At 38.9% G+C, this 143,860-nt stretch overlaps 1 protein-coding gene across 1 annotated transcript; it reads left to right on the top strand.

Moving 5' to 3' along the window:
* The first annotated feature begins 73,475 nt into the window (after positions 1–73,475).
* Positions 73,476–134,683, top strand: LOC139734290 (NADPH oxidase 5-like). Its single transcript, XM_071645084.1, has 14 exons — positions 73,476–73,580; positions 74,982–75,073; positions 89,901–90,015; positions 98,150–98,300; positions 109,609–109,819; positions 119,734–119,960; positions 122,821–123,009; positions 125,571–125,749; positions 127,773–127,964; positions 129,531–129,663; positions 130,311–131,260; positions 132,054–132,260; positions 133,068–133,334; positions 134,097–134,683. The coding sequence occupies exons 1-14, from the start codon at positions 73,578–73,580 to the stop codon at positions 134,226–134,228; spliced, it is 3,048 nt and encodes a 1,015-aa protein (XP_071501185.1). The 5' UTR covers positions 73,476–73,577; the 3' UTR covers positions 134,229–134,683.
* The last annotated feature ends 9,177 nt before the right edge of the window (positions 134,684–143,860 follow it).

The raw sequence follows: 143,860 nt of genomic DNA, 5'->3' as shown, positions 1-143,860 counted from the left end.
TCGTTGCTGCCCTTGAAATCTAGATTAATTTCTGTGATATTAACTCTAGATACTATAGTAAAAATGTAAAAATGATTTCACCAGCTTACGATCTACGCGAGGAGAATTTCTGCATGGAATATTTCATAATCGATGTTTCTAGAAAAGCAATATCAGTTGCAAAAAGAGATGATGTCATCATCTCAAAACCGACTATTTGTATGGAAAATAATTTTATCATAACAGTCACATTTTCGTTGATGATTTAGCAACTACAGCCCTTTTCATCTCCCCCTTTTGATCATAAACAGGAAATAAGTATATACCCAGCCCCTCTTCCGCAAACTTATTTCTATAGTGAGTGTCAGATGTTTCTTAACAAGAAAACAATACTCCAATATATAGGAACGCCCCTAAAACAAACTAACAAACAACAACAGCAACACAACGCCGGCCATGTGTATGGTAATTTATAACGCATGTATTATCATGTCACAGCTGTATGTGTAATGTAAATTGTTGATATTGCGGGAAATAGCGGCCATAGTGCAGACTTTTATCATTCATGGCACCCAAGATGGTAAGATGATCTATGTATAAAACAGGGGTTACCGGGGTTTGTTAATGTGAAGGTGGTACTGGAGTAATGAAGAAAGACAGAAAGAAAAAAAGTAACACACCTAAATATATGGCATTTTATATCCCATTGCACATAAGTATGTTTAACCGATGGGATTACTTGAATATGAAGCATGCGACCGGGAGATGTTTTTCTCCCAACATCCATGCCCAAATAGTATTACTCTCTCATGTCTTACATACTTTTTCGTTCACACTGTTAAACATACCCATTATGGTGCACGGTTGCAATCGTGGCACACATCCGTGCACATCGCACAATACTATCGACAACACAATCAGTTAGATCTAAAGCCCCAGCTAGTCACATACATGCCGGATCACCCCAGATCAGATCCGGGGTGATCCGGGGAGAGACCCACCTTGAGAGTAGAGACTCCTTGGGCATCCGTTTAGGTTCTTGGAGGTCCGTGCAGGTCCGTGAGACCAACACGGCAGTTTTTGGAGGTCAAAACATCCGTGGACTTCCGTGTTGCCAGAGCAATCTGGGATGGTTAGTGTGGCTGCCGTGTAGTTGCCGTGAAGGTCCATGTGGCTGCCTGGAACGATCATGTATTGTGAGCGCCGTGACTATCCTTGGCAGTCCGTGACGTTTTTTTTTTTTTTCACATCAAGGACCGTCACGGATCATCAAGGCATCTACACGAACCTAAACACGGCAGCCACACAACAACTACACGGACCATCATGTTCAAACACGGTATTACAGGGATGAAAACGGTTCTACACGGTCCGTAAGTGACGAGAACGAGGGCTTGCTTTTTTATGATAGATTATCGTCTGCTGGCGTGGTACGTGTAGCTGCCTTGTTGGTCTGTGTAGCTGCCGTGTTGGTCCGTGTGGACGCCCTGACGGTCCGTGTAGACGCCGTGCTCTACCGACATGGACTTTGTAGTTGCCGGGTGGGTCCGGCATGGTCAGTGGAGATCCATGTAAGCGCCGTGTGGATGCCGTGCTGGACCGGCCTCATCCATGTAGCTGCAGTGTTGATACCTTTTGTACAGTTATCCATGCTCGTCGACGCTCCATCCGAGGCAAAACTAGTCCGGAACTCCCCGGATCATCGCCGGAATGATCCAGGGATCGCCGTGTAAATCCTTGAGGATCATCTGTTGCTTAAACTAGCTTGAGGATCTACACGGCGATTTATATATGTTAATATGTAAATCTCCGTGTTTATGTGTGACTGGGGCTTATCGTCATTCTCGTTCACTCGACTAATACCGCGGACCGCGGTTGTATCACCTGTGTTGTAATATCCAACACGATTATAAAATAAACATCTGCGTGGTTGATGGAAGACATTTTCATAAAAAGTTGATACCAAGTTTTTCAATCGATATGGGATATAGGCACCCTAAAGCAAATGATCATTTTATTTCTCGGGCAATGGATACAATCTAACATCGCCAAGGTAATCTTTCAGGTGTCTATTAGCCCTCGACTTCTGCTCGGCCTGATAGACACCTTGCGGATCACCGCGGCGATGTTAATTGTACTATCGCCATCGCAGTCGATGATTATTTGCTTAAGCCCCTTTTACACTTTCACGGATTGCACCACGGATGACCACGGATCGTTGATCCGGGATCATCCGTACTGTTTCCGGTAAGACCGTGTTGACACCGTGAAGTCATCCAGCATTATCCTTGATCATCCGGCATGTCCGCGGAAAAAATTGAGCTTGCTTAATTTTTCATCCCGGACATCACGGATGAAAATCAATACAAACTCTTCCTTGTTGGCACCGTCTACTCCGTGTTGCATCCGTATTCCTTCCTTGTAGGCACCTGCTACTCCGTGTTGCCTCCGTGAAAACATCGGGACGTCCGTATCAGCATCGGTTCCATCCGGGATGAGAAATTCGTGCGTTTTGTCAATACAAGCTCAGAAAGTCAATGAAATTTGCTCACATCTTCCCCCCATCAGTACAGCCAATCGACTCCTCTTACTGTTAGTAGGTCTATATCGCATGAGAAGCTTCAGTGACCCACACACATCTTCCTGCTGTCTTTTTTTTTGTGTGTCTTTTGATTTGTCTTAGTTTGTTTTGCTTTGTTTATGTTATGATGTTCCCGCAAAATGAGATTTTGTAACAAAGAGATATGCCTTTATGATGTCGAACAAGCAGATGCGTATGTAGGCTGCTGTAGATTTTCTGGTGTGCTTGTTACAGGTTTACACTTAGCTCTGGAAGCATGTCGCCCGAAAAATGATAAAGTATCAAAAGCAAAAGCAAATGTCATGTGTCAACTCTTTGGGTATATCCATGTAAAGACCGCGAAGGGACCAAGTTGCATCCGTGCTCTTCCTTGATATCCGTGTTAGCTCCGTATCGTTTCCGCTGTGGTCCGCGTTCATTCCTTGTCTGTCCGTGTAGGCACCCTACTTGTCCTTGTAGCTTCCGTACTTGTCCGTGTAGACACCCAGTTGGGATCGTACTCACACCGGCATGCCGCGGCATTGAGAGGAAAATCGATATTTTGCATGCCGGAACACCACGGATGACGATCCGTGGTCATCCGTGAAGCAATCCGTGAAAGTGTAAAAGGGGCTTTACTGTATATAGTGTAGATAACATTTGGGTATAAATATCTGTTCTGAGGAAGAGCATAATAGGTGCTCGATAAACGCGACTTAAACTCAAGAGCACCAAAGTGTGATGTCATGCATGGCCGTATCGCCATGGAACTGGCTCAATACCACCTCACCTGGTGTTTATCGTGTCATGCATGGCCGTATCGCCATGGAACTGGCTCAATACCACCTCACCTGGTGTTTATCGTGTTTATTGTGCGTGCATCTGGTTCTAACCCAATCTAACAACAGACTATTACATCACCACTTTTGTCCTCCCTTGTACAACCCCTAAAAAATAATGAGAATAACGGAATTTGTAAAAAAAAAAAAGAAGAAAAAAGAGTCCATCATACCTAGCTCCTACATTGAGCGCCAAAAACATGATTAAGCCTATATACCCGTAGAGAATGAGCCTTAGCAACCGATGATGAAAGCAACGCGGAATGATATGGTAATGGGAGAGATAGTTAGAGAGTGAGAGAGGGAGGGAGGGAGAGAGAGAGTAATTGTGACACACACACACACACACACACACACACACACACATTCACACACAAGTCAATCTCATACAGAGAAATGAATATTCAAAACGCGCCTTGAAATCAGCGTCGGAAATTCTAGCTGCATAAAAGGCATTTTGTTACTTATATTCTACTCAGCGGCATAATTTACGAACAAACCTGTTTCCATTGCCTTGCAATTTACATTTATAGCGCCACGGTCGATAGAAATGATTGTGAGGGATCATCAAATGACTTATTTCAGCAATCAAAGTGGGGTGTAAAATAACCATGGCTAATAATCATAATGTCAAGAGATGGTACTTAAACTTGGAAGAGCTCTGTCGACGCGGCGGTCATGTAGTCTGTGAATGGCGGTTTGTGTGGGTGGGTGGTTAGATGTGGTCTCTGCGATTCCTATAACGTGTGGTGACTCTCTATACGAGTATTGGTAGCCCGTTATGGAAGTGGCCAGGGAAGGGATTGACATCGTCATGGAACTGCATTGCCTGGTGCCTGGTCACGGAAGACGGCGGCAGTTTGCAGCAACGTAGGCTCTACGACCGTCTTTTTTCCCCCTTTGACTTATTGTTTTATGCATGATTATATATGTTTTTCATTATGTTATCTATTCAATTTTGTTTAAGTATCTGTGTCTATGTTCTTCGTGTCATATGATTTCAAGAGAGTGAGATTATAGGTACCTACTAATTTTGCATTTCATTCGCTTACGAATATCACCTATGGTTGAAGACTTTGCTTCAATGTAGCAGGCAAATGATAATAGGCCTATTATACTTCAAATCGTGGAGAGTGCCACTGGTTGAAAATATGGCTTTCATTTTTTTTCTTTTCTGTATGACTACTAAATTTTATAATCATGCATAGTCTCACGTTTTCCAAGCTTTACAAGTATCTGTATCGAACATCGAACAGTGGAAGATTGATAATGCATTTTTTTCCAGCTTGCTCACAATTATTACTGTTTTGAGAATCTGTACTTGAGATCGTATGCTCAATTCGCAAATTTCTGAGCTCTCTCGGCACGCTCCGTGTTTTATACCAAACAACATCGATAAGAGAACAGTGCAAGAGCTTGATTGGTATACCCGTAAAACCTGCATTTCACCCATGTGTGATTTCAGTTTCAGCTTCACTTTGTTTTATTTGTCCACTTGTACAAATGAAATCATTTGTGACAAAATCAGCAAATTTTCTATCAAAATATAAATAGGTTTACTCCAAAGAAACATTGAATTACGAATATATATATTCTTATATGCATAATATTCGTGCATACTTTTAAAAAACTGTTATCCATGACTGAGTAGACTGCTTGATACCAAATTTCATCTTCTCTTCACTTCTCTGATCCTGACATTGCTACTGAATGTGTCTTGGGTGTGCGCTGCGTGTGTGACAAGAATATGGTGTGTGTATAGTGTAGGGCTGCCTAATTTGTTTTTTCTTTTCATTTCGCACAATATGCCATTTAACGACTGTGCTTTGTATAATCTTGTTTTCGGCCCCAACAACAAGCACTAGATGCTTTAAAGGGGTCCCGGCATTAATTTCCTTAACATGTGCATGTATATAATTATATACACTGTATATCATTGCTTTTGTTTTTATTGTGTACACAATGTACTTTTGATTTATTTTGTGCCGAATAAAATTGAATTGAATTGAAAACAAAATACATAAATATAATAAAAAAGATAATAATAATTATGTGTCATCGTGAGGTATACAGGAGGAGGAGACCATTATTAATAAGCAATTCCTTTGACTTGGATAAGGGCCTCTGACCAGTCAATGTCGAACTTTCTTCTATCAATTAATTTATACTACAAATTCATACTATGAATTTTGCCTTTTTAGAGATATTTTGTCCCTAAATGCAAGAAACAAAGAAAGAAAGAAAGAAACAAACAAACAAACAAACAAACAAACAAACAGAGAAACAACTCCCCATCCCCCAACTCCCCCCCCCCTACTAAAAAAAAAAGAAGAAGAAGAAGAAGAAGAAGAAGAAAGAATTCGAATTAGTCTTTGGTGTTTCAAAATGAACAGGTCAGTGATCAGATCATTCCAAGTGATTTGACAAAAGGAGCGATGTTCTTCGTCGACCAGAAGTGAAATTTGTCCGTTTGTGTGTCTCGCTTGAATGGACATATAAATTCGTTATAATGCTCTATCATTATAGCCTATTCATGAAGTAAAATCGGGAATGCATAGAAGTTTCGTATCAAGTACATAACCAAAATTGGGCGGAGTTTGCCGAAATACTGAACTATATTATTTGGCATATAAGGGTAATTCACATCTTTTTTCTTTTTTTTTTTTGTTAATTTCTTTGAAATGCTGTTCATAGATTTTCTTAAGTGGTCTATACTGGTGTGTTTCTCCATGGCGCAAGAGACTGCGGCCAGACGAAAGGTCCCTCGGCCGATACAGTCCGACGCCCAATGATGAAAGACAGAAGAACGCACATCTGAAAGAAAATTGCATGTACGTTTGTGTGTGTATGCATGTCATGTCCAAACATGCCAAACGTCTTTACGTGTGTCCACCCAACACTGATGCATCATACACAGTGACTTTGATCTGAGTGAATATAAATGTTGAAACAAACATCATAAAGAGACATTTTAAGGCTGAAAACACGTTCACCAGAAGTGAATTTCCAAGTTGAGTGCATAAATTTCAAAATTACACTGCGCATTAAAGGGGCATTCCGGACGATTTTCATAATTTGACATCATGTAGTACATAAATCAACAGCTCCATGTATAGATTCGTGGAATTTATTGTGGTCCTTGAGCAGAGAAACCAATAAATTTAAAATCTTAAACAAATTACACTGAACAGTGTTCATAGATGACATCAGAGCCTCATATATTTCAGAAATATATAATGTAGCAGTGTAATTCCATTACAATAACGCTTGCTCAACAAGTTCACCTGTGAAAAATCTATGCATGCCTTCTTCTTTTGTTCTGCTTCCTCGAGTCCCAACTCATGCATTCTTATGGTGAGGCTGTCATGTCATCATCCTTGTTCATTGCAATTTGTTGTAAATTTTGAAAACATTCTCATTCCTTATCCCAATCACTATAAATTCTGAAACTCTGTACTCAGTTTGACTAATTTATAGTTGTTCAAATGTAAAAGTCTGAAAATCATCCGGAGGTCTCCTTTAACAATCTTGTTTTCCTTTATCACACTCGCCAGTGCTGAACAACGAAAATGACAGCTCTTGTTATGTAATAGGAATGACAAGCAGACACGATACACAAGGTGTCTTTCTTTTTGAATGAGATTTTCAGTTTGAACTCAAAATTCTTTGATACCCTACAGCAATCGGTATGAATTCTCCGTTTATTGAATACTGGTATTATTTCAGCATCGACGGATTTCACCATGATCGATCTTTACCACGGTTATGCAAATCACAAAGATGAGCATATCAATGACAAGTCGATGGTTCCCCACTGGTAGGCGTCATGAGCAACCTGCCATATAGAAACGTATAACGTCAATTACATACGGGCATGAATATTCATCACTTTTTGCTTGCGTGCTGAAAATTGAATCGATTTAAAAACGATAGCATTACTAATAGCTATGTTCGATGACAGTACGCAAGCCAAAATTGTTTTCAGCCCTATGAAAAATAGAATTTATTTCGACAGTTTCTATGCTATTTTAATGATTTATTTCTACAATAGGGGCCTATGTGCAAGACGTAATAACTAAGGATGCAAATATTTAGACCATACACTCGTCGCTAATTATTATTAACAACAACAACAACAACGACAACAATCATGATAATAACATCATCATCATCATCATCATCATCATTATCATCATTAAACAAAACGCACCAAGAATCCGTCTGTTTAGGATCTTGGAAGCATTTTAGATCCATGTCGTGTTGGAACAGTCTCTATGCTGAGATGGTATTTCTCTTCATTTCAAGCGATTTCTATTAAAGTGCATGTACGTGACAGCCGTAGTATAGTGAATAGACCAGTTCGTAATTCCACTTTGCGCGTGAGCAGAAAAAGGTCATTTGTACCAACAGACATTCCGGTTTATTAATTCACTAAGATAAGCATCTGTGATGTGATGATTATTCATGTGATCCTTATCTAAATAGTGCTTGCCAGCACATCCACCTGACAGCAAGCCTGGTATTTGGCAATATCAAAAGAAAAGGATTGTTATAGCATTCAATACGAGACAATGGAACAGATACCTGCTAAAGTGTCAGCTGACGGACCATTCTGATCACCTGGTCTAAACGCGAGTTCATACTGTGTTTGAACACGAATTCCATAAATTGTTATGTCGGGTAAGCTTATGCACTATACCGCTTTGAAAGCGAATGAAGTGCCTACCCAACTGAGAAAAAAAGAAAGGTCATTTGTACCAAGGTATACATGAGCTAATTACGAATTGGCTTATATACATTGTAGGCCCATGGATGGAAGCTGTGCAGACGTGTTCACGGTGATTACAGCCCGGCGTTTCAATACGAAACCATGGCAACTGCAGCAGCTCAGACGCTTTGTGTGTCGTTCGGGGCTTCCCCACGCGGCCCGTGCCATGCACAGGACAGTGTATCGTGTGGAATACCTGCATACAAAGCCAGCATATCACCGCATCTATTGTAGTTGGCCAATATTGATTACAATGTTTTAAGTCATTTTAATATGAAAGAGAGTGAATGAATATTCACATCGCATTTTCACTTTGGCGCTGAAAATTTAAGCCGAATGAAGAGCAATTATTGCAAAATAGATCTGCCCATTGAAAGAGCGCCAGCCAAAATTCTTTTTATCAACCTTAGAATACACTCCAAAAGTCTATGAAATTCTAAGTGTTGCCTTAGCAAGCACTAGTTCAAATAACCGATTACTATAGGCAATCAGAGTGAGATGTAAAGATAACCACGGATACAAATTATGCTGTCACAAAGCTGTATATAAACGTTCAGAAGAGTATTTGCGATGGCGGTTAGGAGGACCGTGAAATGATAGTGCGACATGCTCTAGTGCTTTACTTGCAACATCATGCAAACTTTACTTTACCAGAAACTCTTACACTCCTGCCATGAACGCTATCTCACCTCCTATGACCTAAGAGCGTGGTCATCACGACCGTCCCCTATTTTTGAAGATGTTCAAATTTCAGTTCAAATTTATTTCATATTTCCATTTTCTCAATGATGACATTACAAAATTATTGACAACAAAACAAGAGTACAAAATATATACAATCATGTCTTTTGATTGTAGAAGAAAAAGAAAAAGAAAATATACTTGACACAAATGTACATGGTCATATCGTATGAAAATGTCACTAGTAAGTATAAGAAATATGATGGGGCCTACATAAAAGCTTTAAAGCTTGTAAAACTGTAGGTTCCCGAGTTCATAGGCATATAATTTTACACGGAGAACGGATATGTTTGTCTTGACCAACTAAAATTACACCAGTACAAAAAAATAGATGAGTAATAAACTAATGAACCACATAGATATCGCACAAACCAGACTGCATACAAATCTCGCAGTGTTTGAATAACAAAAATGCTGTATTAGTAAAAGATGTATCGGTACCATGAAATAACTTAAGTAACTTGGTGCTGCGGACAAGGACAAAAGACTGGGAGCATAAAAAGGTTGCTAAAGGCTTGGTAGTGTGTATCCACTAAGTAATAACTGTTTTAATTTGCGTTTGAAGGTGAATAAAGATAAGGAAGAAGTGATATCTAGAGGGAGATCATTCCAATATCTGGGTCCAGTAAATATAATTGTCTTCTTTGCAAAAATAGTGCGAGTACGGGGAAGGTGATAGGCGTCACTCTGGCGAGTGGGATAACAGTGGATAGAACAATTCCTTTTGAACATGTGGATAAAAACAGATGGTAATTCATTAGTTGTTAGTTTATACATGAAAATTCCGAGATTATAATAAAATAAGTCTGAAATTTTCAGAATTCTGTTTTGATGGAAAAAACAATTGGTATGGGCAAAATATCCGGCGTGGTTTATGATTCTTATTGCACGCTTTTGAATACGGAGAAGGGAATCTAGTAATGAGTGAATTGCATTTCCCCACGCCAAAATTCCATAATTGAAGTGTGGAGATGTAAATCTATCTTCGTTCATCCTGACACTTTGTAATATTTTATTGATGAATTTGATGGTTCTTCTTTTTAATGGGCTGTTCCTGAACGGCCACTTCAATCCTGCTCACTTCATTTTGCTGCTCTTGAAATAGAGAGTAAAGTTATAGAGTTACTTGCGATATTGACTCTAGTTACCATAGTACACACACACACACACACACACACACACACACACACACACACACACACATTCACACACAGACACAAATGATTTCACTAGAATAAAACATAAACTAGGAGAAGTATATGGAACTTTTCATAATACGAACAAATGATAATATAAAACGTTACGACAAGAACAATATTTGTCGCAACAGACAATGAAGTCATCATCTCACAACCAATTTGTACCGAAAACATTATCATAAAAAGGCCCGGTACCCCCGCCCCCTTTGATCTTTAATGTCAAATTTTTGTTCTTTATAAAAATGCACTTAAAGGGATCGTACCGTGGTGGCTGAGACCTAATTTCAGGTTTCTAACATTTTTTTGTGAGATAATGAGAAACCTCTTATGAAATATGACAGAGCATGTAATTCTATGAGGAATTCAACGTTTATTTGATGAAAATTGTTTTTGAAATGGCTGAGATATCCAAAAAAGAGCGATTCTAATGAAGTGTGGGACCCACACTTTATTACGATCGCTTTGTTTTACTTTGTTTTTGGATGTTTCAGTCATTCCAAACCCGATTTTCATCAAATAAACTTTAAATTCCTCTTAAAATTGTATTTTCTATACTATATCATAAGTGTTTTCTTGGTATCTCGCAAAAAGTTTAAAGCCCAATTCTCATCTCCACCAATACTGTACTATCCCTTTAAGCTTTTGTTGTTAGAGAAAATTTTTCTCTTTTTTTTTCTTGTCATCTGATTAAACCCAGAAATGGCACCAGAAATATAAACTGCTTTGCGCTGGTGTTTATGTGAGCGCATCTTGTAGTCTACAAACCAAAGGCAAACAAAGGACGCAGGGTGTGACATCATGATTTTGGTACTCTCTTCTACCACCCCCGCCCAAAAAGAAAAGAAAAGAAATGGAAATAACGGAATTATGAAAAACTAGGAAAAAGGGATCCATAGTAATAACTCGTACTGGGTGTCATAAACATGATTAGGCCTGCCCATGCATGAGCCTTAGCAACCTGAAAATACCTGTAAATGTAATGGTATATACCTAACCGCATCACAAAATCTCACCAAAGATACTAAAATAATTATGTTTAAAGAAGAAAAAAAATAATTGAAAATCAGAAATGCAGTGTGGCAAAAAAAAATGATAACTCCATATATTGAGTGTAAATTCCTCTACAGACTGCATTTTGGTTTGAAGATGAGAGCTTTTCTCATGGAATTTTAAGGAACTATTTTGATTGGGTTCATTTACAGACAGTATGTGATTTTTTTTTAGTAAAAAAAAAACTCGTAGTCTAGCTTTGCGAGAACCCTTTTACAGAATTTGAGCCAAAGAACCCCCCTTAGAAATTTGATAGATGAAAGGGTATATCTCACTTTTTCAGGTCACCGAAGATGAAATATCTCATTTCTCCCAACTATTTTACAGAAATTTTTGAAATTTAAATTTTAACACACGTCTCAATGGGGAACTATGAGCCCAATAATTAAGTAATGGCAATGGAGGTGACGACCTCGACGACTAAGTGCAATGAAAAACTTTAGACGACAACAGAATAGCGCCAGCTACTGGTGAGTAAACACACGAACAAACAAAACGTGCCAGCTATATTTCTCAGTTGCAAGACTAGTAAACTTTTGAAAATACACTTGTGCTTTACATTTGGGTTGTTGCCAGACCGTGATAGTTAAGATGGGCTGCACAAATTCGGAATGCACTTGCAAAAGAAGAAAGAAAGAAAGAAATGCAAACGGCAAGTTTCTGCAGCTGCATGCTTTTGAGCAACTTTATGACAGAGTTTGAACTCTGAATGATTATTGCAAATAAGTCAAAACAAACAAATAAAAAAAAATTAACAAAGCAAACAAACAAACAAACACTGAATTTTAATGAGATGCCACTCCACATCACATTTGGTGAATACCTTGAGGATGGCAGAGATATCATGCAGAGTAGGCTTACAATTGCCCTAGACCCGCAGTGAATACACTGTAAAAACATCGGTGTTAGATTTAACACCATGGGTGTTAAATCTAACACCGATCAAACTTCAATAGAGGACCACAGCCACAGGTGTAGAAAATGCACTGTGATGGTGTTGAAAAGTGTTCACCTGACACTTCGTGGTGTTAATTTGACACTGTACCTGGTGTTATTTTGACACTGTACTGGTGTTAATTCAAAAATGACACCACATGGTGTTGATTTGATATTTGTTGGTGTTAATATCAATGGTTTAACACCCGTCCAGCTTCAATAAAAGACCACACCAGCTGGTGTTACTGTGGTGTAAATTTGTTTTCGCATTTTTTCAAAAATCTAGTATTTTAATGTAAAATTCTTGATCGTCTTGTTTAAATTAAAAAAAGTGCAGTTACTAAGAAACTCTTCAAAAAACAGTTTTATATTTGGAAATGGCACCCGGAGGTGTTAATTTAACACCATAAATGAGCACCGAAAATTTAACACCAGCTCGGTGTTCACTATTTAACACCGGACTTTTTGCAGTGTAGATGCTGAAAATGGCACTAGGAAAACAAATAGTAGAGGCTACTATGTAATCCCGTGAGATTTTTTTTGCCAAAATTGATTTTTTTGGCTAACTTTGTCAATTTGGGGGTGCTGAATCCAAAAAACTTTGGTTCCATTTTTTCCAACCACGTCTTCAGCCGCCATTTTGAATTTCAAAATGGCCGCCATAGCAAACTGTATTTTTATCCATATCTCATTAAGTGAGCATTGTATAAGCTACAAATTTGGTGCAAAATGCATGGTTGTAATGTCAGACACTCTGGTATATCTTTTCCTGATATTGTACATTGTTTTGATACAATTTGTAGACTGCCATCTTGAATTTCAAAATGGCCGCCATAGCAAACTGTATTTTGAACCATATCTCATACAGTGAGCATTGTAGAAGCTTCAAATTTGGTGCAAAATGCATGGTTGTGATGTCAGACAATCCGATATATCATTTTCTGATATTGTGGATTGTTTTGATACAATTTATAGGCTGCCATCTTGAAATTCAAAATGGCTGCCATAGCGTTTTCACCCATATCTCATGTTGCAATTATTGTAGTATCATCAAATTTTCAGTAATGCACATGCTTGTGGTGTCCAACGTTCCAGTACAGCTGTTTCCTAGATTGTGGATCATTAGATAGGCCACCATCTTGAAATTCAAGATGGTGGCCATAGAAAAATATATAATACTGTGGTAAGCGCCTTAGATGAATTTGCCAAAATTGTCCTAGTTAAACCGAATTCATTTTCAGGTCACACAGAACGACAGCCATCTCTTGATTCAAAATGGCCGCCATGAATTCAGACTGTAAGGACAGTTCCAGTGACGTCATCAAGCCATCCTGAGGTGCAAAAACTGCGTAAGGGGGGGGGGGGGGAGGGGGAGGGGTCCCATACCACTTCCCATAAGTGTGGGCAAGCGTGTAAGCGTTACATCCCACATCCCATAATAGCCAAGCGGGTATGTGGTTCGCGTACTGCGTGCTACAGCTATGCGCTTAATACACACGTGATTTGTTTTTGCCTCTCAGGCAGTACATTATTCTGGTGTCGTGGAACCTCGTTAACAGTTATATTTAATCCCAGTTATTAAATATTTGTACAAAAGCAAGCATTGATACGATTAAAGGTGATCTTCAAAAACTTGATGCTGCCTTGAGAGAATGAAGACAAACAAGGAAAAGTCTCGCAATGGCAAGAAATGCCATGGTCACCCTACCAGGCATCCCATTCATAAGCTTGTTGACCACAAAATGAAACAACTCATCAGGGAGCTCATAATTGCTGGATGTATTTCTGGAATAACACAGAATGAATAAGGAATATCAATTAGTAGGTTTTTTCTGATTGCCCTTGTGTGGGTCATCCTTAATTATCAAGACTTCCAAGATGCTTACTGCTGTACCGCCAATGATTCTAAAACTACAAAGGAGCAATGATAGCTCAGTTCTGTGGCACTTTGGATGCATCAGAATTCCTCAACAATTTACAACACCATCACACTAAAGTAATCTCAAAAATTGTCACTGCATTGAAACCGATGAATGTGGTGTTTGGCAATCAGGTATCGGAAACATTCAAGGAGGATATTCTAGAAAGAGATGAAAAGGGAAGTTTTCATGTTCTGTACTAAGAATTTGTATCTGAAGGAATTCTCTAAGCCTTGGGTGAATCATGCAGAATGTGCAATGACACAGTCCATGCCTTCCAGAAGTTGGGTGTGGATGACTTCAAACTGGACAATCTCCCGCTTAAATTGCTCTCGTAGGGTCTTGCTACAACACATCCAGAGAACAAACCTCGTCCTAAACCTTCTCAACCTAATTTGTGCCTCTACTTACAGGGGAATATATCCTGTCATGGTACGCTGTACATGTAGTTATTTCCAGCCGATATACGTAAACTGTGCTATCAAATGCTTTGAGCTTCCTACACCAGCGGTAGCCACAGAATTCATTATCATGTTCATATGGCAAGAAATGCAAAAGTCATTGTTTCTGGAAGAATTTAGAACCAATTCTCCCCTGTGTACAGCCCTATACAAGTGCTGTGACTTCAAAAACACATGCAGGGAATGAGCCTAGAAGACACTAACTAAGTAAATAGCCATACCTTTTTGTAGTAAGTACACAGCTAATAATGTTTATTTAAACTCTACAACGAAATCGTCTAAATGAAGGCATTTAGTCACTCAGACACAGTTATTGAGGCACTTTTGAAGGACATTTGCTTTGACACCAGAATCACATGATTACCCATTCACAAGTTTTACCTAAATGCAATGTTCTTAAAGGAATGTTTCCAATGGCAGCCATTTTGCATTTCAACATGGCGGTGTACCTACAGGAAGCAGTCCCGCCGCCTATGCAATAATAATACTATTTATTGAAGTGATTGAATTACACACAGGCCCTACTGTGAAAGTGCTCTAGCATGCTTGAGTTTGCAAGGTAAAGATCTTACAGCACCAAATATGGGTCGAAATCCATCTTGAATTTTAAGAGTGGCAGCAAATGCGAATAATACATTATTACAGAATGTATATAATTATGCGTGTGACGTGTGTTTGTAAAAAAATGTACAGTGTACACCACCATAAACATTGATATGCCTAAAAGTTGCTTGTAACCACAGATATTAGCTGAAAAGCAGCCATTTTGAACGATGAAATAGCAGCCTCAAAAATGATCTGCAATTTTAGGGAGGGGATCAAAGTGCATCTGAATGTTCAACATCATGAGCCCGGCTTATGCCCGAAATGTGAACTTTCTGTATTGTCTACAACATGAAATATGGGTCGAAATATACATTCTGGTATGGCGGCCATTTTGAAATTCAAGATGGCCACCTGTAATATCAAAATAGACCATCATTTCAGAAAAAGATGTTTCAGAAAGTCTCATAGCTAACGCATGCTCTTTGCCCCAAGTTAGAAACTTACACAATGCATACGATATGAGATATAGGCCCAATTACATTTGCTATGGTGGCCATTTTGAATTTCAAGATGGCCGCCAACCAAAATGAGCCATCATTTAAAACAAAAATGTATATATTAGCATTTCTGACTTCATAAGCACGCTTTTTTCCCCAAATTCATACTTTCCATTATGCGTACAACCTGAGATACAGGTAAAAATACATTTAGCTATGGTGGCCATTTTGAATTTCAAGATGGCAGCCCTAAAATTGTATTAACACAATCTACAATATCAGGAAATGGTGAATCAGAATGTCTAACATCATAAACATGCTCTTTGGATCAAATTTGAACCTTCTATGATGCTCACATTATGAGAACTTGGTCAAAATACAGTTTGCTATGGCGGCCATTTTGAAATTCAAAATGGCGGCTGAAGACGTGGTCGGAAAAAATGGAACCAAAGTTTTTTGGATTCAGCACCCCCAAATTGACAAAGTTAGCTAAAAAAATCAATTTTGGCACAAAAATCTTACGGGATCCAATATTTCGACATACCAGACCGTACTAAAAGTAATAGAGTAAATTCTAATTACATTAACACAATCACAACGAATTAATCTACATCAATGTTATAGGGGGAAAAAAATCAGTTTGCCAGGGTTTGTCACTTGTCACTGGTGCCATCTTGGTAGAATCTTAAATCTGAATTGTCTCAAGCAATCATTTTTGCCACTTTCGAGTGAATTGTGGGAGCACTATACGATTTAGTGGAAAAGGTCGTTTGACTCTGATAAGTTAAACACCAAACCGTACGGTTGTTACACTGTTTTCAATGGAAAAAAAAAATAACGGGTATTTGTAGTCAATCAAAACTGAGTCTTACAAAAATAGTTCCTTCGCGTAGATTCCCCTCGGACTCACCACAACAAATTAGGCTTGTGTAGAGTGATGAATATCTGTTATGATCCTATCAATATCAGGTCAATTAATTTCCACAACACTCGATTTGTATCTTAACCAGGTTGCCTTTGCGCAATGAAGCACATCAGATTGGTTCCGATCAAGGTTTGGAATCGTGTTCCCTTTTCCCCAATCAGAATTTCTCCATAGCTCCGGGGCTACTTTTTGACGTATGAACGTACAGTCATAAGTGGCCCAGGGTAAAAAGGTGACCCACTTAGATCAATTTTCTGATTATGCATCCTGCTATTTCACCTCTGGTACGGACCCGGAGCCTCATAGCCGCGGTGTTTTGATCAACATCTAGGACAATCCATCACACACAAACAGTCGCCAGTTATTAAAACAGTTATACTCTATGCAACAATTACGATTCCGTGTTTATTCAAGATTTGAGATCTACCTGTGGAATTTGTGTTCTTCGCGTACTCAGATGACCTGGTCACAGTATGATACAGTTTCGATAGTTTCGTAACCCAAATCTCATGTGTTTCCTTTTGAGATTCTAAGAGTATATAAACCCAAAACTCTGACGTACAAAGGCCGGTTCGAGCGGGAGCAGAGTCCACAGTGCTTTTCACTGAGCAGTTTTAAAATAGTCGTAGCCTCAGACACAGTCTTTATTGTTAACGAAACCATTTTATCTGCTAATTTTATGTTCATAAAAACTTTGTCTCTTCATTCTTTGGCGTTCGGGCAGATTGAGATTCACTTTGACATTTTGACTTTCTCTTTCCTCAGTTCTAATTTAGAGAGCTGCTTGCTGAAATAAAGTAAACATAGTGATTTATGTTTTACTTTTTTCCCTTTTCCCGCTTTGTTGCTGATTATAATTGATATTTAAAAAAATGAATATTTTTGACTTTATAGATACATCTGTACCTCAAAAGACATTTGATCTCTATTAGATGGTAGGCATATGTATGTAGGACCGCATATAACAGAAATGCTACCGACCTTTATAATGCGTAGCTTTTAGTTGTTGCCGTCATTTGGTACTTTCTACCTTATTTTTTTTCCCCACTACAAGTATGTTATTGTTCATTGTTGATATAAAAGATGAGTATTTTCGTCTGTATGGATAATTCATGTCTCGAGAACTTTTAATCTCTCTCTGTGTAATATATAGGTATAGAACTACACTGCAAAAAGTCCGGTGTTAAATAGTGAACACCGAGCTGGTGTTAAATTTTCGGTGCTCATTTATGGTGTTAAATTAACACCTACGGGTGTCATTTCCAAATTTTAAACTGTTTTTTGAAGAGTTTCTTAGTAACTGCACTTCTTGTTGATTTTTAATTTAAACAAGACGATCAAGAATTGTACATTAAAATACTAGATTTTTGAAAAAATGTGAAAATAGATTTACACCAAAGTAACACCAGCTGGTGTGGTCCCTTATTGAAGCTGGACGGGTGTTAAACCATTGATATTAACACCAGCAAATATCAAATCAACACCATGTGGTGTCATTTTTGAATTAACGCCAGTACAGTGTCAAAATAACACCAGGTACAGTGTCAAATTAACACCACGAAGTGTCAGGTGAACACTTTTCAACACCATCACAGTGCATTTTTAACACCTGTGGGTGTGGTCCTTTATTGAAGTTTGATCGGTGTTAGATTTAACACCCGTGGTGTTAAATCTAACACCGATGTTTTTACAGTGTATACACAATCGAAGGAACCGATTAACCCTCATGTAAACATTGCTTTCAGTTGGTTCCTGCATATTTTACGCGCTTTTTCGTTATGGACCTAAAATTTTGGTCCCGCCATTAATACGTAAATATAACATTATGTTACATATCCTGCTCATGGTATATCATTGCATCTACTTTTGTAATTGTTTCTATATTTCAAATTGTATTTTAATGATTTTGATATTTTGTTTCCTGTGATATGAATTGTTTTTTATTGTCTGTAATGAAATATGAGAAACACATCCAATTTACAGAATTAAAGAAAAATGCACAATTGCACTCCTCCTCTATCCCCACACAAAAGGAGAGAAGACTATGAAAGAAAAGAAGCAGAAGAAAAATCATAAAGAAAAAAATAAAATGGCAAGCAATAAAGCAACACATCAGATTAATAGAGAAATCGTCAGATTGATAATACAATTTTTACCAATTAAAAATGCAGATATACTTATGACGATAACATGACAAATGAAGGTGAAAATTGTGCAATGATAATTATAAAATTAAGTTATCTACCTGAACTTTTCTCTTTACTGAAATCATCTTTCCTCCAGAGAGTCTCGGTCATTATCATCTCATCAAAAGCGTTATGCGCCAAGAAGGACAATCTGCGTGAAGCACCTCATCAGAGGATGAGGCACAGGACAGGATTCGAACCCACGATCTGATGTGCGAGAGACCAAGGGCGTGTCCACTGAACCATAATCCTCTAGCCTTGGCGAAAATATGATTATTATTAGCTGTATTTTGTATTTTCTCTCACTCTTTGTTGAATGGAAAAGAAAAATGAAATGAAATGAAGTGAAAAGTATTGTGAAAATGATATGATTATAAAGAATGAATCATCTGACTTGGCTCGGCTATCTTATAAGTGACCTTATTCGTTTGTTTTCCTTCGTTTTCTTTTGTTTTTTAAAGAGTAATGAATGATACGTATGGTAGCAGTTGTAAAAGAATTAAGAACAATGATGACTTATATTGTAATTGTTTGTGGTATGGTAGTTTTATGGAGTGGTATAGCGAGACCTTTTGAAACAGTTACTGTTAGCCAGAGAAAAATGAAAATGCTTTTGCTTCAGTTATGATATTGGATCGTTAGTGTACATGATTACACAGAGTTACCGTTTCGAGAATCCTTAAACATAGTGTAGATTAATTCGATAATCAAATAATTCAAGAGAAGTGAAATGATGATTAATATGACGTTGCTATAAAATGACGAAGATTGACGGCAATCAATGGTAAACATATAATTCAGATGGAAACAAAAATAGCATCAGTGGTAAAACTGTGCTACAACCTACCATCCCCTCTTGACATGCTTGATGAAACATGAATGGACTAGTAAAACAAACTAAAACAAGACGAAACAAAGCAAAGAGAGAAACACACACACACACACACACACACACATAATTTGTTCCACAGCTGTTGAAGACGATTACGATATTATTGATAATGATGGCGACGATGATGATGGCTGTCGCTGAATGTAACGATAACCATTGCCGGACTGACAACGAGGTAGTAAACACTGATGGTGGTCCCATTTCAGCTTCCTCAACTCTTGAGGGCGATGATGATTAATGGTGATGATAATGATGATCACGTGACGATGATGATAATGGTGATGGGTGTCCCACGTTATAGCGATGGTCATTCCGTGAATGACAACGAGTAGTAAGAAACAATGATGGGGGTCATATTTCATCTTCCGCAATATATCAAGTTGGTATATTGTAATGATGATGATGATGAGAATGGACAGGCGGAACTGGAGTCAGGAGTAGGGTGAGTGCGCCCTGCTCGAAAGAATGATCTTACGAAACAAGACACCCAACACCGCTCTGTTTAGAACCTCTGGCGCTGAAACCGGCTGCAGATGCAATCATGGGCACATTCCGAAGAGGTGACAATGGGCGACTACTTTAATCAATTCCTAGGAAGTCGAACTTTAGGCGGATGACTTACCTAGCATAATACCGCCGTCAGTCAGGCGGAAATCGGTCGCGGCGTACAAAATGCTTTTAAAAAAGTTTTATACGACGAGCTCTTAAATGGAAATCGATATGGAGTACAATCGCGATCTGCGCACAGAGCGGCTAAACTATACGGAGTTTGGGAAGCGACCGAGAGGAGACATCGAGCCGAAAATAGAATCACCCTTACCGCACTCTCGAGGCACGTCTCAGAGCTCTCGGTGACCAAACAGCACTCTCAGGACAACTCTGGACATTTAAAAAACAAAAACAAAGAACTCGTGTGATCAGGACACCATCGTTTTGCGAAGTGATTGTGTATCCAGCAATGCCTCCTTATGAACATGTCCATCCAAACTTCGGACTGGTAAGTTACTGACTGACATATAGGCGTAACACTCCTTGTCTGCATCCATCCATCCATCTGGCATCGTATCACCGTATCATGGCGTTGTAAAGCTGATTTCATCTGTGTTCACTGTTTCATATCATATTATGGATGTGTTAATGTGAACGTCCTCCACGGCACAGTGACTATCATCATGTATCGTCTATTGTTACGTCATCGCACATCCTATCGTGTCGAGCCAACTGAACGGACACATATCAAATCTATATAATCCATCGTTTACTTCAAGCTTCATGCAGCTTATAATAATATGCACGAGCGAGATCATAAACAAGTAAGCATGAGACGGACCGTCTGATGACATCTTGACAGTTTATGTAGGGCTTAAGTGTTTATGGAAATTATCGTCACTTGATGAGCACCGACAAATGACAAATTGAGAATCATTCATTGTCAATCAAGTCACATTATTCGGCCTTGCTTGAGATATGAGTGCGACATTTCTCGTCGAAGAACAAGCTGGTTAGAAGATGCATTCATTCGCGTTATTTCCTGCAAGTTTATTGAGCTGGTTGTGCAAGGAAGCTAAGACTGAGAAGGCTAACAGTCATGAGACAACGCCAGACAGGAATTTTCATTAGATTTTCGTTGAAAATCCTTTTTTTTTTTCATCCCTTCTTTCATCGAACGTTTTGGATTTCAAAAACACAGCGGTAGGTATAATAGTCATCTGGCAATCTTATCTTCCGTATCTGTCATCGCTTTGCGCGCTTATGAAAGAAAAAAAAGGATAGATAGAACTATCATATGAATATGCCGAAATGGATCAGTATCTTTCAGCTCTTCTTGTAGTTTGCTCCGCATCAATCATCGAAATCTGACACGGAGGAGGAAGAGCGTTGACGGGGAAAGTCTGAGAGTAGTGGTGGATCCATTTTAGCCGATTTCCGCGGAATTCACAATTGTGGTACGACTGGCTTGAAAGGACGGATAGATAACGAGAGCATAAGTGATTTACTCTGCGACCCCATCCCCCCCCCCCCCGGACATTTAAGCAGTTCACCAAGTTACCATGACAACCATGGCCTCGTTAAATACACGGTAAGTTGTGATTTTTATTATTCAGTCTTTGTCAGTTTGAGGATAAGAAGGTGAAGATGATACATTGATTTGTACCTATAGATATTTTGATAATCGATACTGGCCTGCTAGGTCTGGGAATACTACAACATGAATGGAGAATTCTCCCCTTTCCGTCTTCTCCCTTGTTTCTTTCTTTCTTTTTTCCTTCTAAGAATAGTTTGAGATATAAAAACAATGATACGGACTCATCTGCTTTTCGAATAAAGAAGGGACATTAAGGCGAATCTGTGTCTATTGCGGTAAATGGTGAAATTGTTCTGTGCACGACAAACAAGTCCCGTATAATCTATGTACATTTTACATCTAGTTGATGGCGTTAACTTATACTTTGCACTGTGTGAAATTATTTGCGATAGTTTCTTTTTTCTTTAATTTCATGACAAATGTTGTGTAATTGGTAATTCGGCCTTGAAAGTCACCGTATAATCTCACCATTTCTACACAACACTGTCGATCATGTCTTCCTTAGGAGTTCCCAATATTCTGCTGTTGGGCCGCACTCCATCAGCATGTGCATGGTTGGTAATTCGTCATTCAAACATTCACTATTAAAGGGTATAGTTACGTGTTGATACATGTAACCAATCATCACAAAAGCCGTATAGATTGTCAGCCTAGACGTTTTTTTCACTATAGTTTTTTTTTGCTTGTTTGATGTTGTTGTTTTTACACTTGTATAGATTCTAATGCTTTCAAGTAACACACAGTTTACTCCAATTTCTTAAGAACAATCTGCTAAAGAAAGTGGATACGAGAGCAGGTCGGTAAAGGAAATGCAGTTTTTGGAAGAAAAAAAACCCAGTAATTGTGCCCTAAACGCGGAACGAGGAAGATGAAAAATATATTGCGTTTATTAAAGCCAACCACCCCCTTTCCATTGGCACTTCCATCCGTTTTAATGTCTGGGAATTAAAAAAAAAAATGAGAAGCCATATTATGACAATATTTGCCACTTTCAATAATCAAATCAAATGTTCAAAGGAACAAGCAAACAAAATAGGGTGTAGTTATAATAGTGCAGGGGAAATGGCACTCTACTTATACACGCCACCTTCCTCGTTTACAATATGGAAAGCACAAAAATACATGCCGAATATCTTATAGGAGGATGGGCTTGTTATGGGCTACTGCTTCGGTCCACCAAAATAATGACGCTGGGTGTTACATCATGGCATCTCCTGAACGTTTGTGGACGTCTATTAGGAGGGTTTGTGGAAGGGGACTACTGACTGACTTTACCTGACTGAGTTCATGTAAAATCTTTAATCTCTATTATATTCTTCCTCTTTGCCGACACCCTCATCATTCAATGCAACTTTAACAGGTCTTTGAATGTCAGGTTGAGGGTAAAAAGGGAACGAGAACAATGGAGAACGGGAACAGCCTCCCTCTCCTTCTTTCTATTCTCTCCTTCTCTAAAAGCGCGATGTAGTTATTTAAGTCGCCCATCTAGCTGCTTTGACGCGGCATCGTCCCCCTCTCTCAGGCCGGCAGATCCCGCTGCCCACGCCTCGAAGTGTGGCAAGCTCTGATGTATTGCATTTCGGAGCGGACCTTTCGCATTAAGTGCTCAGCCAGCTGGGCTGTCGTTCATGCGTAAAACATGTTTCATCATAAATCAAACAAAATAGAAGATGAAAAAAAATGCATATTTCAGAGAATGGAACAGTCTCTGTCATTCCTCCCCTCTCAAATCAATGATAGATTGGATCTGCCGGACAACTTCATAAACAACTCTGATTTTCCACGTGTTCATCATTATTCCGTCACAACATTTGTTATGATAAGTGCATTGCGAATGTTTGATCGATAAGCAAGGGTCCTCAACAACCTTACAAGGGCAGAAGGTCGCAACTTCGTCATCTATCACGATAGCTATAGTTTGCCTTAGATCAGGCATTCGAGTATTCTCATTTCTGTTGCTACTCTTCATATGAGCAAATATTCAGTCTGGTCTCTGGTAACTCCTGGTAACTATGACAACGTCATCATCTTGACTTGTCCTTAATTGGCGAAGGCAGCATCCTTCATGTCCTCTAACTTTATTTGTTTCAGAACTGTGCCGGTTCATAAACATTGTCAGCTCTGTAAAAGCTAGCTGCGACTCAAAAAAAAATCAATTTCTTTTAAAAAAAAAATCAAGATTAATAAAAGAAAATAAGTCGTTTTCTTTAAGAACAAGTCCTTTCTTTTACATTATTATTATCTTCCGAGTTGTGATGCTCCTGACGCACAAATACACGTATCGATAAGCCGTCATCTCTTCCACCGATTGTTTTAGGTTTGTGGATGTTGAGAAAGGGCGCGGAGGACGGAGTCGCACTGTGTAACAATAGCGTGTGTAGGTTAGTTTGTACACCATGGTTGCACTTACAGTTCGTTATTCAGAAGGTTCATAAATCCGAAAATGAAATAATAAGATTCGCAATTCCGAAGGTTGGCAAATCCGAAAATGAAGTACGGTTCGTTAGTACTCACCTTCTTTTCATTTAATTCGGATCAACGATCAATAATTCATCTTAGGATGAAGAAAGCTTCAAAACAACAAACCTGAATTTATTTTTGGATATACAAATTAAGAAGACTATCATTTTCGGACTAACGAGCCATCGGGAGATAACAAGCCGTATTGCATTTTTAGGCTAACGAACCTCCGGAATAACGCCACATAATGTTTGACTTAATGAACCCTGTTTTATTTTCGAATTAAGCAAACATGTTCTGTAGGTATAGAGCATTTGTGTGTGTCTCGGAATAACGAATCTTTGGAATAACGACCATTGATTCATTTTCGGATCAGCGAACCTTCGGAATAACGCACATCACCATACATACCCTTATCTCATCGCAGTTTGAAATATCTAAATACAAAGTGCATGTATGCGTAAAAAAAAAAAGGATTTCTTTCGCAGGAGGTAGAGCGAAAAGCATAAATTGGGATATCGACTGTACCAGAATGCATCCCAGGCGTGACAACAACAACATTAAAGTGCTATTCAGGACAAGGGTATAGTTTGATTTTCCAGAAGGAGCTAGGATCTAGGTCTTGATGTATGCCATCCTCGGAGGAAAAGCAAGTATCAATGCTTGTGCAGAGGTGCACTGTAAAAACATCGGTGTTAGATTTAACACCATGGGTGTTAAATTTAACGCCGATCAAGTGTTAATAGAGGACCACATCCACAGGTGTAGAAAATGCACTGTAATGGTGTTGAAAAGTGTTCACCTGACACTTCGTGGTGTTTAATTTGACACTGTACCTGGTGATATTTTGACACTGTACTGGTGTTAATTAAAAAATGACACCACATGGTATTGATTTGATATCTGTTGGTGTTAATATCAATGGTTTAACACCCGTCCAGCTTCAATAAGAGACCACACCAGCTGGTGCTACTGTGGTGTAAATTTATTTTCACATTTTTTTTTCAAAAATCTAGTATTTTAATGTAAAATTCTTGATCGTCTTGTTTAAATCAAAAATCAACAAGAAGTGCAGTTACTAAGAAACTCTTCAAAAAACAGTTTTATATTTGGAAATGACACCCGGAGGTGTTAATTTAACACCATAAATGAGCACCGAAAATTTAACACCAGCTCGGTGTTCACTATTTAACACCGGACTTTTTGCAGTGTGGGTGTATTAGGCCTACGCACGGTTCCAAGTGGATGGAAAGGTGTTGAAAAAAGACAACCCCTTCTTTCAAAACAGCCGCCCCCTTCCAGCAGGGAGTAAAAGGTCTCCATTTAATAGACCTCGACTGCAGCTGTTTCGGTCCGACGATTAATGGCTATGCATCGTGCAGGGTTCATGTAATGGCCCTATATGTGTCTCGATAGATTTTTGGTGAAACCAGTATTGTAAAGTCTTTAATTATTTCCTGACGAAAAATCTTACCTTCCAAGTAGGTCAACAGAGGGGAGTCATTTGTATCATCATTGAACAGGAATGGTCTCGGCAACCTGACCAGCACCTTATTTCATACCATGACCGTTAGTTCGACATGATTAATAGAAATTGAAAACCCATCTTTTAATAAAGAACGGTACGCATTTGGAAGGCCAGCCCATAATGAAGTATCATGGTAGCAACTAAATCTGCATGCAATTTCGAAGTGAAAATCCTTCTTGTTTATAAACTAATATTCCAACATTAAAGTGTACATGTTATTTGCGTGACTTGTCTTTCACTTTAATTTATAAAACAATCTTTGGTATCTGTGGTTGACTTCAAAATGATCCTCTTCCAGGTAAACTCGCTCGGGAGGAACTTTATTATGTAAGTAGAGCTGAACATTTCAATTTGCGACGTCATAATTATATCGGGACATTGTGATGATGGAATATGGATACAAAATGAGATGCGTTAAGCCCGCCGCAAGCTGTACAACTTTCAGTCGCATGACTGACTTTGGATCCGAAATAAATCACAATCGCCTCGGAATAAACGCCCTTGTGTATTTCAGACCCAAAGTCGGCCAGTCGTGCAACCGAGAGTCGCATAGTGTGCGGTGGCCTTTTGGGTATACAGTGTAGTTTGTTTCCAATGCATAAGCGCATTTTAGGTACATTCAAAATAGCAGCTGTTAGAAAGACAAGTCTTCAACAAGACCTGGACGAACTCCACAGATTTTCAAAAAAAGTGGATGATGGAGCTCAAAGCATAGAAGTGCCGGGCAGAGAAGTGCTGCTGCACCTCAGTCACAATATAAAGAAGACAAGATTGCATCATGAGTACACCTTGAATGATGCAGTTCTTGACTTTGTTTCTTCTACAAAGTGTCTGGGTATCACCATTAACCCAGTCTGAAGTGGAACCATCATGTTTCTGGTGTTTGCCGAACGCAAACAACACCTTTAGCCTTCCTTCATCGAAATCCCCACATTATAGACACTCCCAGTCAACTCAAAACAAACGCTAACAAAACCCTCTTGCGCCCTCTTCGAAGCACAGCTGCACCGTGTGAGATCCCTACACGTCAGGTTCCATTCACCAGCTCGAGAAGGGCTGCCAGAGATGTGCTCAACTGTTATCACAAGACATCGGGGGGGGGGGGGGGGGGGGGGGGGGGGGGTATTTCATGAAGCATTTTGTCCGACAACTTGCCGGACAAATTTGCTCTCAGCCAATCAGATGCAAGAATTTCAGTAGCTTTTAAAAGTTTGTCGGACAAAATATCTGACAGAATGCTTCATGAAATTCCCCCTGAAATGCCGCGACAACTTGGCTGGTATGAACTCAAGAAGTCATGAGAAACACTCAGGCTTTGTATACATTCTAAAAGATGCACAACTCCCTTATAGATTTCAATACTAAGTCAATGCACATCCACTTACATTCACGTCCACTTTAACCCATTGCCTACGGGAATCTGGCGGCCTGTGTATTAATAATTATATGTGGATTTCAGAATTCGGCATTCTGGGGGCAGCAGATCCAAAATCCATAGGCTTGTAAATTATATCGTGGTAGACCTTCATATCAAATTTGAACAAAATCCGTTAACAAATGTCACCTCTATAGAGCGCACACAAACTATGCAAAAAAATATGGCATTTTACCCTATAAAAGCTGGGCTCATTCACTTGCACCAGCACTCACTTCACTCATCTCATTCTCTGTACATAAAGTATCGACACAATTTTTGTTGTCGCAATGTGATGCCAGAATGACTCTTTTTTTCTTTTGTTTTCGATATACATGTTGCATGTCTTGTCTTGTAGGTGTGGAGATATTACCAATATGAACATCCATACAAAATTTCAAAGGAATCCGTCAAGGTTTGTGGCTGCTAGAGTGCACACAAGAATGTGACGCGTCGGCGGCGTAACGCTGCTGAATTCAAAGTATCCTCCAGCATACATGCCGGGGAATACAATGATGGTGATGATAATGAGATTCCAGGAAGTCCGTCAGTTTGGCACTTAGCTTGAACTCGTCTGCAAACATTGCGATTAAATTGGACAAGTTCAGACTGTCATGAACAGAACGAGAGCATCATACTGCCTAGCCCAAAATAAACTTTGTCTTTGGCAGTTTTCATTTCCCTGCATAATGATCTTTTTTTGTTTAAAAATCAGAACGATCTCTGTCTGCTTCGAGCACTGGTCAGATGCCATCGGAAAGTGTGTCCAGTGCCATATTTCATTTCAACGTCCCCACCAGCTATTCCACAGCCGTGAGAGCCACATCTGTAGGCCCTACCTATACGGGCAGACCTTGGCCGGGTGCTGTTCGTTATTCCGAAGGTTCGCTATTCCGAAGGTTCGTTATTCCGAAGGGTCGTTAATCCGAAACACGCAAATTCGATCCCGATACCTACAGGTTCGTTAATCCGAAAATTTGTGTCGTTATTCCGAAGGTTCGTTATTCCGAAGATTGGTTACTCCGAAAATGAAATTCGAAACAATGAACCTTCGGAATATGGAATCTTAGGAATAAAGATCCTTCAGAATAACGAACCTTCGGAATAACGAGCTGTAACCCCTTCGCCGCCCTGTCACAGTGGTGGATGGGAGTATAGAGCAACTTGTAGGCTTCTATAGACCTATAGCGACCTATCCGAATGGCAGGCGCATGTCAGGTGAAATCAGGGAGGTCAGGTGGTGAAATGTTCCTTTGCGGCATGCATGGAAACCGGCAGGCTCGTCACGAATAACCTTCAATTCGAATAATCAAATCGATGCTCGGCGATTTTGTCAGGTTTTCATTAGTGATGAATTAATCCTAGTTTCATGTGGCGTGAAATGATGATTTCATCACTGATGTCAGTGTATCAGTCTTACAGTCAACTTCTTTCTACCCCTATCCCCTACCCCGTTTTTCCTTTTTCTTTCCTTCTTTCTTTCTTTCTTTCTTTCTTTCTTCCTACCCTTCTTCTTCTTCTTCTTCTTTTTATGCTTCCCTCTTCTTCTACTATTACTTATTTTTCTTTTATATTCTCCTTCATAGCTGTCGCCTTCTTCTCATTTTCTTTTAGTGTTGTTTTCTTCCGCGGGGATTGGAGATGGGAGGGTGCTGTATATTTCATTACACCAGTAAGAGTAATGCCCCTTAAACATCACCAGGATCGATGATGTTTCATCGCAAAGGGGTAGGCTTACTTGGCTTCGATACAATTTCAATACCCCCACTGATAAAAGGAGCAACAGCAACAACTAAAAGCAAGCGAAATACCAACATACAACACAAATAAAAAGGCGAGTATACTGTTATTCTTCGAGACAACAAAGAACAATGTTGAACTTGTTCATCCAAACTTCGTTGCCGTGGCAACGCAGCAAATCATTACATCCACCTGTTGTCCGTTTAAAAGGAAAGAGAATAGCACAGGCAGTAATGATACTCGCCCACTTAACTGCCCCGTAAAAGGCTCGGATCATCTGTCTGTGCTGTAGACCTCAGCCATCTCTAGACTTTTAGATCAAGACATCGAAACGAACAGACAGACAAAGAAACATATGCATGGGAACGTAAAAACACGCTTTGGGTCGAATAGTGTCTGGATTATTTCTCGAAGGAGTAATACATTCGTAAAAAAAAGACAAACGCGTCACATCTTTTTAACCTTTCTTTCGGTTGTCTCGTCAGTATTAGCGAGCCACTAGAGAGTGAAGAGCACTATCACATGTATCAGTATGTATACCGACGTGACTGAATGGCCCTTCAACCATAAAGCAGGGTTGTACCAGGATAACACACAAGAAGAGAAGGGAGGAGGAGGAGAAGAAGTTGTTATGCACACCAAGTGACACCGTTTTAGATCTCATGTCCTTCAAATACGTTGAAAGTCTGCAACTCGACCTGAGGCTTCCTATTGTCTATGAAAAGAAAACTGTTGTCTACTGACCATAGCTTTATATTACTAAGTGATCAAAGGTCACTCATTTGAAACATTCGAAGACTTTATCTTGTCGTTGACATACTTAAACATTCATATTTCTCAATTGATATATACCAGTACATCACCTTTGGGTAAAAGAACCGGATGCGAAATGCATGTTTCATCTCCATCTCAAATTGCCATATTTCGTCATTATATATACCAGTATGCAGGGATATAATGTTCTATTCAGAGTGAAGCTTCAAGCCCACTTCATGATACGGGCAATTTTTGATAAAAATAGATATTTCAAACCATGGCCGTACGGAACGAAAATTTTAAACCTCCTTTTGTCTATAGACATGGATATTACATTTTCAAATAGGCATATTGATCTATAGTAAAAGTTGCGCGTTCTCTGTTCTCTGTCCAGCTCCAAAGACTTAGTACACTGTTAAGACGCACACTCGGAACAATTTTTAGATGGTGGATTTCGCGATTTATCCATTCACATCGCCCGTCGATTCATTTTCTAAATATTCTGTCAAAGGTTTCACAAAACTGTTGAATTTATGTTAATAGGATAATATAGTTGCGGTTGAGATGGGGCCTCAGGTTTCCAGTGTTTTTCGATGATAATTATTTTTTTTTGTGGATATAATAAGAATACCTCTTGAATTATGTTAGAGCATATAATTTCAAGAGGAATTCAAGGTTTTTGATGAAAAATGATTTTGAAATGGCTGAAATATCCAAAACCACGTTATCCTAATAAAAGGAGGGATACTTAGACCTCTTGTTTTACTTTGTTTTTGGATATCTCAGCCATTTCAAAGCCACTTTCCATCAAATAAACTTTGAATTCCCCTTTAATAGAATTTTTATGTTCTGTGATGTTTTATAAAGTGGAAAAGCATCTTAAAGAGCCTCTCTAAAACGACCACCTGTCTATAACAACCACTTTTTCAACTCCCTTTGGATTGGGTGGGTTAGGGTAAGGGTTAGACTGTATCTAGGAGAGGGGATACTCCCTCCCACCACCTTCCCCACCCAAACTCCAGTTTGGAACGTATTCGCCCTGCCTAACTATATATATATTTTTTAAAAAAAACCTGCGTATAAGACCATGTATCAGACCAATATATGAATACTCAAAAAACCCGTCGACCCATTAAGTAAATAGCAATGTAAGCAGGTGTCACGATTATCTGTGTCATTTGCGTGTGTCTTTGATCGTTTCATCCGTGTTCCTGTCGGTCGATGTCGTTTGTTTGTTTACACCCCTGATGTATGTTCAGGGATTAGTGAAAATAATAAAATGCTTTGTATATAAAGAATTCGATCGGTGTTTATTTTTCTGCTGAACGTCCCATCATGTTTGCTAGTCGGTCATCCATAAGCAAATTAATGAGAATGAACCACCGATCCATCTGCAGAATTTATTGCTGGGTGGCGATATCTTCCCCCAAACATTTTCTTTTTCGATTGTACAAAAACAGAAGATATAATGCCATGTTTATCATCTTTCCCTAGACATGTAACGCTCGAACAATGCAGAATTTCTTCTGATGGTCACTCAAAGCTTATAAGATTATGAGCTTCCCTGTGTAAAGAAACACACACTCTCTCTCACACACACATACACATACACATACACACACATACAAATACACATATATAAATGCGTGTGTGTGTGCGTATGTGTGTTCCTGTGAAAAAAAAAAGAAACAAATAGATGACACTGCTAGGCCTGTTAGGTGGTGATATATCATCACTTTGTACTGTATTAATGTAGATAATGATATCCTGACCAGTGTCAATTGTGTCTGTATTTGAAACCTTAGCATTCCATAACTCTCTGCTTGTTCTGACCTGTACTGATTTTTTTCCAGTCCGTCAAAACTTATCTCATCCTTTTTCAAGAAATCAAAAGACAAAATATGCCTAAATGAACCTTAAAGTTGATTTTTCCATATAACTCTATAGGTTCTTACAGTGTGAGATTTTATTCATCAAATTTATGATTTCCACAGGTGGCAGAGAAGACACATTGATCATCTGACCCAAGTCTGAAAGACTGTCAATTCTCTGAGGCTGTACATTCACTTATTGCAAACACCAATCGATCCGAGACGAACGCATCTTACCCCTACCTCCTATTCATGACAACTTCATGTACCTTTCATTCAACTTTTATGATATTTTTTTTCCGGGCCCGCCCAGCTTTCGCGCAACGTCCCAGCTAGTACCCTTCATCTGTTTTTGTTGTTGTTGTTGGGTTTTTTTTTTTTCTATCTCTCTTTTGTTTCAATGGATTGTCAACAACTGTTTCAATTATTCTGTTACAATCGCGACTCGATGACGAGGTTTTCCACACCGGGCTTTGCATAGAGTTGCGTAGTGTTGCGCCGTGACTACGCGACACTACGCAACTAAACGCTGAGAGTACGCAACACTACGTAACAGTACGCTGAGGGACGCAAAAAAAAAAAAAAAAAAAAAAGGTACGCGAGATGATGACAAGTTTGTTTGTTTTGTTTTTTTCGCGTACCCGCTGCGTACAGCACCGGTACGCAGATTTTATGCAAGTCTACTCAACACTATAATGTAGTCGTGCGCCATTTATACGCAGCAGTACGCCACCAAGCCCCGTTCACACCAAAACACTCTTTCGGGCTCTCGTGTGACATGGCATAGTGTTGCGTACTGTAACGTAGACATTTGCGTAGACTTTCGTAGATCTGGCGTACATTTGCGTATTGTTGTTTACAGTTGCGTAGCCTGCTATTATTGTTGCAGATTTGGCATTCCAATACCTGATCCATGTCGGAAAACTGCTTGATTTCATTCATCCCACTGGACTCTGAATCGCTGGTGAATGATTCTATACCTGGTGTACTCTTCGAGACTTTATTATTTCTTCTGTATGCCCAATAACTGCAAAATGCCGAAAAGGAAGAGCAAATGGTGTGATGGGGGCAATAGTCCTTCTCCTGCTCGTTATTTGCATGCCTCTAGAGATCAAGATGACTATAATAACGAGGTTCAGACGCAGCTGTATCAGCAAGAGGCCATGGAGATTGGGGTGGAAAGAACAAGTGATTAACCAGGCCAGGTAGCGCTTGCAGACATGGGTGAAAACTCAACGAGATAAAGTTGGTAGGCTATTGAAGATTTCTGCAGGAGCATCAGGGAAAAGTCGGCGAAGACATATTGTCTCCAAATTGTTACTGATGGCTTTGATGCCCAAGGTAGAGGGAGCTACTGCAATGTCATTCAGTCACACTGATCTAAATGATTAGCATCTCATCTTGCCAGGGCACACTGCCTAAGGGCGAGTTGAAATACTCCGCGAGGAATTTCCTTTGCTCCTTTGCTGCTCTGCTTGTGTTGCCACGCTACAGTTGTTCCATGTCTGGCAGATGGTCGTCCTGTCTTGACGAACCTAGAATTACTTCATTGTTGTGCTGCTGGTCCTCATGATCAAGTGTAGCTACATCAATATTGTAGAGTTTCTGAATAGTAGAGAGCTGTGTAGGACACAGCATGCATGGGTAATCTTGATGACTCTCTCTGAATTAGAGGCAAAGTGACCATAGGGCAGCGGAACCTTGCTGCCAGTCGACCAGTCGACCTACAACCCGTCTGTCTCATGAAATCCTATAGTATAGACTCGCTGCTGATGAGTCATGTTACGAAGTGACAGAGGCTTCATCAGCCAAGTCCAACTTAGCGCAATCAAGCGTCATCTCCCACGAGGAAGTAGTCAAGTGGCTGGCCCCTGTAGGGGTCGACGCTGGATCCAAGGTTTGACCCACACACCTCTTCTCATCCTTGCAACAGCTCATTTTCTTCTCTTTTCTCGTTCTTGAAAATGCTCGCATTCTGTGAATATTGTCTCTAGGGCATCCAAATGCTGAAGAATCTGTGATACTAGCAAAGGATTTAACCTCTCCATCATAGTTTGCTACGTGTTCGAACAGAAGCAGAAAGCTATGCTGAATTAGCTCTGCAGTTTCATTAATTTGTACATACGCTTGCGGTACGCAATTTTAAGCAAACTGTAAAGGGGGTTTCACATCGGGATTTGCGTAGAGTTTCGTAGCGACTACGTCGAAATCAGCTGCGATACGCGCAGGACTGGCGTAGTACGTCACGGCGTAGGATTGCGTATGGTTGCGTAGGAAGCGCGTATGTAATAGCAGATTTTGCGTATAGCGGGCGTAGAGTTGCGTACATGTACATGTACGTAGGTCGGGCGTACGGACCGCGTAGAGTTGCTTGCAGTTGCGTAAAGTTGCGTACCGCCGCTGTATGCACAAATTAATGAAACTGCAGAGCTACTCCAGCATATAACTTTCTGCTTCTCAGTTCACTCTTGCCTGCGCTGTTCGAACCCGTAGCAAAATATCACGGGGGGAGGGGGGGGGGGGTTAAATTCTTTGCTACTACAATTCTTCAGCATTTGGATGCCCTAGAGATTCGCAGAATGCGAACGTTTTCAAGAACGAGAAAAGAGAAGAAAACGAGCTGTTGCAAGTCGAATGAGAAGGAGTGTGTGGGTCAAAATTTGGATCCAGCGTCTACTATACAGGGGCAACATGAACAACTAATGAAATGACTGCATGCCAAAGATTTTTCTTCATTAATGTGATCAAATTCATGCGGAAGGTGCCACAGGTATTCGATGAACTCCTGACACGAATGGCACTGAGAATCACAAACTTCAGGAAATCTTTGGAACTTCAATCTTGCTGTAACTTTGAGGTTTCTGGCCACTGGCAATAGCTACAAGACCCTACAATATGGATTTCGAGTTGTTCATGAACATCTTGTCATCAAGAAATCTGCAAAGACCGGAAGTTTGTTTCATAACTTCAAAGGTTTCTTCTCTATTATCTTGCTGGCAATTGTAAACGCTCACTACAGGTTCATGCAAATGGACATTGGACAGACTGGCTGTGGCTCTGATGCTGGGGTTTCGAAGCAGAACCCTTTCAAGACAGCCATTAAGACCGGGAAGGTACGAACCTGCCAGCAGCTACAGACCCTCTGCCCTGTGGTGACCATGCAGCCAGTTGAATACTTCCTTGTTGGAGATGACGCTCTTGCGCTGAGGATTTGGCTGATGAAGCCTGTGCCACTTCGTGACATGACTCACCAGCAGTGAGTGTACAACTACAGGCTCTCACGAGCCAGACGGTTTGTAGAAAATGCGTTTGGGTCTAGTGCTGGCGAATTGTCTCCATCTTGATCAGTAGAGGCATGTATAACGAGCAAGAGAAGAACTACTGCCCCTACCACACCTTTTGCTCTTCTTTTTCGGCATTTTACAATTATTAGGCCTACAAAAGAAATAATAAAGTCTCGAAGAGCACAGTTAAGTAGCCTATGCATTCACCAGCGATTCAGAGTCCAGTGGGATAAATGATATCAAACACTACATGGGTCAGGTTTTTGAATGCCAAATCTGCACCTATAATATTAGGCAACGCGACTGTAAGCAACACTACGCAAATGTACGCCAGGTCTACGCAAGTCTACGCAAATGTCTACGTATTCGCAGCACTACGCCATGTCATACAGGGTTTGGTGGCTGACAGTTGCGTATAAATGGCGAACAGTTGCGAAGTGTTGCGTAGGCTTGCGTAAAACCTACGTATCAGAGCTCTTCGCGGAGGGAACGCGAAAAAATTTAACATATTTCATTTTCTTGCGTACATCTCGCGTACTTATTTTGCGTCCCTCGGCATACTCTTACGTAAAGTTGCGTTCTCACAGCGTATAGTGGCGTAGTGTTGCGTAGTCACTAAGCAACACTACGTAACACTACGCAAATCTACGCAAAGCCCGGTGTGAAACCCGACCCGTTCCCCCGACCTACGTTTATATATGCAACCCTACGTCCAATACAGTATACGCAAAATAGGCCTACACGACAAGGATACGCGCTTCCTGCGCAACCATACGTAACCATACGCCGCGACAACGCCAATCCTGCGCGTATCATCAGAATTTTTTATTCATGAGTACGTAGCCGATTTCAGCGTCACGTAGTCGCTACCCGAACCCCCTTCTATCGAATAATGTCCTGTAGAATCATGGCATTACCAGTACAAACTTGGTAATGCTATAATAATGTATAGTGAATTTGGTATTAGTTTTTATTATATTCCACATACTAAGAATGTTGCAATAGGATTGGTCCAGAGCTGATCACGTGATGAAGCATAGTTTTGCCCATCACATCACCTGAGAAGAAAAGTTTGTTCCACTCTATGTTGATAGTCCCTTTTGTTTCGCTGATCTCCACACAGTCCACACAGTCCTAACGCAAGATGAGTACGCGCGAAATAAAAGTGCGTTGCACTGTGGACTATCATGTGACCTAGGTCACTTGATAGTACACAGTGCAACGCACTTTCACTTCGGTTCCGCGCGGTACGCGCAGCAAATTCATTGTTTTGTTTTGTAATCTAAGCGCACGTAGCCTAAGCCCTAATAAGGATACCTAAAGACAGCTAAAACGGTTTCAGATGTGGAATAAAATGGGAATTTCTAGGACCCTAGATGTGGAATATAAAGCAAATAATCAACTTTTAGTTTCAGGCAATGAGACAAACTATCACTTCCTCGGCGATCTGAATGTGTACGCTATCTTTCCTCAGCTGCGCTTCGGAAAGATAGCTACATCCAGATCGCCTCGGAAGTGATAGTTTGTCCCATCACCTTCACCAACGTTGATTATTTGCTTACTAGTAATGTGCGCGTATGTGCGTGCGTCTCTGTACTGGATGTGTGTATGTATACGAGTGTGAGTATGTTGATTATTTGTGTGTGTTTTCTGTGTGTGCGTGTGTTTGTGTCAGTGTTTCTACCTTCCGCTGTCGAAGTGACAACGCGCTAATTATGTCAAATGACATATACCGTACCACCAATGACTGAGACCGCTTTAGATACCTTGACTATAAAATGCTTTGATATTTGTCTGCAACTCTTAGTGCTTCAGATTTTGGTTAAAATAAAAACTTTTGACTACCAGACTATCGTCATATTTATGCTGTAGCCACGGTAATCAGAAAACGGGCATTACAAATTTCGCATGAAGTACGCACTTGTTCATGACTATCATTCATTTTTCTCATACGATATGAACCTTTGGATACGAGGAAAGAATGCGAACTGTACCAACTCTAATGAAAATTACAATATCTCGTGCTTACGGGGTTAATGCTCTATTCATAGTGAAGCTTTAGACCCACTACATAATAAAAGATAATTGTTGATACATCAAACAGACGATGTTCCCATTAAAGAACGTGTTAGCACTTCAGCAAACAATGATGCTTGCAAGCGTAACGATTATTTGTGTCATTGCCCAGGGGCGGATCCAGGAATTCCGTAAAGGGGAGGCGCCTTTGCAAAATTAAGGGGGGGGGGGGGGCGCACGCACCCCCGCCATTTTTTCTTTTTATTTCTTTTGTTTTAACCAAAAACAAAGAGGGGCGCGCGCGCGCCCGGTGCGCCCCCTCTGGATCCGCCACTGATTGTCTGTGTCTGGGATTGTCTCATCCGTATTCTCGTCCTTGAAGGCCGATATCGTTTGTTTGTCGACACCTCTGATGTATGCTGAGGGATTAGCGAAAATAGATATTGCTTTGTATCTGAAGACTACGACGATGGGTATTTATTTTTCTGCTGAACATGACATGTTTACCACCATAAGCGATTTCAGGGAAATCAATCACGTGTCCATACTGCCGAGCTATGGTGGATAGCAATATCTCCCACTCACAAAAATCTTTTCTTTTTTTTTCTTTTCTTTTGAACAAAAGACAGATTAAAGATATCGAATCCAATTAATCAACTTCTTCTAGAGATGAAACTAGGGAGCAATAGTGATTTTCTTGTGATGATTACTCAAGCAGTTTAGATTGAGAACTTCCTTCGAAACACTCACACAAACATAGACACATGCACGCACACATACAGCCGAAATATTCATGCAAGCAAGCGCACTCGCGCACAAGCAAAAAAAAAAAAAAAAAAAAATCCTGATTCTATGATTTTATTGGATGATTAATTATACCTCAGTATACGCAAATTTATGATACCCGGTCCTGATCTCGTTGTATAAACCATAACAGCACAGAGTGATGATATCTCACCACCTAACACGCCTACTATAGTGTCACTGCTTTTTACATAAGAATATTTGATGTAATAGATCTGTGTGTGTGTGACTATGTTGTTTGTGTGTGTGTGTGTGTGTGTGTGTGTGTGTGTGTGTGTGTGTGTGTGTGTGTGTGTGTTCATCTGTGTTTCTACCTTGTGCTTTCGAAGCCAATATACCCATTAAGTGACATAACTGACACTAGGACTGGATTCCTCGATCCCTTGACCTTAAAGGGATGGTACAGTATTGGTGGAGATGAGAATTGGGCTTTTAACTTTTTGCGAGATACCAAGAAAACACTTATTATAAAGTACAGAGCATACCATTTTAAGAGGAATTCAAAGTTTATTTGATGAAAATCGGGTTTGGAATGACTGAAACATCCAGAAACAAAGTAAAACAAAGCGATCGTAATAAAGTGTGGGTCCCACACTTTATTAGAATCGCTCTTTTTTGGATATCTCAGCCATTTCAAAACCAATTTTCATCAAATAAACGTTCAATTCCTCATAGAATTACATGCTCTTTCATATTTCATAAGAGGTTTCTCATTATCTCACCAAAAATGTTAGAAACCTGAAATTAGGTCTCAACCAAAACTATACGATCCCTTTAAACAACACTTTGACTGTCTGGAACGTACAGTGTTTCAAATTGTCTTTTTAAAATCTTTTGTTTTACAAACTGAGAACTAGCTTATTTGCTCATCAAGGACTCCATAAATCGAAGGATCTCGTTTTTTGACTCTTGAACGGAACACCTTGTATTTGAAATACATAAGTACAACATTATTTCCCTCATTCTATCAAACCCTTTAGATAGGGAAACGAGATGTCCCACGTTCCAACTCTTTAGAGTGGGAACGATTGTAATGATGATGATGATGATGATGATGATAATAATAATAATAAAGAAAATGATATTAACATTAATAGCTATAAAAATAATGATAATGATAATAATAGTAAAGAAGTTATTACGAGGCATATGGCAATTATTGTTCTACGTATATGAAGTAAAAATAATTTCCATTACTTGTAATAACTGGATCATGAAGAACTGTTAAGCTTTAGGTCCGTTACATAATTCAAAAATTATTGAAAAAGGTATGAATATACCTGACAAAGGACGGGCTGTCTAAGAATCTGCCAACCCTTTCACAAGATTATGAAGAGTATGATCAATAAACGAATAAACTCACGTCTTTTCACTTTGAGATATGTGGCATTAAATCTCTTTAAAAAACAAAGACGATTATAAAAAAAAAACCCATGAGACATTTTATATCTTAATTTCTAGAATATTCCTCGCCACATTGCGTGTGTGCAACAGGCGCGGTATCATTGGAAAGGCTTTAATTTGCTTAAACTTATGATGGACTTGAAAATGTTTATAAATTGCGGTTAACCAGTTGTGCGATCAAATTCTTTGAAATAACGATGTGGGCAGGTGTCACGATTTAACTGTGGCAATTGCGTGTGTCTTGGATCGTTTCATTCGTGTTTCCGTCCTTGAAGGCCGACGTCATCTTTTTGTTTGCCGACACCCCTGATGTGTGTAGAGGGATTAGCGAGAAATGATGACAACTTTGTTTTGAAAATTTGATCGGTGAATCTTTTTTTTTTTTCTGTGTTTCTATCTTGTGCTTTCGAAGCCAATATACCCATTAAGTGACATAACTGACACAAAGAACCGCATTCCTCGATCTTAAACAACACCTTAACAACACCTTAAACAACACCTAGACTGTCTGGAATGTGCAGTGTTTCAATTTTTTATCTTTTGTTCTACAAACTGAATCGTAGCTTATTTGCTCATCATGGATTCTATAAATAGAAGAGATCTTGTTTTTTTTTAACTTTTGAAGGAAATATCTTCTATTTCAAATACATAAGTACAACATTATGTCCCTCATTCTATCAAACCTTTTAGATAGGGAAACGAGATGTCCCACGTTCCAACTCTTTTAGAGTGGGAACGATTTTAATGATAATGATAATGATGATGATAATGATGATAGTAATAGATTATTATTATTATTATTATTATTATTATTATTATTATTATTATTATTATTATTATTGTTATTATTATTATTATTATTATTATCATTATTAAATAATAATGATAATAATAATAATAACAATGAAAATAATGATATCAACATTAATAGTTATAATAATAAGAATAATGATAATGATAATAATAGTAAATAACGAGGCATATGGCAATTATTTTCTACGTATATGAAGTAAAAATAATTTCCATTACTTGTAATAACTGGATCATGATGAAATGTAAAGCTTTAAGTCCGTTACATAATTCAAAAATTATTGAAAAGGTATGAATATACCTGACAAATGACGCGCTATTTAAGAATCTGCCAACCCTTTTACAAGCTAATGAAGAGTATGATCACTAAACTAGTAAACCCAAGTCTTTTCACTTTGAGATATGTGGCATTAAAGCTTATGATGGACTTACTTTAAAATGTTTACAAATTGCGGTTAACCAGTTATGCGATCAAATTCTTTAAAATAACGATGTGGGCAGGTGTCACGATTTAACTTTGGCATTTGCGTGTGTCTTGGATCGTTTCATTCGTGTTTCCGTCCTTGAAGGTCGACGTCATCTTTTTGTTTGCCGACACCCTTGATGTGTGTAGAGGGATTAGCGAAAAATAATGACAACGTTGTTTTGAAACTTTGATCGGTAATTCTTCTTTAGCTGTTGAACATCCCGTGTTTGCCAAACGGTCATCCATAAGGTATTTCGTGAAAATCAATCATTATTTTATCGATGCCGCCAAGTTGAGTTGGCGTTTTCTTCCCTTCACAAATATTTCTGCTTTTGTTTAAAGGAAGACAGAAGCTATTCGACGCCCTTCATATCAACTTATTCTACAATCAATACGACCGAGCAAATTTGATGTTGGCGGTAACTCAAAGCAGCTGATGTGATTATGAACTTTTCAAGAAACACACATACATACACACACGTACACATATACAAACACATACACACGTACATACACACATACATACATACGCATAGGTAAATAATCATAAACTTTATACATTATGCCTGTTCGTATGCATTATGCTTGTGTGCAATTATGTTTCCGGTAAGACAGATCGTATTCGTCGGGTGGTCCTTTTCAGGGCCTTTACATATACCCAAGAAAGAATACTTCTGTATACGTGGTGCCTCGATGAAGGGTTGGTATAATAGTTTGGGTTGAGACCTGACTTAAGGTTTGTAACCCTTTTTTTAATGAGATAATGAGAAATATCTTATGAAACATGAAAGAAATGTCATTCCAAGAGGAATTCAAGGTTTATTTGATGAAAATTGGTTTAAAATTTCTGAGATATCCAAAGCAAAGCGATTCTTAGAATAAGAAAAAAAAAAGATGGGGCGCATCTTTCATTAGGATCGCCTTGTTCTACTTTCTTTTCTTTTTTTTTTAGATATCTCAGCCATTTCAAAACCGATTTTCATCAAATAAACTTTGAATTCCCCTTAGAATGGTATGCCCTGTAACATTTGATTACTAGTTTCTTACTATCTCGCAAGGAATTAAAAGCTCAATCTTCATCTCCACCAAGGCTACATATTCCTTTAAGCCTTCTACCACCCAACGTTGTACCGCCACGGAAGCACTGAAAGATTCCATTGTATCCTTCTTTCAGCATACTACACAGAACTATTGATAAAGGCAAAGCTGGCAGAAAACTTGAGACAAAATGAACTGATCAGAACAGAGCAACATCTCTGTAGTACCTATCGTTTTCTTCCGCATGACACATAGCCCTACATGATGCTACATTTCTTGCGCATATATGTATATACACTATAGGTGTTGCAAAAAACATTTCCCCGTTTTGATCCTTAGTAGTTCAAAATCTATACATCAGATAACACTGTCATTGGTATGAGTAATAGCTGAATAGTGTACAATTTAGTTGGGGGATTTGAATATGAGAGCATGAATCGGTTTCGTTAAATCTATGACTGATTTTAAAGTTAAGTTCCAGATTTTTGTCAAATTTTAACCCTCTGTACAAAATTGAACTTTTTATACAAGAACCATGAAGATGCGTAAATGAGTGTGTGCTTACAATGACCCTGGTCAATAGACATGAATACCACGAATACCACCTTTTCAGAGCTCTGCTGACTAGGCTTCGGACTCATGCTCCAAGGTACATGAATGCTTTATTAATAATTACGATGAATTGTCCTGGGCACTGCTAGTCAAAATTCATGGTGAATGGTAAAATGCACGCACATGAAAGAATAAGCACGTGTTTTCATGTGCTTGCATTCACTACATTTCAGGATGAATAAAGACTAGCTGTGATAGAAGAATTTCTCATGAATATGTAAAAGAGCATTCCAATTCTGGCCCTTGCTCAGGACCATTGTCAGGGTGTTAACCACCCACTCCCATACATACCAATTGACCCATGCGCAAAATTAACATTTTGTACAGAGGGTTGAAAACAGAGCAAAATTTGACGGAAACCTAACTTAGAAATAAATCTTGAATTTAATGAAACTGATATATGCTATCATTCTAAATTACCTCCAACAAACTTGTAAACCATTCAGCTTTTGCTCATATCAGTGTCAGTGTTATTTGATAGTTTTTGAACAAAAGTGGATTTTTTTTTGGTAACGCGTAGTATATGTGTATATTATATACACACACATTGTATATTTCTGATTATTATGCTACGGTTCCTTGATATAATCGTTACTTTAGTCTATGAACATGATCGTGACGTATGTCGTTGTGTCCGTGCAATTAAGTATGTGCAACATAAACATTCTTTGATTTTCTGCTTTTTCAAATAGGTATTGATCCCCCTATCCGTTTCATTGCACCTAATTTCTCTGAGATAAACAAACACACAATTTTTTGACTTCTCCCTTTAATTCCGTACAGCGAGAAAACACCGCTCAAGACAGTGTCCGTGTGTGATAATACCTCTTTGGTGAGTGGAAATCAACACATGGCGTGCACACATTACGGTACGGTGAAGAAACGGTGTCCTCGTATTCTCCGCGTTCAATTAACTTTCTCCTCTGTAAATCATCCCACGAGGGGGGATATGGGACACCAGGGGCACAACGTGACGGCTTGGGTCTACGGGATCCCTACCCCAGTAACTTGAGATAAATCGTCGGAGCAGGTCAATACACCGGCCGCTTTTGTTTCCTATCGTTTCTGTCATTTCGGATAGTGCTCACGGGTATGTCATAACGGGTGTAACATTTACCAAATTTCACAGGTCATGCGCATTACATCTGGTCCGCGCCCGTTTATGCGTCAAAGCGTCAAAACTTTGAGCATTCTGTGCATTCTCCGGAACAAAGATATGATATAGTCTACTTGTTCTGGAGATAACCCTCATAGCGGACACATGACGAGCTGACGTTCGAATCTTGATGCGTGGGGACAGGCGAATAAAATTGGCTTGTTTTTGCTGCCTGACGGGTTCTGGCGTTATTGTCATTCCCATGAGATCGCCCAGACAATTCTGTATGTAGAATCAGGTAAGTTAACATAAATTGATTTGTCAGACCAGTGAAAGAGTTCATGAAACTTGTGATGACGATGATATCGAGTCGGGTCAATGATGAATTGGGCCGCTAAAAAAACCCAGTTTCGTGCACTCCTTTGTCATAAACATCAATGTTGACTATCATGGTTGGCTTGCCCTCATCATGGAGCTACAACAGACAGATTTGTAGCTCCATGCTTCTATTCAGACTGTCTAATTCACCAACGCCAGCACAGAATCCATGCCTGTGGGAACTGTCTAGCAAGTCTGAGTCTAAAATTTAGGAATTTTATCCCCGAAATCAGTGTCAAATGACGAGACAAAAAAGAAATTAGTGGTAGTCACATTTCGGAACATTTTCTATGGAATTCCGCTTCCACGCATCAATTTAGTTCTAAACGCATGTTTCAGTCAAAACAATGTTAGATTTTTTATGTTTTCTTAAGTTTAAGGTTTGTACAATATCACTTTAATTCATGACGATTACTTTTTATTGTTTTCTCTGTGTGTGTGAGTGTGTGTGTGTGCCGTTCAATGTGTCTTTCACCCGTAGACATTGCAATAGGGGAAATGATTTAATGAATATCATCTACCCCGCAAACAATCTCTTTTTTGAGACATTTGTATCAGTAAATCATGACGTTGTTTTCTTGTGTTTTATTTGGATTTGGATTTATCTCTCTCTCTCTCTCTCTCTCTTTTCTTTTTCTTCTAGAATGTGTAATGATATATACGGTGTCTCGCTTACAGATTTCTTACACATGGCAGTGTTTGATGCTTACCACGGCCAGAATATCATTTTCAACCTGAAACATAGCTTTTAGTTGAAATTGATTGACATACATGGACACTATATCACAGTATAAATTTAAGAACCAAAAACAAAAGCGAGCTGCCAGATTGTCCAACTATTCGCGTGATATTTAAAGTAACTATTACACTTTCATCACAAAGGGGCTGGATCAAGGAACTCCGTAAAGGGAGGGGCGCCTTTATAAAATTAAAGGGGGCGCATGTGCCCTCATTATTTCTTTTTATTCATTTTGTTTTAAACGAAAAAAGGGGGCGCCCCCGCCTGGATCCGCCGCTAGTACATTTGACCACCTTTCAGTTCGATTGATAGAGTGCTCCTGATTTGAAAAAAAAAGGATGCATGCGGTTCTAACGTTGTTAGACTAGTAGTACACGAGGGAAAGCCAGGGTACTGAGTAATTTATTGCAGCTGTAACTAAAGAATGGGGATACCATGAAGCTCTGTAGGAATACGTAGGAGCGTGCCCGTTTCCTCAAAATATATACCACAAACATATAGAAAGAATGAGTATTAATGCAGTATGGTTTATAAAGATAGTCAGAGCATAGAGAGCGATAACACACGAATGCCATAACTTCAGCATGGCTTTGCACCTCATAAGTCTTTGTCTCTAGCAGCGTTTTTGCGTTTATTCTCTCTTTCTTCTTTTTTTCTGAGTATATAGGATTTAAATCCATCGGTCCCTCTCTCTTTGAGGGAGAGAAGAGTTTCTGTTTTGCCCTCCTCAAATCCCCATTCTCACCCCCTGATTAAGTGCCGGGACTTCAATCTAAAATTGCCTGCTCCCGAGTGACACGCCGCCCTGATCTTGCCCCGACACTTTGGACAGGGGACAATGCTTTCTCGAGGATAGATGTGTCTCCTTCTCTTTCTCCTCCTCTTTCTCTTCTTTTCCTTTTCTTCCTCCTCCTCTTCTTCTTCTTCTTCTTTTTCTTTTTGTTCTGTGTTTTTCCTTTTCGTCGTCTTTATCTTTTTCTCCGTCTTCTTGTCCACCTTCTCCTGTTTTTTTTTTTAATGTTTTCCTTCTACTGCTGCTCCTTCTACTTCTACTTCTTCTGTAGGCCACATTAAAAACCTCTGGACATGTAACCGATGATTTTTTTTTTCTCCTTCCATTTCTTGAGTAAACCTTTTTCTCACCCGTCTCTCTAGCCCCCCCCCCCCCCCTTCCCCCCCACCCCCCCCCCCCCCACCTTCTTACTCTCCATTTCATTTTCCGGTCTCCGACAAGCTTGAACAATTCATCCCAAATGACCCATTTTCTGTGCCATGTGAAGGCTACACGCGCTCGCACTGGGCCACTTCTAACTATTGGCGCCGTCTCCATACGTGAGCATGCGCGAGCAAGAGCGGTTACACACTTGCAGCTCAGCAAACGTGGCGCCGGTTTCCCGCCGCACGGGTGAAGACACCTGTTCTTCTGCAGTGGCCGTGGCGCCCAGCCAGCGAGCAGCCGGTCCGCACGGTGACTACTAGTACCTGGCACAAGGCTATTCACTCGCGAAGAGAGTTTGAAAAATCGAAGAAACGAATATGTAACCTTCCCAAATCACAATGAAATTTTCAAAACCCAAACAAGAGCAATTCCTGCTAAAATCTGCTGCATTTCTTACACGTGAAGCCTGTGACAGAGTGAGGCTTTTATCACCAGCAAATTTAGGGGTGAAGAGGTAGACAAAATTTCATTTTTTTAAAAAAGTGCATAATGCATAGGATAGGGCCGATGTTGCATGTAGGTATTTTGGCGCAGACTCCTTTACAACCGACAAGGATTTGTGTCCACAAACTACCCTCAAACTGACGGAGCTGATGACGTCATCACCTCAAAAGACTGCAGTTTAGCTGAACCCAAATCTTTAATAAACTTCTTTGTTTTCTTTTTTTTTTGGGGGGGGGGGGAGGGTGGGGGTAGATGCATACAGTGAAAACAAAAAGTGTCTTTCTCATCAAATGTTAAAGCCAGTTCAGAGTTGGCTCATGTGCACATTGGAACATACCGAAATGACATTTCTTTGTCTCAGTTGGTAAGTGCTTTACTTGTTTTCAAAGCCTCAAGCATATAACTTACCTTGCTCTATGTAACAATAATTTATGTTATTCATCAATCAGGTTTTAAACATGGGTCCCCTTTCATTAAAGATGTTAGGATAACAACTGAACATGACCTTTAGGAAAAAGCGGTCAGTCATATTTTTTGATAACATAATAACATTTTGCCTGGGTTCAAACCAATGGGAGAGTTTTGAGTCTTTACACAATTGCCTCTTCCGTTCTATGGTCTTTGCTTTGCAAATAATTATGTGGTACTTTGACATTCCGTGACGATTTTTGTTTGTTTGTTTGTTTATTTCGCATGGATTCTTGCCCTGCGTGGGCATGCTTGCGATAACAATTGTTTGTTGTTGTTGTTGTTTTAAAGAAGAAAGAGAAAAAGAGAAATATTTGGAGCCCTATACAATTGTTCACAATTGTTTGTGAACAAAAGTGAATAAGGGCACGTGAATCTCTGACTATACCTGCTCAACGGAGTATTTTCCTATTGTTGACTTACCAGAATTTGAACTCGTCAGTAAGTGTTTGTTTGTCTTCTTTTGAGATATATATATATATATATATATATATATATATATATATATATATATACGTATATACAGACAGACAGACAGACAGACAGACAGACAGACAGGCAGACGAAGATTTACTAATGAAATGGAATGCAATGAGATGACGCAATTGTGTAGAGTGCATGAACAAATTGGGCCAAGCGTTCATTGTGTCCTATTCGATCTTTCTATACTTTTTGTTGTCAAAGAACGGAGAGGGAAGCAGACATTTTGGCAATATATCACTCCTGCGCATGCGCATTGCAACAATGGACGTAGAATTATTACCTGGTTTGTTTGCTCGTTTGTTTGTCTTTCATCTGTCGGTGTCAATCAGAAGATATTGATGAGAAAAACAACTCAACTCTGCCACAATCGTGACAATGACAGTATACATTGTTCTTCCATCATGTAAAACCAGTGTGAAGGCTATATGTAGAGTCTATTATACTTTTTTTCAAAGAATATGAGTGTAAGAGCACAGCGGCAGAGTGCATTTTATAGGATTTAGTTGTTTTTAATGGTATTCGGGTGAAATTCTGCCCACTGTATCCCTAATTAAAGAAGTGTAGATTGATGTCAAGCTTTCTTTCTTGACTGAATTAAGCATTACAAAAATCGTCATCTTCCGTCCGCTACATGATTTACAGGAGAAAAAAAAAATGATTTGCCCAAGAACCAATTACAGAGTGAGTCGAGGTTGGCTACTAAAATGTGAAACTTTCATTTTACGCATCGACAGACAGCTCCTAAAACTGGGCTTGAGGTGAAACGTTGGCCTTTTTCTTCAGTCAGTGACATAATTTATAGTTCTCTGTGCGAATTAGAGTATAGATTATTCTGTTCATGAACAACTAGCATCATTTGACTCCACAACTGAATCTGCCCTCCAGGTTCCGAATCGCCTGGAAGTAAATAGAGGGAAATCAACCCCAAACAGACTGAAAAATATGTCATCAAGATTAGGAAAGAATATTGGCAAGATATGGATGTTGACAGTATCTAGCGCTATTTTTTTTTTTTTTTTTGGGGGGGGGAATGTGGTGATGTTGGTTACACTCAATTGTTATGCTAACCAGAACACCTCTGTGTCTATGACTTACGCTGATCCTCACTGGAATTCCTTTTCTTATTTCTTTTACATCATACAGGTGAAATGTTGCACCGAACTCACAGAAGTGACCATTCCAGTCTTTAAGTCGTGATCTGTTTCCTACTGTGGAGTAATCCTTAGGCCCCAGATCACTGATAAGGCATTGAAAAACATTGTCAAAACCTTAAGGGGAATCAAAAATTTCCTCTTCGGAGCGAATTCCCTTAAGATACCTCGTTTTCAGACGCATACGCCTTATATGGACATTTTTACACATAATCATGTTCTCTCTGAAAAAAGAAGAGTGCAAATCTTCACTCTTGAAGGAGTGAATAACAGAAAAGAGTGAGTTTCGAGTGAAATTGGAGTGCATTTTGAGTGAAAATGTTCATTCTCACTAATTTTTTGAGTGACCTCAGGAATCACTCGAAGATTTTGGAGTGATCCCTGAGGTCACTCCAGGTGAAAATGAAGATTTTCATTCAAAATTCACTCCAATTTTACTCGAAACTTACTCTTTTCTATTATTCACTCCTTCAAGAGTGAACAAATTCGATATGCTTATTTTTTTAGATATATGATATACATATATTATATATACATATGGGCCGTGACGCGAGAAAAGGGCCCTTAGGGCATTATATACCGAAAATGAGTTTTCACCTCCATATTGTAGAAGAAACTCTGACGTATTTGGATATGCAAACCTTTGTCTGAAATTCCATTCCTAAATGCTCCAATTACGGCATTCAAAACAGCATGTTTTGTCCAAAATCCTGTCACTTTTTGATGCGTCTATGCATTTCCGCGTAGTTAGCCAGTTGATCTTTTTTGCGCGTATTGCTTTGTTAAACTTCCGCGCCGTTTTCTGGCGTTTGCGCGCAGCGGCGCTAAGAGCCCTTTTCTCGCGTCACGGCCCAATTATATATTCATTGTATATATATATCATTGTACTTACACACACATATAAATATATATGAAGGAGCTACACTGGTTCTGTGGATACACGGTCGGGACCCCTTCTCGCACTATACATAATGTATCATTCATGTTACCGTGCATCACAAAAACACATTACGAAAAGACCCCAAATGGGTGAAATTACTCAACCTGGTTAGTCTTCAGTTGTTGTTTTTTAATATACAAGTATCCTGAAAGAGCAATTCTTCTTCTACATAACTGCTAGTTTGGGAATACAAAGTGAATTTGAAACTGTTGGTTTTTTCGCAGTTTCTCTGGAACATTCTTTTCTCTCGAATAACGTGGTAAGAGGTCCCTTCTATTGTTTTAAAATCCCTTTTGAAAGGATGATGCTATACTGTATGTACAGTGGTTGGTATAGTCATGAATAGAATGTCCTCCTAATCAATGAAAATTTCGAGATAATCTAATAATCCCTTCATTGGGGTCTCTACGGAGTTTCACATTACATTCATTGCACAGATCGAGGACCGCTGGGTGAGATTGGGTGTTTGAATAGACCCTAACCTTTAAAGCCTCCTTTCTCAATAAACACTTTTCGAGAAGGTTTATTGTAATTATTTGTACAGATAACAAATTTTAGGAAGACCCAGGGTGAAATGATCCTATTACCCAATATGATAGCATTATACGACATAATATTCATTGTCATAATCATATACATGTACATGTATATATGTATATGATTTGTGTTTATACAATGATATATGCATGTACGTGTTTGTGTGTATGTGTGCGTGCGTGTGAGTTTGTATGTGTGTTAATAAAAACGGAAACTTTGTTAGACGATGGCCATCACCACTTTATCCCATTGTTTTATGAGAATGATGTTAAAGGTCCTGTTTAGCTTTGGGCGTAGTGATTTAAAAAAACTGTTCAAGATATCGCATTTGATGCATATGACTTGTCAAGGTCTGTTGTATCACAAAACATCCTACTATATAAAATTTTGGCAATAAAGCCTAAAATGTAAGGTGATATCAGTATTTCTTTTTCTCAAAAACCATAACTGTAGACGGTTTAGTCTGGAAACATTTTTATTATACCTATTGTTCACATTTTGGGTATTTAACAACACCTAACATCCATTATACGGATTCAAATTTTTACAGTGGTTGTTTCCATCCCTAACTCACACACGTGTTGTCACATGTTAGAACTATTTTAAAGCACTAATGCTTGGTTTCTGTTTCATCTGCAAATGGTTAATTATGCCTTTAAACCAGTGATTGCACAGCTGTTAGTTCTTCTTTTTCCCCAAGCATGATTGAAACTTTCACAGTTACCTCTGCATGACTCCACTCATCAATCAACTGAGTCAGCTTCACACGTCATCAATCTTTTTTCCCCCTCTAATCCTTGAAATAGTGTTTTGATAAGAATCTCGACTCTTCGTTTGCTGCCTTCACACGCAAACACGTCCAGTGAAAAACCCCAATAATGATGCAACTTTATGCATGTCTGTTATTAATAGCCGAATGGTTTTGATGCGCTTATTGTTCTTTCGATTGTTTGCTCGATTTGATCATGATCACAATGCAGATAACACAAGAGAGGAGAGATAAAGATCTCTCTCTCTCTCTTATCTCTCTATCTCCATGCACAGTAGCGCATGAAACTGACACCCAAAGTTTCCTGAATTCCATGACATTCGTTTCAAATGACGGTTGTTTTGTTTTTCTGCGTACTTGCTATATAACCACTGAATGTCGATTTGTTTCCCTCTTTTAACCGTACTTTGCTGCATGCTCCTTTTTTTCTGAATTTAGTTGGCAATGTCATCTGGATTTTTTTTTTCCGTTGCTCTTATGAACGTCTTAGATATCGCGAAACTTGTTTAGAGTGTAGGACTGAAGGCGCGAAAAGGGGTATCAATGCGTGTGGACGATCATGTGTGACGCTGCTCAAAGACCCTGTCACACCTTTCCGGGCAAGCCTTACGTCCGACTTGCGAAGAACAATTGTTGCTACCCGAAGTTCCCCGCAGATGACCCGCACATGACAGCGCCTAGCACGTATCTCGCCCGTATAGTTGCCCGGAGCCAAGTTGAGGCCCTGTCACACCTTTCCTGGAAAGCTACGCGGGCTTGTCGCGTGTGGGGATTTTCCAGAATGCAGGACAATTTTTGCGGGTGGACAACTATTGGGCGAGTTTCGCATGCGTCTTACCTGCTTGACCCGTGCTACTTACGTTCTATTTAAGTGCATTATTGGTGATCTGCATGAAAGGCGCATGGGTGGCGAGTGAGGGCTGACAACTCGGTGAAGGAATCTCTCTGACAAAGTCCCACGGAATGCCATAACTAACCAGCTCGCTGCACGCCCGCAGAACTGACCAGCTACACGGATATTGCAATATCGACACCGTTCATTGCCAGTAAAACACGCATATTATGCTCGCAGAATGCCCGCAGATGACACGCGCATAGGCATAGATCAATGGGCAACCTACGTACTTCAAGCGGGTCTTTAACTGCCTGTGACTTGAGACAGCTGCGTGCCTCCTACTGGTGTTCTGCGTGGACCTCTGCTGGTAATCCCTCGCGACTCACCCGAAAAAAAAAAAGAAAAAAGAAAGAAAAAAAAAAACTTTGGTCATGCTCAAAACTTGACTGCGTGTACCTCGGGCTTGCGTGCGCCCCTACGGGCAAGGTACGTGCTAGGTACTGTCAGGTGTACGCCACCTGCAGGGAGGTTCGGGTGGCAGAAAATTTTCCCCGCAAGTCAACCCGCAAGGCTTCTCCAGATACGCTGTGACAAGGCCTTTAGCATGCTCAAACTTGTTCCGAGTGAGTCGCGGGGGTTTGCCCGCAGAGGTAGGCGAAGAACACCAGTAGGAGGCCTTTAGCGGCAGCACCTTGCAGGCACCTCCCAAGGTACTTCGCAATCTCCGAATGTCGCTCGTAACTGAAAACGGACCGGTTTCGAATCTCTCACACAGGTCACACGGAATACACGCAAGAAGCAGGAAAGTAGCATGCGTCTAGCAGGTACGACGCAAGTGCGAAACTCGCCGACATTCTTATCCGCCCGCAGAAAATTATCTTGCGTGCTGGAAAATCCTACTCGAAACAAGCCCACGTAGCTTGCCCTGAAATGTGTGACAGGGCCACGAGAACTCTACCGTTTTCATAACAAATGCATCTGAAGGCAACAGTGCCCCCCCCCCCCCAAAAAAAAAAAACAACAAAAAAAAAAAAAAAAAAAAAAACATGTATGTAAGGTAAAGTAGAAGTTAATTGTTGAATCCTTCTTTTTCCTTTTCTGCTTCCTTGTTGTATAACCGAAAAGATTTGCTTGCACCTTGAGCAGAGATTATCTTTAAAAATCCACACGAAGGATAGAGGATACTGAATCTGGCTATTATTCAATTAGAAAAGAGACACTTTTTCTTAAAGCTTATATTGTATTGCATTGTTTTCTTTCATTGAGAGATATACAAATATACAACATAAAACAGACCTTCAACGGAGCGATGACCTTACTCAGCACTGTTATGAAAATGAATTCCATTTAAAGTAAACATATCATTCTTCACGTGTAGAAATTACACTGAAATATATCATCAGAGTTTACGAGTCTCAGTCTCCTCTTTGCCTAGGCTTTTAAAGTTCGTGTCAAACTTTTCAGTCCATCTCTCCTTTCTATCATATTTACTGTTCTGTTGTTCTGTAAAAGTTCGCATTGTTTTTCCTCGCTACTCAATTCATAACTCCGATATAATTACGTCGCGTACTTTGTCACTCATCGTATACGTGTTACTAATTGTTAGAACAATATGATTTGTGAAATACATGCTTTGTGTCCTGATTAATAATGATATAATAATAATAATAATAATAATAATAATAATAATAATGATAATAATAATGATAATAATAATAATAATAATATATAATAATAATAATAATAATAATAATAATGATACTAATAATAATAATAATAATAATAATAATAATAATATTATAATAATAATAATAATAATAGTGAGACTCTGATAAAGCGCACATCTCTACCTAAAAAAGATACTCAAGGCGCTATAGAACAGAGTACATATATTATTGTGTCACGTTACAACAGTGTCACAGAAAATAATAAGACAATAAACCAACAAACAATAGGCCTATACACGTACACATACTATACATACAGGTATACAATATCGTCAATTTAAATTGAAAATATATGTGTCGAGATTCTTTTTGAAACCATCAATGGAAGATGCTTCTCTAAGAGATTTTGGTAGGCCATTCCATAGTTTTGGGCCCATATATGAAAAGGCCCGATCCCCCCAATTATGCTTGATTCGAGGTACCTGTAATTTTAACGAGTTTGATGAACGGAGATTACGTGGTGGTTGGGGAAGATGAAGAGTATTTTGAAAGTAGGCAGGGGTAAATTTGTGCAATGTACGGTAAACAAGAATCCGTGTGATGGATGACAATAAAGTGCAATTGAATTGAATTGAATTGAATTGAATTGAATTGAATTGAATTGAATTGAATTGAATTGAAACGTGAAAACATAAGGTCACCTGAATTCCGATTTAACACAATGGTTAAGTACAATGCCTAACTTCAAAATGTTTCATATCATAGAACATGGGCACATGCATATAAATACACCTATTTGTCACAAACTCGGTCTATCTTAAAGGGGCTGTACAGTACTGGTTGAGGTGGGGATTCATGTTTTTTACGTTCCTAAGTGAGATAATGAGAAACCTCTAATGCAATATGAAAGTGCATGTAATTTTAAGAAGGATTCAACGTATATTTGATGGAAATTGGTTTTCAAATGGCTGAGATATCCAAAAAGAGTGATAGTGATAAAAGACTACAGGCCACAACTTTATTAGGATCTCTTTGTTTCACCTTTTTTTTTTTTGGATATCTCGGCCACTTCAAAACCAATTTTCATCAAATAAACTTTTGATACCCCTTAGAATTGCATGCTCTTTGACATCTCATAGAATGGTTTCTGAATATCTCGCAAAATGTTAAAAGCTAAATCCTCACCTCGACCAGAACTGTACACACCCTTTAAATTTATCCCAACAAACGGCGACACGATCGACATTTGCTCCTGCGACAGTTGCTTCGGTTTTATTTTCTCCAAGGACTAAGTGTCAGGGATAGTACTAAGGTTGTGATAGGGTTTTAGCTCTAATTTGATGTGAGGATAAGGATTAGGGTTATAGGGTAGTATTTGTGGGTAGAAAGTATGCATGTTTGGGAGATAATACTTATTTCATAGGAGCAATTGTCGCAGGAGCAAATGTCATGAAACCCTGAAACCCACCAAATATGCGGAGAAACACATACGCACAAGCACTCACATAAACCTGCAGACAAGGACGGCTATTCCTTCTGTTATTTTACTCGTCATTCCAGTGTCCATGTCATTCACTTCGCGAGGAAAAAAGAAGATAAAACAAGATTTCGTCAAAACTTTTATAGTGAGAGTCAACTCTTTCCCGACTTAACATATGCGTTATCACAATGATTTAAGATTATGAAAGACGATAGTAACTGATCTAATGATAATGGTGATGATGATTATCATTATTTTTTTATTTTTGTACAAATGATAATAATAGTGACAATGATGATGATGGTGATGATGATGATGGTGATAATAATGATAATGATAATAATTATGATAATAATAATAATAATAATAATAATAATAATAGTAATAATGATAATAATAATAATAGTAATAATAACTTTTTGCAGCAAAAATACAACTGTATTCGTGATGTATATAACCTAATCTCTACATGATTACTTGTCCGTTATGCTTAATGAATTTCTTTTCTGTATATACAATCCACCTTTAAAGGAAACCAAAACCCAAAGAGCAATGTGGATTGAGTGATAGCAGTAATATTTTAGTAGAACACATCAGTGAAAGTGTGAGGAAAATCAGACAATCGATGCAAAAGTTATTGATTTTCAAAGTTGGTGTTGGAATGACTTGATATAAAGGAGACTTCTAGAGTTTATGACGCCATATATTATGTGGACAACAATATACAGAAAATACCAACAGAATTCCACATACACACACAAAATTAAATCATGAAAATAACACATTCCATCATCTTGATACTGATATATTATGTTAAGGGTATAGTAATTATTCCCCCTGCTTTCTGAAAGCGGTTAGTGAAGTGCTCTTCCATTACGCTAGAAAAATGAAAGCATGTTGAATTTTCTTTATATTTTCTTTTTATTGTTGTCCACACATGATGTTATAGACACAGGTCTCCTAATATCCAGTGGTTCCAACACCAAAAATTTTAAAATTCCTAACTTTTGCATCGACTGTCCGATTTTCCTCTAACCTTCACCGATGTGCTCTATTAATGTTGCTACTTTCACTCAATCCATATTTTTCTCTGGGTTTTGGTTTCCTTTAATCATAAGCCTTTTGTCAAGGCTTTCTCGCTGTATGGTGAAGAGAGCCCAGCTGCCTATAGGGTTGCGCTGTCGCGCTCGGCTGGGCTCGCTTCGCTCGCACATTACAGCAAGAGGGCCTTGACAAGAGGCTACAAGTAACTGTAATTACTGTCCGCGAAGGTTTGACAGCTATACATATGATAACAGAATTGAATTGAATTGAATTGAATTGAATTGAATTGAATAATTATCCAGATTCATGAAATTCTTCCGCCGAGATGTTTTCATTGCAACTGCTCGACTTATTATCGTAGAGTGAGGGCACTTTGTCAATCAATTGCAATGAATAATTGTCATAAGATATAATTCTGGTGGCTACAAAAGCCAGGAATCCTCCAACTGTGAAATCAAGGACATAACCTTGGTTAACGTGTCACTTTAGGATGGGCTTTTAAAAGCAATAAACAAACAAATATGCAAACAAACAAACAAATAAACAAAAAAAAAATTGTGCATACCGGTACTAAACAGTACGTGGTAGCCTCTCTCTCCAGGTGTTTCTTCTGCACTTTTATTTCGGTCATGTGAATTAGAGCGGATCATGGAATGTGTAGCGTGAATCTTTCCATTTTCTGACCGGTGTCTTAAGTCAAGATCCACTTTTCATCGAAAGTCCATCGCTCCATTTTCGATTGATTGGAAACCAGGGACTATACACCCTCTAGATATTCATTCGGCGACACACTGACTATCATACACTAGTATTGTTTGTCCACAAATTAGTCCGACAATGATAGAGAGAGAGAGAAAAATAAAATAGAGAGGGTGATAGAGAGAGGGAGAGGCCGGGAGAGGGGATATTGTCTGAGAGGGAGTGGGAGAGGGGGAGACAGGGACTTATTCACTCCCCTTGATGGAACTTTGAGGAATGATATTCAAAACTGACCTGTATCCTTCCTTGGTTCCGAGGAAGTGTTTCTTTTGGCAATGTAGGCCTATGTTTATCCGTTTTCGTTGAATAGCACTGTGGATGTGCTGTCTATGAGTCTAGCACAATCTTTTTGAAAGTTGTTCAAGACGAAATTTTACTATTCTTTACCTTGAATCATTCTTATTACCTCCGTCAAGAGAGGAGGTTATGTTTTCATCGAAATTTGTTTGTTTGTCTGGGTGTACGATAACAATTAATCTTTTGGCAAATGTCATTGCGGGAATGGGGTCAATAAACTTGGGGGTACGAGTATTTGAGGTTTACTTGCGTGCTCTAAAGCGCGTGCTCTGTGTCTTGGACCCAAATCATGTCAGGTGCTTTCAGCCTTGGATGAGGTGTTTTACCCAAAATCCCCCTCCCCATCCCCCACCCCACCCACACACACACACACAACGATCCCCTCCATCCCTAAACCATATATATAGATAATGAAGAAACAAACTGGTAATGCATTTTTGGCCAATAAAGCATGAGACTATGAGTTTTAATATTCGACTCAAATTTTCGGCGCCCTACACCTTCCTAAACATGCAATACCAGTTTGTTCTTCGAGGAGCCAATAAAGTGAAATCTCAACATGTTTAGACATAGGCTGAATGTATCTATCTCTCCCTGTCTCTCTCTCTCTCTCTCTCTCTCTCTCTATATATATATATATATATATATATATATATATATATATATAAATATTTTTACATATGGAGATATGTATATATATATATATATATATATTATATATATTAACAGAGAGAGGGGGAGGGAGAGAGCGGAGAATGGTGCACATGTTGCGTAAAATTTGACCTTTGCAAAAATCACACCGTAGTCCCGGCGACGATATGGAGGGTTGGCAGAGAATAAGAAGCAGGGTGAAAATCGAATCAGAGTTATCACAAACATATGTCTTGATTCCTGGGTATTACGCGGCTGAGTGAAGGTCATGTGTAAAGACCAAAACCATCCCATTTGGAATTGAATTCGTTTCTCCTTTGCTGGAATGTAAGAGAGCAAGAGGAACTTGGGAATAAAATATTGTACTAATATTTGACAGCCAACAACAACAACAAAATGTAATGCGATCATTGTATTCGACATGTCAGATTGAAGTTGAAATCGCTCCGGATTTATGTAATTGGAGATAGGGGATGAGAATGTATGGACATGGGAAATCACTTTACCACATCTTGGGATAGTTTTATGCCACTTAATGCAGAAAATTAAGGAAGGATAAAAAATCCGAAAAAGAAATGGAGACCACCAAAACATTTCTGTTTTCGATTTAGGGCTATATATGCGTCAAAAAACTACGAAAATATGTCAAAACTTCTATTGTTAAATAACACTTAGAGCAATGTTGATGTTTTCGAATGATTTCATAAACAAATATACCCAAATGTACAAAAGGAGAAAGAAAAGCCATCATTTAGTATCGTGATTTCCAGTTAAAAGAAGAAATGTCTCTTGACCTTGTTCAGATATTCATAAGTTTAGATGTTTGTGTAGGTATGTCTGTTCTTGAAGGGACTGGTTCGTTGTGCTTGTCATTTAACGTAAAAATTAGAAGCGTCTGCGAATTTTGCTGTTTTGGCTTTCTAAACAACCACAACAACAACCAAAAAAAAAAATGTGATTTTGTCCCAAACTGCAGTTTCCGATTGGACTCTGATTTTTTTTTTTTTTTTTTTTTTTGCCGTGTCTCTCAGCTTTGGTAATGTTGACACTAAAAGATCCATATCAGCATGCATCCCTTAATTGTTGGCAAAACTTTCCGAGTATAACATCTCAATCACCCATCGTAACGGTGATGGAATTTCAGATTTATTCTCTGTGTTCGTACGTGTGTGTGTGTGTCGGTTTTCGCTCCATTTCACCGTATTTGACTGCCGCTGAAACCTAAAGTCTGGAGTCACGTGTTGACAGTCGAATCGTGAGGTGAATGATCGACGGATCGCCTCTTCTTCGAAACACCGTCAGCTGCTAGACGAAATAAGAGCCCCTTTTGGCATATACAGAGAGTGGGAAAAAGAGACAAAAATAGTATTAAAAAAAAGAAAGATAGAGGTATATAAAGCAAATAAAAAGATGCAGATCGCGAAGGAGCTCGGAAGAGCGAGAGACATACAGACAGACAAACAGACAGGGAAAGAAGGAAATAACAAAGGGGAGAAAGAGAGGTCTTGAAGAAGGAGACGAATGACGAATTCTGTTCTTGCATTCGCAGTGCTTGAACGCCTGCGTAGCCGACGAGTTCGACCGATTTCACAGTCTTCTCGGGTTCACGGACAATATCGAGCCCAACACTTGCGCGTAAAGGCACTAGTGAGTGTGATGGTGCGTTTGTGTGTGCGTGGGTGTGTTTATGTGGGTGAATGAGGAGATGCAAGTGGTAAGGACAAGGTAGAAAAGGAAGGTCATTACGCACAAGGCCAGTTGTTTACTGAAATAATCCCCCCTTTTTATCACTGTTGGGATTTCTGACGGCTATTAAACCAGGAGTCAAGAGCGCTTCATGATGAGTTGATTTATGACGCGCAAGCCCTTGACAATGAGAGCTTTCCTCGACAGTCCCGTGTAATTTAGGTGGGGATGGTGAAAAGGGGTGTTGAGATATACGCTTTCATTACCACGATTTTTTCTCCATTACCAAAAGCAAAACAAAAACAAAACAAAACAAAACAAAGCAAAGCCAAAGAATACCAATCATTTCTAGAAAATATGAGCAACTAATCCAGACTGTCAAATGTCTCATAGTACAGAATGATTATCTCTATAGGTTTAAAAACATGATACGCGCAGCATAGACGGTACAGGCTATTCGTGCCAAGACAAAAGAATTCAACGTATTTTGTTGTTGGTTTGTTGTTTTTATTGCCTTTTAAAATGTAGCTTCTGACTTTTTCTACACCGTCTACCTGAGTAGTGGGAGTAATGGTAATAGAAGTAGTAGTAGTAGTAGTAGTAGCAGCAGCAGCACTTGCAATAGTAGTAGTAGTAGTATAGTAGTAATAGTAATAGTAGTATTGTACTAGCGGCGGTAGTAGTAGAAGTAGTAGTAGTAGGAGGAGAATGAAGAAGGAAAAAAGCGGAAGAAAAAGAAGAATAAAAAAGAATATGAAAGAAGAATATTGAAAGAAAGAAAGAAACTAAGAAAGATAGGAAGGAATAAGAAAGAAAACAGAAAGGAAGGCAGGAGAAGGAAAGAAAAAGGAAATGAAGCGAAAGAAAAGGAGAAGATTGATAAGAAAATGGAAGAATTAATATCAAATATTTGTTAAGTCTGTACGAGACCTTGAGATCCATCTTGCGGTCGGAGCTTACTCTTCTGGAGCGAAAATCTATCCGAAGATATTTTGTGGGTATGCGTGTGTGTGTGTTTGTGTATGTGTATGTGTGTGTGTGTGTGAGTGTGTGTGTGTGTGTGTGTGTGTGTGTATGGGTGGGTGTGGGTGTGCATGCATTTTTGTGCGCAGAGTATATAGAAGATAACATAATCTGTCTTCCTATTGCTTTTCAGTGTATAAACAGGCCGTCTTGGTTCGATTAACTTGCGTATATCCGTCACCACCACTACCAACACAGCTTGTGCCTCACTCCAAGCGTGTCTGCTTTTTTATTGTTTTGTTTCGTTCTCTTTCGGGTGCTTGAGCTGTGCCTGAAATGGTGCATGCAGTAAACCCTGTCAAAGCGAGAAAGGATTTTTTGTTTTTAGGGTCTTTTCTGTCAACTATTTATTTCTAAACTTTTAAGAGGGACACTGAGTGAATAGCAGCTGTCATAAATCACGCACTTCTCCTCGAGTTACAGTCGATGACACGAAGTGGAAGAGAGGTGATCAAGATACTTGAAACAGGTGTAATGTCTTCTTTCCAGGAGAGATTGACATGATGGTGTGGTGTGTGTAAGATTACACTCTCTCACGTCCATTGCCGCAGTGTGAAGACTGAGCAGAAAATGGTGTTAGATTTGTTCACGCCTGCTGCATAACTCTGGAAACGTGATGCGACTGGTACAATGCGAACCTGTACCTTTTACTCTCGGTTTGCTCTTGTTACAGCGGGGTATTATGGCCACATGGTAATTGATTTATGACATTTCGTGGGACGCGCAAGTCAGGTGAGATTTATTCATCGATCTGGGAAATATGACATAACTACTAATGTCAGATATCAAAGATCTGCCTTTGGAATTCGAGTTTGGAATTGTATATTGATGTATTTTTTCTTTATCTGTCTATCTATTTACCTATCTAATACCATCTATCTATCTTTCTATCTATCTATCTATCTATCTATCTGTCTATCTATCTATCTATCTATCTACCTACCTATCTATCTATCTACCTACCTACCTACCTACCTACCTACCTATCTGTCTATCTACCTATCTATCTATCTACTATCTATCTATCTATCTATCTATCTATCTATCTATCTATCTATCTATCTATTGTTAGAATGCTTATCTATCTGTTTATTTATTCTGGTATCTAATCATCTATACATCCAAATATTTTTCTGTACTTACCCATAGGCTTACATTTTTTTCGTGTCTCTACCTAATAATATGGATGTATCTCTTTCTAGCTAGCGAACATTGCATTTATGTTGTAACTAAGCCTCTTTCTTTCGGTCGTTTGATATTGACAATTCATATTGACATAGGGACAAACAGACAGAGAGCGAGAAAAAAACACAAGGCCCAGACAGATCTATCTATATATGGAAAAATACGTAGAAATGTTTGTAACTGCGACAGCCGCATACATCTCAAGTTTTCGAAGAAAATATACCACGAGGACGCCCGCTGACGGCTAAACTCAGCATATCATTAAGAAACAGGTCATCCCCAACCTCACTCGCCCTATCCAAACACATCGGCGCAGTACAGCGTGATTTCTTCACCTAGCATCCTCTGGCATCGTATCGTCTTACCGGGATATCTTTACGAAATCTTTCGCTGGTACAACTTTTAAAGGTAGGGTTTTCTCCTGCAATACTAGGAAACGAAGAGGTGGATGATGAGTATGAGTTGGGTTTCGGGGTATAGGATGGTTCCTATAATTATCCATGATTCTGAAGTTTATGTAATATAAACGTCTGTGTATCATAGTAAGGAACATGCTTCATCCACGATTATCAGAGATAATAATATTCTGAAGGAGTCTTCATATCCAAATGTATAAAAGAATACACAATAAGTTAAATATACAATATTTAGCAAAGATGAATATTTATGAGTTCTTCTCATTCTTCTTACTCAAAGCTTTTGACATTTTTTTCTGGTTTTATTAAACCAGAAAAATGAGGGAATGTGAAGAAGACCACCAGATAATCACAATTAAAATTTTGAAGAAAAAGTGTAGCAAGGAGAAGGAAAATGCCATACGGGAAATACAGTGAGTTTGCCAAGCTAAGATGTTTCTGCTCATGACAATAATCACTATGAATATTGTAAAAGTATTGTTAATCGCGAGCTATAACACATCACTGACAGCAATCTTCCCTTTCATTATTCAAGCTGAAATTTTCGAGAGTTTTATTTTGGATTGATTTTTTCCTATATACTGCATATTCGTTATTCTGTCGGCAGATCAGTGATAATGCGATCTTTTCAATTCAAACTTTGGGGTAAAACTTTTGACAAGCGGTAAAAAAAATAAAACAAACAAACAAACAAGCAGGTGCGGAATCTCTTTCCCGACTCCCAAATTGACATTTACAAAGTACAGTGTATACAAAGTGGTCTATAACTCACCTTCTGACGTCATAATCATGACAGTCGCTTTATCAGGAGAAAAACTTTTACTCGATAGTAGCCCCAATTTCATCCAAAAAGTGAATGCTTTGATGACGTGGAATGAGTATAAGCGAAGCCAAAATACGTTTGTATCAATGCGAGTGAATGTCAGCTACAACTGAAGACGGAGGCTATGTGAAGACAATTTTTTTCTCTCTCTCTTTCTCTTTTTCTTTCAACTTCGCTGAATTAGAAGTGATATGCCAAATATGATAATTACGATCAGTTTTGTGTTTTTGTTTTCCAATGCGATGGATTTCTTAGCGATGTAAGGCGGATTTGACTCGAATATTTGACTGCAAATTAATATTTTTTCTTTTTTATTCCCCTCAATTTCGTTTAAACCTGTTCAAAGTGAAGCTAAGTATTTGTCTTTCAGCTATCAAGTTCCAGTCTCGGTGTATCGAACTATTTTACCACAACGCCCGCTGAGCTAGCCGCGGGCAGTTCAGGCGGCAAACGACGATCGTAGGGTCAGAGAGCAAAATCCGGCGGTTGTTTCCACTATCTACCCGAAGATCTTTCCAAATTTGATCTCGATCGCTTGTCGGTTAGTTTTATTTCTGTATAAGTCCCTGTCGACACTACTTCTCATCGAAGAATTGAGGCATTAGCACGTCTGTCGAGTTTTCTGACTTTGTGGACATTTGCTCCAATCCTTTGATAATCCTTCAAGTCACGTCACGCACGAGACATTACATTACATTTCATTACACTACATTGCATCACATTACATTACATTACATTGCACAACATTACCACTACATTACATTTACATTACATTACATTTACATTACATTACATTACATTACATTACATTACATTACATTACATTACATTACATTACATTACAATACATTACATTACATTACGTGTAGCAAAAAAAAAAAAAAAGCTGCTGAAAACTGCTTATCCAATAGTGGCGAGCCAAAGTAAAAGGTCATTTTGCCTCTGATGACGATTCTGCTATAGAACCGAAAGCTCAGGTCCCTTTTGACTACATTACATTACATTACATTACATTACATTACATTACATTACATTACATTACATAATACTACATTACATTACATTACACTACATGACATGACATAACATGAAATTACATTACACCACATAACAATACATTACAGTGCATTCTTACACAGCGCTACTACCACTACATACCATAACATGGCATGAAGTACATCACATCACATCACATCACACCACACCACACCGCACTAAACCACCTCAACAAGGCATCTCACGTCAAACCATCACACTGCAGGTCACGTCACGTCACATCACATCACATCACATCACATAACATAACATAACATCACATCACATCACATCACATCACATCACATCACATCAGATCACATCACACCACATCACACCATATCACATCCAATCACATTAGACCACACCACATCACATCACATCACATCACATCACATCACATCACATCACATCACATCACATCACATTATACTACCCTAAACCACACCATTCTTATGTCACAATACATTACAACACGTCACATCACATCACATCTCATCACACCACACTACAACAAACCACACCACACCACATCACATCACATCACATCACATCACATCACATCACATCACATCACATCACACCACATCACACCATATCACATCCAATCACATTACACCACACCACATCACATCACATCACACCACACCACATCGCACCACACCACAACACATCACATCACATCACACTACATCACACCACATTACAAAACATCACATCACAACACAACACATCACGTCACATCACATCACACCACATCACACCACACCACATCACATCACATCACATCACATCACATCACATCACACCACACCACATCACTCACATCACATCACATCTCACCACATCACATCACATCACATCACATCACATCACATCACATCACATCACATCACATATCACATCATATCACACCTGGCCACACCGCATCACATCACATCACATCACATCACATCACATCACATTGCATCACATCACATCACATCACATCACATCACATCACATCACATCGCATTACATCACATCACACCACGTCACATTACATCACAGCACAGCACATCACATCACATCACATCACATCGCATCGCATCGCATCGCATCGCATCACATCACATCACATCACATCACATCACATCACATCACATCACATCACATCACATCACAGCACACCACATCACATCACATCACGACACAACACAACACAACACAACACAACACAACACAACACATCACATCACACATCACACCACATTACAAAACATCACACCACAACGCACCACGTCACATCACATCTTATCACACCATACTACACCACATCACATCATGTCACAGCACATTACACACATCACATCACGTCACATCAAATCACGTCACATCACATCACAGCACAGCACATCACATCACATCACATCACATCACATCACATCACATCACATCACATCACATCACATCACATCACATCACATCGTATCACACCTGGCCACACCGCATCACATCACATCACATCACATCACATCACATTGCATCACATCACATCACATCACATCACATCACATCACATCGCATTACATCACATCACATCACACCACGTCACATTACATCACAGCACAGCACATCACATCACATCACATCACATCACATCGCATCGCATCGCATCGCATCACATCACATCACATCACATCACATCACATCACATCACATCACATCACATCACATCACATCACATCACATCACAGCACACCACATCACATCACATCACGACACAACACAACACAACACAACACAACACAACACAACACATCACATCACACATCACACCACATTACAAAACATCACACCACAACGCACCACGTCACATCACATCTTATCACACCATACTACACCACATCACATCATGTCACAGCACATTACACACATCACATCACGACACAACACAACACAACACAACACAACACAACACAACACAACACATCACATCACACCACATCACACCACATTACAAAACATCACACCACAACGCACCACGTCACATCACATCTTATCACACCATACTACACCACATCACATCATGTCACAGCACATTACACACATCACATCACGTCACATCAAATCACGTCACATCACATCGCATCACATCACATCACACTACGTCACATCACATCACAGCACAGCACACCACATCACACCACATCACATCACATCACATCGCATCGCATCACATCACATCACATCACATCACATCACATCGCATGACATGACATGACATGACATCCCATCACATAACACCACGTCACATCACATCACAGCACAGCACATCACATCACATCACATCACACCACGTCACATCACATCACATCACATCGCATCACATCGCATCACATCACATCACATCACATCACATCACACCTCAACACACCACATCACATCACATCACATCACACCACACCACATCACATCACATCACACCACGTCACATCACACCACATCACATCACACCACATCATATCACATCACATCATATCACATCACATTACACCACATCACATCACATCACATCACACCACACCACATCACATCACATCACACTACATCACATCACACCACACCACACCACATCACATCACACCACACCACACCACACCACATCACATCACATCACATCACATCACATCACATCACATCACATCACATCACATCACATCACAGCACACCACATCACATCACATCACACCACATCACATCACATCACATCACACCACGTCACATCACATCACATCACATCACATCACACCACACCACATCGCATCACATCACATCACATCACATCACATCACATCACATCACATCACATCACATTATCACATCACATTATCACATCACACAACAACACGTCACACTTCACTTGTCACGTGATTCGAGAGCTTCTTGTTTACATTCCCGCTCAAAACGACGCTGCTGGTCTTCGTTGTAACTTCTGTTGTCTGACCATTTATTCTCGAAAACGCCTACGTACGGTACAAGTCGATCCTCTCTGGACCATGCAGACCACTCCTCCTAAATGTCATCGACATCTTACGTAGTACATTCGCCAGGGATAATAACAGTCAACCTCGTATTATTAACCTCGACGGATGGATGGAGGGGGAGGGTGGGGTAGGGGGAATTCGTTTCCGCTACGTCATGCTGTATTGAAGTACAATGTATGTGAGAGCCGTCACACATGCAACAAATTCCTCCCTAACTGTGATACACAGTCCGATTTGTCTTTTGCCCTCACCCTATCACTGTAACACGAATCTCCATGGATGTATAGTCTCGGGGGTAACTTGCGGTTCATAATGGTCCGTCTCTCTTGCATTCAATTGCGCCCTATCCCGTTTCCGGATCAGCGCGATCGCTTACAAAATGCGCACGGTATCGATGACCAGCAGACGATGTGGGGAGTGATTGTTCTAGGCGGGAAGGAAAAAAAAATAAGTGCTACCCTTCATCAGTGTTTACCGATATGCTATATAGTCGGCGCAAATTGAAGACTTCGAAATATCCTAGTAGATAAGAGTGCGTGTTTGGCACAAAACTGAAGTGCATAGGGCCTAAACACAATGAAACAAACATGAATCCGACAAATTGAATATTGAGACTAAGTGCAATAAAGCAAACTAATGTTGATCAACGAAATAAATTTATGAAATAAATGAAACAGAAATAAAAAAAGAAAATCAATCCCTGAAAACGCCGCCTTTGTCGTACCAGTGGCGTAGCCAGGGGGGGGGGGGGGCGATGGGGGCGGTCGCCCCCCCTAAGATTTGGACCGGGGATTTGGGAGGCGGAAAAAAAAATGCGTGTATACTGTATGCATGCACATGAAGCGGGTCTCCTTTGCAACCTTTCATCAAATAAGATTTTTTTTGTTGAATATTTCACTCAAAGTGTGCACCAGATCGTTGAATTTCAATTCAAAATATGCAAAATCTCTCGTGCTTGGAGGGGGTATCCCCCTCCCAAACCCTCCCCCTCTGTGCCTCTTTCCCTAGCTAAGTACACTTTTTAGATTTACAAAAAATTCTGAATAATTCTGAGTGCACAAGACTTATCACTTATATTCCGAAAACTGAAGGTTCCCTCATGTTTAAGGGGAATTTCCCCTTTTAATCGACCCTTTCCTCCCTCAACCCCCCCCCCCATCATTTTTTTTTTGATTTCCCAAATGTTGATTCCATCAAAATATGCGTATACGAGATATCTCAATATCAACCTTAAAAAGATAAAAGCTCCATCGGAAGGGAGGGTGGAGATAACACTCGCCCACGCCTTCTCCCTGCTCGCCCCCCCCCCCCCCCGCCATGCAAAGAAGTAGACTGTGGCTATACCCAGATCGCTTTATTTCAATTCTAAAAACGCAAAAGCTCCGCGAGCGAGAGGGGGAATCCCCCTTCCCCTAAGCTCTACCTTACTAGACTTTATACATACGCACAGATGGTGCACATTCAGAATAAGAGCTAAATTCCGTGATTTTAACACTTCGATGAAAAAGTATTGCACCAAAAATTTGCACCAGATCGCTGAATTTCAGGTCTGAAAACGCAAAATCACCTTCGTGTGGGAGGGGATATGCCCCTATGTACACCCTCGTGTGCATGCTTTTTTTCTGTTTGATTGCTGAACAGACAGCGTTCATGATATTCAGTGTAAGAATTAATACAAGAAGACTAGTGTATTTAGATTATACCATTTTATAGGCAAATTGTCCAATAATAATCTACACTAAAATATACTGCAACCTTAAACAAGTGGGACTGTTTCAACTCGTTAAAACACGCAAAAACATGCATCAAATTGCACCATTTGCAACATCAAAATGCAAAAAGTTCTTACCGTGGGAGGGTGGACACCCCCCTCCCACACCCTCCCCTCCACCCTCGCTCGCTCCGCTCGCTCGGGTTCAGTCGCGTTCATGATATTCAGTGAAAAGAATTAATACAAGAAGTGTATCTAAATTATACCATTTTATAGGTAAATTGTTCAATAATAATCTACACTAAAATATACTGCTACCTTAAACAAGTGGGAATGTTTCACGTCTATAAAACGCGCAAAAACATGCCTCAAATTGCACCATTTGCAACATCAAAATGCAAAAAGTTCTTACTGTGGGAGGGGAGACACCCCCCTCCCACACCCTCCCCTACCCCTCGCTCGCTCCGCTCGCTCGGGTTCAGTCGCGTTCATAATATTCAATGAAAAGAATTAATACAAGAAGTGTATCTAAATTTTACCATTTTAAAGGCAAATTGTTCAATAATAATCTACACTAAAATATACTGCTATCTTAAACAAGTGGGAATGCTTCACGTCTATAAAACGCGCAAAAACATGCATCAAATTGCACCATTTGCAACATCAAAAACACCCCCCTCCCACACCCTCCCCCCCCCCCTCGCTCGCTCCGCTCGCTCGGGCTCGGTCGCTTCGCTCCCTCGCAGACTAACCGCCCCCCCCCCTAAGATGAAATCCTGGCTACGCCGTTGTGTCGTACTGTGCTAAAGAAGTTTCTTATGTGAATTGCTTCCCTTTTCTCTGTGAGGAAAATGCCTCTGATTGCAATTTTGATGGAGCCACAACTCGACTAAAACAGGCAGGGGCAGCATACTATCAAACATCTATAATTGATATAAACAATTCGTGTGTGTGTGTGTGTGTGTGTGTGTGTGTGTGTGTGTGTGTGTCTGTGTGTGTCTGTGAGTGTCTGTGGCGTTGTTTTATTTCTGTTCGATGCTTGTGACGTCACGGTAACACGTGACAGACACGGTTATTTCAAGGGTCTCCAAAGACGCCACATTGAATGACCTGCTGACATTCAATCCGTGGTGGCTTTTCCCGTGTTTGTCTGAATGTCGCTGGATCTGATCCCCTCCTAAACCTCTACTGATTTTATTCAAAACAATGCCGAGGGAAAAGATGTGTATTCTTGTGAAGGAAATTTGAATTCGACTATGACGGCAGGGGTGTGAGGCGCTAAATATTAAAGGGAATATCAATCCATGCTTTTCTTCATGGTGCGATATTCTGAAGTAAAAGACTTTGACAGACCGACGCAGGCATTGACTTATGGATAGATAGATAGATAGATAGATAGATAGATAGATAGATAGATAGATAGATAGATTAATAGAAGAATATATAGACAGAAAGATAGATGGAAACTAATATATAATGAATAGATAGATATAAAGAAAGAGAGATAGGGACAGATAAATAGATAGATAGATAGATAAGATAAGATAGATAGATATGGATAGATAGAAATCGATTAGTTACATGCGGATTGGTAGAGATACATAGACAGATAGATAGACAGGTAGATAGATATACAAGTGTATGTATATATTTAGATTGATATGAAGATAGATAGAGAGGCCGATGGGAGACAGAGAAATACATCCGTGCACCTTAGTGGTTCTGTCACAACATTGCCATCATCGGCTTCTTGCTGAAACACAATATCAAGCCTGGCTGGGTTCCTATCACTTTATTAACCACTTCATTAAATTGAAACCCAAGCCAAAGTCATAATATAAAAGTTATAAATACGTTTCTACGAGTTTTTCTAAAGTAGCAACTTCTGATAAGTAAAAAAAAATGAGGCGATAAGATTAAAAAACACACACACAGAAAGTTTGAAGAAAACTTGAGAACAAACGTGATGTCAAGACTTCAATCAAACTACTGAAACAAACGGAAGCGTAATGTTTTCTGACCTGGTTTGATTCTTTCAAAGACATGTGCAGTGTGTTGTTGTTGTTGTTGTTGTTGTTATTGTTGTTGTTGATGTTGTTGTTGTTGTTGTTGTTGTTAACCATTGGAATGCCACATCTCTGTTTATGCTCTCTCATAATATAGCGGCAAAGTGATTAAATATCTCATAAAATCATTCATCTCCTGAAAACCACCTTTGTTAAAGGGGATGGCTAGTAACTGAACAGTGTCGGGCCGTTAACGATCGCCCCGACACTGTACAGTCATGCTAACCCGGAAACATTGAACTGCACATTACTTAAATATGAGACCAATATGAAGCAAATAATTTTCACACAACAATAGATATATGTCTCATCAAGTTTCTAGCATTTGTAGATCTGTAAGATACCAACTTCGTAATATCGGCTTCATTAGAAAATATTTGAACCGCTCTTCTACCGAAAAATTAGTCCATGCCTTGATATCCTTTAGGCTCGATTTTGGAAACTCTGTCTTATTTAACTTACCACAAACTCAGCTCTCCATGCTACAGAGGCTTCAAAATGCGGCAGCACGCATCATCACACTATCCAAGAAGCACACTCACATCACCCCTATTTTGAGATCACTTCATTGGTTACCAGTCAAAGATCGCATTATTTTTAAGATTTTACTTTTGACTTTTCATTGCATTCAGGGCGCTGCTCCTCAGTATAACATTGACTTACTCCATAATTACATCCCTGCTAGATCTTTACGCTCATCCAACTCCGGTTCTCTGATAATTCCAAGATTCACTACAATATGGGGCACACGTGCCTTTGGCCATGCTGCTCCCACCTTATGGAATAACTTACCTTCAGCCGTAAAAAAAATTGTTCTTCATCAGACTCCTTTAAAAGCAGTCTAAAAACTCACTTGTTTAAAGCCTCAATTTGACTACTCATTACATGTACTTGATATTTGTATGTCCTTTTATATATCTCCTTCACTTTCTCTTCCTTCCGCGCCTAGAGCACTCTGCAGAGTGGATTTGGCGCTATATAAATCATATCAATTATTATTATTATATAATGTACTCTTAAATGAATCCCACAAGGACTGGAACAATCATCCCCAAGTATTCCCACTGATTCCCACTGATCAGTTACTAGCCATCCCCTTTAATCAGAATGTGGCTGCTCTTTTCATTGACTCATTGACATTGTCCGTCCATGCCTGTCTGTATGCGCATGTGTGTGATGTTCGCATCTCTTACATGTGTACGGCGCCTCCATTTTTTTTTTTTCTCTCTCTCAGGTGTATGAGTGTTGGACAGCATGATTAGAGACCTTAAATTATAGTCGCTAAACTATTTTCCCTTGTTCACATCACTTTAGATTTGTCAGACAGTCAAACATGCCTCTTCGTGTGTTTTTCATCGAGTAAACTGTAAACATTTCGTGTTACCACTCAGAATAGAGCGCCTGCTTATGATCGACCTAACTGGGTTCTTCTTCATAGTTATCAAGGAGGTAGATTTTGGATGAAAAGCGAAAAGTGTCACGCATTCAGTGGAAGGTACAGAAATGTTTACTGCGTTGTCGGACGAGACTCCGGGGAGACGCCGAAGATTGACGACTCTGCCAATTAAAATGATGACAGACATGTAAAGATTAGCGCGGAGGTTATTGGGGAAAGTCGGAAAGTCGGAAAGAGTTATTATTATCATTATTCTAGGTAATTTATCACACAACTTACCCCCTACTGACTTAGCGAGAAACATACCGTTTTGCTTTATCTGTCACCCCCAATTTAGATGGCGATAGCGTTGTGATTTCCCATGAAGATGACAAATATTTCAATGGCTCTCGTGGTCCTTAAACTTGCCATCATTTCTTATCTTTGCTGATTTATAACGACCCTGAATTGCTAACTGAGCTCCCGATCAACATGTCCCACGGATTCTCGGTGAGGGCGACGTTCACTCTGAAAGGCAATTACACTTTTGCCATCCACTCCTAATAGCAGCGCAGCAGCAGCTGCAGGTAGTAAAGTGCTTTTCATCGAAGCATGATTCTCTATAATAATAATAATAATAATAATAATAATAATGATAATAATAATAATAATAATAATAATAATAATAATAATGATAATAATAATAATAATAATAATAATAATAATAATAATAATAATAATAATAATTATAATAATTATAATACTAATAATGATATTAATAATAATCATAATAACAATGACAATAATAATAATAACGACTTATTCATCCAAAGTAGCCTCTTTTGCTGGCACTGCTCTACGAGAGGGAGCCCTGCCATTACAATTACTCCAGCGTTGCCAGGCGCACCCATTCATATAGGCCCTACCTGGGTTCAGAGGGACATAAAGGGTAAAACCATTTTGTCCTATAGGACGAACCCCGGTGGGTGGAGGGGGGATCGAACTCGGGTCCTCCGAGTCTTCCCTTCTATCATACTTTTTTTTTAAAGATGAAAAAAAAAAAACTTTTCGCGGGGAAACTTTCAAACTTTATATCAGATTGTAACATTGATTTTGACTCTGGAGTTGGTGTTCCGACGCCTTTATTCTCTCAGCATATTGAAACGTTTCATAATCATGGACAACTGATTAACAAATTGTCCTATACATCGACGGAAGTAAGCACTGAATTCATCAATGTTTTCGTAGTAGCCATGACAAAGATCATGGACCTACACACTCTGGCAGGATTCGAACCTACGACCTCCTGATCTCCGGACAGGGCTGGCGTCTTATCCACTGGACCACCGAGCTAGCATCCAACGACAGCCAGTGCTGTATAGTTCTAGTCCTTGTAGTTACAACGGGTACTGCGTAACTATTGTTCAAATTTATGAAGTTCTTCCGTCGAGTTGTGTTGATTGCAACTGATATTGCAAACGTTTTATGATTATCTTATTCCTAATAATCATCGCTGCGATTTTTTTCCAAGAAAAACTGACCTATCACGAATGCTATTGTAGATTATTGAAACTGCAGTTTGATTTTTTATGCGAAGTCATTTTGTCAGTTGATATGACTATTTCTCGTAAAGTGCTCGGTGTTTTGTTGTAGAGATCACCCTTTCGGCGGTCACAGACGTCATACAGGCAAGGATTAGGTACCAAAAGGGCATGTTATGTGGGCCACGATATCAATTGCTGTAAGATTATTGGACGAGACCAAAAGAGAGATGAAAGAAGTGAGAGCAAAGGGGTGGAATAAATGAGATCACACATTGGGCACGTTGACACAGAATATGAATCAAATTATCTACGTGGGTGTGGGTGTGTTTGTGTGTGTGTGTACGTGTGTGTGTGCGTGTGTGTATGTGTGTGTGCGTGTGTGCGTTTGGTGTTGGATGTGATGTTCAGCTATCACTTGGTACCGGTAGCCACCCCTTTGATCCCCCTGATATGATAAAGATATCAATAAAGACAATTACCCTCCCCTGAGCGGCTTGTCGGAGTCGATTTGTCAAACTGCGTGCCAGGCGTGGAGTTTCTTTCACCCGCTCCAGTTGGGCGTGGGCTTCCACACAAACACCATGGAAACCACGAGGAACTTTCGCTCTTCTTCTGTTGCAATTTCGATATCACAACTACATCGTGCCTGCGCTTTCATTTCTCGGATAAACGGCAGGAAAAACTGACTCCTTCTTTCCCACCATTAATTTTTGTAGAGATTTCCCCCAGATTTGAGGTGCTTGGTTAAGATTTAAAAAGTTTTGTGTATACTGCTAGCTGTTTTCGAAGTTTTCTCACGAATGATGTTGGCGGGTTAGGAACTCGGGAGACTCAGCACAGACATTTTACCGTGGATAGTTTTCAGAAAGAAGCCAGGGTTCTTCGACATTCCTTGGAAGCCCAAACACTCGTTGAGATACAGCTCCCCGTTCACTTCGCAGAAATGGTGATGTATTTTCGAGTCTGTTTTCCTGTTGTGTACACCGCAGTGGTGAATTCCTTTCATATGGCTGGTTAGATATTGTTGTCATTTTTTGTTTTAGCTAGATGCTCTTATTGCTGAACACTTCCCGTCAGAAACATGGCTGCTTAAAAATGATACGAGGTTTATCATCTCCTTTTATTTTCAATCTCTCGCTCCCTCCCACTCTCTCTTTCTTTCTGTCGTTTCCTATCTTTCTATTCTCTTAGATTTGCTGGTTGCTCTTGCATGTTGAGTGATTTTTTTTTTGACAGCCCAACAATTTAATGCCAGTTTTCTTGATCATTGTCACACTCACACACACACACACTCAAAATACTTTTCTGTTACAAAAATAAATTGTAGCAACGACAGTCATTTAAATGACTGTGATGCTTAAAGGGACGAAAGAGTAAAACAATACCATTCAAAATTACCATTTATATTTCTTTCAGTGAACAACTGACTTAATAGACCTACTCCAATTATATGAAATGATATGTTTATATCCCACGGTATACCAAGGAGCTGCGGATGAGTTGTGATGTTGGGCCAACGATTTCCTAGATTCAAAGACGCCGTGTACAATTGATTTGAATTTTTCTCAACATTTGTTACCCAATGAATGAAACCTCACAAACCATCAAACACACTCAAGCACATGCAAATACTAGAACAAATCACGTTATAGAACCCCCACCTTTTTCTCTTTACCTACCTGCTCGGTACAAATATTATTTTCATGCTCCCTTCCGGCAAGTTATAGCAAGACGTTGTGCCTGAAGGGCATAATCATGACGTGGGAACCAAATCTTATTGCTCACAAATTTATCAGTAATGTTTTGCATCCTTGTATATCCATCTTGAGTTCTCGGTGCCTCGAGAAAATAGCGATTCACATCTTTATTGTGCTCATAGTGAACAGAAGCAGTTTTTAATAAATATGTCGTTAATTGCAGGTTGAGATTGGGCTAATCTTATTAACTACATAATAATCAACTCTCATACCAAACGTGTATTTGATTTTTTGTTTTTGTTTTGGAGTCATACGTAACTGTTCAACCATCCGTTTTGCATAACAATGGTCGATGAATTTCTGCTGTATTTTGAATTGCCTTGCTGAAAATGAAACAAAAACGCGTACTACAAAACGATTACAGACGATAGTATACCAACATGTTTGAAATGAATTTACACACAACACCACTGAATTGTTGCATTGATGGCTTGTAATATTTTCTTTCTTTAAAAAACATTGACATAAATGAGGTGTCACATTTATTCTGTAAGATGGAGGGTGAATCAAAATGATTTCATATCAGTCTGAGAGAGGTATATAATTATTGTACATTATCAGCAAGTGTTTGTTTTCCCTTTATTTCTCAGGACGTTAAAGAAGCTTGGGAAATAAAACAGCAGGATATGACGAACTCCTCGCCAAGCCGGCCGTACAGCATCGACCCTGATGATCCGAGAACGTAAGTAAAAAATGATCATCATTTGTTTCATAAAATAATGTAAAAAAATAAACCCGCAGGTAATTATATCCACATTTCAACCACACACCACATGTTTATTTCAAGACTACAAAGCCGATGCCTATAAATAGCATTGGTTTCAACTTCACTTTACAAACCAGTATCTCATCTACTGTAAGCTTTAAACAATGACAAATATGACCATGGCATTACCTCTTTTGTCAACATTCTTTCCTCACATGGCCCTGTCGCTGTACATTGCGTTGAAATACATTTTCGAGGTTTCCTTTTATTTGTCATTTTTTTTTATAGATAACTGTACACAAAGTATCAATTTGTTGCGTCAAACAATGTCCCTGAAGTGGATGTCCTGACGCAAGAATGAGATAGAATTTCATTAAACAATAATATAACTTTTTACCACCAAGGTAGCCACCTCCACTTACACACATTTAACACTTATTAACACACACGTATTAAACGCAAACACACACATGCACACATGAATACGTACACACATAGAGATTAAAGGGTTCAATGCATTAAATCGGCAATCTTCCTCCGTTATTACATAGAACGTCATGAAGGACTTGGGATTGATTTTGTCCTCAATTATCTGATTTGTCATATCAACATTGTCCTCCACTTAATGCGTATAATACTCCATGCTTTAACTTTGTCAATGGCAGAAAAAAATAATTACAGCTGGGGCTTAAACTTTTGACTTCCTGATTTCATCCAACTTAGTCATTTGTTAGTCCAAACGGTGAGCTGTCATCGTTGTAACTTGAGAGGACACGTCATTTTCTGCCATCGATTACTAGTACTAAGTAACCCTTTTTGTGCCAGGGACTTTTGAACTGTGTGTACGATGCTGTTTGGTTTGCTATACCAATCAGCATTCAAAGCACACAAGGGGTTAATCAACCCACTGGATGCTTGGTATGTTTAGACTGAGCAGTTGTCACATTTCGCAAACGATTAGTTACAGTGCAGTTTGACGCAACGTTCAGGTTGGTCTTTAGTAGAATAAGAGTGAAATCAGATTAGCGGAATAACAGAGGTTTCATCAAAACCGCACATGAAATTGAAAAGTTACAGAATCTTTAAATTTCCACTTAATTTTGTCACAAAAAAAAAATAAAATAAGGTGCAACCAACTTGTATGCAAGTCAGAGAAGTTGATGGTATCATCATTCCAAAAGTCATCGGTTTACTTTTTCATACATCTTCAATTTTCCTCTTTTCGGCATAAAATCATTCAAGTTGTGAAATTTGCAGTGAATTATCATAAAATGATTCACAATATTATCTAAAATTAGTGTGATTGTCTTGTGATTAACCTGACTTGTAGGGGAAAAAAGAGTTTAGTTGGAGTTACTAACACATCAATCCAAAAAATATTTGTAATGTTGGTGAGTGCAAGTCAATGAAAAATAGTAAAATTATGTTGTAATGACATCACCGTCTCTCCTTCTAATTTGCGGGTGTGATTGCGCTGTATGTCACCATTCGGTAGAAAAACCTACGAAACTCTTAAATTCCATACCTCTGTCATATTTCATTTACAATTCCGATTAATAGTCCACCAATATGTACGTATGACTGTATTCCACCAGTCAGTCACGTTCAACATGGTTTGTAATTGGTCTGTCAGACATCAAACGCCACCTTTTTTGTCAATAGGGATAGGCAGCTTTAGATCCACGACGTTACTCCAGCGACGCGCCTATTATAATAGGCAAAGAAAAAAAAAATAGAAAATGAAGTTCTGCGCATGTTCGAGACAATAGGCGTTTTCACATCAGCCCGATGTTTCTAAATAGCGCGCTATTTTCTGACTTGGAAAATTGGAAAATATCTCGAGCTTGGATTTTTATCGGGCTGATGTGAAAACGCCTATCATTGTTCCCAATAGAGCTCACGTTGTCCAACATGGGAGGAGGAGCTTCATAGAAATATAGCCTCGCAGATCGTAAAGCTGCCTAGGTGTTGGGAGGAAGAGCGGGACGGGAGTAGACCGAAAAACAACAGTAACACCAACAACAAGAAACAGGTGGCATGGTGGTATGCAGCAGGTGGAATGATAAGTGCAGAATGAATCATTCTTTGGTCAGTTGTGACGTCTTCGATTCAAGCGACACTAAATGCCACGTCCTATCCATCCGTTCTGAATACAACGTCCCCTGCAATTAGCATTATTGTCTTAACGTCGTGCTGTTTCTCAGTGTTTTACGGAAATCAAAATCTAGATAAAGTTCTGAAGAAAAGCATAAAACCGCCTATTTGAGCGTAAATACTATCACAATCCGATTATCATCAAATTCAACGTCAAATGTCTTCATTCCATGCACCCAACCTTCCATTTTACCGTTTCCATGTTGCGCGGGCCGCCCACACCATTAACGTACTTTGCGTTTAACCAATGACATCTTTGACATCTAAAAGCCACCGCACACTATTCGACATTCGGTCGCACGACTAACAGATCTTTGGATCTGAAATAAACAAGCGTATAATCTGAGGCTATTGTGATTTATTTCGGATCCAAAGTGCGACCAAAAGTCGTATACTTGTAGTGTGCGGTGGCCTTTACTGGTACATTGAATCCTTCTGCTGACCCTTGTTGGTGTTCGATGCCGAATTAAACACAGACTTTGAATTACATTTTAAGGGGGCCTTTAAGATTAAAAAAAAAGATTACGTAAGCTACCTCTCATATCTTGAAAAATATCTATACCCTTCATAACCTTTGACCTTTCTAGTTTAACATATAACATAGATGTGATCAGCAGTGATTTGCGTGCGTTCTTCGTCATGGCATTTTAGAATTTACACACTCATTCATTAGATTTTTAAAGTTAATCACAGGAAGAAAGGTAAAAACACAGACTTCGAATTACATTCTAAGGGAGTTAAAAATGTAAGATACGTTTCGTAATGTTTATATCTTCAAAAATATTTATAACTATGATGACCTTTAATCTTTCCAGTTTAACATCTAACATAGATTTGAATGGCAGTGATTTGCCTGCTGACTTCGGCATTGCATTTCAGTTTCATGGTATTGACCACCCTCGATCATTTACAATGTACATGAAAACTAGAAGTAAATCACAGCAAGAAAACTAAAACTAAAAATTGAAAATGAATGATAATGAGCAAACAATTCAACTTGGCTGGTTACAGATAACATAGGGATTACCGAATAAAGTGACTTAAATAGTCATGCATACAATAGGCCTACATTTAAAGTAACAAAATCACATTTCTTTAATCATGCAAATCATTTTCAAATAGTGTGATTCAGTATGATTGTTTTAATAAAATGTTATTTAAAAAGACATGAGCATCTGTGCAATGTCGTAACTTATTTATTCAAAAATCAATTTTGACGAAACTTCTGCCAGTCATTTTACTCCTTGAATTAAACTTGCTGGAAAGAAAAAAAGCATTAGGCCTACATTTCAATAATTTTTCCTAAAGGCAATGCAGTGATTGTACTATGTAAACGGCTTGATATTGTATCGAAAGGAATCCATATTTCAGTATGACAACCAAAAGTAACCCCCCCAAAAAAGAAACTTTCAGTCAGTCTAAAGCGGAACAGAAATCTTGACAGTCAATCAACAGCTTTGCTGTCCCTTGTATATGGACTGTCTTTGCTTAAAATCGAATAATAGATACTTCCCTAGAGTATCATAATAGAGACTAAGTCACTGGAGATGTGGCTTTTCGATAAGACCACGGACCCTCAATCGTGGGCTCTGTGGTTCTAGTCCGCTTGCAGCAGTGGTTGTGCCTTGTAGGCAAGACACTTGTGTACTTCAGTGCACTCCCGTTATAAGGAAGTCTGCGTGACAGGTGGTTTTCTTTCGTTACATCGAAAGCTCGTTCTAGCCGAACGATAAAGTACGTGAATGTATATGGATGATAATCTTTTGACGTGAATGTTTACTTCATTGTAACGAGCATTTCGTTATAACCGTGCTCCTTATAACGGGAGGGCACTGTATTGCCAAGTCCTTCGAAGGGGACTTAAAAGACGTCTGTCATGTGGTAGCTTGAAGTGCTCGTGGTCTTGTAGAATTTTCCCCCAAAACGTCACTTTAAACAAATTAAATAGCATGATTGTCGCGAATGTGAATAGCAAGAGTACAAACCGTGACTTCTTTTTTCTTTCTAAAGGCTTTTGAAAATCTATCCTATCCAGCAGTGTATATTATTTTTACCATCTAATCAGTTGTGATCGTGTAGAGGAATCTCAGAACAACCAGGAAGGCTTATCCATCTATAGATAACACGGGGTTAATGAACCTTGACCTTAGCCGTGGAGTTCGGGCCGCAATCCCACTAAAGCTCTTGATGACAGGTATACGAATACGTAATCTACCGTAGATTAATCAGACTGTATAGATGTGGGCATGTTACAGGGGTTCTATAGGCGTACAGTTACTGGCACCCCCAGTGAAAATTGTTGAGATATTTAACGGCGTGTGGTCAAATCAAGTGTAGTCACAAGCGTCAGTAGAGCAACTTCAAAACTAACTGTCCTTGATTGAGATTGATCGAGTGCAATATATGATGAATGAGCATATATATATATATATATATATATATATAATATATACATATATATATGAGGTACTAATATCGATTTTTGTTATTTGTTTGTTTGATTTGTCATAATGTGACCAATGATTCAAGTTTTGATCTGTTGCCCTCGAATCCAGCGTCACATTTCGTCCGAATTTGACAGAAATCATTCTTGATAAGGGAAAAAGGGTAACAATATTATTCATGTGGTACAGATACACCACATAATCACATAGGTTAGTTACAAGTTGTCCTTGTAATGCTGTCATTATTTGCTGTAAATATGATACATGTATACCATAAAATTTTCAATTTCAAATTTTAAATTTTAAATGTCAAAAAAGGGCAAAATTTTTGAAAAGTATGTCAATAAATTCGTAACTTTTTGCGCCGGAAATGCATAAATGCATGCAGTGAGTGTGTGCAAACGTAGTACCTTTGCCTTTTGTGTTTTGAGAAATAGAAATATGTTCTTCTAACTTCTTAATTATTTGCATGTAATCTGATGTCATTTATTTATGTTCAGATGTTGCAACCCATATGCCTGTCAATGACTATTTATACTTAGTCTTCACCATCCAACAATTACATTTGTTTAAAGGATGGATGAAAAGGACTGAACGAGTGCCTGAGAGTGAGTGTTGCGAGTTTGTTGAGGTTTATTTATGAGTAGATATGTCCAGCTTCCAATTCTTACTATGATAAAACTTAAATATTTGACTCATTAAAGAAAGCAGGACTTTTAATGTTTTTGTTGGGTTTTTTTTGGCCACCAAATTTTTCTCTCGGGCCACCAAAAATTTGAAATTGATGATATTGGTTTTAAAAAAGTTAGTATGGAGCCCTGATATATATATATATATATATATATATATATATATATACATATATATACATATATATATATATGTTTTGTGTGTAGGTCTATGTGTGCGCGTGTGCATGCACACACTGCATACATGTTATACAATATTGACAATTGCTTCGACGTTAAGAGGAGATGAAAGTATATATCAACACAGAGTGATTTTCCTGTCTTTTGTAAACTCTAATGGGTCTTTGTTTGCCATGTCTTTGTTTCGGACATTAAGGACAATAATATTAAGTGTTCTGCTTTGTTTCCCTGTATATAGTTTTGCGCTTTCACTGTTTGTAGCTGATTATATTATGTTTAAATCGTTGTGGCGCCTATTGTACCACTATGGAAAAGTTAACTCAAAGTAAGTTCGTTGTGAGGATCATATCGTCATATCACTTGAATCCAATTTTCAATATGAATTAGAATGGGAGCAATGGAAACCTAATAGGATTTTGCTTCATTCCAGCAATTACCACTTTACTATCACGCGATACAATGGCCCAACATATACATCACAATTTAATTGTTTTAATTGGTGTAAGAGCTCATTTCTGAATATGATATATCGACGGTGCTCTGAAACCTGCAATGCAATGTAATCAATCTCTAGCCGTTCGCAAGGTCGTGTTAAGTGGTTCTAAATTTGCGCACGACCTCAAACGGCTGTGAAAATATTTGACTTTCCCTCTGATATTATGCGGACTGCTAATACATTGACTTTCACACGGGAAATCAAATAATATTAGGGACAGTAGTTTCGCTGAAATTAGACATAAAATGAGCAAATTGTTCACATTTAAAGTAACATTTTTTCATGATACCTTGAATACATATTATGCAAATTAATTGAGGGGTTGGCGTCATCACTTAATCAACGTGCAACTCGACACCATGTTCTACATGGTTTGAATAAAATATGGAGAGAAAAAAAAAAGAATATTGATTGTTCTGTTTTATTCCGAAAGGGAAAAAGATTGAACTCTACAACAGTATAAACCTGATGTTACGTCTAATTTCCCTGAAAATCCTACCATTTTAATAGCCTGATTAATATATTCAATTTATTCCAGTCAACTTCATCATAGATATTGTCATTTTTTGTTTAAATCGTATCCTTATTACTATGGATACTCTTAAAGGAGACGCCTTTTAATTTGTAGACCAATATAATACTTTATTTTGTACAAACGGCTGAAAAAGTTTTGATGCAATTACCCTTACGTTTGAGTGTGTTTACTCTTCATTACTGTTAACGTGAACGTGCGGTATCACTTTAAAAGTATCTCTCTCCCTCTCTATAATATATAATATCTGACGAAGACCGTTTCAGAAGTCAATTTTCCTTCTTTTTAGTCACTAGTAATAACGCCTGTTTTTTTTTCCTGACGGTTTTGCGCCAAACAGGATGTTTTTCGCCTGCTCTGAGATCGCATCCAAAGATATCGTATCGCCGCTCGCCAGCTACTGTTAACAGCCACGATGTCCTATCAGTATGTATCAGTGGCGGTTTTCTTACGGATGACCACTGTACGCGTTCAATGCACATTGTGCCGTGACTTGTTAATAAATACCGCTTCTTTTGATGGTGAATCTGCTGGTGTGAAATGTACGGATGCGTGCCGCCTGTGATGTAACAGAGAAAATTGTCGTTGGCGGGATGATGTCCATAATCCTACATTCCAATCAAAATTTACAGGTTGCCTTTTAGAAGTGAAAATTGCATTGTTGCAGACTACGTCATTCAAAGAGAGAGAGAGAGAGAGAGAGAGAGAGAGAGGGGTGGGGGGGGGGGGGGAGACCAGCATTGACATTCTCAAGACATTGGTTATGCCTATTCTAGACAAAAGCTTCAGTCCCTCTAAAAGGTTTAAATTATGATATGACATACCATGCATTTTCAATCAGAGCGCTATAGTCGTGTAGTTCTGTTTCCTAACACCTGTTAACCCTACCCGACTTTAATGGATTTTTCCAAGGCTTACAAATGGTATCTTCTATCAGTCTTTCTCTTTTCTTCCATCTTCCTTGCCTTCTCCCTTTGTTGAATCTATCAGAGTACATCTACTTAAGCTTCTTTACGAGGCAACAGTAATACCCCCGGTTCGATTGACAAATAATTAGTCGCGCAAACATGTAACACGGGTTTGGCGTATACACGGAGCCCGGGAGTGGGTGTGTATAGGTTCGCAAATGCATCTGTTCGCCAGCTCTCTTTCTCACTACTGTTGGAGGGATAGGTGTGGTTACCTTTGTGAATTCAGCTGAGGCATCGTAGCAACGCAGGTGGGGACGCGTTTTTTTTTTTTGTTTTTTTTTTTGGTTAGAGTGCAAATGGCGGATATAAAGAGATGAAAAGGAGACTTTTAGAAGTGATTGTCATATTTTCACGATGATATACAGTCATGTTTATATGATATAGATGACGTGTATATCAATATGTATGTTTATATATATATATATGCCTATATAAACATATATATGTAAGTGTGTGTTTGTGTGTATGTGTGTGTGTATGTGTGGATGTGCATTTGTGTATATTATTTTATTCAATACATATTCATATCTATTCAATAATCGACGTGGGTAAGATTATGAACACTCCTATTAAAACTGTTGGCTACCCGTAAATCTGCCCCGCCCATTTCCTTGTTGATCATATATCCTGTATTTTTCGGTAAGCACATTTCGTGATTTTGAATCGCACGAAACCATACACGGCATTTAGCTATCCACGATTTGCAGTCCCCATATTTAAACGCTCCTTCAAGTTTGAACAACATCATCACGGTAGATGCTGGAAACATCGGAGAGGCTTGAACTCGTCCCCTGGCCGTCCAACCAAAACTTTCCATTTGTGGAGTGGTAGCTAGGCCGCACGAGTCCGCGCGCTCACGCTTTCTCCTTGAAATATGTACAGCCGCATAGTCGAATGATGTTGATTAAATATACGTCATTGAGATAAGCTCGGAAGCTTTGGCCGCGTAGATGTCACTTAACACAACTCGCTTCTCCGCATCCACGCGCTCGCTGTGAAATCATCCCAGCCTCGGGGGGCTTTCTCAACACCACTATCAATCAGGACCGCTTTGTGCTCAACACCTTCTCTATTTATGTAAGGTGAATCCGAGGGGAGTGAAAGGGCGGTTAAGTGGTCATGTGCCCCCCTCTTTGCTTGGCGACTGTAGGAGTACAAAAACATAAATTGATTTCTGTGTTTGCTCTGTGACAGCTGGACCGTGAACAGAAAAAAAAAACAAAAACTGATCTCTGAAGACCTGGTGATATGATGTAAATTGTTTAACGCGAAAGGGATCGCATCCGAAACCCGCATCGCCTCTTAGGTCTGGTCTTGAAACCTTACCTCTTTTGGCATGATAGATCTGATGTTTGTTGTGATGATCTGATGATTGTTGAGAAGCAGCGTTTGAGGGAAATCCTATTTCTGTGAAATGTCAACGACCTGTCTACGCCTAAATCCGAGAAAGACTGTGATGGGTATAGGTTCGGCGTTTCGTGTTTAATAAGAACAACACATCGAGACAAAACAAAGTTCATGGACGGTTAAGAGAGAAGATGATGTGACGTTCTTCTCTTTCTCTTTCACGGATGTGATGTGCTTATAAAAATACAAAAAGCAGGAGAAGTTAGGTGAAGTAAGCTCACGTGTACCTCGAAAACATAGTTGCCGTTGAGTATGGATTGCGAAATGTTCCCTTTCTACTGCTGGTGACAATTATGATATTCACAACCCGGAAATGACCACGTAAAGATGAGACCAATAGGCACTGAGCAGGAACAAGAGGATCTCCTAGCCAAGGAAAATTCCCAGCGGCAGAGGTACGATTTCGTAAGATTCTCTTGCAACACCTCTTTTTGATATGTGATTCCTACACTTTATTTTCTGTGTCCGTTTGTTTATTTCTGCTTTATGCAAGGCAGTGAGTATTTTTGTTTTTCTCATTGTATGGTTGTGATTTTACTTTGAGCACCCTCGCGTCGTATGGTGGAGAGGAGCACCATCTAGCAGCTAAGGCTGTTCATAGTAAGCTATGCAGTTGTGTGTGCCAATCCTGTAAGATTTATACAAAATCCTTTAACCACGATGTTCCTCTTCAGTTGAATGTATGAATGGGTATACCAACAATGGCTAGGGTAATATTGATGACATAGCTAGCCCTTTGGCGTTTGGGATGAGCAATGGCAACACTGAAGCGACTATCCTTGGTGTGTAAGACTATATGATTATTGTTACTGTGATAAAAAATATCATGTATTATCATTACTGCTACTGGTTCCCATCGCACTTCCATATTTCATTTGCTCCTTTCAAGACACTGTTAAGGATTTAAAGATGTTAGATTGTCATTTCAAAAGAAGGGATTCATTGAGTTAAAAAAAATTGTTCTTTCCTTAGATCATTGTTAAAACAGACCAAAGTGAGGATTTTTTTAAAATCAATTTCGGAATGTTACAATGGTTGTGTCCTGGAGTTAATTAGGTTGAAAAAAAAATTTGAATATGTTGGCTCGAGTGAAGAATCCTTAAAGGCATAATCTACCATTTGCAGATGAAACAAAAACCCAGCATTAGTGCTTCAAAATAGTTCTAAAATGTGAGTTAAGGACAGAAACAACCAATGTAAAAATGTAAACCTGTATAATCGATGTTAAAGAAAAATATTTCCAGACTAAACCGTCTACAGTTACGGTTTATTGAGAAAAATACAGATATCTCCTTATATTTTAGGCTTTATCGCGCACATTTTATATGATAGGATATTTTTGGTACAACAAACCTACACATATGCATTAAATATCATATCTTGAAACTTTTTAAAATCACTGTTCCCAAAGGTAAACAGGAACTTTAACTGCCAATCTATCATGACAGATCCTACTCAGATTACCTGAGCAGACAGCAAAAAAGAAAGACAACGTTTAAACTTAAACAAAGTAAAAACAAACACACACGCACCTACACAAGCGTTCGATTTCAGTTTCCTTTATAAGTAGTATTAGTTCTTTCTGGTTAGATTTACATTCATGTATCTATATCTTTAATTCATGTTATACATAGAAATTTGATTACAGAATGAGTTGGCTTGAATTTAGTCTGCCCTTAGAAGTTGTGTTTCTTGAATCTCCGGAGAATTAATGTCATGAAAGGTATAGTTTAACAATTTCGTAATTAAGAAAATACAACTGCAATTATTACTCATCAAATCCAAGACATGGAATCAGATTTAAACTGAAAACGACAAATCATGGAAAATGAAAAAAAAACCTTAAAGTCACGCTTGTTTGAGTTATAAGTAATCAAATCAAATGGGGAACTTGTGTCGTACTCATGCTGTAAGAGTGTTTAAAACTGTCAAAGAGATTTTAAGCCTTGTTATTATTACAATTAACAGATGAAGTAACGATAATAAATATGATAGAACCACATCCAAGTATCGAATACCACTTAAGCTTCTATGGACCGTAAGAATTGCGGACAACACAAAATAGGTTCACATTTGCATTGTGTCTTTTGATTTATCTACTAAATGGTCCCAGAACCAATAAATTTGCAAAAGTTTTTCAGGGTTTTTTTTCAATAAAAAGAAATCTGAAAACGTGAAAGCATGGATATACCTGAGCGAGGACGGTTCACAAAAAGGGAAGCCGAACTTTGGAATCGTCGGATACAATTTTAATTATTGATGAAATATATACTCTCCACTTTTCATTTCATTTCATTTCATTTATTTCATTCTCATTTTTCTTTCAATAAAACATAACACAAAGTAAATCAAAAATTCAATCATAAGCATGTATATATTACAAAGTATGACAATCAATTGTAATCAACATTTCAATATGATATACAAGACTATTCATTTCAGTCCTTTAGTCATTCTGTCGAAAGTAATGTCTAATATTAATGATCTTCTTTAGTGCAACATAAGCAACACAGCAATCCTTATCAATCCACGTTAACATAAAGTACATTACTGTTCCCCCCCCCACACACACACATGCTTCCAAGATTCTTTGCTTTGTCAATGGATTTTTTTTTTAACTGAGTATTAAAACTTATTGAAGGGTGAAATGATTGGAGAGGATATCATTAAGTAGATGACACGTAGTCTCTCACAGGTTCAAATCAATTCAAGTCGCTTCAAATATGATCAAAACAATTCTTCAAGAATTTATGAGCAAATGAAAATAGTCTTTCTTTTGACTGCAGATTAATGTTTAGCGATAAAAACCTGCTCAAGAGGCCTGGGTCGTGTACCTTGACCAACTAAGCAGACCAATACTGTCTTAACCAAAATTTTGAATTCTGAATATACAACCGCCGAATTTCAGAGTCTTAGAATGCTTTAGAAATTATAACTTTTCGGTCAATATAAACATGTTGACTTGGTCAATGTTGGTGTTTGAATCGACTTATTGTGTGTAGATCGGATTGCTTCACGCGCGCATCTCTGCCTCAAACTTTAACGCAGATCTCTCAGAACATTGGCGATCCGCTGGCCAACGTACTGTCTTACCATTTCTATATTTAGGTCGTTGGAAGTAAGGTGAGACGAGCTGAAATATAATAACGTCGCAGGAAAGCTCAGAGTCTAGAGAAGTTATCAATATCAAAGTCAGGGTATCTACGCTCGGCGATTTTATCTTTCGTAGTGATGGGTAACATTTAATCTTTGCCACCCATGCAATCGCCATCCCCCCCCTCTCTCTCTCTCTCTCTATATATATATATATATATATATATACATATATATATATATATATATATATATATAGGCCTATATGTATATGTTATATATATATAAACATATATACAAGTTTGTATATATATATATATCATAAAGAATACTGTGACGTATCTCCTGTGTTGACGTATATGACAATACACTAAACACTACAACGTATTCGCTACAAAATCCTTCAATATATGCTTCTCCCAATGCTATTTATGGAAACTCGATGGAGCTATATACCAGTACAAATTTATTTCATATCACATTTAGTTTGGGTCACTTCAGTCCTAATAGCTTCATTTATAGAAACATACACCTTTCTGCCGATATGTTGACAACAAGGAGCCAATTTTAACCTGGGAAATAGAATTACAGATTTAGAAAGAAAGGAAGGCCGCTGTTTTGAGGCCTCCAATTCCGTTCCAGTACAAACGAGGTCGGTCAATTCTAATGACAATTTCGGTGGTGTGCCATGGAATTATCTTTGACGAAATTAAACTGTACCTCGCTTCTTGTTCGCCGGCACAATGCAAGATATTTTTGTACAGGATTCATTCATTTCAGTAATGGCAAAGAGAATTGGACGCAAGCCATTACATTGATGGTTTCATTTCGCAAGGAAATTGTCCATTTCGTGAAAAAAAAAAAGAGCGAGCCAAAATGTGCAGGTATGGGTGAAGGGGGCTAAGAGGTATGGCCAAAATTCTGTTTCAAAATAAGTGACTGATGCACCCTATCAGCCCTACTGTGAGATAGATTAAGTTAAAAACAGCGACAACAACAACAACAACAACAGCAACAACGATTTCAACAGCAACAACTAGCTATAGATTATAATGCAATCGTTTTGAATATGCATGAACATTAATCTTTTCATGAATTTTATTTTCTTCTGGTTTATTTTCATTTCATTTTTTTTTTCTTGTTTTCACAGTATCTGTGGCCTGCTTTTTGTTTTCAGTTGCCGTTGCTGTCTCGTTTCTTTGAGGGAAATGGTCATAACATACCTTGCGTGTTCGAGTGCACATGAGGTCAAATGCAGCCATCATAAATTTTGGTTCATTGGTCATATAGGCTTGTGCCTTCTCACCTGCTGATATATGTTTATATATCATACAAAGCTATATCACATAAATTTGAGAGAACCATATCTGATCATGATCATAGTTACTGTTTTACGCGTAATGGTATGCTGACTTAGAGTAATATGTGTTGGGCGTGCTAATTTGCCAATCTATAGAGAAAGTGACCTTTCTATTGCTGACCTTTTCCCGCTAACTCTACCGCCCTCGTTCCATATAAAAGCGAACCTTGGCATACATAGCATTGGCAAACAAACGACACACTTACATGGTTTACGTATAATCAGAATGATTTGGTGTGACGGATAACAGCATAGATATACATATTAGATATGTAGGTCCAGGTTGTTTTCCAACTATTTAATATATAGCTTATCGACTGCGCACTTTTTTATCTGAATATTTCATTTCATTTTGTATTTGTTTTTAATCAAAGATGCGTTACGTTTTCTCTTGTTCTACTAGGAGCAAACGCGTGTTTTCGATCTTCAGCGGAATATATACCATGTATACTGTACCGTGCCTTGGCAGATATAGTATACTCTCTCAATGTACAGATGCTGTAACTACAATGTTTTATTGCAGGAGGTATCGACCTTTGATGATTGTTATCGTTGTCATAAAAAAACAACAACCTAAAATGTCTGGTTATGTAAATTCTTCATGGTGCCTACTCAGATAAGAACCTATTTGTAGTCACAGTCGTCTTTGCATATTTCTGTTATTCATTATATGCCTCATTTAGATACAATCACACACCCTTCCGATAATTTCAGTAATGCAAAAGAAAAAAATCTTGATTTAGTATAACTTAGTTTGAAATAACCCAAAATTTCGCCTTTTAAAGTCAAATTTATGAAAAATGTGTAAGATGAATGTGTTTTTCTAGGAATATATGTGCAGTTTTTCTTTGTTGTTTTTTCATTTATTTTCTGTGAATTAAAAAAAATCATGAAGTATCAATCAATGTAGTCACATGTAGCTCAAACGGATATCAGAACCTCAATGCATCTCTGGAGTTTCGGTGGTTATTTTTGGTTGCCGGTTTGTTTAAACGTCTGGCGCTGTTCTCGCTAGGTAAACAAGCAGTACACGCAACAATGCTTGTGGTGGGTGCTTCTTTTTTTTTCTTCCCCCTCCAGAACCCGGAAATGGATACATTCGGTCAACTGACGCGATGACCGTGACCGTCAAGGGTGTACAGCGCTTTTATCGCCCATCCTCGTATTTATTCAATCACTTAGATAGAGTGAAACGAGCAAACAACAACAACAATCATTCCATCTTGGTATATGTATGTGTGTGTATGTTTATTGAATTTATTTCGAGTAACTCATCTTGCTCATGGGGATGGAGGGCGCCGTATAATATTTTAATCGATTTCTTGAAGTACGTAGATGTGGAAACAGTCCTCAGACATTATCATGGCGGTCTCTGTCTGCCGGCGGAGAACTTCAAGTGACAGCACTCGCTCAACCCGAGCATCACTAAAGACCCCTCCTTTAATGGCTCCCGCGTTTTTACTCCGTGTTATTTCAGGCAGGAGAAGGACGAGAAATGGCTGGCGAAGTTGGAGAAGCGATTCAACGTCATCGCCGGCGACGACAACCAAATCGACCTGGAAGAATTCAAGAGGGCTCTGAACGTCAAAAAGGTAAAAGAATGTTCGACCTCGGTCGGTATCTAACATGATTTTAGCCTCCTATAGAGATGAGATATGATTCTTGGACTCTGACGAGCTTTGACAATTTTAATATGCTTTGGGGTTGTGGGATCGTAACGTAATAGATAATGTTGAAGAAAAAAAAAGATGGACTCACGCTATAAGGCATTCAGCCAGTACGAAGGTTATGTTACTCAATTTACTGTGTTTACATTTGCATAAGATGCACTCAAAGCAATTTCGGCCTCATCACTAAAGATGTAGGGGAGAAGGGGAGAATAAGATGTCTGACGATGGCGGACATGTGCTGCCTTCTCAATGGTTAGATGTTGTAATGTGAACAACTCGAACGGAATGAAAGCGGCGCGCAAGCGTTCCTTGCGTTCCGCTTCCACAGTCCACACACATTTTGGCGCCTTTGTGTGTGCGTGTGTGTGGGTGTGTGTGTGTGTGTGAAGGCAGTATGAGCGACATGGAGGTTTCACACTCCTTATCGTCAGCTCATCCTGCGTGATTGCCTTGACTTCTGTGTGTACTGTGGGGCTTCGGAAACAATTGTCCACCATGTCATGACAACACGGGATTACGGCGGGCCAAGGTACTTTTTTTTTCGTTCCTCCTTCCCTTCTTTTAATTGTCACAATGATACCCGGCCAACGAGACAATGTACTAGAAGATGTGAAGGTTTTCAAACCGCCTTCATCGCGCCTAACCTGTTTGGCAGGTGCGAACTGGGTCGTGTAGATCTGTCGCGCCTAGCTGCTCCGGAACGTGCAGGCGATTTTACAGCTTGATTAATTCCTCTTTTCTTCTCCTCTCCATCTCCCCTTCTCTCCCTCCCTCCCCTCTCCACAATCTTCCGTTCTCTCTCTTTTTTTTTTGCTTCTCCGTCTTTCTTTCACTTCCTTTCCAAACGTGTAACTTTCGGTACAGTTACGGCCGAAGGCAAAGCCTGCTATCCGCTCTAAATATCAAGCGAAGCGGTCATAGCGTTCATTGTCTTACATGTCAAAGTAATGGCCGCCATTCATCCCCACAAGGAATACTGCAGAGAAGGAGAGAATAAGAAGCAGGAAGAGAGGGGGGTGGAGGGAGAGAGAGGGAGAGAAATATCCCTCTGTCGGAGTAGAAAGGGCAGAATCCCTTTTGGTTTGACCCTCGATGTGGAATGCCTTGCCCCCAGTGAATTTACCTTTAATATGAATCTCAAACATCCTATCCTTTAGCACAGATATTGTTCCCTTTCTGGCGGGAGGAAATTACCCCCTATACTCTTAGCTCTTTGGTCCGCTGCGACAAATGCAGAGTTAAAACCGAGAACTAAATGTCACCCTTTTCCCCCATGTAGTACCTGGCTGTTACTCCGCTAAGGGAGCCACATACTCGAGACTCTTTCCAATTTCAGTGGAGGGTCGTCTGCTGGACCAGATTGTGTGCTAGGAAGTGGTTTTGGCGGGAAGAAAAGAGGAGATTTCGCGGTAATGACCTTCTGTCTTCACCTGACACACTTGACTGTAGTTACAAGACTATCCCATAATTGCCTCCTGACGGTGAATGCTTCTAACATTGATCACTGGTGATCATGTCTTCTTCTTCTTCTTCCTCTTCTTCTTCTTTTCTCTCTAGCGGGAACGTTGTCAATCTTGGATAGGACATAAAATGGAGGTCCCGTGTGTGAGAGGGTCACAACTCATGCACGTGAAAGATCCCGCTTCATTTATTCATCGCGATGAGCGGGGTTTAACCATGAAGCTACAATTGTAGCTTCATGGTTTAACCCGGTGAAGTGGTCCCGCCTTACATCCAGCTGGGCCCGCTAGCAGCTACAATAGCTGGTCTATGGAAGACCAGCTATTGCTGATGAATATGGGCTATCCAGCCACCTTCTCAGATGTAAACACGGTAAATGAAGCAAGCAAACAAACAAATCTCGGCGGGACTTGTGGGTAATAGCTCAACCAAAAGGCGCAGCAGATGGAGATGGAAATATCATGTTGCATTGAACAATGAATGGAATATTCTGAGAACTTAAAGTTACGTGTTCATGTTCATTCGACACGTGTAAAACAATTGAGAAGCGTCCTCAGCGTGATCAATGTTTTCAGTTAGTGTGTGTCTTTGGTATATCGAAGGAAAACTGTGGAAGACCAAACGGGAGATGATGTACTCCAATCACCGTTGCCAACGAAATACAAAGAACATAGTAAGTGGAGAGGAGAAGGTGCTAGAGGAGATGAAGAATTAAGACATGAAAATATAAGAAGAAAGGGGAAAATAAGAGATGAAGAAGAAGGAGAAGAAGGGGAGGAGGAGAAAGGGGAGGAGAAGGGAAGGAGGAGAAAAAAAGAAGAAGAAGAAGAAGAAGAAATGGAGGAAGAGAAGGAGAGAAAGGAGAAGGAAGAGGAGAAGAAGAAGAAGAAGAAGAAGAAGACGAAAACAAAGGTGAAGAAAGGGAGGGGAAGAAAACAGGAAGAGGGAGGTGGAGGAGAAGAAACAGAAGAAGGAGCGAAGCATGGAAGTTATGCTGTCCTCCTTGTGTTTCGTCAATGACTGACGAAACACAAGGAGGAAATCGAAAGAAGAAGAATAAGGAGGGCATGGAAGATGGAGAACGGAAGAGGAGCGGAGGATGAGGAGGCGGATGAGGAGAAGGAGGAGGAGGAGGAGGAGGAGGAGGAGGAGGAGGAGGGGGCGTGATGACCTTACCTAGAAGACGTCTCTGCCTTCTATACATATTCGGCATTGAACAATTATCAAATTTATAAACAATGAGATATAAACCGGTATTAAGTGCAGCTTCTCAAGCTGTCGGGTCTCTTTTTTCCGAAGCGATATAGGTTGTTATTCCGATAGACGTCCGTGTTAAGACAAGATTTTTAGTAATGTTTATCAACCATCGAGCCAGGGATTACGGCGTTACATCCCAGTAGTTATCACAGTCGCAATTTTGATTCACACACTGCACAGCCAGGCCATCGTGTCAGTTTAAAGTTGCAGCAATATCTGTACAATATGCACAGATTTGCAAAGAGAGAGAGAGAGAGAGAGAGAGAGAGAGAGATAAGTAGATCCTGCTCATATGTTTTCTCCTTGAAATCATGATGTAGATAAAGTCTTTGATGAAAAGACAACAACATAATGTGCACAGTGCACTGCTTTTTCCTGTCTTTATAGGAAATGTATTTCTAATCAAAGCTTATACATCAGGTAACGTTTATCGCTAAGCCGTAATGTATGAGGTTGAGAATTTTTTCCGAACTGTTTAGCCCTTAATGAACTATTTTATTATCTCCAGGTTGAGAAATTGCCATAGGCCTTACACAGTATCCATAGGGTTCCCTTAAAGCAATGTGTTTCAGTACTCTGGAGTCCTAGAATGCAGTGTATACACTTTATAAAGGGAAATGAATTCTACTTCTCAGCACGTATACACTTGTGCTTCCCGACATTTTATACTAATACACATACTTCTAATCATTTAGTTTTCTTTTTCCACATCTCAAACACTTTCGCTAATGATCTTTGATATCATTGCTCTGAGGGTATTTTGCAGGAGGCTCGAGAAGGAAATGAAATATTACTGAGTATGTTAGAATTAGTATCACAACCTTTATAAATCTTCTTAAATCGAATCATCTCAATCTCAGTTGTATTCTGGTTTGAGTGCTTTCCATACCTTTGCTATGGATGATAGTCATCAAATTCAAAGAAGAGGTCAGTAAGCCAGCAGCAAGGTCATCATCATGGCTTGAAATAAGACTAAATATTTTCGGGATATCGTGAGGCTAGAATTAATACTGAAAGCTAGTAAATTCAGGTAACGGGGTAAACGGTTACGACGGCCAATGCCACCCTTTAAGGTGCTGGTGATGCTGCTGTCAACTAAGCCGCAAGCTTGTCGTCACAACGACAGTTGGGCTGAACAACTCCATCAATGAACTAACACGACGTTCTCTCCATGAACATTGCCAGAGACGATTGACATTTTCACCGTTCCACATGAGATCGGGAGATAATCTGCCAGAAGAGATTTGGCGGAAAAAAAAATCGAAAGACGAGTTTGATGAATTAACAAATCCATTCAGAGAGACAATAGTCTCAATCATCTTACGATATATATGTTTCAAACAGTTTGTCTGTAGTTTGTGTAAAATGTAAAGGCAATCGAGTGAAAGTTGGAATATCTATTATAGTCTGATAGTTCTATGCTAGAAAATAACAGCAGTGTGTGAAGGCTTTTATCGAAACGATCCACAGTGTTTCGGGATCAACAAAGTGAGGTCAATCATTACACGTGAATTTTGAAATATTACTGCTGTATAGTAATTACTAACGTGATCAAAAGTAATTAAAAAACATGGAAAACTCATTAAAATGGCATGATCGCCTGACTGATGTGTCCTTAATCTTTCAATTTTAGAATGATCCCCGCTCATTTAATTGGAGCAAAGGATCGGGTATGAATTTCCATCATGTTCCCATTAAACGGATGAAGTTGTAGGGACTACTCTCGCAAGATGCATTCCAAAACATGAAGCAAGAGTTAGCAGCAATGATCAGAATTAGCTACTCTGCCATAGCGTGGCGACACCAGTGCTGACTGCACACTGTGCAACAAGAGCGGTGGGAGTTACAATCATGTGAGCAGACGGAGTGTGGCGCACTACTGAGGTGTATTACCTATAGATGTATTAATGTTGACTGCAAGCGTTGTTTTGTTTATTTTGTTTGTTTCATTCCTTCTGAGAAGATGGCTGGATAGCTCATATTCAGCTGCAATAGCTTGTCTTCCATGAGGTCCAGTTGGATGTAAGGCGGGACCACTTCACTGGGTTAAACACCCTGCTCTTTGCGATGAATGAATGAAGCGGGATCTTTTACGTGCATGACTTGTGACTCTCCCACACACAAAATAGTCCTCCATTTTATGTCCTATCGGAGGGACAGAGTGTTTTGCCTCTTACTATAGAGGGGATGGTATGATTACACACAACATTGCTCAATAAGACTCAAAATTCGAACCCAGGTCCTTATAGGATTGTGAGGCAGACGCGCTACCGACTGAGCTAACTCACCCCCCCCCCCCCCTTTGCGCTTCCTTTGTTATAGACTCTCATTTCTAATTGGTCGCTATCGAATTGAATATCAATTGACATACGTGTACTTATCAATTTATTTATACATCCATTGATTAATGAATTTATTATTCTGTAATTCATTAATCTGTTGATTGTTGGATGTAGAAATTAATTTATTTACTAATTGAACGAACGATTGATTGATTGTCTGGACACTTGACCCTTACCATTTTCGTCAAAAATATTCATGGTAGTGTTCTCGTGCATGAGCCGTGATTGGTTGCTGGTGCTGCTAAGTTAGTATTATCCAGTAGGTATGAAGCGTTCAAACGGATTAATCAGTCCATGTGTACATTACAAATTATTACAATGTTATTGTTCATCAATTGTCAATCATCAGTCAATCAATCAATCAATCAATCAATCAATCAATCAATCAATCAATCCATTCTCAAGGGTCAAAAGATCACAGGACATCAGTTGACATGACTATAATATGAAGATAGATAGCCACTTGTTGATAAGTAGATTGCCACTTTTACGAAGGCAGTCATTGACTGGGACTACTCGTCTCGTATCTTTTGCCACAAATTGCTTCAATTTACCTTAATGAATTGACACTTTAATGATTATGTCTTATGGTTTATGGGTTCACATGCCTACGGGCAATAGTAAATGTATTTACTTTTGTGTGCCCTGACCCTCATGTAGTCTCCATTCATTTCATTTTCACATTGTGTAACGTGTACAGTACAGTGTATCCTTTGTAATGTTCATTCTGGTTTTTGTTTCATGTTTGTGATGTTAATGATATGTATCCTATAGTCTTTACCTGGTCGAATAAATAATAATAATATCTGTATTATTACATTGTTCGTGAACAGCTGTATCTGTGGTAAAAAGGATATATCCGTGGAACCTGAAAACTTCTCCGATATTCCGCAAGAATGGATATTTACAGTGCTTTCTTTAGCGAAAAATTAATTTGAATAAATAGAAGCTGCTCACGAATTGAACAGTGAGAACGAGGGGGGGGGGGGTAGTGCTGACTAACGTTTATCATGCATGAACGCCAAACGATTGTTTAGAAAATTGAAAAAGTTGAATTTATCAGGCCTAATATTGCAATTCGGTTTCTAAATATCATGATAGCTGGATTCAGCTTTTCCAAAGATTACGTTTAGTGTTTAGGTAGTGCAGCTTTGAAGATCTGGTAATTTCACCCATATTGCTGTCACTAAATTTATTGTCTTTAATGGTCTTGTATCACACATTTCTTAGCTAAAATCGCCCTTTTTTCCTGAAAAGATTTGATTTTGAATGTTTAGAAATTAAGAACGCGTGACAAAGACGTATAGCGCTCTCTCTCTCTCTCTCTCTCTCTCTCGTCTGTTCTTTCTTCAAATTAGTCTTTTTGAATCAAAGAATCTCTAGTCATATTATATCATAATAATATAATCGTTATCATAGGCCTAGTTCCTCTTTCGTTTCTTTAGCAATGATTTCATTAAATGACGACAGAATTAGCTTATAAGCCAGGCATGTTAAAAGGGCGGGGAGGGGGGGGGGGAGATACTCTAAAACCAGAAATCTTAGGGTGCATTAAATTTTCACGAACTTCGCTAAAGAGCCAAGATTCGAGAAATTTAAATTCTTGCGACAGTTCTTGTCTACACTACATGCATTCAATGTCAGTGGCAATTTGCGAAGATTTCATGCAGCGAATATTTCTGATTTCACAGTATATCATAACCCACAAAATATCATTTACTTATAGTCTACCAATATTTATGTCACGCACATTCAAAGTACATTAAGTCGGCTCAAAACAAGAGGTGAGTAGAGCTGAAAGAAACGGCAAACGCTGTAGTGCGCATTAAGAATCCGGTAGACATAAATATACAACAACATTTCTGTTAAAAGACAACAAAATATCGTTGACCAAACACACTGAGGCACTGTACTATAACCCTGGCGAACTGCGTAAAACTGATTGTACGATTCCGGCTTCATCGTACCGTAATTCATTCATTCATTCATACATTCATACATTCATACATTCATACATTCATACATTCATACATTCATACATTCATACATTCATACATTCATACATTCATACATTCATTCATTCATTCATACATACATACATTCATTCATTTATTAAATATGTGAAAATAATATGAACAGATATGACAATGTGGCGTAAAACAAAGTTTTCCACTGAAGTGGTGAAAGAGAAGGGAGTGTTCCTTATCTGAAAATAATTGACGCATTTATATTTTTTATTCTTTATTCGAATTTCCTTCAATGCCTCAAAATTCACATCCACAAAAACAAAACAAAACATTGTACAAAGACAAAAGGCATTATACACAAACATTATACAGAAATTTGTCAGTCCTACATTATAACTCATTTGACCAAAAACGAAATCCGATTTTGTTTTTAAACACATAATTATATTCTCGCAAAGTGCCCGCAAAACGGGGACACGATAGTTTGCTTGAAAAAAAAAATTATGTAAATGTATATATATATATATATATATATATATATATATAATATTATATTATATAAATGTATACATTTTTCTTTTTTTTTTCCTTCTGAAAACAGACCAATTAAAAACCGAAAACCCATCCGAAAATAAAATCAGGATCTTAATTCAGTTTCACGCCAATTCACTAATGACAGACTAAACAGAATCATCTTGACTAATTTTAGAGTACTTTTCAAGTAATAGCCGCTTGAAAACTTTCTATAAACAATGAATGCACACCTGAAGTTCCGTCCACTGGGTATCAAAGTAACTCTGCCAGGGTGTCTGAAGAAAAAAAAAAGTAAAGGGAAGAAAGGGATTAAAAAAGAGAGAAACAGTAACATCACGCTTCGAAGGTAATTAAGGTGGGCTAATCAATTTATTGGCAATGTGGCACCAACAAGACGAGGTCGATGTAAGAATGATTGGTTTGCTATGATATGGTTGACATGTCATAAGGACATGTCGATGTAATGTACGAATTTGTGTTTGTATTTCCCTGCAGTCCTTCTTCGCCGAGCGGTTTTTCGAGCTGATCGACACCGACAGATCGGGCAGCATCAGCCTCAAGGAGCTGATAGGTGCTCTGCGGCTGCTGGTGTACGGATCTCCACAGGATAAGCTTCATTTCCTCTTCCAAGTTTACGATGCGGACGGTAAGTACTAAAATGAGAGCAGAATGATTGAATGAAAAATAGAAAGATATAATTTACAATGCTTTATAGATAAACTTTGATAGATACTTGGGTGCGTTCGAGCGCTCTAAAGCGAACCAAAGCGAACTGTACCAAAGCGTACCGTAACGAACTGTGCCAGTTTTGGAGCGTTCGAGCGCTCTGTGGAGAGAGCGTACCTCACAAGTTATTTTTAGAAAAGGTCACGCTTGTTAGTAGCAAGAATGTCATCCACCTGGCGCTTGAACTACTTGCACCTGTCCCGAACAAAGAGAATGATGTCATTGCATAGTGACGTATGCGCATGATACGCGCGTGCTTTACAACGAACTTTTGGTACGCTTTGGTACGCTTTTGGAGCACATCGGGAAGTGGTCCACTTCGGTACAGTACGGTACGGTACACTTTAGGAGCGTTCGAGCGTCCTCTGGCGCGGGTACGGTACGGTACGGTACAGTTCGCTTTAGGAGAGCGCTCTCAGAACGCACCCTTTGGGTTCAAAACCAATAAATATGTACAATTCAGTGAAATACTTGTCGCAATAGTTTTACCAAAGAAAAAATAAAGCAACGACCGATTGTCATAAGTTTCGGGTAATAGTTACCGTTAGTACATTGTTAACTAGAACTGCCGAGAATTTGAACATCCAGTTATGATTCTTTCAGAAGTTATGCATTCATAAAGATGGTAAATCCGCCGAAAACAGCATGTCGCAAATTAATAGTTTTGCCGATATGTTACTATTATGCAAATGAAAGCATGATCTTTTTTCATTAAAACTTGTTCTAAGGCAAATTAAGCCATTTGTCTACACGTTAGAATAAAAAGAAATATAATTGAAAACTATTCAGTTGAATTATTTTACAGGTCAAATTTGTCGCAAAGGCCTGTGAAACATACGTTACCATGATTTCAAGTTTTCCTTTAAAACATTCCCTGGGGTTGAAATTGTGAATTATCCGTCCTAAAAACTTTAAAAGATGTCTCGTCCAATGCTGTAAACAATAGTTGTGCCACCTGGTTATCTGCTTCAGAGAAAAAGCTTCAAGCACTAACATGTTTCAGACCGTATGGTTAAGAAATGAAACATACGTTACCACCACTATGGAAAATTAGAAATGAAAATGTTACAAGGAAGATACCAAACATAGGCATATGGTACCCCAATCTCTCCACTGAGTTTTCAATTATGAGCCATTACTAATCGCTTGAAAAAGTCACATCGAAGGTCAGATGTAACTTACGTTACCGAAACATACGTTACCCCCGAAAAAATAATCTTAATTAGATTCACTAACATTGCAACCATTCATCGATAAAAAGTGGTATCTAGAGCCATCTTACTCCATAGTTGCTTAGAAACAGTCCTTGCGACAAAATGGCGCATCACGTTGACGACTCACAGGGAATGGACTGCACGAGATCTTTCTCAGTATATGAGCGAACGGTATATATATTTTCAAAGTCATGTTTAGCGTAATTACATTCAAATATTGGTACTTTTTTACTATAAGCAAGTACTTTGGTGTTTGTTTTGTCGAGGAGAGTAACAATTTTACATCTCACTCAGATATTTATACAACATTAAGGAACCTAAGCTTAGGGTCAATATTGTAACGTAGGTTTCACTTAAGGTAACGTAGGTTTCAATTTTACATCTGCATGTACACTGACGTACTTTTCACCAAAGCTTTATCCTAAAAGTGACTAATATCCATAAATAAACAGATGAAAAACATATTTCAATTTCAGGCTTGCACTAACCATTCTTTTTGGCAATAATCATTGTTAATGAGGCCCTGAATACCTTGGTAACGTAGGTTTCAATCACTCTAAATCAATCCAATATGTAAGTTAATGATATATGAATGATGAAAATAATGGTTTTCATTTTAATTATCATATCATTTACTTCAAAGTTATAGTGATTGTAGCCTACCAAATTCATTATGTGACACTTCATTCCTTGCAATTACAGGTAACGTAGGTTACGCAATTATGTAAGAATATCTTATTTCTGATTTGCAGTATGGATTTTCTTATTTCTCTGTTAAGGGAATCTTATCATCACTCCTTGGGTTCCAAGAGGTCAAAATGGGAAAATCAAGAGCCAAGATTCAGGCCGATTACTGAAGAAGGATAAAGGAAAAGATTGGAGAAGAAGCCTTCCTTCCTCTCTTAAAAAAGATGAGAGAAAATATTCACTCTTCATGGAGTGAATATAGAAAAGAGTGAATTTAGAGTAAAATTGGAATGAATTTTGAGTAAAAAAAAAATTCATTTTCACTCATTTTGGGGTCAGCTCAGGGATCACTCGAAGATTTAGGAGTGGTCCCTGAGGTCACTCTAAAGAGTGAAAATGAACATTTTCACTCTAGATTCACTCTTTTTTTTATTCACCCCATTAAACGTGAATACTTTCACTCGATTTTTTTAGAGAGTAAATCCGAGAAACAACGTGTAAAAAAGTATTACGTTCCTGTAGAAAATCTTAAGAATTTGGAAAAACAAGAGCGCAGACAAAAAATGAAAGAATTAAAAAACACAGAGCCTTCGGCAAGAAAATAAAAGAAGACTTAAACCGATCTCAGCAAAGGGTGAATGAAGGTGATAATGTCGACTTGATTGACAAGGATTGACAAGGAAATTGATTCACAAATTAAAACATTTGCTAATGATGTATTCTTATGTATGCTTTACAATGAAAGGTACTGGATAAAAGTGTTGGCTTGTAGATATCAAATTGAAAGGATGAAATGTATGTAAATTTTCTTGTTTATGCACCGAAAATCATCCATAAGAAATTCTACCCAATCTAACTCTTCCGAGATATTAATGAAAATTTGAAATTTAACCAAGAAAATAGAAGAAAGCGTCATACTAACGCTCTTATACCAACTTTTATATTATTTCACTATAATACAACTCTCCACTTTTGCATTATTCTCTTCTATGAACACTGGCTCTTACCCAGAATACCTTTTATTGAAAGTTGCCTTTTGCAGAAAAAGACCAGATTGTGAGTTTACAGTTGTCTTTTACAATGATGTAATATACATTGAAGACATTTTATATGTCACTGAACTTTTATTCTATGTAATGGAAATAGAAGAATTGCAATTTGTTCTTCTGAAGTTTCTATGCCTTTTCCATTGCCTCTTCCCCCCCCCCCAAAAAAAAAAGGGGGGGGGGTATCCATATTATGAAAGGTGCGCCTTTTTGTGTTTATCATTTGTGTCTTTATAGACTAGTGCATGTGTCATATGTCAGTTATACTCTCAATCTAACACCGTGAGAAAGCTGTCTATTTACGTAACCACTCTTAAATTGTTTATAATTCTGTATTTTTGTGACTATTACCCAATCTAGCATTATTGTTGCTTAAAACTTACAGATTTCTTGGCACATTATTGAATAATGTGCCACGAAATCTGTACGTTTTAAGCAACAACAATGCATGGTTTGTTCATTAATGAAACTCATGATAATCATGCATTATTATTCATAAAGCAGTGCTGGTGTTTGCATTTTAAACTTCATAGGCTCGCTGTGATTTATTTCACATTTTCATTCTTATGCCTGATATACCTTATTGGTGTAAACTTTAATATGCTAAACAGTTAAGTACTGACCAGCTTGTGCACTCACACTGTGCAATGTTGTTTAGCGATGTATCGTTCCTTTTTAATGCACTTTCCAATGCATCTCCACTTTCGAGTGATTAATATTTCAATCTTGAAACATTTGAAACATACGTTACAATTGTTTATGATACACACTGATACATTTTAGGGGTTCTTGACAATGTCTTTTCTGACTCTTATATAAATGCATTCCTTTGGTTTTAGACAGGGCACTTCAACAGGTAATTTTGCAGTGAAACTCATAATATTTAGACAAAATAAACTCTTGAATTTTAAATATTTTATTCCAATTTTTCATTTTAGGCCAAATGTATATACTATAAGGACGATAACATCAGACGACAATTAAATAAATCTGCTTCCAGAAGTCCTGAAGGTCTTGCAACGCTTGTACTCTTGATATTTATTCGAACTCTTAAAATTTATCTTCTTTTTTAGTGTTTAATATATTTATGTAACATACGTGACTCATATGCGTAACAAACGTTACCAAGGTTTAAACAGTCACATTTTCATTTGTCATATGGTGACTGGGATTGTTTGAAAATATGTGTAGGACAAATCCATCTAAAATCATTTGGCAGTTTTCTGAAAGTTCTATGTGTACGAATAAAAAAAATATAGGAAACAATATAACTTTACATAGTTAACAATCTCCATCATATCTATCAATATCTTAATTCAGGGTTACAGTAACTCATCAAATGAATGAAAAATATAGCAGGCACATTGAAATAAGAATGGTCATATCTTCGAAACTATCCACGAATAGAAGGGTAGTTGCATTGTCCATCCCTAAACAGTATGAATATGGTCAAAGAAAAATAAACGCAGTAACGTAAGTTACAGTGGTGAAATTTTCATGTTCAGCTTCAAATTTCAGAACATAAAAAGTTTGCAACATTTGTTGCTCATTTTTGTTTAAGTTGAAATTCAATGTATCCTCTAGCAATTTTTCGTTGTCGGAATGCTTTTGAGAAAACTTTATTTTTTCAAAATTTCAAAACCTGAATTGTACATTTTTAATGGTTTTGGGCCTTTGATGCATACGTATCGTATAACATATTGATATTTATTTAGTATGTGTGCTTGCTAGCGTGAGTGCGTGTGTGCTTTCATTTAATGCAATTTGAATTATAAGTGTGAGAAAAAGCATGCGGGCTGTAGTTGGTGATATGGCTTTATTAAAAATGACAGAACAGAATACAACTATTAAAATTATTCATCCGGAATGTTATAATGATAATAGCAATAATATTGATAATAACAATAATAACGATAATAATAATAACAATGATAATAATAATAATAATAATGTCAATAATAATAATAATAATAACAATAATAATAATAACAATAATAATAATAATGATAACATTGATAATAATTTGTATTTATATAGCGCAACTTTGTCTCTCTCTGTTTGTCTGTCTGCCTATATTATATCTTTGTACGTGTGTTCGTATATTATTGCATCTGTCCACAATCATATTGTCATCATCCATAAAATATGATATTTGATTAGTACCTTTTTGGCCATTTTACTTAGATAAAGGCAGGCAGGGAACAAGGCAATGACCAGTATAGAGAGAGAGAGAGAGAAAGGGGGGGGGGGGAGTCCCTTTAGCAAGACATCTTTCTTTCTCCAGTAAAAGATACTGTTTATATGGGCAACACTTGCACGCCCTGTCTCAAAAACAAAAACGGTAAGGCGGAGAACATCAACGTTGCCAAGAGCTGAACAAATTTTGTCTGGCACGATAACACTTTTCATCTAAACACTCATCTGTTATCTCCGTCGAGAGGGAAGATTATGGCGGTCCCGCAAATTGCACATTACTGTCATGACTGTTTGCAGAGGATAAGGATACTGTTATTGGAGGGTATAAAGAGCATATCTTTTGCTCTCCATGGCAACCTATCCTCATCAGTAGTCTCATCAGTGATATTCTGTTTTAATGATTGGCACTTTTATGATTATATCGTTTATCCCTTTCGGTGATCAGTCATTGTGCCATTATGGGACATTGAAAAAAAAATAACAGTGGCGATCACACTACGAAGCAGAAAATTGGTATGGAAGCCCGATAAGATAATGTGAGGCAACCTTGAAAATAATTTGCAAACAATCCCTCGCAGAGCAAATATTTGGTCTTGTGAAGGCCAGGCTATTCCTCTTCAACCTGCTACTTTTCACGGATGCTTGAAAGTTAGTAAGAGGTCCACATACCGTATCCTTTAATACGTTGTCAAGCTTCGTGTATGGCTAGAACACGTACTATTAAAGGAGACCTCCAGATGATTTTCAGACTTTTACGTTATGAATAATTATAAATTGGTTATGCTGGGTACAGAGTTTCAGAATCTATAGTGAATGAGATGAGGAATAGGAATGTTTTTAACATTTATAACAAACTGCAATGAACAAGGATGATGACATGGCAGCCTCACTCTAAGAATGCATGAGTAGGGCTCAAGGAAGCAGAACAAAAGAAGAAAGGATGCATAAATTCTACACAGGTGAAATTGTTAAGCATGAGTGATATTGTAAAGGAATTACACTGCTACATTTCTGAAATATGTGAGGCTCCTATGTCATCATTCTTGTTCAGTGTAATTTGTTTTGGGTTTTCAGATAATTGATTTCTCTGCTCAAGGACCACAATAAATTCCACATATCTATATACACGGAGCTGTTGATTTCCATGATGTGAAATTAAGAAAATCCTCTGGAATGCTCCTTTAAGCACATCTCCCACACACCACTCTTCTTTACCCGAATCCCTCTTCATCCACACTTGAGCTGCCGACCGGTATCCACTCGCTCCGGTAGAAGAACCCCCATCAACTCGAGGAGGACGCCTTGCTGCTTTTGTAATCTGCAAATTTTATTGTACCCACACCACAGTGGAGTTTCACCAAACAACCTAGGCTCTCCTTCAGAAGCAATTATTATGTACTAAAGATTACGGTCACAAGTGCGACTCTTGAAAACGTTCGGACGTCATACTATTGTCGACAAACAGAATAGGATCCCCCCCCCCTTCAAAAAAAAAATGAAAATGAGCGTGATATTAAAACAATTTTCATTTATTGTGAAAAGGTTATACTCCTGACGCACTCTTAATGCATCCGATGAAACAAATACAAATCTTTAAGTGTTATATACTGTGTAACTACAAATATCGTATAAAACTGGATTTGAAACGTTCTTTTCATGAACACAACATACTTGTGAATTACAGTACCTCTTCGACCTCGCTGGAAAGATTAGAATCTTTGTCCAGGCAAAATTTCACTCTTTACGTTATCAATACCTACTTGTGTCTCTACCTATACGAACACGAATGCATGGTTTTGTTGTTGTTGCTGTTGTTTTTTGTTCGGTTTTTTTTTTCATGTTTGGGTGTATCCGGGGAGGGGCAGAAATTCAATTTTGTGTTATGTCTATTGCTTGTTCTTTTATTTTCACTTTTAATCCTTCTGGTATTAAACGCTCTGCAGCGAAATTTAAGCCCAGCAGAATTCGTATCCCGCTGAGAGAAAAAAAAAAGAGACAAGAATTAATGATTAAAAAGCGTTCTTTGATTCAGTTTGTGCAGCATGACGTCGCCGACACCAGATTGCTTTCAGCATCTTTCAATAGGTTAAACCGCCCTTGTGACTGCAGGGCGGTTGAGAACAGGGATATCAAAGGCAGTGATAATATTTAATGGTGATACCAAGGAGGTATTGAGAACATCAGAGATCTGGCAGGTGCGTGCACTTACAGGACATTACACGTGGTCATGCTCACACATTCCCCCTTTGGCCGACAGCTCCACAAGCATCCCATACGCCTTTTGATTGCAACCACCTGACACTGAATTATTGAAGGTGGGCAAAGAATTTATACTGCGCTTCAAGCGGTATAACCGGCAGAGAAGTGTGAAGAAATTCTGCTCCATTCGCATCTTCTTCTTCACCATCAAGTTCTAGATATTTCGTCCGTCTGTCTTTTAATTGATCTACTTCCTCTTTCCTTTCCTCTCATCTGTTCATTTCACCCTTGCCTACTGAGAATATCTACCAAAAGTGATATTTAATGCTTACATAAAGATCTTTTCACATCACCACTGGGTAATGTCTTATCTTATTTCATTTCCAATTACTCTGAACCAATGCGATTTTTGTCTCCTCTAAATAATTTCATCTTGAAATTTTTATAAACTATCATAAAAATATTCTGTAATTGCAAGAGAGTAAATCGGTGTGGATGGTGTGGGTGTTCATCACACGCCATCTCTCTGAATAAATGAATACGTGAATAAATAAATGAATAAATGAATAAATACATAAATAAATGACCCCTTACATAGATAGATAGATAGATAGATAGATAGATAGATAGATAGATAGATAGATAAATGAATAAATAAACAAAGCACTAAATAGATAAATGAATAGATAGATAAATAGATAAATTAAATAGATAACGAGAAGACTCAGAAGCACATGGATCTCCCCACCAATGGCTTGAGTTAAAAAAAAGTATATTGTGAGTGGGTGACGAAGTTCATTTAGTGGCATTTATGTGGGTGAGTGTTCTCGTCGCCCTGTACATGGATGAGCAGACTTATTCAATGACATCCTTCGTCTATGGGAGACTATGTATGTACATTAGTGTGGTGGATGGTTACGAATAGTTGATGCAGTGCCGTCGATTGCGCAGAATAATCGCGACAAAAATTTATAATGAATACGTATAATATGTCTCCTTTCTTGTGTGGCCCCTCGGACTGATGAATGATGTCATAAATGGAACCTTAGCAGGATGTGGTCACGGTTTTGTTTGGATTTATATGAAATCACCTGTCATTCCCTTCTCTATGTTTTGTTTGTATCTATTATTAGACGTAGAATTAAAAAAAAAAAGTGCAGGAGAAGATACGTCACCGGATATCCCTTTCTTTCGCCCACTCACACACACACACACACACACACACACACACACACACACACACACACACACACTCACACACACACACACACACACATGTGCATGTATGCGTCAAGTTATGTTAAGAGTAGATAGAACCTGTTATGCAAATTATCTTTATCGAAGCTTGGACTTACGGCATTTTGCACCGACTCCTCGGTGGCGTCGCGCCGTTTAGGCTTACACATTGCAGCCTGGAGAACTGTTCTACGATATCACGTAAAGTGGTGTAAGAACTGACATTGAGCTGTGGAGGATAAAAGTACGTATAAGTCACTTATTGCCAACTCTCAGCCAATCAGATACGAAGGGTTCGCACGAGCAGCTAACAGGCATGACTTATGTTATGGTATCTCAGTCATTCATTGTTCTATATCAGAGGAAAAAAGACGGGGAAAGGCGTAGCACAAAACGAGATAAATCAATTATTGCAACCTTCGTGAATAGCGCCCAAATCGCTCTCTGTACACAAGAGATGAAATCGGCTATGCCATTAAAGCTCCTGTTTTAATTGAAAAATGGAAAATGTCACGCAGTATACCTCATTACGTTGAACATGACCTTGTGTGGTGCTAGAGGGTCGAGTTGCTGTGAGAATCCAGGGGCCTTGTAAATGGATCCAACTATACAACCTGTAATCCGCTCTCGATCCTTCCCAAATCCATTTACCTATTAATGAACGGATCAAGGATCTTCTCGGGTTTAACAGTGTAAAGTGTTATGATAGACGCATCTTATTTTCAGTTATACAATGACGTAATGGCGTAACCATGCCACGTCAGCGAATAGAGGTAGTTGTATAAATTGCTAATGACTGTATGCATATTTGTGTGTGTGTAATTCTGCACAACTCATCTAACACTGTTTAAATCTGCCCTTACACATTAAGAATCTTGTTTGGACAAATCTAAAATAATCTCAGTTTAAAGGGATCGTATATTTCTGGTTGAGACTTAACCTCAGGTTTCTAGTATTTTTGGGATAGGTAATGAGAAACCTCTTATGAAATATGAAGGAACATCTAATTCCAAGGAAAATTCAACGTTTAGTTGGTGAAATTTCGTTTTGGGGTTTGGAAATTTGGCTGAAACAGAGCAATCCTACCACCTTTTAGTACGATCGCTTTGTTTTACTTTGTTTTTGGATGTGTCAGCCTTTCCAAACAGGATTTTCAAACTTTGAATTCCTCTGAGAATGGTATGCTCTGTACTATTTTACAAGTGGTTTTTTGATAATTTGCAAAAAGTTAAAAGCCCAATCCTCACCTCTACGTACCATCCCTTTATTTGATCATCAGGAAAAGAAATGCTTCGCTACTGTCTTAGATCTACCTATACAAAATAAAAAGAAAAATGCATTGAAGGCACTCTCGATGTGCAGATAGTTCAATGTATGTCTTCCATGCGTGTGTTTCAGAACTTGAATTAACCTGTGGTTCACAATGACATGTATTTTTGAAGATCTGCGAGACACCCCGTGATATAGTCCCTCCGTCCGTGAAATGTTCATTTGGCTGTACCTATCACAACGCAACGCATGTCTGCAGCTGCAACGAAATGTGTGTGTGAGGGGGGGGGGGGGAGGGGGGGGGAGGGGGGGGGGGGGCTAGGAACATCTCATACAGATGTTGACTCATGTTAGACTTCGATGATGTCTTGATGAATACATGTAATACATGTGACAATACAGTATGACAATAACTATAAACGGATTAAATAATACGATACGCAAAAGATAACGCGACTTAACGCGGCCAGGTGTCTCTCTTAGATTAGGCTCTTTAGAAGACGCAAAAACGCACCCCATCATTTTTAACGCGACACTGGACAATACGTTGTCACGTTAAGGTGGAACACACACAAACACACAGACAAACACACACACACACACACACAAATCCTATTATAAGACATTCCAATGCGATGCTTTCAGTAGAACCTTTAATGGAAATATGAGAACACGCAGAGGATGGTTATTACTGTATAGAACAAGAAATGATCTCTGAGTCTAGTAGATCTGGAAAAATATCGAAATAGATTTAAACCGATCAGTACTGTACTTGGTACTTGGTACTTGGTACTTAGAATAATCCTCCAAAACACTCCATGGAAAGGTTTATACTGGAAAATATACTGGATGTATAGTTCTAGAATTAATAATCTCGTGGGTACTGTCAATTTATAACTGGCGCTTGTGAACCATGAAAATAAAACGAATAAATGAATGAATGAATGAATGAATGAATGAATGAATGAATGAATGAATGAATGAATGAACGTGAATGAATGAATGAATGAATGAATGAATGAATGAATGAATGAATGAATGAATGAATGAATGAATGAATGTGAATGAATGGATGAATGAATGTGAATGAATGAATGAATGTGAATGAATGAATGAATGTGAAAAGATACTGGATGTATGTAATTCCTCCATTAACCTAATACCAACCCGAGGGAAGCTGTTGAGTCATAAACAAATAATCTCGTGCTTAATGACAATTATTTTTAACTGGGGCTTGTAAACCATGTGTTCAGAACTGTAGTGGGATTTCAAGTACAACAGTGCTAAGCCTGCAATCTTAATTCCAGTTCTGATTCTTGTTTGTTTGTTTATCTGTTTGTTTTTACTTTCTTTTTTTCTTCTTTTTCTTTTCCATAACCAGGCAGTGGATTCATCGAGTTCGATGAACTCAAAACGGTCCTGCACTCGTGCACGGCGGAAAGCGCCCTCACTCTCAGCGACGAGACGCTGACCGAGCTCACGGAGATTCTCTTCGACGATGCGGACGTCGATGGTGACGGCCAAGTCAGCTTCGAGGAACTCTCCGACCAGCTGAAGCGATATCCAGGAATCACTGCCAATCTCACCATAAGGTAATGCATACTAACTTGTCTATTTTTCACTTTTAATTTCAACTGAATCACATCAACTTAAGCTCAATTTTGTTTTTTTATTAATGTAATTTGTTCTGAATTTATATTATCGTATGTTCAGGGAGTTGGGAACCCTGTCTATTCTCGTCACTGCGCCGTCTGCGTGTACTGGAGTCGGTAATAGCAGTAATACTTAATATCACATCGCCATGGGCTCAGAGTTGTCGTAAGCGGCCAAAGGACTACCGGTAGATAAAAGAGGAACTACCAATCACCGTCTCTCAGTAAAGTAATTGCGGCCCGTCACCAAGTCGAAAGTCGATGTTCTGATTTTGGTAACGCTACAGTTTTATATTGTCTGATTTCTAATGGTTTATGCTTTGTCACTTTTTATCTACCCCTCTTCCAGATAGAAAGAGACGTGTAGTCAGAAAAAAACACCAAAATATAAAAATTACAATTTGGAAAGGAAATTTGTCACCAAGAACACAAAATTAAGAAGGCCAAATTTGAAATTCAATGGAGTCAAGCGTGCAGGGGGTTTTGCCTTCGGATACAAAAGTATGATTAAAAAACAAACAGTAATGTGTAACAATATCTCTATTTTAAACAGAGACATTTCGAATAATTTTTGCAAAACATTGTGTGACTTTGAAATGCAGGCTATAAATTATGTGATATGTATGTATATATATAATAAACATCAAAGTTCACTTTTGTCCCCAACCATATCGCCTATATTTTGCTCTCTTTTTTCTTTTTTTGCCTTCGTTGTCTGTAACTTTATCAGGATACGGTGGTGACGGGCGTCTATTGCATTTTACAGCGAAACGATCTTTTTTTCCAATGTAATCCTATATATTCTGGAAAGAGATAAAACATGTACATTATATTCTCCACGTGTATACATAGTAGGTCTTGAGATTAGGAGTTAATGCATACCATCCGTACAGTGCTACATACGGAACATACAAACATGACAAAAATACAATAAAATGAAGCAACAAGATAGTAATTAGTATGCAAGTGTGACATCAGGGTGCAACTGCTAATGATAACTATCATTGAAATATACCGAAAAGTCTTGTAAGTTGTTTTGTTATCTCTAACTCCACAATATTGTTTCACTGACCTCTTCTTTGTGGTCACTAAGTGTAATGATTCGACATGAAAGTGACAAGCTGCATCCAACACTTAATTGCTCTTTTTTATGATATTACAGGTTGTTCATTTCTGTCGTTGATTTTGCTAACTATTGTATTAAAACAACAGCAGCAAAAGACACTTTGAATTTTCCATTGTATGCCTCATGCAATAACAAAATGAAAAAAAAAAGCATGCCAAAGCAAAATCATGTGCTTGCGTCATTCATTCTAACAAGCAGCATCAATGTCCCTTTTTTCTAAGAAAGAAGGGGATATCCTATGAAAATCCAGAAGTTTAATTTTTTAAACTAGGGATAAAGTCATCAAAGAATTGTTTTCTTGCCGCTCGTTTATCCAATTACCATAATGCACCGAAATGAAGCATCTGCAATTTATGAAAATATACAGAGGATATACATAAATGAGAATTATTTTGTTCACCTGTCAGTGCTAATTGTTAGCAAGTGAATTGAATGGTACATAAAACCCTTTCAATCCGACTGCAAAACGATTTAAATCAGGAATCTTGTTAATGACGCATCAGCTAAATTGAGACAAATTGACTATATCGGAATGTGTGCGCCCTGACACACGCAATTCGTCATTAGCTGTACTATGACCACCAATGTACCATAGAATTTTATTTGGAAGATATACGCGCCCACCAAGCACCACTTACTAATAGTCCCTTATCATAAAGAAATTTTCACTTGATGCACTCATTGGTATTCCGCGAATTTACAGGCCCAAAATATTGAGATAATATCGTAAATGTCATAAGGAGAGGACTTAACAAAATGGCGCATTTACTACGGACAAGCTCGTCATGCCTTTCTTAAATGTTCTGCTTCGGTGATAATGAGTCCACAGAGAATATCGCACTATACTCCTTGGATAGACCAGGCTCATCCTATGCTTCTATACTCCTACCAGCAACAAGGTAATGAGCTCGCTGGCCTCTTGGATGGATAAAGCTGAAGTGTCAACATTTCGATATGATATGATATGATATTTGCTCTATAAAATAAATTGCAATCTATTCCAGTCAAGGTCGATTAGTGTCTGAATTGCCATTTGATTGCTTGCACGTCGCGTCCGCACCACGGCTTAATCTTGTTTCCGAGAACTAGGCGATAATCTGATAAAAGTATGGGGGTGAGAATATAAAAGTATCAACTTTCAACTCTGACCATTTCAAAATGCAGCATGGGTTTGTGCGGATGGGTTTAATGTTTTTTCTTTTATCATGTCCATGTTTTGCGGACTTCTTGTTTTTTCCCCTGCAAACTGCATGCCGCTTTCTTTCTGTTCTGCCTTCAACCACCTGTCATTTCTACTTCAAAATAAAAAGACATGAAATCATGAATCATTATTATGCATCATATTTTGTGCGTGTCCTGCATGTCTGTGCAACTGTGAATCGCTTTAGTGCCAATTCGGATTCTGTAATGAGCCAGCTCACTGTTACAATTGGAACAATTAAGTGCGATTAAAGGTCACTGCGAACTTTCTATCAAAATTTACTTGTAACTGACGTATTTGAAAATTTTGATGTCTTCATAAAAACGGTGTACATGTTTGAGCTAGGTGCATATCGGAATGCAAAAATAGATGTAATTTTTCAACCAAACAGCAAACGTCATTCATGCAGTGGCACTTAGATTATTACCCTTTCTACCTGTCAAATTTCTACCTCTTTGCTAATCGAAAGATTAGTCCGTGTTTCAAAAAGTCTGTGATTCAGAGGTTTTTGCGGACCATTGTTTACTGTGAAATGGCTTATATTGTATGGCAATTAGCGAATACTGCATAAACAGATAAGTCCTTTCTCTTTTTACTCGAACACTTGCAGTTATGGCAAAGGCAAATCTTCCACATGTAAATTAGAGTAAGCTAGTAAAGCAGTGGTCAAGCATTAACCCCGAATATTTTGAAATATGCAAATGCTCAGAAAGCATTTTAAAAATGCATGCACTCATCTGTCTGCTACTTATCACGAGGAAGATATCCAAAGCAGCTCCATGATATTCAAGTTTTGCTTAAGTCTTGCTCCCCGTTGCAACAACTAACGTAGGTCCTATTCAAAGTATAGGCATTGAAGAGCGATGTATAACAGCAATTAGACCATTCTACCTACACAGTGTTTGAGTTTTCTGCATTATTTTCTTATAATGAATATTCCTGTTAATCGGGAAGAACGAAGATTAACCGGAGTCTTGCCTGGCTCAGGAAAAAGACATGATTGCGAGTTCGATCCCGTTTAATTAGTTTGTTATTATTATTATTATTATTATTATTATTATTATTATTATTATTATCATTATTATTATTATTATTATTATTATTATTATTATAAGCCACCCAATTAAAATGAATACCTAGTAAAGTGGCATAGTTTGGCGGAAAACCTCTTTAGATATTGAAAACACTTGGAATCTCGTGTGAAATCGGTCCCAAAGCTGCTACAAATGGCCAAAGAATGCATATTTCCGATTTCATCGACCAAAATAAACTATACAAACGCATTTCTCTGAGGATGCAGTAGTAATATTGTTCTTAATATTATACTTAGAGAAGAAATCCATCCCAAATGTAAATCAACTTTAAAAGAAAGAAAAAAAATATCCCCTACAGAATGATCGAAAAAAAAAATCGGATGAGGAATAAGCAACATATGACATTTTGAAATTTCACATATTTTTCGGAAAACATTTCTTGACCAGTTCTTCTTTACCATTGACGGACAACCATGGTTTGATCGGTGTACATGTACTGAGCATGGCAAGCTCGTGAGCAAAGCGCCCCTGACCGAGTGGATTTAATGAAATGATTAAACTGAAATTGATACCGTTTCATAGTTCTGCATCGCGATGACCTCTGAACATGTTTAAGTGGATAAATAGTACTACAATCAAATGGCGGCCGTGCTGAACACTAGTCTTGGGCCTAGGAGAGAGGGAGAGAGAGAGAGAGAGAGAGAGAGAGCGAGCGGGGGCGATTGAGCAAGGTTAAACAAACAATAATGAACAGACAAGATCCAATATGGTAGGGAAATTACGTGGATGTAACGGATAATATCCTACATGATGAGGGAAATGACGGGTGCACGTCACGAGTGCGACACCCACGAATCATACAACCCATGAGTCATACAGCCCACAAACTATACAGCCCAAGATTTATACGGTCCATGAGTTCGATTCTAAGCAAAGAGGCCCATGAGACCGACATATCAAGCCCCGTGATGTAATGTCGATCTCGTGGGTCGTTTGAACCGTGTGTCGAACCCGTGGGCCATTTTTGCTCAGTGTCAAACTCGTGGACCTTGTTTGCCTAGTGTCGAACTCGTGGGCTTTGATTACCTAGTGTCGGACTCATGGGCCTTATTTGCCTAGTGTCGAACTCATGGGTTGTATAGACTCGTGGGCTTTATGACTCATGGACCTTTTTCAGTGTCGAACTCTTGAGCCGTATGACTCATGGGTGTTGGTCTCGTGAAATGACACCGAAATGACGGGGTTGTAACGGACAGTATAATCCTACATGTATATGGTGGGGAAATTACGTGGTTGTAACGGAAAAAATCCTTTATGATGGAAAAATGAAGAGATCGTAACAGACAATATCCTATATGGTGGGGGAAATGACGGGGTTGTGTAACGGACAATATCCTATGTGGTGGGGAAATTACGGAGTTGTAACGGACATTATCCTATGGTCATGATGGTGGGGAAATGACGGGGTTGTAACTGAATGGGAACAATTGAGTTTTAACTACATTGACTCTACGAACAATAACGATTCTTCTTTTTCTTCTTCTTCTTAACCTTCAATGGGCTAGAGTTATGTAAGCCTATATCACGAAGATAATATTGTGCAGGTAGGTTGTGTCCGCCACTTCAGCGGGTTAGCACCCTGCTCTTTTCGACCAATTAGTGAAGGGGGGATCTTCTGAGTAAGTCGTGTCTAATACGGGACCTCTATTTCATGTCCTATCCGAGGGACAAATTATTTTGTCCCTTATCCAGTGAGAACGGTATGATTACAACACAACATTGTTCATTGGTATACGGTGTGATGGTATACGGTGTGATGGTTTTCGTCGATTTGAGTACGAGCTACGAATCAAACATGTTTCGTAGTGGTCTCTTCAGTTTGAAGCTGCAAAGTAAGAAGATTACCATACATTGTCTTGCGTACTTTCCGCATGTGGTGGTGGGAAACTAATAGCGCATAAAGCCAAATTTTCTCCTCGAATTCTCCAGAGGTCCTGTGTTGCTACAATGGCTGAATCATGAATGGTACGTGCACATAATTTCTTGTATCACACCAAATGATTCTGACGAGACAGCCCACTATCTAATCGAATAGGATTTTCATCTGTCAACCTACTACTATGTATGTGAAAACTTTTCCTTTGATTTGTTTTAAAAAATGCGATTTTGTGGGCATGCCTCATAGCAAAATATTGTAACAACATTTGCAAAATATTTCGCTTACGCATATTAGAAAAAGAATAGTATGGCGTAAAAACACAAACATGCTTATTCATTTAACAATTTGAGGATGCCAATTTGAGGATGCCAATGTGCTAAAAAAAAGCAAAATTTTCGCCTTTACTTCATTGTCTCTGGCATACTGTGCCACTTTGATCAATCTCTTAAGTGTAGGCCAAGTGATAGGTGAACTCGCACCAATTCATCGCCCTAGACCTGGTATACTAGGAAATTGAATTAAAAAAAAGGAACACTCGCTTGCGGCTGAGAGATTAAAATTGCTTTTGGTTGCGTTATGAGAATTATTTTATGTTCTATCGTGCCATTCATGCTTTCAGTGGTGTCGTACGATGCAATGGATCCAAATCGTCTGTGTTGATATTCCCTCTATGAAGATGCCAAACTTTGCTAACTCTCGATTTTCATTCTGCTGGCGAGTCTCTGTCGCGACGACGTGTCTACATCTTCTTTTGGAGAAGCGGTGTAACCATGGTAACCAAATGCAAATGTCACGCAAGTCCCTGGTGATGGGATCCCTGTCTCCCTGGCTCCCCACCACCCCCCCCCCCCCTAACAAACAAGAGAGAAAGTGTAGCATTGTGATGTACACTTTGCTACAACTCTCAAACGCTCCTTTAGAAAAGAAGAAGAAAGAAAAAAAATCCAATCTGTGACGGTGGAGGGATTTGTAATCAAAAGTATAGTACGTTGTGTTCCGTAGTTCACTAGGCGGCATCCAAGACGATGGCAAGGAAATTTGGGATCACGCGTGGGCGCGAAAACTTCGGAAATCACGCAAAAAGAGGTAGGTAACCAGCGGCAACGCCCTGGTAATTGGACAACAGGTAACACAGCACTCGTTGTGCGTTGGAACTATTACCATACTTGCAATTGACATGTCTGTATAGGTCATCGTTCGAGACCCGGTGGCAGACCATGAACTCTCGTGGTCTGCCACCCGGGTATGTTTGTGAGTCGATGAAGATATTTGAAACATCCTTGTGTCGATCTATACGACTAATGACGTATGGGTCAGACACAATCACTGTCTTGATCGTCATGTTCATCTTGAATGCAAAGTACTTAATTGAAAGGCTCAAGAGAAGAGAACTGACTTTGCGATTATCAGTAAGAATATTGACTATTCTAAAGCATTAAGGTGGGCCCTCCACTGAATCATTCCATTTAGGAAAAGCAGAAATATTCTCCATCAATTATATTGAGAAATTGTTGAAAAATATGGCAAAGGACCAACATATGCTATAACAACTTAATCTTGGGACCGCGGTACTGTCGAGATTTGGCATAAATGATTATTATTTCGCAGCCTCGTGCACTAATGTGAAATGATGACGCATAATGTGACTTTACACTGCCAAATTGTAAGGGAAATTATAATTATCTTTAAGGTGTGAAGTAAAAATAAGAAACTTCATTTTCACTGCAAAAATATTTGTCTTTTTTTTTAATATTGATTCATAGCAGATTCAGAGGGTTGCTCATTGGTTTGGTTGTCCTTTTCGCCCGGTATGTTCTTCATATGTCCAAGTCCCCATTGATTTACGGAAATGAATAGCTTGAAAGATAATAATGTGGGATTTGGAAATTCGCAACTCCTTCTCGACATGGGGGTGTGATCTTTTAACCTTTATCCTGGAAAAGATAAGACCACTGCAAGCTTAAAGGACGTCGATCATTCCATATCACTGTGTAATGTAGCTTTTATTTTTTTTTTTCCGATGGCAAAACGAAATTTTAATTCCGGTGTGCTTTGGGGAGTTGCAGGAATTTTTGTCTTATCATTTATCCAGACTCTCTCTCTCTCTCTCTTTCTTTCTCACTCTCCCTCCCTCTCCCTCTATTTCTAGTTTTCTCTCTTTCTCTCTCTATCTATTGTTCTTTTTTTCTTATGTTTTTTCATTCTCTGTCGTTTCCATCACTCGTCACGAGTTTATCCAGCACCACCTCTCAGGGATGTGTGCAAAGTTTGTAAGCCATCCGCGATGGCCATAATGAAACCGTAACATGTTAAAGTTATTCATCCATTAGACATGTTAGAGTGCATAATCCCATCAGAATACAGTGAGCTCAAACTCGGACATGGTCGACTTGCATGCTGGATTTTCGATAGAATTTCTGGATTGCAAATTGAATAAGCAGCTGGACAGAGTAATCGAATTATTCCAGCATTTGTCTTACTCAAATTCAAAAACAAAACAAAACGAAAGTTGAACGTTGAACTTTGGAATCATGACCATTATAGTGCGAGTAACTTCTTTCATGTAATGTAGTTCTATGTAGTTCCATGTCAGGCAATTCCAAACCTTATTAAATCAAGTGACATCATATCTACAGAATGGTACAGGTTTCCCTTGCCAGACCAGCTGGGAATCTTGTATCATTGGGTGAAAAACAATCCTAGCAAATAAAGAAATGACACTATTAGTATCAACTTTGCAAGGTTTAATTCGTCGTTAGAGTCTGATTTATATCCGTCATGTTCGCCAGAGCATCCGCAGAGCTCAACAAGACAGGGCATTGCTTGTTCTTAAAGGGACTGTACATGTACTGGTTGAGGTGGGGATTCATGTTTCGAACATTCCTAAGTGAGATAATGAGAAACCTCTTATGAAATATGAAAGAGCATGTAATTTTAAGAAGGATTCAACGTTTATTTGATGAAAATTGGTTTTCAAATGGCTGAGATATCCAAAAAAAAAATGATAATAATAAAAGGCGACAGGCCACGCCTTTTATTTGGATCTCTTTGTTTCACCTTGTTTTTGGATAGCTCAGCCATTTCAAAACCGATTTTCATCAAATAAACTTTTGATACCCCTTAGAATTGCATGCTCTTTGACATCTCATCTAGTGGTTTCTGAATATCTCGCAAAACGTTAAAAGCTAAATCCTCACCTCAACCAGAACTGTACACACCCTTTAACACAGGGGCTTAATTAAAGAAGACATCCAGTCCAAATATAAGTTAGTCTGATATAGAAAAAGTAAAATATCACGAGTTCAACGTTAAAACTTTGATTGTTGAATCGGGTGAAAGATAAGGAAGTCATGACATTTTGAAGTTTCGCTAATTTTTCAAAAAACAGTTCTTGATCAATCAATATGAATATGCAATGATTGGAAAGAGAGCATGTCATCCCCTCACAACTTGTCAGATAGTTTGTATAAAATTGTGAAATTTCTAGTTTTTCATTCAAATGCAATATGATTATGACCGAGGCTCAAAGCCTGGTATATCTAACTTATCACTATTCTGAAGTTATTCAACCAGGAATAACATCATGTTTCAGACTTCTATGACAGAAACATCGAGTTTTCATCTTTTTTTTTTTTTGCACACGATTAATGGAAAATTGTGAGGTTATTTGACATGATTAGCTCATTCATTTGCAAATCCACTGTACAAGAACTGTTTTGCAGAAATTAGCAAAACTTCAAAATTTCATAACTTCCTTATTTTTGTTCCGATTTCAGTTAAATTTCTACCGTTAAACTCGTAAGATTTTATACTTTTTTTTTTAATCAGACTAACTTATACTTGGACTGCGTTTCCCCTTTAAATGGGAATCCCGGACCTGTCAAAGATTAGTCAGGAAAGAACGAGGAATATTTTATAATCACAGCGGTCAAGATTTGAGCATAATCGGATACAAATTAAAGACGTTACGAAATTACGATATGTCGCCAGTTTGTGCAAAACAGTTCTCGAGCAGTTGATATGAATAGACAAAATGAGTAAGATGCTGATGTTATTTTCACCAAACAATATTTAATTGATTCTGAATAAAAGAGATATGACGATTTTTTTTTTCTGTCAAAAAGTGTAAACCAAAGTGTTATTCCGGGCTGAATAACTTAATATTGAGCCATCATAGATAGGCCTATATTCATAAGATTTGAGACAATTGAAGGGCATCATTGCATTCGAAAAAAGAAAAGAAAAAAAACCCCAAAATATTGTGTACAAACTATGATAATGGCAAATTGAAAGGCATGTGTGAGGTGATCACATAATCAGCTCACTCATCTTCATCTTGACTGTTCAAGAAGTGATTTGTGACAGTAGCGAAACTTTAAAATTTCATGACTCCCTTGATTTCTCTCTGATTTTGATCAAGTCTTTACTGTTTTCTTAGAAGACTAACTTTGTAACAGATGCAAAATTCCCCCTCATACTGCAGTATGAAAAATCATGTGCTAGAGTGTCGGTATCTAAACTGTCTTGTTCCCCACTTCTCACCACTACACACAGTGCTGCAGAATGGCTCAACCCACGCGCATCGAAAAAGAAGAAGGGCCGAGAGTCGATGAAGATCGCCTGCTGTAGCTACCACGCCGTCCGCAACCACTTTTCGCTCATCACCTTCAGCGTCATCTACTTTCTCGTGAATCTGGCGCTAGGGGCGTGGGGCTGCTACGACGGCTACCACAGCGCGGAGAGTCAGCACCCGGCTGCATTGGCTATGGCAAGGGGAACAGGTATAGGGAGCTTAATTAACAACTTCTCTCTCTCTTTTTTCCGTTTTTTATTGATTTTTGAAGTGTTGGTGTCTTCATACCCGTTACCTTTATTATCGTTGTCCTTTTGAAGCGAATCTTGATCTCAACAGTAAGTTATGGGCCTGACAAAGCTTTCCCGATTCGTGAACTGTTCGGGCATTTCGGGCAGTTTTGTAGCTCTTCGGAAAAGGTGCCTACGTCATAAGAGACACAACAGCGAGCTTTCGCAAGCACGACGCGGCCGGTAGCTCTGTGTGTCGTGTGCAAAAGCTGCTTATGCGCATGATCAAATCCGAGAAACGTCCCGCGCGCCCTGAGGGAAACGAGTACGGTACTCGATCCCGATGCTGGGCAAGTGAACCAGCCAGCCAGCCAGCCAATCATAATCGGCTATACGCCTCCGTCCACACAGGAAAGCGAAACTGCTGGATATGGGGACGGGAGTCCGAGTGCGGGGACTGTCACGCTGATTGCTTCCGCGTACTCTCGGTCTTCCAGTCGCGTAGCGAAAGCTCCTTCATGCGCGTTCGGGATGCGGCCTTCTCCGTGCAGGACGCGCCAAAGAAGATACGAGCATTCTGTTGGATTTCGCCTGGGTCCGGTAATCGCGCACTGAATAAGAGGTAGCCACATCGCTTTCTCGGTGAAGCGAGTAGGGTATTCAGACAGGCCTCAAAACTCGAAATCTCTGCTCCATTTCCAACAGCCTACTTACCTATCATCTAAATACAACGTTAATGAACTCCATATATGACTTTGTTTATTTTTTTATCTTATCGTGTAACAATCACGAGCTCATGCAAAATTCTAGTGGGATATTTGAAAAAGAAAACAACAAATTTGTGTTCATACAATTAAGTTGTGCTTATGGCTGTGTAAAATTCTTTATTGGAAATGGAAAAAGTAAATGAAATTAAAAATGAAAAATGAAAAATCAAATAAAATGCACCAGCCCAAAAACTATCGCTTTGTCGTTCGAAAGAATAAAATAAATCAGGAAAAATAGTATAAAGAACAAAATATGTTACCGGTCTGGTATAAGAAATGAATACGTGAGGTTGATAAGAGTGAAATTCCACTACAAATTACACCTCAATCACAAGGAGGCTTGATATAAGCTTTCTTTTAAATCTGGGTATAATATTCATTTCGGCGCAGATCCTAAAAACACACGAAACTTTGGGATTGTGATACCCTAGGCTTCATTCAAGGTTCTCTTGCAAATTTCAGAACATATAGTGAAACAAGTTTGCTTACTTTATATATTATATGAATCAATTAAAAGATTGAATTATTTTTAGTATGTATCATAGAATATTTTGCTTTTAAAATCTTTCACACAAAGACGAGTCTTTATGACGTGGTAGCGACAATACACCTGCCCTTGGGATTTTTAAAGCTCCGACACTGCAAAATGCTCTTGGCTTAATCCTGTCATATCATGAATGGAATCTTTATAACGTTCTGCTGCATTCATTTTTATCGCGTTTCTTTTTTGTGACGTCATGTATAAACCATTTTGCCCTAGCTTCCGATGTACCCATTCTACATACAACTTAAAACCCGTACATCAGTCAATGCACTCAAAGTAAATTAGGATCAAATAAAGCGAACGTTGGGGAAAATGAAAGGAGTACATTTTCAGTGAAGAGTAGGCTCTCGTCCTAGTTTGCTTCGCCACAATAGAATAATATGACGCATCCCGTCATTTACTTTAAACCATTTTCCTGAGAATAACAATGATGAATGCGTATCAAATAACGCATTTAATGGAACTAAGAGAAAAATAGGTGAGACCGTCCATTGTTGCATCACATTTTGATTGTAAGAAGTTCTCGTTCAAACGAGATAGCTTTCTAACAGTGTAAGTCGGCAAATTGATAACTGCGGTTATTCAAGAGCAAACACAACGACAACCCTTTATCATTCACATTTTTTTTTTTCATTTAAGGAGCACTGAATGAAATGATTTTGTGACGCATATTCACAGGCAAAACCACACGCGCATTTGCCATTGTGTTTACGTAGGGTACAATCGTGGAGCGTAATCACTGTTTCAGTACACACTACTGTCGTCACTTTTAGTCTGCTGAGAACTGAAGAGGAGGCAAAATTAGCAAACAAATGTTCTACTGAAATGAAATGACATTATTGTTATTGGATGACGTTTTATTTCAATTCCTCCCACTAATGTCGAAAGTGGTTATCCACTCATCTATTTATGGATATCCGTTATTTCAGTAATGGTAATAAGCTCATTTGTTCGTTTATGAGTGCCTCTGACGAAATATTTCAATTTTGAAATGCACTCACCCCAGGATACAAATAATTTCAATTTACGCCCCCCCCCCCCCCCCCAGCTGCTGAACATCCTGAACGTGTGAGGATTTTGACACAGTGCTTCACATTTATTGTAATGATGGTCAACTTTCTAATATTCTTTCCGAGACATTATAGAGAGAAAGAATATGATATTGAGAAAGAAGTGCACAAATTTTATCATGCATAACATACAGTGAACAGTGTTGAATGTTTTATAGCATATATATTCTACTTACATGCTTTATCATAGTAAGTTTAATTCCTGTTTTATTCATTTATTCTGTTGAGCAAATTAGTAAGGCAGATTGATATGCTTGATGAATTTGATATTCACTTTAGTTGTTCTCTTAAGTCATTTAGAATAGCCTGCGTAGCAAAAAGAAGTAGGAAAAAAATCATTTAGGAGCTCCTGCAGCGCAGTGGAATAATATGTATCTTTTCTGCCCTCAACAAAAGATTAATTACCCATCGTAATTAATATATCCTAACATTAAGATATCATTTTCCTCCCACCAAGGACGATGCCTTAGCTTCAACTGCTGCTTCGTTCTGGTCCTGATGCTCCGGAAGCTCCTCACCATATTACGCAACAGTTTCCTGATGTCGGTGCTGCCTCTCGACCAGCACGTCGACATCCACAAAATGGTCGCCGTCCTCATTCTCGTATTCACCGTCTTTCACACCATTGCCCACGCCGCCAACTTCGGTACATACCTCTGTCAGTGTCTGTTGTACTCAACCTTTTCTGTGCCGATCAGTCAAATGCGCACAAATTTCACACACATAGCGATGAACAGAAAATAAACGCGGAACATAAAAGGTTAAAGAGAGCATGCAATGCAAATATATTATGTTGACTTGTATCCATTCATAACACTGATCTGCATGTGGGCCATAATCATGTTTTATAGTAGTTTTTTTTCTACATTTTTTCTTCAGACTACTTGAATTGAATACACTCACACGCATACACACACAGAAAAAAAAAACAAAAACAATAGCTGCCAAACCAAGATTCTGTCAGTGACATCATCTGTCAGTAATTTAAAGGGATGGTACAGTATTGGTGGAGATGAGAATTGGGCTTTTAACTTTTTGCGAGATACCAAGAAAACACTTATGATATATTACAGAGCATACCATTTTAAGAGGAATTCAAAGTTTATTTGATGAAAATCGGGTTTGGAATGACTGAAACATCCAAAAACAAAGTAAAACAAAGCAATCGTAATAAAGTGTGGGTCCCACACTCTATTAGAATTGCTCTTTTTTTGGATATCTCAGCCATTTCAAAACCAATTTTCATCAAATAAACATTGAATTCCTCATAGAATTACGTGCTCTTTCATATTTCATAAGAGGTTTCTCATTGTTTCACCAAAAAATGCTAGAAACTTAAAATTAAGTCTCAACCAAAACTGTACGATCCCTTTAAATGAATAACAAAAGACAATGCAGGGAAACAAGCACGTTATGCCCAGTCTATAAAAGGTGGTGCGTTTCAGCGTCTTTTGTTAATCATATCAGTGCTCTACACGTGATTGACAGATGATGTCAATTACACAATCTTGGTTTTAAAAGGTGTGGTTTGTTTTTTTTAAGTAATCTGAATAAAAATGGGGAAAACGTTATCCTAAAATATGTGGAATGTTTTTAGATCTTCTTTTTGCCACATGAGTAATAGATGAGCAGGGTATCATGAATCAATACAAGTCAACCTGCATTTACATTGCACAGTCCCTTTTATGAGAGAGGACCTCCACTGCAAGACCTAGATGACTTCATACACATGAATAACCATCAAATCCTCGGGGAGTTGGTTGCAGAAATCGTTTGCTTATCACAATAAAGATTGAGTTTAGGGGTTTATATAAAGCATTATATTTTGTACATTTTCTTATACCACATGGAAGAACAGTAGTATTCTTGTTGATACAGCTAAATGGGCAATCGCTCGTATACATGTTTGTTTTCTTTTCATGTTTTGTCTCTGTATCATGTAAGTTTTGTTTTTTCACTGTTCCTTGTATTTCGCTGATTTTTTTTTTTAAAATGCTTGAATTCGGAAATAAATAGATACGCAAGGATCAAAATTTGATTATGTGGTATATTACTGTCCAAATTTAGGCCTAGATGAAAATCCTGTTTCTTTTCTGACTTCCTTTAAGCTGTTTGCTGATTCGAAGTGCGTAGAGAGTGATTCCCCTTGAGGAAAAATCCACCCTGAAAATAAAGTTGGAAAATAATCGAACTATAACAAAACATAATAACACCAAAGCATTAAAGTAGACAAGCGAGCAAACAAACGAGAAACAACACACATGTTATAGCTCTCCTCGTCAGCCTATATATATCGTGTTTTCTGCTTGTTAAGCTATTTTGTTCAAACTGTGACGATTTAATAGAAAGTCGTTTTTCCCCCGAGCATTTTATTGAAATGAACTAACTGATTACTACATTATTATTATCATCTTCATAATCGGCATCAGGATTATAATCGTCATTGTCGTCTCTAATTACTCAGTAAAATGTGACCCTGCACCACAAAACACACAACAAGTCGCCGGACATGGATTTTTAGTTAAGGGCAGATTCTAAAAGAGCAGACTCTAAGCTTTAAAGTGATGTATAACTCAAATCAAATGGATTCTCCTAACCTATCTAAATATTGGAAAGAAAGCACAAACTCAAGTGTGAACTGAGAAAAGAGGCTCTCCACAGTGTGTTTTCAAGCGCTTAATCTCTACCAAGCCGTGCTGGCTGTGCGATGAATGGGACAAAAAACAGGAAGTAAACCACCGGAGTAACAACAATGAGGGGATTATCAAATTGAACTGATATTGAGCATACCTTATAAACACACTCTGTCCATAATTAATGCCATCTTTTAAAGCAGTAGCGTCATCCTTTCAAAAGTTATTAGAGTTGAAAGTGAAGAGTGTGTACAAGGTTTCTCAGAAATGAAAATTTGACTCTAAAGACACATCTATTCACAGTATTCTATCAAAAATGTTCGAGATGAACTGCTAAAAAACACACACTTTCCTGACCGTCTTATGATCCCAAATTTTAACATAATGTAGTAGCAGAAGTGCTCTTTCAGAAAATATGAAAAAGTCAAGATCGGCCAGGTTGACATATTTCACCTATTTTCAGTCCTCACGCAAAATCAGTGTGTGCGACTTTTTGTTCGTTTTGTGATGCACGGTCACAAATTATGAAATCAAACTAAACAAAAACATATGTCACGTGTCTTTACTGAGACAGCCCTGATCACGTTAGAGCAACCGAACGGAACGACGCTGGTGGAGTTTCTCTTCACCCCTGTCAAAGGCGTCGGCTGGGTCGGGGGCACGTCCAGCATCACTGGCTTTATACTCATCGTCATCCTAGTCATCATGGCCCTATGTTCCATGCCTTGCATCAGAAGAAACGGCTACTTCAAGGTATGATTTTTACTATTGTGTGTAGAAGGCGCTGCACCACACCGTTTGTTTGTTTGTTTGTTTGTGTTTGTTCGTTCGTGTTTGTTTGTTTGTTCGTTTGTTTGTTTGTTTGTTTGTTTGTTTGTTTGTTTGTTTGTTCCTGTTTTAACTCTGAGTGCGAGCGCGTTTGTGTATGTGCATTATTACGGAGAGGAAAAGATTGTGCAGCAACTCAACATGTCACACATATCATCACTGACACCAACAAATCCCCACCAAACTAGAAACTCCGCCTCACATGGGCTGAACAGGTTATACTTACTTTACATAAATACATATTCATAACAGTATGTTGTGTAATGTGCTTGCGTGTGTGCTTCTTGTTTGTATATTTTGTGCTTGTTTTTGTACACCGCGCGCAGCACTCAGTGTAAGATGAGTGGACGATGTTTCGAACTCATAAACAAACGATTTGATACCACCATCGTGGTATATAGGGCCTACATAAAGATTTATGGTCGCAATTGGCGTGCATTTGCACCTTCGTCAACACGGAGAGAGAATTTCCCTTTAACTGCACTCACTGATTTAGCGCATCATCATCAAGCGAATGCATTTATCTTTTATTATAACCATTCATAAGGTGCCGTGTTAACATCAGGCTCAATCTAGAAAAGAAAAGGAGTACAGATCAAAATTTCTCTGAATTCGCCTCCAAATGTAGCTATTCTTGTTATTGCAAAAAAAAAAATGCATATTATACAAAAAATGCACGCACAAGCTGCATTGAAAATCGCGAATGAATGTGGTATAGTTCTTATCAAATGCAAGCGTCAGTATTCTAAAAGTAGAATTGTCAAATAGAGCTTTTTTTTTTCATAGAGAGGAAAACGACTGTACAGCCCAAAGATAAAGTAATTTAGTTAATTCAACTTATACTGTTAGAAGCGCTGTAGATGCACCCGCTGGCATAATGCTAAGTTTGTTTATTGCTGTCCCACGCACGTTACTTGCTTGTCTTGCGAACTTGCATGTCATTCAGGCGTATTCATGATTTTCGTACCACTATGAAGAGGAAACATTTAAACCACAGAAATTCGCGTGTAACAAAAAAAAAAATCATTGCGGTTTCCACCAATGTTTGCCAGTAGTCCTCGGTCAGTATTTACATTTTGAGGAAAGAAATGTCTCGTGCATTTCAATCTAAATTTGATTTTCGGGGTTGTTGTTGTGACTAATGCATTTGCCTAAATAAATTTGCTCAAGTTGCCTATATAACTGCAGTGAAAAGGAAGTTCATGCATCGTCAACTTATCGCTAATCTTATCTCTAAACAACTAAGTCAGATATGTGATGGAAATTCTGTCAAAAAACAAAAACAAACAATACACACACACACACACAATAGTTCTGATCACGTTATGCAGTCATCAGCACAATGAACAATTATTTGATAACACCCACCTGCCACCCACGTGTTCTCGTTACCGTACATGTGATTTGACAAAGCGTTACTACATTCACATCAGTGAAGTTTGAGAAAAATTAATCAATCTCTTCAAGCAAATGTTATGAATCTTAATATTAAACATGATGAAGGCGCCTGTTTGTTAAATCCATTCACTGATGTATTTCAGTAATAATTCTGTATTCACTGATTCACAAAGGAGTATCTGTGTTTTGGGGTTGAAAGTATTGGCTGAGGTCAAAGTTTATTTGATGAAAATTGGTGTTGAAATGGCCCAGATATTCCAAAACAAAGCAAAACAAGGGGATTCTAATACAAGCTCGGTCCCACCTTTTATTCTTCGCTTTATTATACTATTTTGTTGATCGCTCTGTTTTGGATATCTCAGCCATTTAAACACCAATTTCCATCACACAAAACTTCAGTTCCTCTTAGAATTAAATACTCTTTCATATTTCATAAGAGGTATCTCATTATCTAAAAAAAAAAAAAAATCACCATCAAACAACGTTTGGAAACTTGAAGCCCCATCTCGACCGAAACTGTACCATCTCTATAAACTAATGACATCAACAGGTGTTCTACTGGACACATCAGTTGTGCATCCTCTTCTGGGCACTTCTCATCGTCCACTCGGCCACCTTCTGGAAGTGGTTCGTAGCGCCAGGCGTCATCTACATTGCCGAGAGGGTCCTTCGACTCCAGATGTACCGACGGGCGAGGTTCGGCATCACCCACATTCAGGAAGGCTTCATTCTTCCGGCAAATGTGAGACATGATGTACAAATGTATATGAACGTGATACACTCCATATCCCCCTCCCCTCCCACCCCACTCCCACACACACGCACTTCCCATGAGTGTTACACACTCACTCATTTTTATTCTTATCTTGATAGACGACCCAGTGAATATTGATAGTATAGGAAGTATACAGATGGACTTCCAACTGTTGAATGATTGACCATAGATAGTGAGTGCATTCTGTTTCATCAAAGACTGAAGTAGCGGCAGTAAAGGAAAAGGAAAAATAACAAATGTCGACTGAAGGTGGATGTGCATTTTGTGACACGAGTTAGATCTAATATGTATTGAATCCTATTGATTTGAGTTAAGATATCATTTTTAGTTATAAGAAATGTGATTCTTAAACTTTTCAAAACTGCTTTTTCCTTGCCATTTCACGCTTGTTATGTTATTTTCCTCCAGGTGTCCATAACAAAATGTTTGTTTTAATCCGACTTTCCTTTACACACCGACCTAGCAGTCATTATCAGCAGTGTGTTTGTGTGTCTGTGTGTTCGGCGTATCAGCTGACTTGCTACCATGTTGCTATAGTTGAATTTAGCTTGTGAATTGCATGCGATTTTGTAATCCCATTGGATATAAATGTCAAATATTATTCACGTGAGACACAGATATACTGGGACATCAGAAAGACCAAAGACTGTCACGTGACAATTTATGGCCGTTACCTCGACGCCGCAATTATGACAACACTCAGAATGAAGGCAATTTCAATGTAATGACAACAGTATAGTAACGAAAGTGTAAATTGACTGCAATGGCAGTCTTATCATCGCGATCTCGCGAAAATTGAGTATGGCTGGTAAACACAAAGGCAGTCTGTTTTGTAGGTGTTTTTGTTACCGTTTTTGGAGGGAGAATGAGTAAAATGTACCCCCCCCCCCAAAAAAAAAAACAAAACAAAACAAAACAAAACAAAAAAAAACACACACAAACACAACAAACAAACAAACAAACAAACAAAACAGGAATATAGTAAACAAACAAAAAAATGACTACCACACACACTTTCTGGTGCCGGAATTCCATCTTATCTTCTTTTTACCCCTGAAATGAGTGGTAGGATGAGTATAATTCACTGAGATACGAATGTGTTGAAACATTATCGAATATATCGAATGGGTCGATACAGCTCATGTCCTTTGCGCAACAATTACGTTGGCTACACATTGTTGTATTACTAGCCGGTTCTCCCGTGCACAAACGAACAAAACGCACATAGAGGGCGCCCCTTCAAGACACACACGCACGTAAACATACTCAAATCTAACGCTCATGCCCCGCCCCTTGTCTTTCCACCATCTCTCTCCGAATCCCCCCCCCCCTTCTTGCTCTCTTACACTATAATCTCTCTCTATTACCCCTCTTAGTCTCTTTCCTGTTCTCTCACTCTCATTGTGTTTCTCTTTATACCCCTTCCATTATCCACCCCTTCCATTACCCTCCCCTTCACTCACCCTGGCTGAGATCCCGTGCTGTTGAATTTGTATCGTTTTTGTTCTGTTATTATTTTGTTTTATTTGACAGGTTGTCCACCTAGTGATCCAGAGGCCTCCTAACTTTAAATTCCACGCCGGGGAGTACATCTACGTTAACATTCCAGCCATTGCATCCCACGAGTGGCATCCGTTCACCATCAGCAGCGCCCCAGAGCAGGAAGGTAAGTGAGTCGTCCCCCCATCACAACGGGCCCTTACAGACCTAAGATGTCGGTAGGCCCTACTCAGATTAAAGTGAGATACCATACCAAGTTTCAAGTTGACTTTGAGTCAAACCGAAGTAAGGAAAGACTACAAAGTTTTACGTAGGGTTGTGTTACAAAACAGTGATATAAATATGTCGCGACATCATTAAATGCAAATTAAATGGAGTCATGACATCATCACTTCCAAGGTTGTCTTTGGCTTGTACTCAGGAATATCACCTCCACCCCCCCCCCCCCAAAAAAAAAGACGTCATCATGCAATCAACAGCCCCAATGCTCCTTGAAAACAATTGATTCAACAGGTAGTATTAGAAAGTGAAATTTAAATGTTAGTGTAGCTGACTGAAGTTAGGGTAGGAAGCACTCATGTCCAAGCTTACAGCACGTGAATGCACAAAGCTTCAATCCAGTGAGTTGTAATTATAATGATTATTTTCCAGTATAAGTCAGCAGCTCCATACAACGACTGGTATGAGGTAGCATTACATAAGCACGCACACACACACACACACACACACACACGCGCATCAACAGCAGAGAATGAACTCATAGAGCTAGATGTATAAAAATTATCTTTTTTTTTTTAATCACTTACTCGACAGAATTCATGTCACTGCATATACGATCGATCGGACACTGGACCAAAAGACTGTATGACGTTTTCAAAGAGCGAGAGGAGGCTCAGATCAAGTTGAACGCCGAGCAACTGGAGACAGGCGTTGAGGGAGACTTTCCGCTGGAGTCTCAAGTCAAACCTATGGAGGTTCTCGCCGAAGAGGGCTCCCTAATGGGTTCGTTGATGGGGTCACTAAAGGGGTCAATCTCAGGGTCACCGCTGCGGAGGATAGGACCGCTGACCCCGTCTAAGAGGGCAGCGAGGAAGCGGCACGTCAGCGGTGAGACGAACTCGGCGTACGAGGCCGAACTGACTGACGACGACTCAGTAGTGATGGGCTTAGATTGTAACAGCAGCACTGTAAGGGATGATGCCTCGCTGGACGGTTCGGCCGGTGACTGGCGCTCGAGGACGGACTCCGTCAACCAGCCACTGCCTGGTCTGATAACAGACCTCAACGAGCGATCGGGTACGCCGGTTCGGGAGGTGGACATTGACGAGTGCTCGACATCCGGCGTGGCAACCCTGAACGAGAGTTCGACGCCCGCAAGGGAAGTCAAAGGAAAGACTATCACACTTAGCCCCATAAAGAAACTGAATCCCGCAACGGACGTTTCCGCGCTGACGCAACCATTGCCTTCTGTTCAGTCTGTGAACGGGCGCGACCCTGTCGTGGACACCACCGCGTGCTTCCCGAAGCAGCCTCTCGCAGCGGCCTCGGCGATCGCAGCTAAAGATTCCCCGGCTCCACTGCCAAGGAGGACGGAGTCGAAACTGTCGAGGAAGTTGTTTTCCAAGGCCATGAGTGGTAAAGCCGAGGCGAACAAGGGAGGTACGAAGAGACAGAACAGTCGGAAGAAGATGCGTCGGAAACACACCTTGCATTCCCTGGACGCCGCAAGGTGTCTCGGTGGTACACCGCACACAGGCATGGAGGTACACTCATAAACTTTTAAACAATAATCGCTTCTATCAGTTGATTAACAAATTGCCCTAACATCAACGTAAAAATAAGCACTGAATTGATCAGTGTTTTATAGTAGCCATGATAAAAGAAATCATGGGCGTACATACTCGAGCAGGATTCGAACCTACGACCTGCTGATCTCCGGACAGGCGTCATCTCCACTAGACCACCGAGCTTCCGCCCCACAGCAAGTGTTGGTTCTAATCCTTATAACATGCAGCGGGCACTGCGTAATTATTCAAATTCATGAAATTCTTCCGTCGAGATATTTTTCTAATGCTATAAGGATTAGGATTAGCACTTGCTGTGGGGCGGAAGCTCGGTTGTCTAGTGGAGATGACGCTTGTCCGGAGATCAGGAGGTCGTGGGTTCGAATCCTGTACGTACGCCCATGATTTCTTCTATCATGGCTACTAATAAAACACTCATCAATTCTGTGCTTATTTACGTTGACGTAGGGCCGTTTGTCAATCAGATACAATAAAAAATAATCGACGGAAGAATTTCATGAATTTGAATAACAATATAGCTTCTGTTGGCCTATTGTTTGGCAACAGCTAATTTATTAACAGTGAGCTGTAGGTAATGTAGTTGCTGGCGTCACAGTTTCACTATCACAGACATGCATTGAATACTCTCTCCATCTCTCTCTCACTCTATGTAAGCAAAAATCGTATTTGATAAGTGTAATTTAAAAGCGCATTGCCCAACTCAGTGACATTCAGTTTCCAAAAGGTTGTATATGTTTCTTGTTGGACACAGATCATTCTCGACGGACCGTACGGCGCACCGGCGCAGCACATCATGAGCGCAGAACACGCCGTCCTCATCGGAGCGGGTATCGGTATCACTCCGTTCGCCTCCATCCTGCAGAGCATACACGCGCGCTACAAGGCTGCCAAGAAACACTGTCCAAACTGCCATCACGCCTGGGTCGAAGACGCGTCAACGATACTCAAGATGCAGAAGGTTTAAAGACTACCTTTTTCTTTGTCCTTGCTGATGTATCGCTTCTCCTCATTGATATATGACAGACAGTTAGTCATCACCATCATCCTCTGGCCATTCTGTCATAGGTCTTTCGTATTAACCAGGAAGACTTACTTATGTACCTTATGGTGCAGTTATCACCTTTTTGATCTAACTGCTCATTATTGCCAATCATCGATTTCATTGTCACACTCGCACAACGATGACTTTAGTGCTCACGCGCACTTTCATTCTTAATAGACAATAATTATTTTAGATTAGGGAACTTTTTGCAAATTTTATGAAGCATCATTATAATTATTTCAATACATGTCGAAAAGAAAATGAACTCGCAGATGATAACACTGTCTATAAACTCCAATCCGTTAAACAAAATATTCTACAAACTGGTTCTGCAGTCATTTTTGGGTGTTTTTTTTTCTTTCTACCAATCGTTTATCCATTACGTGTCGTCGTAAATGTGGCTTTTCTGTTAGCAAGATCTGACTGTGAAACTTTCAGAAGAATTAATTGAAAAAAAAAAGTGGGTAAGATAACATTCTAAAGCTACTCACAGAAATTGCTCATGTTTAACAACCTTCGGAAGTAAACATGCTAAGCAAACTGAGTTCATACAAGATTCAATACTTTTGTGACTTTCAGAAGTAGGTATATTTTTTTTTATCATGGCCACTTATAATTCATATTCTACATGAAAGACAAATCGTTCTCGGACGTAACGTTGCCGTTTTACATCAGTGACACTATCCGGGCTTTAACAACTAACTCCTTCTCGTCCAATCGCAGGTGGATTTCTTCTGGATCAACAGGCAGCAGCGGTCCTTCGAGTGGTTCATCAGTCTCCTGAACGCCATCGAGCTGGAGCAGGCGGAGATTCCTGTCTCGGGCCGCTTCCTCGACATCCACCTCTACATGACGTCGGCTCTCTCACCCAGCGACATGAAGGCCATCGGACTGCACGTCGCCCTCGACCTCATCCACAAGAAAAACAAGCGCGACACGATCACCGGCCTGATGACAAGGACGCAGGCGGGCCGGCCCGACTGGGATGAGGTCAGCATCTGCCTTGTCTAGACCGAATACTAGTATCTCTTCTTTTTTTTTTTCATGTCGCCCCATGCAGTTTCCCCTCATTTCAGTCTCATGTCTATTGCAGTTGGCAGTTAAATCATTTTATTTTCCACAAGGTTTTCTAGTGGCCAGCGCACTATTACTTACCACAGGGAAAGCGGAAAGCCTCCATGCTGGTAGTGAATTTACACGATGCACACTGACTTTTTTTTCCTCATCGTTGCAACTACTGACATTGCAATCGTCCACATTATTACCCGAATTCTTGTCACGACTGCATGTAATCGATAACCATTCTATAGGCAGTAATAATGATAATAATAATAATGAGAAAATGGTATTAATGACGACAATAATCATTATTATTATTGTCATTGTCATAAGTTATATTCTCACTATCGACATAAGCGGTGTTAACAATATCGGAATTATGTAGCTTTCGTTTTTATCGTAAGGATATCATACCTTGCAACTGCTCAACTTCAAATGATATTCAAGTCGCGATTTACAGTAGTGTTCACTCCTGTATTTCTCAAAACTAATGGGTTGCCGTGACATTCCCAGAAAACTCTTGTTGCTAGACATGCTAGAAGAATGGTAGAGTGTTGTGTAGGATTGCTCCATTACTTCACTGTAAGAACAGAAAATTAACAAAACAGAGTCATATTTGGGGGATCTGGAGACAGTTTTTTTCAAGGTGATCGTGAATTAGATATTTCTTTGTTTATTGTCGACATTTTACAGGTTTTCCAGAATCTGAAGCGGCAGCAGAGAGGCAAGATTACGGTATTTTTCTGCGGGTCTCCAGCTCTGGGGAAGATCATCGGTAAAAAATGTCTGCAGTACAAAGTTGACTTCAGAACGGAACATTTCTGATCACTGTAATCTGTCACACTGAAAAACTCATTGCGAAATGATACCTACGTAACGGCCTTATCGAGAAGAGAAGGGAAGAAAAGTGACTGGAGAGGGGACGACTGATGGACCGCCATATGAAACCCGCTGCTCACTTTATCTCTTCTTTTTATGTCATTGTCAGAGTGTGGTTATATCATCTGTCGGAGAATGTTCTCGATGTTGTACATTCTGTGAATGTTCCGGACGCAGAAAGATTGTCTGAGACAGACTTTGGTTACCAACGCATACAGCGAGATCTCGTTGCTTCTATCATTGCCAAACTGCCTTCAAATCTCTCCTGATGTGAAGTTTTACAAATGTAAAGTGTTATACGAAACTTCACCTTCTTTGTCGCACCTTTCAGCAAGTGGTCAGTGAACTGTACATTGGCCTAGCTAAACTAACCCTATGTTAGAGTCAGGCCCTCTGCAAAAGTCGCGGTTTGTTTGTTTGTTTATTTGTTCGTTCTTTTTTTTTTAACTCTCAGAAGAAGAACACCTTTCTAATAATTTGTGAAGTGGTGAAAGTTTTAGTACCGTACATCCGTGAACAGGGAATGGTGAAAATATGTTTTGTCCAGACAGATAGAGTGGAACAGCCGTGTCAGGCTGTACACAAACCAGATATCTTTCATTATTACGGGAAAAAACGAAATATATGAATACATAAATTATCAAGAAAAGAGTGCGAGGTTGTTAATCACAAATCTTGGAGGATCCCAACCTTCTTGGTCCACCAAGACTGCTGAATAGAATGTTCAAATATTTTGACGTTTTGCGAAAGAATTTGGCGCTTTCCTATTTGTTGTGTAGGGATCGAATATTTCTTTACTTTTATCCATATCAATTACACGAAAAAGTATTGACCGTAGTGACATTAACTTCCACTGTCCTCTCTAACGTAAACATAATGATGATTATAGGTATGGCACAAGGTGAACAGTGCCCAAACTAAGACCATGCTAAGACTTAGTGCGTTACTAGTAATATCGCTGAAACACTGGCTATAACAACAGAGGGCGATATTTCCCATTGTCTGCGAGAGCACGTGGCTTGCCAATACAGTCTGGACTGTATCATCTTTATTGTTATAGATTTGGCGTCGATCCAGTCTCATTATGAGGCAAACAGAATCAGGCTTTTGTATTCTGCTTGTTGCTCTTTATACTATTAAAAATAACGAATATAATGCCGATCTTTTCCGTTTGTAAGATTATCATGAATCGACTATATTGGAAGCACGGTGTGATATCACAGATAAAGATCTAAAAACAAAACAGTCTACATTTTTTAGAGCAACAAGATAACGGCAAATATTTGTCCTGTGTATGATTCTGAATAGATAATGCAACTCTCCAATATTTTGAATTATGTTTTTTTTAATGTATGCTGTCATTATTTTGCTTCCATCGTGTCCGTATCCTAATAATGTCTATCATTTAGTGTTTTCGCATCGTGCTGACAATTTTTTTAATGCAATTCTCTGCAAGCGACTTTAAAGTCGAAAAAAATCACACATATTCATTTTTATTCCGAGTACTGATTTCATTATCATTATGAATGTAAACCATTTACGACAATAATTCATCACTAAAATTAGAGATCATTAGATAGTGTTATCTTCGTTGACATAGTAATCATAATCTGAAGCTTGACGTGCTACGAAACCTAAATTCCAACGTCCAATGTATCTCATGACGTAATTCTGATCGTTTAAATTCTGAACTACCAGCCAACTTGATGTTGGTTCTCAGCCCAAGTCTCGCCGAGCCCTCTTTTTTCTTCTTCATCCACTTTGTGTGGTGCCTACCGTGTGAATCAGCATGACAGTAAAGCAACAATGACTAAAATCAATGTTCAAAAGAATAATATATCATAACCAGATAACCGTTCTTCTTGAGGTATATCACTTTAACATTTTAGAGGTACAGTATTTGTACAACTCCAAAACTTTGTCCCAACACAGCCCATTACACCAAGGGAATCTTTAGCACGCTCTCCATTTTGCTCGTAGTTATTATGGTTATATACGTCTCTTGTAGGCCTAGATTGAAAAGTCAATTTCTTCAGTAGGTCTATTTCATTGTCAAAGGGGATCCCTATATCATAAAACTCACAGAAAATTATTGCATGTGTAAATAATAAACAGTAGGACTTAAAATAACATGTTTTCCGTCAATTCAGCTGATCGTGCGTCTTTGGTATTTTCTTGCAGAGTTACGTGTTTTTGTTCTACATGAATTCGAAATCTGAAAACATAGACTTGTGTGTAAGTAGTGTTACAGCAAGTTCAGGACAGACACACGTTTTTCTGTCTCAAGTTTCTTTTTCCACTCATAAGATTTGTGAAAGTAAGAATTCAATCTGTGCAGGAAACTTGAAGAAATGTCAGCAATAGTTTTGTCGCTTTGACATAATCAAATCTAAAGCCGTAAACTCCTTAATAATTGTCGCTTTAAAGTTGAGAATCTCCGTTTTAACATGTTTGTTTCACAGTAATGAAAGGGTGTCTCAGTGCAGTTGAATAAACATTTTACCTCAGAGCATCTTTTCTCAAAAGCAGCATTCCTACACGTTTATGTTAATCATTTATTTTGTTGGGTTAAGAGCATTCAATTTTGATGTGTTGTATCATTTCTAAACTTTCTGAGAATGTACTCTGTCAGAATAGACCTTTGGTCGATTTTTTTTTTTTTTTTTTTTGGGGGGGGGGGGCATTTTGTAGGTTTTGTGAAGACGGGTCACAAGTCAAATACAGTATGTGAATGAAGGTATAACAACACTCATTAACGGAAATTTCATATCAAATGTGTACCCGTTGCATGCGTAAAATCCTATCTACGCATTATTATTACAGAGCACAGTACTTTGCTGCAGAATGGATGCAAGTACTCCTTTCATAAAAGTAAGACATTTTGATTTATTCCTTGGTATCATTCTTAAAGTAATGTTTGCAAAATTGTACATTGCCTTTCATGTGCACGACATGTGCATAAAATCATTATCAATCAGCCAAGGTGTCCTAAACACACACACAGACATACAGACACACACACAACCCTAATTTGCATGGCGAAGGAGAAGACTACATAGGTCTGTTTTATTTATAAACGAACTCTAAACAGAACAAGAGTTTTTGTATCGTACTTTGTTAAACACTGTTTTCCAATTAGCGTGCACTGACAGTGTTATATTGTTCTATGAATGTAATTATTGTGGTTCTTTGTTGTTGTTTTTTGTAATGCACAAGGAACACACGGTTTCGATTTTCTTTTCCGCCAAATTATTCTGGTGTACATTTGATTCATCTTTTGCAATAAGTGACCGAATCATTAAAAAAAAAACTGATATGCAAAATTTAATCTTATTATAGATGTCTTATACATTATGATATTATCAGTGTATATCACAAAGCAATAAAATACGAATATTGCTGTGAGAATGGATTCTGTTTACTTGACGTTCGTTTCTCATTTGAGGAGTGTGTGTGAGGTGTATAGGCAAAAGCCTTTCAGAGCAGGTACTACTAGTATCCGGTTATGCACTGGTAATATAAGGAAGCAATGCAATATATATATATATATATATATATATATATATATATATATATATATATATATAATATATAACAGCGATTATTTAATGCCATGAATTTTTTTTTTATCACACATTGAGTATAATACTTTGTCCATCCTTCACACGTACGATTCTGAAAGAAACATACGACCAATTCCGCATATCATTAATACCCACCTTCACAGTGGGTGTGGTATATTTGCATAGACAAAACCAAAAAAAAAAAAACAATTTTACTCCTTATAACTCACCTAATCTGCAGGCCTATGATAGCTTAATCAATCTCTTTATGCCCCTTCTTTGTCGATATGTATTTTATTGTTGTTCGTGTTGTTGTTGGCAAAGACCATCCCCCAAAACAAAAACAAAAACAAAAACAAAACAAAACAACTGAAACGTTGAATATGACGGTCCGACAGTCTTGCAGTCATAGTTGATCACTTGCAGTATGATCTCCTTAGAACATGGAGAGATGTCATTCGATCTTCTTTCGCTCAGAAGCTGAATTATATTTCACGCATGACTTTGTCTGCCACTTGGTTACTAAACACTCTAGTAGGTGATATAATATACCTCCGTTGATGATGAATACCACTGTGATATTCTTTATGATTGAGGCTTTAAATGATTTATGCAAAGAAAGCTTAGCATAGAGGACACTGAGATATTCACTACCTCCTCCTTCTCCTCTCCTCTCATAATATAAACATTAACTTTCCGACATTGGCTCCCCCCCCCCCTCCTCAAGTCCCCCTCTCATCCCTCCCTTGTTTCTCCAAATAAGTGTTAGTGGTCCGACTCCCTACCATTGATTTGTGATGAGCCACGCATCACTCATCACTGTCACAACATGTTTTCTTCCATTCATCCACGCATGACTTGTATTCAAATTGTCGATCCCGATATTGTCAAGGCTTACCTAAAGTTCTTCCGTGAGAAAGACACGTTCACTCAGCATGCTCAGGATTGTGAGTGGGATCCAAATGAATTCAATATAGCGATCATATTTTTTGCGTCACTTACCATTCTCCCAAAACGCTCCCTCCATAGGGATATAAAGAGCACTGTTCAGTAAACTCTTTGAAGGTCTAATAGATTTTGTTTGTGCAGATGCTGTTTTGGATCTGAAATTGAAATTGTCCCTGCCTTTCACCCTTTCATGAATCAAACATCAACAAGAAATCTGCCATCACTATTATCCCCTTATACTTAGTTAAGTTTTGGCAATGTATAAACATACTTACCATCCATCACTTCTGCACGAAAGAGAGCGCATGAATGAGAAAGGGGCAGATCATAACGAGCATTGATGATAACATCAAAGAAATAATTTGCAATGAGCCCCACCCCGCTCATTCCTGTGGTGGACTTCCTATATAACATTCCACCTCCACTATATACTTCCGCGATGTGTTGGGAAATGGCGCCAATATGATATAGCACAGAAGCAAAATAATGTGTTGCCATTTCGCATGCTTGCGTTCTCAATTAAATGCCAGTTCCGATTAGAGCATGACTTTTATGCAGAATTGATACTCGTCAAAACGTGCTCTGTCCAGATTCTGAATGATTCCAAGAGAGTGAGCGTCATTCGGTTCACAGACATTTCTGTATTAAAGACACCCTTTCAAGCGTCATTTACTTTGTGACAGTTTTTGTTAGCTTATCATAGTCGTTTAGCAACTACAGTGAAAAATGGATAATACCTTCCAATCCTCACAAGAGAGATGACAGAATATTTCCAATTCGAGGCAAAACATTGATTTTCAACAGAAATACTTACCATGATTGTTGAATACAATGAAGCGTCGTTTCATGATATTTTTTTCTTCAAATAAATCATGCCCTGACTTTCCAGGGCAGCGGAACCGAGGGGGGAGCTCAGCCCCCTTTTTTGTGCACCCGTATACATAGGAATACATACGGTGTCACCACTTTGACCCCCCCCCCCCCTGAAGATTTTTTTTTTGCTTGTTTGTCAGCTGAAGTGGCAGCAGAATTTGCACTGAAGGCCTTTTTTTTTATTGTTAGCTCATGAAACCCGAAAGTGCCCCCTCCCACTTTTGAAAACGTGGCGCCTAGCCATATGCTTTCTGCCACAAACTGATATTGTGAATATTATTCAGCACATGTGCATCCACTGCCATTAGTAATGAGCCCCTCCCCGCTCATTACAGTGATGGACTACCTTCATCATTCCATCTCCATTTGAATCATGCTAGGACTAGTGTAATGGTGAATAGAGATAACGACAACTCTCATTACTAATTAAGTGTGGCTCAACGCACTTGCTATCTGGTCATGCTGTGGTTTCGAAAATTCTTTGCACACAGCACACGGAGAAACATTGTTGCAAAGTGCTGATAAATTCTCAACATTTATAATGTAGTTAGGAGCCAATTAATACAGTAATTTGAGCGAATGTGTGTAGACTTCTGAACAGAAGTCGACATTCAGATACCTGAATACCATAATTCATAAATCTCCTCTTTCATTCGAAACCATTTCCCAACTTATAACCTTGTTGTTGTTGTTGCTGTTGTTGTTGGTGGTGGTGGTGGTGTTTCACAATACCATTAACGAAATTTATCGTTATTTTGATTTTTTGTTCAATAGGATGAGTACTAGTAATTGCAGAACTCTAATTTTTCAGTTTTGCTTCGTGAACGACAGCATTAAATCATTTCTAATCCACATAATATAAACATGATATATACAGGTATACTTACCCTCCTGTGGGGTGCGAGATCTGAGAAAGTGTATGTTTATGAGGTGCATGCAATGTTAGTTAGTAGCTTTGATTCAAAATCATCGGCGTCATTTCTTAATTCATCTCATCAAACTCTTTATATTTTTTTCCTTGCATAATATAACAGTAGTCAATTATTTCTGAATTAGGACATTATTTCTTCATGATTCTATAATTCATCATATACCAAAAGTTTTAAAGTGTTCAACGCATCGCAGAAGACAGAGGAATCAAAATTCAAATTAAAGATCCTGCTTTCGACTTGGAAGCTGGTAAATTGTTTTGCTTATAAGAGTGTTTTTTTTTTCTTTCTGAGCATATGCTGCAATTGAATCACTTTGCCCATTTTGTTAATGGTGTGTTTGCGTCACCGAGAATCACCGGTACATCTCCATTCATAGAGAAAGATTTTACCTCATGGTTTTGCTTTGTTATGTTTCGTTTCGTTTTTTGGGGTTGTTGTTGTTGTTGTCGTTGTTGTCGTTGTTGTCTTGCTCAGTGCTTTTTCCTCTCAAACTACACTGTACATGCAGGCATGTAGTTTGAGATGTCTTTCCAACATCAACAAATGTTACTGCCATCGACATGTTCGTATGATTTACTTTGCTAACTTTTCATAGAATTGTTGGTGCTTTGTCACTGCGTTCATGCAATACAAGTGTATTTGCTTATCTTTTCTTTCAGTTTCAAATGCCAGTATATTGCCTAAACACGCTAAATCATAAACATACACTTTCTCGTCCATGCGCACCAACACAGTGGTTTATAGAATCCTCTCCAACTCGTCGAGGACTTCGTCGACGGCAGGCCGGTAGGCGCTGTTCTCCTGACAGCACATGGCCCCGATGTCCATAAGGTCGTTGATGCCTCCAGCAACTCCCATCAATCCGAGCAGGCGGCCAAGCTGGTAGACATCGCTGGCCGTGCTCGTCACCTGGTCGTGGAGGACACACTCTGGGGCCAGGTGGTGGTACAGCTCCTTCTGTCTGTACTGGTCCTTGATCTCATCAGTGAAAGTAAATGAGATGGGAGAAGACTGGGGGCAAACGAGACCCAGGTCGATCAGTTGGACCTGCCAGTCACCTGAGAGGAACAAGAGAAAGAAAGGGACGCTTTTCAATGATTGAGTCTTCACCAGTCTTTGTCTTCGCCTTAAAAAGGAACGAGGGCTTTAGCATCATTATACAAATGAACCTGATATTTATCCAATACTAGTCCAACTTATGTGATATCTGACGTCCATAATCTCTTTGAATACATTATCTTGTGTTGCATACGAGAAGTCACGTGAACATGATGACGTACGTAAAAGATAAAATGGGATCCAGTTATGCTTGACTGGTTCAGATGCCTTCAACATCTCACCTGAAGAGGACAGCTGAAGCATGCAGTTGTCCTCCTTCAAGTCATTCATCAAGTAATTCTGATGATGGATAAGACGAAGTCCTCGGCTGATGTCAATGGCGATGAGGAGCCATTGACGACGGGAGAGGGCCGGGGTGCCTTCCCTGATGGCTCTGCTCAAGGTGTACGTTTCTCCAGTAGAGCCATCACCTGCGATACAAACATACACGTGCGCATAACGAATATAGCCAGATATAGATGTTGCAACAAAAACGTTTCTACGTTACATTGCAAATTCCAGAAATGAAATCGCGAATGAGTTTTTCTCATAAAATAGAAAACGCAGTGGATCATCATAGCGTAAACTTTACCTTCAAGCTACAGGGTCGAATTTTAGAGACAATTTAGAACACAGTTGACCGAGAATGATCTCACCTATGAATTGCATAGCCAGTCCGATGCAATTTTCGCTGATCTGAAGGCACCCCATAAAACTCGGAAACCACTCCTCTTTTCCAAACTTCTCCATCAATGCCGCCTCGTGGTGGATATGTGTCACCTGTTATGAAAAAGTAATGTTTTTTGTTGTTGTCTTTTTTAATGACGAGCAGATGAAATAAATCATTCTGTTCAACGCATCACAAACATTTTGCCATTGAGAAAGTTATGGCAGTATTGTTGTCATGATGACGTCATAGTTATATATTCTGTTTTGTGACCACGAGTAACATCAAAATTTATGTCGCACTAAAGTGAATGGAAGGCTGTTGTATATATAATTCTGAATTTGTAAACTGCTGCGAAGTATTATTGAACAGACAAACATTGCTCGTTCCGATTGGAGCATGAATGGCAAAGAGCGGACTCAGTAGACCTAAGACATTTACGATTCCAGACTCGAAGCATGCAAGGAGACAACAGACATGACCGAGCAGTTACTTTTCCCCATGGAGTTTACCTTGGTCGTCATCGACTCGTCGTCGTCAGGCAGTTCGAAGCGCTTGACGGCGACAGGTCGATCGGTGTTCCGATGTCGAAACAGGTGCACGGATCCGTAGCTACCTTTGCCAAGGATGACGTCACCACCTGCCGGGTTGAAAGGCTTCAAGTCCGACATCCTCAGAATCATGATGGAGACTGGTTCACCACCAGGGGATGATGGGTTACTAGGGGATACCACTCCGCCCACAGCTCCAACAACAACACTTCCACTGGGGGATGGTGGATGTGATGTTGGTCTAAGAAGGAAATATAATGTTTTATTGAAAAAAAAAAGTGTTTGAAGGTTAGTCAATTTCTCCACAATATCTGTACTCATCAATACATGTATTATGAAAACATTCTAGATATCCCAGCTAACAAAGTATCTAATTTTGTTGTGCTCTTCGTCATAGTGTATTTCTATCTCCTGACATCTTTCATTGTTTGTATTTATTTGTTTCTATTCTTTGAGAGAATCTTTTCGTGTTCTGTGTATACAGACTTGATCCAATAGATGTGTTTGTTTGTGACAAAGAAAAAGAAGGAGGAAAAGAAGAAGAAGAAGAAGAAAAAGAGGAACGTGGCAAAGCTTTATTGCGCTTACTCCACCAGATTGTGTTGGATGATGTCTGTGGTGGGTGATGACAATAAGATGGGTGAAGATGAGGATGTGACTGATGGGGCGGTGATGATGGGAGCACTGATGGGTGCAGGAAGAGGTGTGGTCTCCGAAATGGAAGATTTCAACCTTGAGAAAGATGGATTTCAAGTTTGAGGAGGTTTTAATTCCACTTTTACTCTTCTCTGTGTCAACGAACTGCAGTCTTATCCATAATTATTTCTGTTGTTGACTTTATAATGTAAGCTTACTTAAAAGGAGAATATATTTTTTTTCACATATTTTCATCATTTCCTGTTTCTATGAGATGGTCTTGGTTTTATCACAGTCATTGATGAAGTAT

Source organism: Diadema antillarum, unplaced genomic scaffold, assembly GCF_040938485.1.
Source record: "Diadema antillarum isolate AM-2024a unplaced genomic scaffold, OU_Dant_1.0 seq00000522_RagTag, whole genome shotgun sequence".
NCBI classification, from domain to species: domain Eukaryota; kingdom Metazoa; phylum Echinodermata; class Echinoidea; order Diadematoida; family Diadematidae; genus Diadema; species Diadema antillarum.
The sequence above is the reverse complement of the archived record's forward strand: the minus strand, read 5'-3'. Positions and strand labels throughout refer to the sequence as shown.

Bases quoted from the DNA above. Each gene is read 5' to 3' on its own strand.
- LOC139734290 (XM_071645084.1), top strand. The intron at 98,301-109,608 runs GTAAGTACTAAA...TTCCATAACCAG, and splicing joins CCAAGTTTACGATGCGGACG to GCAGTGGATTCATCGAGTTC. The intron at 133,335-134,096 runs GTCAGCATCTGC...GACATTTTACAG, and splicing joins GCCGGCCCGACTGGGATGAG to GTTTTCCAGAATCTGAAGCG.